Consider the following 144,179-nt stretch of genomic DNA (forward strand, 5'->3'; position numbering starts at 1 on the left):
CTATTGTTTGGATAGGTAAGGATTGTTGTTCCATCAGGTCTGGGGGAGGGGGCACAACAAGCAAGTGCTAGGGTTGCCAACCTCCAGGTGAGGGCTGGAGATCTACCGGAACTACAACTGACCTCCAAACGACATAAATTGCTTATATACTGTATGTATTTAAAACATTTATTTCACTTCTCTTGGACAAAATAGCTGTTTTGGAAGGTGGGCTGTAGAGCATTATACCTTACAGCTGGCATGGCATAGTGGTTAAGAGCAGTGGACTCTAATCTGGAGATCTGAGTTTGATTCCCCACTCCTCCACATGAAGCCTGCTGGTGATCTCCACTTCTCTCAGAACCCTCTCAGACCCACCTACCTCACCAAATGTCTATTATGGGGAGAGGAGGGGAAGGAGATTGTAAGCCACTTTGAGCCTCCTTACAGTAGAGTAAAGCAGGGTATAAAAACTAACTCTTCTTCTTCTTACCAAGCCCCCCTCCCCTCAAACTCCATTCTCTCAGGATCCAACCTATCAAATCACCAGGTTTTCCAAACCTAGAGCAGGCAATCCTAGGGGGTGCCAATATTTTAGATCTCCCTCCTAAACTGTCAGATGTTTATCCTTGGTAGGAACCTCCAAATGCATCTCAAACTGTGGTTATTATTAGCTTCATAAGAAGAAAGGCCAAGCTGTGAGGTAGGTGGGGCTGAGAGAGTGTGACTCGCCCAAGGTCACCCAGCTGGCTTTGTGTGTAGGAGTGGGGAAACAAATCCAGTTCACCAGATTAGCCTCCACAGCTCATGTAGAGGAGTGGGGAATCAAACCTGGTTCTCCAGATCAGAGTCCACCACTCCAAACCACAGCTCTTAACCACTACACCATGCTGGTTCTTAGTGTCACCAGCAGCTATGCTGCAAATTTGGTGCTTCTACCTTAAAAAACCGCCCTCCCAAAGGCCCAGAAAGATTCCCCATAGGCTATAATGTAGCTTTTTTCCCCCGGATACCTGAACAAAAGCTTGGGGGGGGGGGCGGTATGGGTATTCGGGAAAATTCAAGAATCCTGAAAAAAATTGGGTACAATATACCTGAATCCAAATGTTGTCATTCTTTTTTGCACGCCCTTAATACCAAGCATCTGAGAAGAGAACATGCACCCAGAGCATAGGTTTACTAGATATCTGCATTAGTGTTTTTTACAGTTCCCAGGTAGGAAACTATGACCCCTCCCATCCATTTTTCCTAGTCTTACTAATATCTCCCTCAATTTGTCTCAAAAAGTTACTTTGGTAACCTGAATTTTAGAAGGATACGCTGGAACCCATGAGAGCAAGAGTGGTTTAGAAATGAAGAGCGGTGGACTCTAATCTGAAGAACCAGGTTGGTTTCCACATTCCTACACATGAAGCCAGCTGGGTGACCTTGGGCTAGTCACAGTTCTCTCCAAACTCTCTCAACCTCACCTCCCTCCCAAGGTGTCTGCTGTGGGGAGGGGATGGGAAGGAGATTGTAAACAGGTTGGATTCTCCTTAAAAGGTAGAGAAAATTGGCATATAAAAACCAGCTCTTCTTATTCTTCTTTTTCATCTTTTTTTTTTACTGTCTTACATTTGCATCCCCTCATCCTTCACAAGTATGCCTTCCCAGATCCAATTGTAGCAATCACTTTGACTGTGATGTATATTTGTTGATGAAAATCCTCTTTGCGGTATCACGTTACAGCAAATGCCTGAAATTTGCTGATTTTCAGCACTCGCATATGAATGCTGACAATACAAGATTATCTTTGTGAATGCTCCCAAATAGATATATATTTCTCCGCTTTTTGGACTTATACCAGCAAAGGTTCACAACTGCACGCTGATAGTTGCTGTATTCCCAAATCTCTCTCTGAGTTTTCAGACATTTCCTGGGTATGTCAATATTCACATGAGAATGTCAATATTCAACAAATTTCAGACAGCCACTGTATACATTTAACAGACACAGAGAATTTCTAGATATTGGAAAACTTTTCCCCAAAATTCCTCTCTGTGAACTTTGATGCCAAATAGTCTCCAAATATTCTTGGGGCTAAGGTCATCCTGCAACTGAGCTTATGTGGTGGTGAAAGGTGCCATCAAGTCACAAGGGCTGTACATATTGATAAACCCGAACCGAAAATAAACCCGAAATTAGCCATTTCGGCAATATTTGGGTTTATTTTTGGCCAAGTAACAAAACCTGGGAAACTTCCTGAAGCCGAATAGGTGATTCCTGAAAAGCCGAATAGATTTTTAGCTTTTTCAGGTTTCGGCTATTAGCTTTTGCTCAGATGCACAGCTCTGTGCCTTCTCCCATGTGTGTTTTTTTTTTTTTTAACAGAATGGTTATGATTACCTTGAAAAGAAATTCTTCAAACCTCATTGTGAATTTCTCTGCCCCAACCTTGAAGCCCACTCAACCCATCCATAAATGAAGCGCCAGGGTAGATTGGTGGTGAAAAGTGCCATCAAATCTCAGCCACCATATGGTGACTCTGTTGGGCTTTCAAGGCAAGAGATGAACAGAGGTGGTTTGCCATTGTCTGCCTCTGTGTAGCGGCCCTGTACCTTCCTTGATGGTCTCCCATCCAAGTACTAACCAGGTCTGACCCAGCTTAGCTTCCAAGATCTGATGAGGTCTGGCTAGCCTGGGCCATCCAGGAAAGGGCAGAGAGGAACAGAGGTGGTTTGCCATTGCCTGCCTCTGCATAGCAGACTTCCTTGGTGGTCTCCCATCCAAGTACTAACCAGGGCTGACTCTGCTTAGCTTCTGACATCTTACAAGATCAGGCTAGCCAGGGCTATGCAGGACAGGGCAGACACAGAGGTGATTTGCCATTGCCTGCCTCTGTGTAGCGGCCCTGGACCTTCCTTGGTGGTTTCCCATCCAAGTACTAACCGGGTCTGACCCAGTGTAGCTTCTGAGATCGGGCAAGCCTGGGCCATCCAGGTCAGGTTCAGGTTAGATTACAGCACATTTAAAACACCAACATTACAGATTACTTCATTAAACCAATGAAAACAAAAGAATTAAAAGGGAAGATTTTCCTAATCAATAATAATAATAATAATAATAATAATAATAATAATAATAATAATAATAATAATAATAATAATAATAAGCCATGCACATAGGATATAAGAAGGTTGGTGAGTCAGACTGGCCTCGGAGCACCTGGCAAATTCATAAGGTGAGAGTGATGTTCCAAGATCAATATTATATCTGAGTGTCAGCCAATGCAATTTGTTCAGAACAGGTTAAATGTGCTCCCTGCCGCTTCCTTTTTCATAAAAGCATTCTGTTATCAAGAGCCAAGCCCGGCCTGAGATCCATCGGAGGTGGAAATGAACATCTGCAACTTTGAAATATTCCATAAACGTAGAGTGATATAGGAGCTATGACAGGCATGAAATCAGGCTGAAACTTTTTATCTGCTGTATATCAGGTTATCAGTGAGACGAAACGACCTTTGCAGAAGGCTCTTCGCTTGTACTTCTCTTCTTCTTTGGCCCAAGGAGTGAAATGTGATGTATTACTCAAAGGCTGGCTTTCCATTGTTAATGCTTATGCGGGACAGCAACTAATTGTCTCTTTGATCATTATCGCCTTCATTACAACGGTTCTTGGACCAGTTGATTTCTTGGCCCCACAGACATGTGTTGTCGGTTATGCACTGCAGCTCAAATGGCAGGTTGTAACAGGATGCTGCTGCAGTTGTCTTGTTTGTGGGCTTCCTAGAGGCACCTGGTTGGCCACTGTGTGAACAGACTGCTGGACTTGATGGGCCTTGGTATGATCCAGCAGACCAACTCCCCCTCCTCCTCCTCCTCTTCTTCTTCTTCTTCTTCCATGGAAGCTCGCTGGGCAGGGTTTCCAGCCTCCAGGTGGTGGCTCAAGATCTCCTATTACAACAGATCTCCAGGTTGCAGAGATCAGTTCCCCTGGAGAAAAATGGCCACTTTGGAAGTTGGACTCTATGGCATTTTACCCCATTGGTCCCTCCCCTCCCCAAACCCCGCCCTTCTCAGGCTCCTCCCCCCAAATCTCCAGGTTCTTCCCAACCTGGAGCTGGCAACCCTATTACTAGGTGGCCGTGGGCCTGTCACAAACTCTCAGCCTGGCCTACCTCAACAGGTTGTTGTTGTGAGAAAATGGAGGAGGGGAGAAAGAAGTTCCAAAAGCTGCTTTGAATCCCAAGAGAGGAGAAAAGTGGGATATAAATATATAAATGGGAATGCAACTTGAGGCTAAACCCCATCACATTTTGGCCCTATTGAAAATTGGTGCTAAAGGTACCACCATTCTGTTGTTATAGAGTCGCCAGGTCCCTCTTTGCCACCGGCGGGACATTTTTGGGGCAGAGCCTGAGGAGGGTGTGGTGTGGGGAGGGACTTCGATGCCATAGAGTCCAATTGCCAAAGCAGCCATTTTCTCCAGATGAACTGATCTCTATCGGCTGGAGATCAGTTGTACTAGCGGGAGATCTTCAGCCACCATTTGGAGGTTGGCAACCCTAGCTTTTAGCCAGCTCCTTAATCAGAGCATAGGCCCTTATCCTGTGTTTAAGAACACTTTCCCCGCGCTGCTGGTTACTTCCTTACTTAGAGAGTGAAGGTTTGTTACTTGGAATGGGGGGGGGTTGCAGGCATATGTCCAACATATGTCATAGACCTTTGGGCTTTGGGGGAGGGGGTTCTGCCAGTGAAGCTGATGGGCAGTAGATTCAGGACGGACAAAAGGAATACTTCTTTACACAACGAGCGATTCAAATGTGTAATTCGCTGCCAGAGGATGTAGTGATGGCCGCAAGCATAGACAGGTTTAAAAGGAGATTAGACAAATTCATGGAGGAGCGGTCTATCAGTGGCCACTAGCCATGGCGACTAAAGGGAACCTCCATGTTCAGAGGCAGTCAACCTCTGTATCCCAGAGCCAGGAGGCAACATCAGGGGAAGGCCTTGGCCTCTATGCCTTGTTATTGTACCTCCAGAAGAACTGGTTGGCCACTGTGTGGTACAGGATGCTGGACTAGATGGTCCGCTGGTCTGAACCAGCAGGGATCTTCTGGTGCTCTGACTAGGGTTGCCAACCTCCAGGTAATAGCAGAAGATCTCCTGCTATTACAGCTGATCTCCAGGTGATAGAGATCAGTTCCCCTGGAGAAAATGGCTGCCTTGGCAATTGGACTCTATAGCATTGATGTCCCTCCCCTCCCCAAGCCACACCCTCCTCAGGCTCCGCCCCCAAAATCTCCCACCAATGGCAAAGAGGAACTTGGCAACCCTAACTCTTATGTTCTCAACAGGGATTCTTGCAAAGAGTGATCTGGGAGGTCCGACTCGGGAGATTGGCCGACTGTTATTAGCTAGTTTTGCCTAAGAAAGCCCATTCAAATTTATCCCAAGTCTCGTTTTTGCGGGCAGAAAAAAAGCCTCTGAGATATTTCCCTTGCCTTCAGAAAACTTGTTGAGATTCCGAGAAGGACTGGTGTGATGTGTCCAGGAAGGAGACTTGCTTTGCAAAACCCGGTTACAACCTAGAAATGTGTAAAACGCCCTCAGATACAATGACTTAGAAGGATCAGTCTTTTTGTTTTTGTTTTTTTGAGATTTTCATTTTTCTCCAAAAATCATAGTCGCAGCCCTAGTTAAAACCAGAATATTTTTTTTTCCTTTCTCAAAGCTATGTTCAATGAATCAGACGGGCAGCTTTCTGTCAATATATGCCGGTTGCTTTAAAATTAATGGCAGGCTCATTAAAATGAGAAGGATACGTTGTTTCGTTGTATTTTTGTTCCGACCTCCGTCTTCTGCGCTGCCTATTTCCCCCCCGAAAGTGTTTGAGGTCCTCTGTTGCATGCCAAGGGATGAAGGTGGGAGAGAATATTGGAAGTTATCCACAGAAAATGAATTATGCACTAAATTGTAAATATTCCATTTCTTCTGCTCATCTGAAAGTCCCCAAAGAAATATGAGTACTTGATTTAAAATGCAGCTCAAGTGACATTTTTTCCCCGGCTGCTCACAGAATGCAGAAAACTTTGTGGTGAAGGATAGCATTTTATTTGGGGGGGGGGGTGCCACTGGGTGTTAATTTTTGTTTGCTTATTTGTTTCCAGGCCGGCTCGCAATCACTCTTTTCTCCTTCTCCAATCGAATGATTTTTTATTTTTATTTTTTCCCCATCTCCCCTTCAGGGCAAGTCGATGTTGGGGAAAGAAATAAATAAAGGGGGGGGGGGGAGAGGAGGAAACAGGAGCAGATTTAAATAAATGCATCTTTTCAGAAAAGACGGCTTAACTTATTTATACGGTGAAAAAATATTTATACCACGGGATAAAAAATTCATTCCAATAAAAATACATATTACAAGGTGCATAAAACAGGTTGGCCGGGAATAAAGCATAATCTCTTTGCAAGAGACAATTGGTAAGTAAGCACAGAGGTTGGAAGCTTCATAATAGATGGCTTCACCTGTTGTTTTCTCAGCCTTGGTTAGAGCCCTAGCATGGTGGTTTATTATTTCCATTTTCTCATAAGTGTCACTCGCACACATAACATGCCAAGCAATGCTGAGACAGCACAGTAACCATACAAAATACACGCAGGTCTCTTGACTTGACCTTCAAGGGAAAACTAGATGTGGTTGTTCAAACGTTTCTTCCACAAATCACAAAATCACACAAGGTTGGAAGAGACCACAAGGGCCATCCAGTCCAACCCCCTGCCATGCAAGATCCCACAATCAAAGCACTCCCAACAGATGGCCATCCAACCTCTGCTTAAAGACCTCCAAAGACGGAGACTCCAACACCCCTCCAAGGCAGGGCATTCCACCGTCGAACCGCCCCTCACTGTCAGAAAGTTCTTCCTAATGTTTAGGTGGATTCACTTTTCTCTTAGTTTAAATCCATTACTCCGTGTCCTAGTCTGTGAAGCAACAGAGAACAAGCTAGTTCCCTCATCAACATGGCATTCCTTCAAATATTTAAACACGGCTATCATGTCACCCCTTAACCTTCTCTTCTCCAGACTAAACAAACCCAACTCCCTAAGTCTCTCCTCATAGGGCATGGATTCCAGACCTTTGACCATTCTGGTAGCTCTCCTCTGGACACTCTCCAACTTGTTAACATCCTTCTTAAATTGTGGAGCCCAAAACTGGACACAGTATTGCAAGTGAGGTCTGACCAATGCAGAATACAGTGGTAGTATTACTTCCCTTGATCTAGACACAATACTCCTATTGATGCAGCCCAGAATTGCATTGGCCTTCTTAGCCGGCATATGGCACCATTCCAAAATCACGGAAATGCAGCCGGTAAGACGCAAGCAAGCCTGATCTCATCAACCTCTGTTAGCTGTGACCAGGATGGCTAGGATTGCCAGCCTCCAGGTACTAGCTGGAGATCTCCTGCTATTACAACTGATCTCCAGCCAACAGAGATCAGTTCACTTGGAAAAAATGGCTGCTTTGGCAATTGGACTCTATGGCATTGAAGTCCCTCCCCTCCCAAACCCTGCCCTCCTCAGGCTCCGCCTCAAAAATCTCCTGCTGGTGGCAAAGAGGGACCTGGCAATCCTATGGATGGCCCAGGTGAGACCAATCTAGTCAGATTTTGGAGGCTAAGCAGGGTCAGCCCTGGTTAGTAGTTGGATGGGAGACCACCAAGGAAGTCCAGAGAAGCTATGCAGAGGAAGGCAATGGCAAACCCCTTCTGAATGTTCCTTGCCTTGAAAACTCTACGGGGTCATCCTAATTCAGCTGCGACTTGACAGCACTTTCTACCACCAAGTCACGTAAAGGGGATAGTGGGATGGATGGGCGAAGGGATTATATTTAGCCTGGGGGTTTCTTGATGTGTCGGATCTCATCAGATCAAGAGGACATCTGTTCTGCCATACTTTCCCCTACTGCCATGCTTTCCCCTACAGTGGCAATCTAGGTCTACAAGATTGACTCAGATGCCAAAGCCTCCCATCTGTTCTTCTAGCAGTGGCAATTTCCTCCCTCAGAAGGAGCCTAACCCTGACGTGAGAGGAAGGGTGCTTTCACACAGCCTGAGTAATGCACTTTCAATCCACTTTCAATGCACTTTGCAGCTGGATTTTGCTGTGTGAGGTGGTAAAAGCCACTTGCAAAAATCATTAAAGTGCATTGAAAATGGATTGAAAGTGCATTACTCAGGCTGTGTGAAAGTGCTTACTTCTAGTTTCAGTTCCTGGGGGCGGGGGAGAGAGAATAAATTAAAAATAGATACAGGGATATGGAGGAAAATGTTCTCATTATAAATTCTGGCCTCCCTAATCCTTCCCCCTCCCCCGCTACTGAAGGCCACCCCCACTTATACCATCTTGGGGGTGGTCAGATCCATCTGCCCAGCTGCAGATGGCTATTTTTGTTTTATTTTAGCACCATCGGGGGCATTATTGTCTAGCATGGAGTAGTAGTTAAGAGTGGTGGTTTGGAGTGGTGGAGTCTGATCTAGAGAACCGGGTTTGATTCCCCACTCCTCCACATGAGCGGTGGAGGCTAATCTGGTGAACTGGATTTGTTTCCCCCACTCCTACACACAAAGCCAGCTGGGTGACCTTGGGCTAGTCACAGCTCTCTCAGCCTCACTTATCTCACAGGGTGTCTGTTGGAGTGGGGGAAGGTGATTGTATGCCAGTTTGAGTCTCCCTTAAATGGTAGAGAAAGTCAACATATAAAACCAACTCTTCTTCTTCTTCTTCGATTGGTTTGGGTTATTTTAAATGGTATTTTAAATGTTGCATTGTTTTTATTATATTTTGAATTGTACAAGCCACTCTTGAGCCTGGCCTTCAGGTTGGGGAGGGCGGGGTAAAAATGCAATCAACCAATCACTCAGTCAATAAATGAGTAACAGCTAAATATCCCTTCTCATGCTGAGAGTGTGTAACTCGTCCAAAATCACCCACCTATGGCAGAGTCAGAGATTGGATTCGAACCTGGATCTACTAGGTGCTAGTCCAGCAATCTAACCAAACTGGCTTTCAGATAAAAGGTAAAGGTCCCCTGTGGAAGCACCGGGTCATTCCTGACCCATGGGGTGACGTCCCATCCCGATGTTTACTAGGCAGACTTTGTTTTATGGGGTGGTTTGCCAGTGCCTTCCCCAGTCATCTTCCCTCTACTCCCAGCAAGCTGGGTGCTCATTTTACCGACCTCGGAAGGATGGAAGGGCTGAGTCAACCTTGAGCCGGCTACCTGAAACCAACTTCCGTCAGGATTGAACTCAGGTCATGAGCAGAGCTTGGACTGCGGTACTGCAGCTTACCACTCTGCGCCACCAGCTCTTTCACATAGATAGGGTTTAAATATCAGAATTTGTCTAAACAAGCTGGTTGCAAGTGAAAGATGGGGTTTTTTATGGAAAAAAGAGATCTGGACAATATTAATGTCAGTGACAGATAAAACAATGATTACAGTTGATTGGACATAAGCAGTCGCCGTAATAGATGCTGCGACACCTCTCACGTACAATATTGAAAAATCTGGAGAGAAAAAGGCACGAAACCCAGACTGCAATCTAGCCTTGGAAATAAAGGAAATGCGAGATAATTCATATAATCCCCTCTCAATATAGGCTACAGGAATTGTCCCAAATAGCCTGAAGCTAAATGTACAGATAATATATGAGCTGTCATTCCTATTAAATACAATGCAAAATGCTGTCATTCTCCAGACATGCTACAGAATCAAAATATTTCTAAATAACAATGAACAGGAAGAAGGTTGGAATATCAAAGGACAATGATAACTACAATGATGTCTTTGATGACTACTAATTACTACTAGTAGAATCATAGAGTTGGAAGGGACCACCAGGGTCATCTAATCCAACCCCCCGCACAATGCAGGAAATTCACAACTACCGCCCCCCCCACACCCCCAGTGACCGCTACTTCATGCCCAGAAGATGGCCAAGATGCCCTCCCTCTCATCATCTGCCTATGGTCATCGAATCAGCATTGCTGACAGATGGCCATCTAGTCTCCGCTTAAAAACTTACAGGGAAGGAGAGCTTTGCACTTCCAAAATGATGGTTCAGCGTGCAAAATTCAAAAAAATATGCAGGGCAATTCAGCCTGGAACGCACTACTAATTACCATGCAAAAATGCCCAAGGTTTTTCCAGGAATTTATTTACACTAGGAAAACGAAACAAAAAAGCGGGGAGGGGTATTATCTCCTTAGAAATTGTGGCATTTGTTATGAAAATATTTGCTTATTCTTTTACATTTTCTGAACTCAGGGCAAGGGCGACAATCTTGTGTGGCTGACTGCATGTTTCCTGAGCTCCCACTTGATTGACCCATGGGAAGATGAACAGGCAGCATTGGGACATGTTTTGGCTTTAGGGCTGCCATCCTCCAGGTGGTGGCTGGAGATCTCCCGCTATTGTGACAGAGCTCCAGGCAAGAAATCAGTTCCCCTGGAGAAAAATGGCTGGTTTGGCAATTGGACTGTATGTCATTAAAGTCCCTCCCCTCCCCAAACCCCACCCTCCTCCGGCTTCGCCCCCAAAACCTCCTGCCAGTGGCAAAGAGGGACCTGGCAACCCTAATGCTCATTCAAGATGGATTCATCTTGCTAGGTATATTGATCAACTGGTTAAGACTGCAGTGGGCTGGATTTCTGTCTAACAGATTCATACCAGATCCATTTAATATGTATTAATCACCAAGGTGTCCACTACACAACCTTATTTATCCTTTTAAAAAAAAATGAATTTGTTATTAATTTAGGGTTGCCAACCTCCAGGTACCAGCTGGAGATCTCCTGCTAATACAACTGATTTCCAGCCGATAGAAATCAGTTCACCTGGAGAAAATGACCGCTTTGGCCATTGGACTCTATGGCATCGAAGACTCTCTCTCCCCAAACCCCACCCTCCTCAGGATCTGCCCCAAAAATCTCCAGGTATTTCCCAACCTGGAGCTGGCAACCTTTTGAAGAAGCCAACTAGCAATGCTTTCTTGCTGGCCCATCTGGTAAGCAGTTGCTTACCCTAAAAGACATAGATTGACTCTTGATCTTCTCTCTCTTTCTCTCTCTCTCTCTTTCTCTCCATTCTTTCTCCCCCGCCCCAAATGCGATCAAAACACATTTGGGTTACTTCCCCCCCCCTTTACCACTTAACAAAATAATAGCTGACAGCAGAGTTGCAGTGAAAATTACAGCTTCCGTGCATTTAAAGTTAATGAGTCACTTGCCATAAATATAAAGCGGCTCAAATATTTTGGGGGGTGGTGGGGGTGGCGAGCAGGCTGTTATTAATCCTCGCCCTGTTCCCCTTAATGCACGGCGGAGCGCTAATGGGCTTGCCGTAAACAGAAACAGTTTAAGTAAATTTGCTGGAAAATGCTCCAGTACGGAACACCTTCCGCGACTCGACTGTAACAGCCTCTCGACCATGATCAATTAAGTGCAGATCATAAAATGGGATACCTGGGCCAGAAATGTCATCTTAACCTTGTTCTCTAATGGAGAACTTTCCGTCACCATCCCGCATCATAGTGAAGTTGGCAGATAGAAGGAAAAGGGGTTATGTAGGAATGCAAAGCAAAGGACAATGGACATGATACGTGCCCAGGAATGCCGTTGAGACTGAAAATAATAAAGGGGGCAGTTTACAATAGGCCAAGAAGCATAATTAAGAGTAATGAGATGCAATTGAGCAAGGGATATCCTGAAAGTCGCCGCGCATGAGTCACTTTGCCTCTCGAATGCAGACTGATTTGTAAGCACCAAAGGAGTCCTCCTTTGTCTCCAGGGAGTTGACAAAATGACCCAGCTAAAGAGTTATTATTTTTTGCATGTTAACCTTCTTTCTCCTTTCGTCATAAGGCCCATTCTTCATCCAACTCGCCCACAGTCTCGTTAAAGGGGGCTGGACAACTTTATGGAAGATAGGTCTATCCATGGCTTCTAGCCATGACAGAAAAATGAAACTGCCGGGATACATGCCCAGGGAAATGTCAATCACCACTTTGGGGTGAGGAAGCAATTTTCCTCCAGGCCAGGTTGACCGGGGCTGTGCATATCGATAAACCAACACCGAAAATAAACCCCAAATTAGCCATTTTGGTAATTTTCGGGCTTTGGGTTTCCGAACACTAAAACCTGGGGGTCTGCCCGAAGCCGTAATAGGCAATTCCTGAAAAAGCGAGATCATTATTTGGCTTTTTCGGGTTCGGTTATTCACCTTTGCTCATAGGTATGGCTCTGTGCTTTCTCCCCTTTGTCTTCCTTCCTTCCTTCCTTCCTTCCTTCCTTCCTTCCTTCCTTCCTTCCTTCCTTCCTTCCTTCCTTCCCTTTTTTTTTTTTTTTTTGGACTGGTTTTGTTAGGGTCCCATAAACCCGAACCCAATTTTTTTTTTGGGCCATCTTCTTTGCATGGATTATTGATCACCGGGGGTGTTGGGGGTTAAGGTAGTTGTGAATTTCCTGTATTGTGCAGGGGATAGGACTAGATCAAAGATTCTTAAACTGTGGGTCGTGACCCCATATGGGGTCGCATAACTGAATGTGGGGGTCATGAAAAATTTGGCAACAGTATACATTTCTTTATGATTTATTATCACTAAATGTTTGATTTGAATACCTATTTTATATACCTATATACCTGGGGTTGCATAAAAATTTCTCGGGCAAAAAGGGGTCATGAGTGGAAAAGGTTTAAGAAGCCCTGGACTGGATGACCCTGGTGGTCCCTTCCAGTTCTATGATTCTATGATTCAAAGGCAGAATTCTTGACGGTCCAGTACTGGGATACAGCCGAAAGGTGAGGGATTAATTTATGTGTTTGCCAACAGGCTCATGCTATAAACTTCTGTAGGCATCTGACTGGCCACTGATAGAGGTAAGATGCTAGTCTAGACACACCATTGTTCTGATCTATCAGGGCTACTCATGTAGCTGCACCCACCGTGCCCAATGACTATTGCTTGCTACAGAGAGCCAGTATGGTGAAGTGGTTAGGAGTGGTGGACTCTAATCTGGAGAACTGGGTTGGTTTCCCCACGCCTACACATGAAGCCTGCCGGGCTAGTCACAGTTTTCTCTGAACTCTCTGAGCCCCCCCCCCCCCACACACACACACACTCACAAGATGTCCATTGTGGAAAGAGGAAGGAGATTGTAAACCAGTTTGATTCTCCTTAAAAGGTAGAGAAAATCAGCATATAAAAACCAACTCTTCTAATTCTTCTTTTTCATCTTTTTTTTTACTGCCTTACATTTGCATCCCCTCATCCTTCAGACACCCTGTGTGGTAGGTGGGGCTGAGAGAGCTCTAAGAGAACTGTGACTAGCCCAAGGTCATCCAACTGGCTTTATGTGGAGAAGTGGGGAAACAAACCCGGTTCTCCAGATCAGAGTCTCGGCTCCAAACCACTTCTCTTAACTATTACACCACACTGGCTCTCAATGTCCCACGATGGGAAAGTGGGGTATAAAAATCTACTCTAATATAAATCATGTCAATCTGGTATTCCTACGCACTTCAGACATATTGTTTCAGTAATTTTACAACAAGCTTGTGAGGTATCCCACAACAGAATCTGATAAAGAAAGGCTTCCCTGAGGATGGCCAGTGAGTTCAAGGTGAGGGTAACACTTGAACCCAGGACTTCTTGGCTCAGCTGGGTTTGATTCCCAGAACAGTAGCATGATTTAGCTCCCACATGTTCTAAAGATGCAAAGTAACTAGGGTTGCCAACCTCCAGGTACTAGCTGGAGATCTCCTGCTATTACAACTGATCTCCAGCCGATAGATCACTTCACCTGGAGAAAATGGCCGCTTTGATGATTGGACTCTATGGCATTGAAGTCCCTCCCCAAACCCTGCCCTCCTCAGGCTCTGCCCCAAAAACCTGCCACCAGTGGTGAAGAGGGACCTGGCAACCCTAAAAGTAGCACACTAGCCATTCAGAAAGCTGTTACATCCCTCTTCTGGTCTTTTTTCGCTACCATCAGCAATAATTTATTTACCCTTCTAGAGCATCTTTACCTCCATCCTAGCAGAAAATAATAAGAAGCTTCTTTCCTTGTTCCTCTCTTGCTAAAAAGAGACAGATGCTGCCAGGAGGTGAGTGATGGAGTGGTGAGAGAGCTGGAAGGAAGCCTCCAGTATTCACCCACTCATTCTCTTGCAATGCCAGGCACCATTCAGCAGGCAGGAACAAAGAAACCGGAATGAATTTCTCTTCCCTGCAAGGCAGGGAACAAGTGGGCAAGTGGCAGCGGCCGAGCAGAGGCAGCCGTCAAAATGACTAGCTGCTACAGTCAACTGGAAACTTCTAAAGAAACGGAGACCAGTTTGCAAGCCTTGCCACAGGATGAATGGGCAAGTGGCAGTGCTGGCACAGAGGTTGCTTGAAAGTGGCCCCCTGCTTTTGAGTTTTCAAGAATGGTTCACTGTAACAGTCAAGTGGAGGCTTCTAAACACATGGAGGCCACTTTGCTGGGTTATCATGTGAACTGCCCCTTAGCTACCATGGAACTCTAAGGTCTTTTATGCACAGGGGTTTTACCTGGGGTTCGATGCTCTCTTGACCCACACTTTTGCCTCCATTTCTAAAAATGCTATACATGTTGTTGTTCTTCCTGGAGAAAGTCCTGGGGTTTCCAGTGTAAAGCAGCAAAAATCAGGAAGCATATGAGTCCCCGCCCCTTGAAATGCTGCTTTGTAATTGGCTGTAGTGCTTACTGTGAGAAAAATGTCACCCCCCCCCCCCCAGCTCCACTCTCCCGCACTTTGGATTATGCAGGGAGATGAGGATGATTTGACCCGGGCTGATCTCAGGGGAGACCAAAGAATCGGGTTATAACAGCGCCGGGAAGAACTGGAATTTGCGAGGGCTGGACTCGAGGTCATCTCTGAGGGACAGAAAATTAATGCATAACTCCAAGGAACAACCGAGTCAGTCCGGGGGCAAATTTCAGTCAAAGTTCATGCATAAAGGACTTAACTCTGTGAATAGCTCTGAGACATCCTTGAAAAGCTGCCCGTGGGATACATGGAAGCAACTAGCTTCTAACATACATAAAGATAATACTGCTTTGTGAATAGTATATGCATTAATGATTACCGGGACAGATTATGAATTCTCTAATTTTCCATACAATAAAGGAAAATATTGCGATTCCCCTCTGCATGTTGAAAAACCTCCTTTTAAAGCGGGGATAATTCTCTGTTTCTCCCCCTCCCCTTTTTTAACTAGGTTCTCAATTGTGCTGGGTAAACAACAGAAGGTGGGAAGATTTGGAACCTAAATATAACTGAGGCTGATGGAGTTATATTTCTGGTGCCTATAAACTGTGCCATCAATACCTCATTTCATTCGCTTGCAGAGTAATGGCCATTTACTGTTTCGAGTCTGATGTTTACCGCGCAGATTTTCATGTCAAGGCCCTAGACAGGTCAGGGGAGGGGGAATGGAAAATTCCCAATGTGCTCACAGTGTTTCGGCTGAGGAATGCCACCTTCCCTTCCTCTGCTGTGTTCGTAACTGCTGCTAAAACGCAATGGGTGCAGGTTTTTCCGGCCAAAAGTTAAGCATTATTTGGAAATCTCTACATGCAGTCTTGTCACTAGGTGGTGCTGCCATATGGGCAGGGGGGATCTGGCTTGCGTGTGTGTGTTATGTGCCCTCAAGTCGCTTCTGACTCATGGCGACTCTATGAATCAATGTCCTCCAAAACACCCCATCATTAACATCCTTGCTCAGGTCTTGCAAATGGAGGGCCGTGGCTTCCTTGATTGAGTCAATCCATCTCTTGTTGGGTCTTCCTCTTTTCCTGCTGCCTTCAACTTTTCCTGGTATTATTGTCTTTCCTGGTGAATCTTGTCTTCTCATAATATGGCCAGGGTACGATAGCCTCAGTTTAGTCATTTCAGCTTCTAGGGACATTTCAGGGACGTGGTAAGCTCTCCTTCCCTGGAGGTTTTTAAGAAGAGGATAATGGCCATCTGTCAGCAATGCTGATTCTATAACCTTAAGCAGATGATGAGAGGGAATGCATCTTGGTCATCTTCTGGGAATGTAGTGGGGGTCACTGGGGGTGTGGGGGGAGGGCAGTTGTGAACTTCCTGCATTGTGAAGGGGCTTGGACTAGATGGCCCTGGTGGTCTCTTCCAACTCTATGATTCTATGATCTAGAACCCACTGATTAGTCCTTTTGGCAGTTCACGGTATCCGTAAAATTCTCCTCCAACACAGCATTTCAAATGAATCAATTTTCTTCCTGTTAGCTTTCTTCATTGTCCAGCTTTCACATCCATACATAGTAATAGGGAATGCTATGGGGAGGGGCTGTGGCTCAGTGATAGAGCATCTGCTTGGCATGCAGAAGGTCCCAGGTTCAATCCCCACCATCTCCAGTTAAAGGACTAGTCAAGTAGGTGATGTGAAAGACCTCTGCCTGAGACCCTGGAGAGCCGCTGCCGGTCTGAGTAGACAATACTGACTTTGATGGACCAAGGGTCTGATTCAGTAGAAGGCAGCTTCATGTATTCATATGAAGTAACTATGGCATGAATTAACTTGATCTTGGTGGCCAGCGACACGTCCTTACACTTCAGAATCTTTTCTTGCTCCTTCATGGCTGTCCTTCCTAGTCTCCATTTCCTTCTGATTTCTTGGCTGCAGTCTCCCATTTGGTTGATGATGGAGCCAAGGAATAGAAAGTCTTGAGCAATTTCAATTTCCTCATTGTCAACATTAAAGTTGATTAATTCCCAGCAGTCATTACTTTTGTCCTCTTGATGTTCAGTTGTAGTCCTGCTTTTGGCACTTTCTGCTTTAGCCCTTGCCAATTTGCAGGGGAGTGTTTGTGTTGACATCAGGGCTAGTACACCAAATAAATAGGGTTGCCAACCTTCAGGTGGGGCCTGGAGTTATCACAGAAGTACAACTGATCTCAGACCACAGACATCATTTCCTCTGGAGGAAATGGCATCCTCAGGCGGTGGGCTTCATGACGTTTCATCCTCGATGAACTATGCCCCTTTTGCAAACTTAGAATCATAGAGTTGGAAGGGACCACCAGGGTCATCCAGTCCAACCACCTGCATAATGCAGGAAATTCACAACTCCCTCCCCCCCACACCCCCAAGTGACCCCCTATGCCATGTCCAAAAGATGGGAGGGAAACCCTCCAGAATCCCTGGTGAATCTGGCCTGGAGGAAAATTGCTTTCTGACCCCAAAGTGACAATCAGCATTATCCTGGGTATGCAAATAAGGGCCATGAGAGCCAAACACTGATGCAAACCTTTCTGCCCTCCCTCTCATGATATGCCTAAGTTCACAGAATCAGCATTGCTGACAGATGGCCATATAGCTTATTGCTTCGCAATGGTTGTCTATGGAGGAGGGGGGCTACCCGTTCCGAACCTCATAAAGTTGGACCCTCTGACCCAATCTTCACCAAACTTTGGGGTTTGTGCAAGGACAGTCCCTTCAAGCTACGCTGTGAATTTGGGGGCTCTACCTTGAAAAATGACCCCCCCACACAGGACCTGAAAAAATCCAAATAATTATTCAGCTTTTCCCAGAATTGCCTATTCTGCTTCAGCTTTCTCCCCAGGTTTGTTCATACTGTAAACCTGAACTGGAAATTTACTGAAGTGGCTAATTTTGGGTTTATTTTTGGTTTGGGTTTATTAATACACCCACACCTATGTTGGACACATAGAGCATCACTGCAACATGGTGATATCACTTCCGTTTTTTTCGGCCACTCGTTGTGCAGCTCAGTTGCGGCATAGTGATGTTTCTGGTGATGTGGCGATGTAACTGTCAGCACAACCTGGAAGTGACATCATGAGTGATACTCTAGCATTCGCACAAAACTCTGTGGTTTGACTCTAGATTGTGGGTGGATGCTAGAGCATCGACTGATGCAGTGAGGTCTGATGCACTTCCCCCCAGGGGAAATTCCAATTGTCCTGTTTTCTCCATCTTAAAGCTCTAAGCTCTAAGGAGATGTGAGGCTGAAAATATGGCCTTAGGAAAATGGGGAGGTCCAGTCCTCTTACACTCTTTCAAGTGTGGAATAGAATTCAAAAACATCCCACAAAATCAAAGGTCTTCATCACTCATATGGGGCTTACATGCCTTTGCTATTTCCAAGATCAACGTTTTCAATCAGACTGATCCATATGGAGTAGGGTTTCCAAGTGCTAGGTGGTGGTGGGCAAACCCCCGCCAATCCACCTGGCTGCCCGTCGACCAGCTGAGGGTCGGCGGGCAACGTGTGCATGCGTGCCTGCCCGAGGAGCCACGTCACTTCTGGTTTACACCCGGAAGCGCCGCATCGCAAGGGGCCGTTTAACACTCAAACTGGGTGTTTGAGTTTCCTGTTTACACCTGGATTACACCTGGAAGAGCTGCATCGCAAGGGGCCTTTTACCACTCAAACAGGAGTTTGAGTGGTAAATGGCCCCGTTCGATGTGTTTACACCCAGAAGCGCCACATCACAAGGGGCCTTTTGAGTGGTAAAAGGCCCCTTGCGATGCAGCACTTCTGGGTGTAAATCAGAAGTGATGTGATTGCGTCAGAGCGGCTACGCACACATGCAATCTTGCCTCACCTCCACCCCAAAAACCTCCCGCTGGAGGAGAGGGGGGACCTGGCAAGCCTAATGTGGAGGAATACAAACAAAAGAAAACAAACAAACAAAAAACCCCCAAATATGTGAGCCCTCCAGAAAGCAATTTGGCATTCTTCGAGATACACATGCATCAGAACAGAGGCCTTAATTTATTATAAGGTTTTATATTCTACAAATAATTTATTAAGATACAGAACATGCATCCCGGGGGGATTAAGAAGTAAGCTCATCTCCTGTACGGATTGCACATTTCTGCCTCAAAGCTGGAAACAAAAAGAGTCGCCAAAGATTATTAACACAGCTGCAGCCTCGTAATAGGCGCCAAAGGTGGCACCCAGCTGAGACAATCTCAGCAGGTCTCCTACGAGCTCAGCCGGAGGGAGGCTTCCCATTTGGCACAGCTGGCAGAGCCGATGCCCTGTGGAACAAACAGCATCTCGCGTTTGGCTGCTCGGATACGCGAGCGGCTTTTTGTCTCAGCCAGAGCTTTCGCATTCAGGGAGGAAATAATGGATCGTCCCGCACCGCGCGCCAGCCTCAACCACAAGATCGTAGTCTCGTTCTTCTGTTTGTTCACATGGAAATGAATGTGTGTAGGAAGAGACCTGGGCTTCATCGGTAGGTTTGCCAACCTCCAGGTACGAGCTGAAGATCTTCTGCCATTGCAACTGATCTCCAGCTGATAGAGATCAGTTCACCTGGAGAAAATGGCTGCTTTGGTAATTTGACTCTATGGCATTGAAATACCTCCCTCTCCCCAAACCCCACCCTCCTCAGGCTTTGCACCCAAAACCTCCTGCCAGTGGCTAGGGTTGCCAACCTCCAGGTAATAGCTGGAGATCTCCTGCTATTACAACTGATCTCCAGCCGATAGAGATCAGTTCATCTGGAGAAAATGGCCACTTTGGCAATTGGACTCTATGGCATTGAAATCCCTCCCACCCCAAACCTAGCCCTCCTCAGGCTTCACCCCGAAAACCTCCCGCTGGTGGCAAAGAGGGACCTGGCAACCCTACCAGAGGAGAAGAGGGACCTGGCTACCCTATTCATTAGCAGGCCTTGCTCCCGGGTTCTGCAAATGCAAGGGCCCAATGTGCACCTAGTCTTCATGCATATACCCAAATGCATATGGGGTATATGCACAGAGTATGCACACTCTGTGGATAATCAGAGGGTATGGAACATACAAAGGCTAAGTACATTTGGGTATAAATGTTAATGATGTATAAGTGATCTCTCAGAGTTACAATTGACCTCCAGCTAATAAAGATCAGTTATTCTGGAGAAAATGGCCACTTTGGCACTTGGACTGTATGGCACTGAAGTCTCTCTCCAAACCTCACCCCCCCTTTTCAAGCCCCACCCCCAAAATCTCTATGTATTTTCCAACCCAGAGCTGGCACCCCTATGTCTGCTCCAGAATGGCATAGGGTTGCCAACTCCAGGTTTAAAAATACCTGGAGATTTGAAGGTGGAGCCTCGGACTGGGTGGTTTAGGGTGGGGAGTAGGGTTGCCAGCCCTAGGTTGGGAAATACCTGGAGATTTTGGGGGCAGAGCCTGAGGAGAGCAGCGTTTTGGGAGGGGAGGGACTTCAATGCCCTAGACTTCAATTGCCAGAGAGGCCATTTTCTCCAGGTGAACTGATCTCTATCAGCTGGAGATCAGTAGTAATAACAGGAGTTCTCCAGCCATCACCTGGAGGTTATAAATAATGAGGTTAGCCTGCTGTAACGTGTGCTCAACACAATAAACAGCAGTCAAAAACGTGCCAAATCAATGCCTGAAACTTGCAGTGTAACATACCAGGACAATATCTAACAATGCACAAAGACAAAAAAAAAAGTCAACATACACAACCACTATACAAATACCCATACAAAAATTCCAATAGTTCTATGGTCATAAAGTCAGTGATCTTCTGGAGCAACAGAGAAGACAATGTCCTCCTAAAGTGCAAATTATTTCCACTTTCTCCAGGAGAAGGGGGATAAATGTTTTACATAAATAAGTAATAAATAAATTTATGTCATCGGTTGCGATACCAGGTCTCCCTTTAAAAACCCAGCCTCTTCAGTCTCCACCCCCGAAATCTCCAGGAATTCCCAAACCCAGAATTGGCAATCCTCGGCCCTCCTGGAGGCTGGCAATCCTCATTTATTCCCACCTTGGGTTCATCCTCTCAGACTTGTAATACGAGGTTAGAATAATTTCAGGAGTTATTCGGGTACAAACGGGCCCTACAAAGTGCCACTGCATGCAGCATTATGAACCGCATTGCTTTACACAACATCTGAACATTTAACTTTGGGACATAATATAAGAACATAAGAGAATAAGAAGAGCCCTCTTGGATCAGGCCAGCAGACCATCTAGTCCAGCATCCTTTCTCACACAGTGGCCAACCAGATCCTCTGGGGGGGGGGGGCAACAACAGGGCACACTGAGGCCTTCCCCTGATGTTGCCTCTTGGTACTGGGATTCAGAGGTTGACTGCCTTTGAACGTGGAGGTTCCCTTTAGTCAATATGGCTAGTAGTCACTGATACACAGAGTTGCAAACCTCCAGAGGGTGGCTGGAGATCTCCCACAATTTCAACTGATCTCCAGGTGGTAGAAATCAGTTCCCCTGGAGAAAATGGCTGCTTTGGCAATTGGACTCTATGGCGCTGAAGTCCCCCCCTCTCCAAACCCCGCCTTCCTTAGACTCTACTGATAGACCTATCCTTTTTTTGATGCCCATGGCCATCAATGCCTTCTCTGACAGTGAATCCCACATTGTAATCACTCACATAAAAAAAAATATTTCCTTTTTGTCTACCCTGACTCTACTGCCCATCAGCTTCTATCAATGGCGTCAAGTTCTAGGATTTTAGGAGAAGGAAACATGAAACATTGTGGAACTCCCTGCCCCAAGATGTGGGGATGGCTGCCAACTTGGAAGGCTTTAAAAGGGGAGTGGATGTGTTCAGGGGGAGAGGAGTATTCATGGCTATCAGTCAAAATGGATAGTAGTCATGGCACATATCTGTTCTCTCCAGGATCAGAGGAGCATGCCTATTATATTGAGAGAGAGAGACCACAAGCACACTAGAGAATCTGTTTTTCAAAGGTCTGCCTTTCATGGCAACGGCTGTCTTCTTTCCTTGTGAAATGTGGTTAGCTGCTCTGTTTACTCCAAAAGTAATCAATTCTTCATTCAAACGGCTTCACCAGTAAATAGAATATCTTAGGACATTAATTATATGGGAGAGAAGTCCGCACGAAGGAGCTTTTACAATTCATTACTGTACATGAGCTATTCGGAGAAGGGAGAAAATGTAAGGCCAGAGATAATTGTTATTGCCTTGCTTTCTTGCAGTATTGGGGTAGATGGATTGGAAATGGGTTATCTTTCTCTCTGGTAATAAAGTGACTACATATACATATACAGACAGAGCACAAAAGAGGAACGTTCACATCGAGCCAAAGAGCATTACATCAGCTGAGAGGCAAAAGGGCTGCCAGGAACATGGCAGAGAAAAGAGAGATGCATCTTATCCCCATATTCAAGGACCAGTTTGACAGAGACCACATCAGGTGGGAATGAATGAAATAAAATGAAAACCAATCCATACACAATAAAATAAATAAATAAGCTGTACTAGTACATAGTGAAACTCAAAAAGCAAAAGCCACATGATAAATTTTTATCAGAACCATCAGAATACCAGAAGAAGAAGAAGAAGAAGAAGAAGAAGAAGAAGAAGAAGAAGAAGAAGAAGAAGAAGAAGAAGAAGAAGAAGAAGAAGAAGAAGAAGAAGAGGGGAGGGGCTGTGGCTCAGTGGCAGAGCATCTGCTTGGCATGCAGAAGGTCCCAGGTTCATTCCCTGGCATCTCCAGTTAAAGGGACTAGGCAAGTAGGTGATATGAAAGACCTCTCTGCCTGAGACCCTGGAAAGGCGCTGCCAGTCTGAGTAGACAATACTGGCTTTGATGGACCAAGGGTGTGATTCAGGATAAGGCAGCTGCATGTGTTCATGTGTGTTCATGAGAAGAAGAAGAAGAATGTGGTGGAACACAGGCAGAATGGTGCTGCTGCACTCGTCTTGTTAGTGGCTTCCTAGAGGCACCTGGTTGGCCACTGTGTGAACAGACTGCTGGACTTGATGGGGCTTGGTCTGATCCAGCAGGGCCTTTCTTATGTTCTTATGTTCTTAAGAAGAGGAGGAGGAGGTGGTGGAGGAGTTGGTTGTTATATGCCAAGTTTCTCTACCACTTAAGGGAGAATCAAACTGGCTTAGAATCACCTTACCTTCCGCACAACAGACACCGTGAGGTAGGTGGGGCTGAGAGAGTGATACTAGCCCAAGGTCACCCAGCTGGCTTCGTGTGCAGGGGTGGGGGGGGAATCCAGTTCACCAGATTAGCCTCCGTCTCTCATGTAAAGGAGTGGGATATCAAAACCGGTTCTCCAGATCAGACTCCACCACTCCAAACCACTGCTCTTAACCACTACACCACACTGGTAAAAGGACTGTAAGCTTTCAGTTTCTCTGGAACTCTTTTTTTTTTAAAGTGGGTGGGGGAGAAAAGAAAGATGTTTCAGACCATGATCCTAAAGCCTTTTGTAAGTATCCTGTAGAATGCAAGGGGAAGGACCCTTCCAATCATCCCTGCCCAGGTGGTTGGAGACCTTTACAGGTACAGCAATATGAAGCAGCAGAGAATAGATATCATGCCAAATGCATAAAGGGTAGTACTGAGGCAGCTGAATCTGTAAATCAGGCAGGCCGGATTCTCCATCATATTCCAGTAAGTCCTTTTTTTGCCAGCATTATGCAGGATGGTCATAATAATAATAAAGAAAATGACATTCTATATTGCTGAATTGTCATTTGGAAGGCCATTCAATATTTCAAGAACAATGGCTCATTCTCCACAGCTGAGGAATGTTTTCCACCAGGGTCCTACCCTACCGTTTAGTCCAATATTTAGAGCGTGTTTCCGCAGTCAAGTATTCCCACCAGGAAACTGGCAAGTTGAAAAGTGTGCCATTTATTTCAGTTTAACTACGCCATAACAACACCCTCAAGTGAATACAGATCTGTAATCTCCAGCTATTCATCTGAGCGCTTGTGTTTTCCAACCAAGAGCTGGATCCTTCCCGTTGTCTAGCATTATTGCAACGCGGCAACGGTCCCTGTAGTCTTTTCAACAAGAGCACCAATCTCTGTTTACGGCACAATTGGCGGTACTTGTAATCTTGCACAGATACCCCTGAGGGCTTGTTTACAGGATCAGTTCTCTTGGGATGATAACCCCTTAATTCATTTCAGAGTCTGACTAGCATGCACATCCTGGGGTGAATGAAAAGAGGGAGTTGGAAGAGACGAGTGATAAAGTCCAAGGGTGGAGATGGCCTTGAAGAGATGTCACTCATGACGCTCTAGGAATCTGCCCCCAACTTGGTGGTAAATGCCATAGAGTTTAGGTCGGTTCTGAGCATGTCTCAGGGACCAGTGATGCCACTTCTTGGTTTTTACCTGGAAGTGACATCATAGACAGTGGCATTGTCCCCCACCCCCATTTTCCTCCTGCTGCTTGCAGGAGTAATGGCGGGCAATGGCTGGTGGGAGTAGAGTTCCCACACCCTCAGTGGGCACCTGGAGAGGCCCATGGTTCAGTGGCAGTGTCTGCTTTGCATGCAGAAGGCCCAGGTTAATTCCCGGCATCTCCAGTCAAAGAATCTGGCAGTAGGTGATATGAAAGACCTCTACCAGTAACATCGAAGAGCCACTGCCAGTCTGAATTGTCAATACTGACCTTGATGGACCAATGGTCTGATTCCATAAATGGCAATTTCACATTGCAACAACTTCCTCCTGCAGCTGAATTTCCTAGCAGCCCTCCAACTTCAAGTACTTGAAGGGCTGACATAGAGAGGATGGTGCCGAGTTGTTTTCTATTGTTTCAGAACTTCAGACCAGAACCAATGGGTTGAAATTAAATTAAAAGAGTTTCCGTCTAGACATTAGGAAAAACATTCTAACAGTTAGAATGTTTCCTCAGTGGGACAACCATCCTTTCCTGGAGATTTTTAAGCAGAGGCTAGATGGCCATCTGTCAGCAATGCTGATTCTGTGACCTTAGGCAGATGATGAGAGGGAAGGCATCTTGGCCATCTTCTGGGCATGGAGTAAGGGTCACTGGGTGTGTGTGGTGGGGAGGTAGTTGTGAATTTCCTGCATTGTGCAGAGGGTTGGACTAGATGACCCTGGTGGTCCCTGCCAACTCTATGATTCTATGATCTAGTCTAGAGCCTTGTTGACTCTTATAGGCCAGCTAGATACCCAGGAATGCCTACAAGGAGGTCATGAAGGAAACAACCTTCTCCTGATTCTGTCTCCCCTCAGCACTTGGAGGTCCTATTCAGATATTCAGTGGCACCTTGGCAATCTTCTGGGCATGGAGTAGGGGTCACTGGGGGTGTTGGGGGGAGCTAGTTGTGAAATCCCTGCATTGTGCTGGGGGTTGGACTGGATGAGCCTGGTGGTCCCTTCAAACTCTATGATTCTATGATCGTGACTAATAACTATTGCTACTCTTCTCTTCCATTAATTTGTTTTGTCCACCAATTTGTGCAGTAGCGATGAATTCCTTAAGCCAATTATGCATTGTTTGAAGAACTACTTCCTTATGAAAGTTGTATGTTGTTGTTTTTCTATGCTTGGTCAATGGAAACATATTATGCTGATTCAGAACAGTGCTCCTGGATTACTAGCCTTAGTGGAGGGGGGATTGGAGGGGGGCTCTGAATCATCACAGAGCAAATAAAGACCAGCAGCAGTAGAATCATATAGTTGGAAGGGACCGCCAGGGTCATCTAGGCCAACCCCTGCACAATGCAGGAAATTCACCACTACTTCCCCCCCCCCCCCAGTGACCCTTTCTCCATGCCCAGAAGGTTGGGGAAAAACCGTTCAGGATCACTGGCCATTCTGACCTGGAGAAAAATTGCTTCCTGATCCCAAAGCGGTGATCAGCACTACCCTGGGAGGGTTGCCAGTTCCCTCTTCACCACCGGCGGGAGGTTTTTGGGGGCAGAGCCTGAAGAGAACGAGGTTTGGGGAGGGGAGGGACTTCAATGCCATAGAGTCCAATGGCCAAAACAGCCAATTTCTCCTGGTAAACTGAACTGAATCGGCTGGAGATCAGTTGTAATAGCAGGAGATCTCCAGCTAGTACCTGGAGGTTGACAACCCTAAATTCATAACAGATTCATTTTTTTAAAGGATAAATAAGGTTGTCCAGAGGACACCTTGGTGATCAATCCATGTTAAATGGATCAGGTATGAATCTGTTACACAGAAATCCAGCCCACCACGGCCTAGCCTTACCCCTGGCTGATAAAGGCTGCCGTCGGCAAATCACGTGCTTCAGGCTTATTGCGGCTCGAATCAGATCTCCCAAGAACCTCTGGGGCAGCAATAATAAATGACTGGCGCTCCCCTCTTTTCATGTGCACCAAGTTTTTCTCCTCCGCGCTGATGCAATAAGATCGAGAAATGAACCTCACAGCGATGGTATTTCATATCTTGGCCGGTGTATCTTGCAATATCCTTTCTGGTCAACCGCCCTATCTTTCGAGCATGTATTGATTTTCACAGTTCCAATTGAAAGCCTCATCGGAGTGCGTCGCGCCCTTCTCAACCCCCACCCAATTTTACCTGTCCCTCCACCCTTTTGCTTCCCTCTATGAAATGCTGTCTCCAACGCCAGTGGAATGAAAATGTTCTACTCAGACACTGGAAAAGCAGACAAAGGGGGCTCTCCCAGCCCTCAGGCAGATCACACCATTATGTAACAAGGTGGTGGCTGGAGATCTCCTGGAATTACAACTGATCTCCAGACTACATCACACCTAAAAAAGGATATTGCAGAGCTTGAGAAGGTGCAGAAAAGAGCCACCAAAATTATTAGGGGGCTAGAGCAACTGCCCTATGAGGAGGGGTTAAGACGCTTAGAGCTGTTTAGCTTGAAAAAGAGGTGGCTAAGGGGAGACATGATAGTGGTCTAGAAAATTATCCATGGTATGGAAAGAGTGGACAGGGAGAATCTTTTATCCCTCTCTCATAATACTAGAACGCAAGGTCATCTGCTGAAGCTGGAGGGTGAGAGATTCAAAACAGATAAAAGGAAGTATTTCTTCACACAACGCATACCCTGCCCCAGGATGTGGTGATGGCTCCCAAATTGGAAGGCTTGAAGAGGGGAGTGGGCATGTTCATGGAGGAGAGGGCTATTCATGGCTGTTGGTAAAAATGGATACTAGTCATGATGCGTACCTATTCTCTCCAGGATCAGAGGAGCATGCCTATTATATTAGGTGCTGTGAAACACAGGCAGGATGGTGCTGCTGCAGTCGTCTTGTTTGTGGGCATCCTAGAGGCACCTGGTTGGCCGCTGTGTGAACAGACTGCTGGACTCGATGGGCCTTGGTCTGATCCAGTGTGGCTTTTCTTATGTTCTTATGTACATAAATCACCCACTTATATATTATTTACTTATTTAAAACATTTATTTCACTCCTCCTGGAGAAAATGGCTTATTTGGAAGGTAGACTGCACGGCATTATACCCTACCAAGATCCCTTCCCTCCCCAAACCCCACTTTCTCAGGTTCTACCTTCAAATTTGCAGATATTTCTGAACCCAGAGTTGGCAACCCTATTTACAGAGATGTTATAAGCATGATTGATTCCGGATGATAGATGATTGTACACATAGTAGAGTGAAGGACAGGGAGAGAGAAACCATGTCTAACTTCCACATCATGGTGTAGTGCTTACAGTGTCAGAGTACACATGAACACATGAAGCTGCCTTCTACTGAATCAGACCTTGGGTCCATCAAAGTCAGTATTGCCTACTCAGACTGGCAGTGGCTCTCCAGGGTCTCAGGCAGGGGTCTTTCACATCACCTACCAGCCTAGTCCCTTTAACTGGAGATGCTGGGGATTGAACCTGGGACCTTCTGCATGCCAAGCAGAGGCTCTACCACTGAGCCACACCCCCTCCCCTAAGAGTAAGACCTGGAAGAACTGAGTTCAAATCCCTACTCAGCCGGAAAACTCAACGAGTGATCTCAAGCCAGTTATTCTCTCTCAATCTATCCCATTTCACAGGTTTGTTCTGTGGATCAAATGCAGAGGGGAAACCCATGAATGGCACCTTGAGCTCCTTGTAGATGGGTAGGCTTGCCAGGCCCCACAGCTCCACCGGCAGGAGCTTCGCGGGGCCGTGGCCTTAGCGTGCGATGCGTGTGCGCACCTGACAGGGTGCGTCCGCGCCTTCACCCTCGTGCGATGTGCCTACGTCACTTCCGGTCTAACCCGGACGCTCTAGCGATCCAGGCCAAAACTCTATGGTTTCCATAGACTTTTAGCCAAGGGTGCTAGAGCATCCGCATCGTTTTCAGGTTTACCCAAAAGTGACGTGTGCCCGCAGTGTCCCCGCGCTTGTGCCCGCAGTGCCCCCGTGCGTGCTCGCAGTGCCCGCCGACCCTCAGCTGGCAGGTGGGCAGCCTGGCGGATGGGCGGTAGTTTACCCACCACCACCCGGCAATTGGCAACCCTGTAGACGGGGCAACATAACAAATATAACAAATTTATATATAAATATAACAACAAATGTAACACAACCAATATAAGGGATTCCCTACTCACCCACAGTGCTTTGTGCCACTGGCAGCCCATATAACAGGAGAATGGCATCCAATCCAATGTGTATGTGCATATGGCAAAAGAAAAACTGGAAAAGTCTCTGGCTGTCCTCTGCCAGGGCCAGGGCTTTTTTCAGCTCTGGCCCTGGCCTGGTGGAACTAGAGTTGCCAGGTCCCTCTTCGCCACTGGCGGGAGGTTTTTGAGGCACAGCCTGAAGAGGGCGGGGCTTGGGGAGGGACTTCAATGCCATAGAGTCCGATTGCCAAAGCGGCCTTTTTCTCCAGCCAAAGCGGCTGGAGATCAGTTATAATAGCAGGAGATCTCCAGCCACCACCTGGAGCTTGGCAACCCTTGGTGGAATTCTCTGCCCAATGAGATTTGGTGCAGTTCTGCAGGGCCTGTAAGACTGAGATGTTCTGCCAGGCCTATGGTTGAGGGCAGCAACCGGCTTCCTCGGGAGGTGGTGGTCTCTCCTTCTTTGACGGTTTTTAAGCAGAGGCTAGATGGCCATCTGTCAGCAATGCTGATTCTGTGAATTGAGGCTGATCTTGAAAGGGAGGGCAGAAAGGGTTGTGTCAGTGATTGGCTTTCGTGGCACTTTCTGACATGCCCAGGGAAATGCCAATCCCTACTCTGGGGTCAGGAAGAAATTTTCCTCCAGGCCAGATTGGCCAGGGATTCTGGAGGTTTTTTGCCTTTTTCTGGGCATTCCACAAGGGTAATTTCCCGCACTGTGCAGGGGGTTGGACTAGATTATCCTTGAGGATCCTTCCAGCTCTATGTTTCGATTTTTCTATAATCAAACAGGTGGTTTTTTACTGCAATCCAAGTTCTGTTGTTATTAAGGTGGCTATTTTTCCAGTATTCATGGCATCACTTAATACAATCATTAAAAAGGAAGATAATCGCTTGACCGGAGTAGCCAGCATTTAAAATTGTCAACACAAACATTATTAATTTCCTACAGTATTTTTTTTTTTAAATGAATTGAAATGTTAGGATCAATGTCAGGGAAAGAAATCCTTTGCCAGTAGACAGGTAATCTTCTTTGGAAAACATGGGATGTCGAATTAGCCAGTAATCCAAAATGCCCACACAGTGCTTGACAACCCTGCTCTCCCAAAGATCAGATTTCTCTGTGGCTACCAATTGTGTTTTAATCCAAAGAAGGCTTTTCTTGAGGATATAATTTATCATAGTAGTCACATGTCACAAAGTGTTAAATGGTATCATTATCTACTGTGATGTTGCAGGGAGAAGGGCTGTAGTTCAGTAGTAGAGCATCTGCTTGGCATGCAGAAGGTCCCAGGTTCAATACCCAGCATCTCCAGTTAAAGGGACCAGGCAAGTAGGTGATGTGAAAGACCCCTACCCGAGATACCCTGGAGAGCCACTGCCAATCTGAGTAGGCAATACTTTTTTGACAAGCATCACCTCAAAAGCTGTCCATGTCCAAGGAGCCAGTCCTCAAGTGTCAAGTTAGCAAACAGTTATGACTTGTGGCTGTACATACACACAAGTGAACGACTCTAAAAACCCCAGGCCAAAAGCAAAAACAACAAAGCCCATTCTTAAGCGAAGGAAGAAAAGCAAGTGCAAAAAGAAAAGAAAAAGAAACCTTTCAGTACAATGACCTAAAAAAAAATCTATTTTTCAAAGTAAGTGAATTTCACAGTGTCTGGAAGTGCAAAAGACCTCCGGACTGGGTTTTGTTTTCCTTTCGAAAAGTGTGAAAGATTGCTTGCTATGCTTTTCTTTCTCTACATTTCAAAGGGAAAAGAAATGTGGCCAGAGAGAAAATAACATTTTTTTTAAAAAAAAACCCTAAAACCTGGAAGAATAAATAAAATCAACATTGTCTCATCCTCTTTTCACCTCTTCCTGTTTGTAAGAGAAATCACACAGGAAGATCCCCAAGGGTAAAGGAAATAAACAAACAAACTCTGTATTTCAGTATGGCAGAAACATGTTGGTGCCAAAGATATGATCTTTTTGGGTTAAGGTTAGTAGTAGTTCAACACCCAGAGTCATTTGAAGTTGCTATCAATACATTAAAGTTAATGTTGATAGTACAACATTGGCATCAGTGTGACATTCGTCTGCCTCTTTTTTTTCATTGGAGGACCACCAGCAGATGTGCTTTTGGTCTGCTCTTACTGACAGGGCTCTCTTTGGTTCATCATACACCTTACAACGGTTGCATAGTGTATACCCCAGGCAGCCAGCACCCTGTTCAGTGAACACATAGACTGGCAATGCTCCGCCTTACCTTTGGCGATTTTACAAGGGAGATTTAAGAAGCTACCGATGAATGGGTGAGCCCTTGTAAGTTGGGGGGATTGGAGTCTATAGAGTATGTCTTGCTCAGGTGCTCCTTCTAGGAGGAAGCTCGTTGTAAGTTAATCATTCCCCTGCTCAGCCAAATCACAGTCAGCTCAGATGAAGGGAGAATTAAGAGTCCCCTCTGGGAAGGGAATGCCCAGATGGCAAAACAGGTAGCCAAATTATTGTCGAAGGCTTTCACGGTCAGAGTTCATTGGTTCTTGCAGGTTATCCGGGTTGTGTAACCGTGGTCTTGGTATTTTATTTCCTGACGTTTCGCCAGCGGCTGTGGCAGGCATCTTCAGAGGAGTAACACTTCAGAGGAGTGTTACTCCTCTGAAAATGCCTGCCACAGCTGCTGGCGAAACATCAGGAAAGAAAATACTAAGACCACGGTTACACAACCCGGATAACCTACAAGAACCAGGTAGCCAAATGTTGTGCAATTGCATATAAAGTCCGGTGCCTAATGTTGAGCAATTGCAATTAGATATCATAATTTGGTCAATTTTAGTCTATCATAAATTATTTGGAAATTTTAATTAGGAATATTTTTGGTTGAACTGCTACAGTTTTTTACCTTTTGTATAGACGATACATGTGTTTTACTGGCTTATGCTGTATCAATAAATCTGAATTTGAATCACATAGACGGGCTTGAAGAATCATCACCGAATTTCGCCTAAGACGAATGTCCAAGGCAACTCTGGAGAACCGGTTACGGCAAAGCATCAGTGGATTTTCAAGGGAAACAAAAAGAATGTGCATAAAACAAGTGAAAGAGAGCACATAAGAGTAGCCATGCTGTTTTATCCTTTGAAGGGGCAGGCCCAAGAAAACTGGGGAGGGGGGTGTCTTCCATTGAAACCAATGGGAAATAATATTAGAGTAGAATTATGAAAACAAAACGACAGGAACAAAAGAGACAATAATGAAACAAAACCTGATGAAACATCCCAAGAGTAAAATAGTCCCTTTTGGAATTAATATCAAACAAACCAAAAAGAAATAAAACATGCTCCCATGCTTCAAGTACTTAATGGGCTGCCATATAGAGGATGGTGCTGAGCTGTTTTCTGTTGCCCCAGAAGGTCGGACCAGAACCAAAGGATTAAATTAAATCAAAAGACTTTCTGTCTAGACATTAGGAACAATTTTCTAACAGTTAGAGTGGTTCCTCAGTGGAACAGGCTTCCTCGGGAGGTGGTAAGTGCTCCTTCCCTGGAGGTTTTTAAGAAAAGGCTAGATGCCCATCTGTCAGCAATGCTGATTCTATGACCGTAGGCAGATCATGAGAGGGAGGGCATCTTGGCCATCTTCTGGCTATGGAGTAGGGGTCACTGGGTGTGTGAAGGGGAGGTAGTTGTGAATTCCCTGCATTGTGCAGGGGGTTGGACTAGATGACCCTCATGGTCCCTTCCAACTGTATGATTCTATGGGCAAGTCTCCAACTCGTTTACACTTGTGTGTAAAGTGATGTCAAGTCATAGCCAACTGATCAGTGATGATGACCCCGGCAAGGGGCTTTCAAGGCTAGTGAGAAGCCCAGGGGGTTTGCCATTGCCATCCTCTGCAGAGTCTACCTTAGTGGTCTCTCTTCCAAGTACTGACCCTGCTTAGCTTCCAAGATCTGACAAGATCGGGCTATACCACACTGCCTTCCCTCCCATTTACATTTGTGTGTGTCAAGTGCCATCAAGTCGCTTCCGACTCATGGCGACCCTATGAATCAATGTCCTCCAAAACGTCCTATCTTTAACAGTCATGTGTCTTGCAAATTGAGACTGTGTCTTCCTTTACTGAGTCAATCCATCTCTTGTTGGGTCTTCCTCTTTTCCTCCTGCCTTACACTTTTCCAAGCATGATTGTCTTTTCCAGTGACTCTTGTCTTCTCATAATGTGACCAAAGCACGACAGCCTCAGTTTAGTCATTTTAGCTTCTAGGGTCAGTTCAGGCTTGATTTGATCTAGAACCCACTGATTTGTTTTTTTGGCCGTCCACGGTATCCGTAACACTCTCCTCCAACACCACATTTCAAAGGAATCTATTTTCTTCCTATCAGCTTTCTTCACTGTCCAGCTTTCACACCCATACATAGTAATAGGGAATACGATGGCATGAATTAATCTAGTCTTGGTGGCCAGTGACACATCCTAACACTTCAGAATCTTTTCTAGCTCCTTCATGGCGACCCTTCCCAGTCTCCTTCTCCTTCTGATTTCTTGGCTTCAGTCTCCCTTTTGGTTGATGATGTAGCCAAGGAATAGAAAGTCTCAAACTATTTCCATTTCCTCATTGTCCACCTTAAAGTAGTGTAATTCTCCAGTAGTCATTACTTTTGTCCTCTTGATGTTCAGCTGTAGTCCTTCTTTGGCACTTTCTCCTTTAACTTTCAGCAGTAGTCGTTTCAAGTCTTACATTTACATTTACTTGCATTTAATTTAATTTGCTACCCTGTTGGCTGCTCATCCAATCTAGAGAGTTTCCGTTAGAGTTCTTCACAATTCTCTTTGATTTTCTGTATCCTGAATGAGGGTGATTTTGTTTCTGCCTTTCCCCACCCCGCCCTCCCAAGCAGGGGTTGGGGGTTGCCAGCAGGTGGCCCCTGCTATTGTAGAAGACTTCACCTACACTTGAAGACCATCAGTCCATCCAAGTCAGTATTGTCTACTCAGACTTCCAGTGGCTCTCCAGGGTCTCAGGCAGAGGTCTTTGACATCACCTGCTTGCCTTTCCTTTTAATTGGAGATGCCAGGGATTGAACCTGGGACCTTCTGCGTGCCAAGCAGATGCCCTACCACTGAGCCACTGCCCCTCCCCTACTGGCAACTGTATGCAGAGGCAGGGATGTGCTATCTTTCTGCTGCAAAGCAGGCCACATGTGAGGTCTAGCATGGTTCACTAACAACCATGAACCATGTGCATCCAGACATTTCTCTGGGCAAGAGGAAGCAATGGTGTGACATAGTGTCTCGTATTCTGTCTCTCGTCATGCAAGAAAACTATAGTATTAAAATGGTTGATATTAATTCGGTTCCCTTAAATTACCGAATTAATTCCCGTAAGCCTCTGTTCCTACTGATTGGCTTAGAACTGTGCTGCAGACTCATGGTTCATCTGTTCATGCTTATGCACTGCCTGTTTATGTGCCCCGTATTATTTGCTGTAGCTGTACACATCTTTCTGACGGTTTTGCAACCATGCCTTTTCAAATGTATCCGTGAATCATGCACTGGGTTCAGTTTGCAGTTTGCTTTTGTAGCATATTGTCAAATAGTGCCTTCCAATAGATCACTTAATTTTGTGTCTTCCTATGGACAGTAGCATATCCACTGAGTTTGAGTCTTCCTACAGACAGTTGCAAACCCACCAGGGTAATAACAACCTAGAGGAAGAGAAGCCACTTGCATAAGGGGAACAAATTAGCAGTTGAAGGATCAAACCAGGACTGGAGAGACCTGGGTTCAGATCCCTGCTGAACCTTGAAGAACACAAGAAAAGCTATGCAGGATCAGACTAAGGTCCATCAAGTCCAGCAGTCTGTTCACACAGTGGCCAACCAGGTGCAGGGACCAAGAAGCAGGAACCATGAAGGTGAATGTGGACCAGTCATCCTCTTTCAACCAACCTCACAGGGTTGTTGTGAGCATATTCCCCATTCTGAATGGCTTAGAAGGATGGGATAAAAACATGATGGTGGAGAAAAGTGCCGTCAAGTCGCACCTGACTTGCAGAGACCCCATAGGGTTTTCCAGCCAAGGACGTTCAGAGATGATTTGCCATTGCTTGCTTCTGCATAGTTACCCTGGGTTTCCTTGGTGGTCTCCCATCCAAATACTAACAATGACCTACCCTACTTAGTTTCCGAGATCTGAAGAGATTAAGCTAGCCTGGGCCATCCAAGTCATGGCAGAAATGAGACAGAAAGAAACATTCTGCCACTGCTTCCTAAAAGCTGTTAGCAAAACCACTTCCTTAACTATGATCAAAGCTACCGTAACTTGAATTGCTCCTAATTTTGTACTCCTATTCCATTTCTGTGGCATGCCTTTTTTTTCCCAGTAGAAAATACTCTCTTCCCTCTTTTAGGGTCTCTCTCTCTCTCTCTCTCTCATTGCCACCTCAACTTTCTTTTTATCTCACCCTCGCATAATTGCCTGAAATTGTGCTGTTTGTTCAATCTTGACAAATTGAGCTAATGCAAACCTATGTAAATTATTTACCAAAGTGGGCTTGTGCCACAGATTAAGGGCATAACGTGACACAAAGGGCTCCTTCTGCTGCCCCTTTACTAGCAGCTGCCTGATTAATTCCAAACTGAGTGGCATATTATGGTCACCTAGGGTTGCCAATCTCCAGTGGGGGCCGGAGATCTCCTGGAATTACACCTAGCTCCAGACAGAGTTTACAGTAGTTTCCTATTGAGGATGGGGGCAACGCCTTTGGGGGCCCATAAAATTGGAGTCCCTTACTCAAACTTTACCAAACTTCGGTGTTCATGCAAGGAGAGTCCCTTGCAGCTATACTGAGAATTTGGTGACCCTACCTTGAAAAACACCCCCCCAGAGTTCCTAGGGGGAAAAAATCACATAGGGAAAAGCCAAAGCCAAAGAAAACCAGATATCCAGCTTAGGCTTGATTCCTGATTTTGATATTTGGCCAAAAGTAAACCCAGAAAAAAGCTAAAATGGCTTTTTCTGGGTTTATTTTCTGTTCGGGATAGCAATATGCACAGCCCTAAATGTTACAAAAATACGTTTTGAATTGTAAAAGCACACAGAAGAAGAAGAAGAGTTAGTTTTTATATGCCGACGTTCTCTGCCACTTAAGGGAGAATCAAACAGGATTACAATCACCTTCCCTTCCCCTCCCCACAACAGACACCCTGTGAGGTAGGTGAGGCTGAAAGAGCTGTGACTAGCCCAAGGTCACCCAGCTGGCTTCGTGTGTGGGAGTGGGGAAACAAATCCAGTTCACCAGATTAGCCTCTGCTGCTCATGTGGAGGAGTGGAGAATCAAACACGTCCAAATATATGACCCGATTGGCAGTGGCGACTTGGTTGTTGAAGGATGTTTATCTGCCCATTGGATGTTGAAGGATGTTTATCTGCCCTTCACACCCAGTAAGAGTTGTTGTAACATGGGCATTTCCTTCCTGTGTACAATCTGCTCATTATTGGCATTGAATCAGGGCAAGTGTCCGCGAGGGCTTCTAGTCGAGCCCCAGGTAAGCAGACTCTGTGTCTCCTTCCCACACCGTTCTCTTTCCTTTGATTGCCTGGCATTAGCGTTTCAATAGAGATCCAGGTGAGATCTCTGGCGCCGCAGAACAAATGCCTGGGAGCCCCAGTGATCGCCCGGCCGCTTGCTAGTCAATCTCACCAGGAGGTTTGGTAAAGGGCAATCACCAGTGAACATTTCCTTACTGTCACTTTGTATCCTTTTATATTCAAAACAACTCTGCTGCACCCTTTCATGTCCTACCGCTGATGTAATCAATTGTACTGTATGTCCCCTATAAAGTTGACTACTGTTTCTCCAATCTGTATTCCAACCTTAAGTTTGTAAGATATCCTGAGCCCATTTATTTCCTTAATAAAACTTTAAACTCTCTGCACCGTCTGGAGTGAAGTTTACTATTGCTGAAATGCAACGAGGTACTGAAGTCTGACAGCAAGTGTGAACACCCCACTAAAGGCAAAATATTTGTTTTAAGCATCTGGAAAAGCTTCATATCTGTCCTGGCTAGCACGACCTGAAAGATCTTAGCAGGGAAATGATGCCAACTGCTTCATTAGCTAGCATACTCAGCATTAGCAAGGGGCCGTGGCTCAGCGGTAGAGCATCTGCTTGGCATGCAGAAGGTCCCAGGTTCAATCCCCGGCATCTCCAGGTAAAGGGACTGGGCAAGTAGGTGATGTGAAAGATCTCTGCCTGAGTCCCTGGAGAGCTGCTGCCAGTCTGAGTAGACAATACTGACTTTGAAGAAGAAGAAGAAGAGTTGGTTTTTATATGCCGACTTTCTCTACCACTTAAGGCAGAATCAAACCAGCTTACAATCACCTTCCCTTCCCCTTCCACAACAGACACCCTGTGAAATAGGGGAGGCTGAGAGAGCTGTGACTAGCCCAAGGTCACCCAGCTGGCTTTGTGTGTAGGAGCGGGGAAACAAATCCAGTCCACTAGATTAGCGTCTGCCGTTCATGTGGAGGAGCAGGGAATCAAACCCTGTTCTCCAGATCAGAATCCACTGCTGCAAACCACCACTCTTAACCACTACACCATGTTTTCAACATTGAGAAATACCAGAGACTCCAAGTCGATGTGTGGGAAACTCTCTCTCTGCTCTCCCCGAGCCAACTGTAGAGAAGCGATGGATTTTACATTTGTCATTAGCGTGCAACTTAGACAGTTGAACTCTATTATAATGTCTTCAGGAAGTATCTGATCCATTCCATTATCGCTATGACAAAGAGAAAGAATTGCTTATGATTTCAGAAAGGTCAGACTCAACCAATGTTCTGTCTGTATATGCTCCAGGTAGGAGGATGATAATGGGTGGGGGGGGGAAAGTTTCAGAGATGAAGTTTACAGGCAGATATACAAAAAAAATTAACATTTAAAAAGAAACTCTTATCTCAGAGACATTTGCCGCTTCCCTATTTTTCTTCCACGCGGTGGCTGGCAGTTCGTATATTTATACATATTTATTTAACGGGGAGCCGAAAGGCAGGGAGGTGTGGGGGAAAAGAGGCTAGAACAGAGACCAGAAATGAAGATTACCTTAAGCAACTCCATTTAGTCTAGAGATATTAATTATTGTCATATAATTAGGTGCGTGCCTGGAATCTCTAGATGAGGTCAGAACGACCATTTGTGCTAGGCACAGACAATCTCTGCGCTGGGGGACATGGAATTTATGCAGATGAAAGAGGGGGAGCAAGACGAAAGAAACACTTTTAAGGGAGAAAGTGACATTTCTCCAGTTTTAAAAAATTAAATGTGGATGCTCTGCATAATTTACAATTTACTATCTTCAAGTACTTGAAGGGCTGTCATAGAGAGGATGGTGCCAAGTTGTTTTCTGTTGCCCCAGTAGGTCGGACCAGAACCAAAGGGTTGAAATTAAACCAAGAGTTTCCATCTTCCTAGACATTAGGAAGAACTTTCTAACAATCAGAGCGGTTCCTCAGTGGGACAGGCTTCCTCGGGAGGTGGTGAACTCTCCTTCCCTGGAGGTTTTTAAGCAGAGGTTAGATGGCCACCTGACAGCAATGCTGATTCTATGACCTTAGGCCAGGGGTCGGCAAACTCATTAGTCAAAAGAGCCAAATATCAACAGTACAACGATTGAGATTTCTTTTGAGAGCCAAATTTCTTAAACTATATAGGTAGGTACACTGTTTATTAACTTAATAAACTTTAATTAAAGTTTTAAGTCTTAATTGAACTATAGGTACACTGAATAAAACTTGATATCATACTTAATAGTGATCTTATTTATTGATAAAAATTAAATAGTAAGTTCCTGCCATTTCCCCCTCCCCGTCCGGAGTCCTCATCTGGAGGCCTGGTCTACTGCTATAAAAGCCTATTGGTAGACCTGGCCTCCGGCTGAGTCCCATTGGGAGGCCAGGTCTACCCATTGGCTTTCTTGGCAGTAGATCTGGCCTCCAGTGGCCCATAGAAGCCAATAGGTAGACCTGGCCTCTGAAGGGAGACCCCTCCTCAGAGTCCAGGTCTACCGCCAAGAAAGCCAGTGGGTAGACATGGCCTCCCAATGGGACTCAGCCGGAGGCCAGGTCTACCAAAGGAAGCCCGCCCAACCCAACAGCTGATAGGCGGGGGGGGGGGCAGGAACCGCCAAGCTGCCCGCCCAGCAATCGCAAAGCTAGAGGGGAGGGGAGGCTTTAGCCTCCCAACCATTGAGGGCAAGGGAAAGGGGGACCTGGCCATTCTCCACGGCAGGGGGGGGGAGAGACAGCGCGCCTGCTCGCCTGCTCTCTCGCGCTCGCTCGCTCTCTCTATCAGGCGCGCTGGCTCCGCAGCCTGGCTTCTGGCGTGAACGGGCGCGAGAGCAGGGGCTCTGAACCAAGTTCGGAGAGCCACACTCATAGTTTGCAGACCCCTGCCTTAGGCAGTTCATGAGAGGGAGGGCATCTTGGCCATCTTCTGTGCATGGAGTAGGGGTCGCAAGGTGTGTGTGTGTGGGGGAGGTAGTTGTGAATTTCCTGCATTGTGCAGGGGTTGGACTAGATGACCCTGGTGGTCCCTTCCAACTTTATGATTCTATGTTTCTACATCAAAGGGCAAAATAAGGCTTAAAAAGGGTGTAATTTCAGGATACCTGAGGTGAAGGAGAGAGGGCAGGAAAATAAATCTGCTAACTGTAGATTCCTCTTTGGAGGAACCAAAGCAGAGTCTTAGAGCTTTTCTGCATGAGTTTTTCCCTCCATCGGTTATGGGCCCAAACTGCTTTGGTTTATCCCATGATTTCTGCATGCATTTTTGTGCCTGTAGTTTTTACTTTATTCCACCCCCACCACCCCCCAGCGTGGTGTAGTGGAGCTGTGGTTTGTAGTGGTGGACTCTGATCTGGAGAACCGGGTTTGATTCCCCACTCTTCCACATGAGTGGCGGAGGCTAATCTAGTGAACTAGATTTGTTTCCCCACTCCTACACATGAAGCCAGCTGGGTGACCTTGGGCTAGTCACAGCTGTCTTAGAGCTCTCTCAGCCACACCTACCTCACAGGGTGTCTGTTGTGGGGAGGGGAAGGGAAGGTGATTGTAAGCCGTTTGAGTCTCCCTTAAGTAGTAGAGAAAGTCATCATATAAAAACCAGCTCTTCTTCTTCTTCCCTTTTGAGACCACTATTACCCCAATGTTCTTTCTGGAAGATGATTTTGAGTTGGATTTTTCCTAATGCGTAATCCTTCTATCGGGTTTCTTTGCCCCACCAACTTCCAGCCCACTTTTCAATGATTGGACTGTCATCATCATTAAACCACTCCCTCCATCCCCAAGATGAGTGATTTCAGGTGTTTTTTTTTCTTTTTAATAAAAGGCCCTAAAATATCGATATAGTAGTATAGTGTAACAATAGCTTTATCTGGATCCCTGAATTCCCTGATTTCATGGAAAAAAGGAAGTAGACCGCTTCCCTTGCTGAGTTAAAAGGAAAAAGGCATATGTCAGCAGTTATAGCTTCAGCCCTAGACAATACAAATCTCACTCTTTCAGCCCATTCCTGAAGCGGGGGTGGGGGTAGTTAGACGGCGCCCAGAGGCAGTGCCACCTCCAGCAAGCCAAAAAACGAATTTAAAATTAATTGAACAAACAAACAAAATCCCATGGAACTCCCCATAGAGTTCCATGGGGCCTTCAAAATGGTAGGTTTGGGGACTGAAAGGGCAGCTCTTCCCCCGGGAACACCTCCCAGAACACCAACTAGGGTTACCAGATCCCTCTTCACAACAGGCAGGTTATTGGGGCGTAGCCTGGTGAGGGTGGGGTTTGGGGAGGGGAGGGATGTCAATGCCATAGAGCCCAATGGCCAAAGCAGCCATTTTCTTAAGGGAACTATCTCTATAGGCTGGAGATCAGATGTAATAGCAGGACATCTCCAGCCACCACCTGGAGATTGGCAATCCTAACACCGACGTGAGCACGCGTGCCATATATATGCGTCCAGGGAGGTTCAGATTGCTGAGCAGCGCCCTGGGGCCAGCATAAGTCACCCTGCGCCGGCGTCTGTGACAGTTTGTGCAGCGCAAGTGGCACAGACAACAGCATAGGGGTCATGCCAGTTCCTATGCGGCTCCTTCCTCCCCCTTCAGGAATGGGCTGCCCATCTATACTAAATTCTTTGTGGGGTGTGGAATCTTTCACCCTTTTCAAACCAAGAATGTCTTATACATTACACAGACACAACCTATCAGGTGAAGATTAGCTATGTTGCTTTGTTAATTGAACCAATCGATGAATATTCGTATAATATTCAAATAAGCCTAGATTAGCAAAGGCATGCAATCTCTTCTAATGTGATTGATTTTAAAGGTTAATGTGCCAGCAATTTACCTTTGGAAGACTGAATATTTAATTCCCCCTGAATTTTTAACTTTTTCTTCCTGATGCAAAAGCCATCTCCTCATAAGATCGCAGCAACGTAGCAGCCGTGAACTCACCCATTCTCTGCTGTAAACTTAGAAACAGCAAGTTGTGATTTTCTCAACTCACAAAAATCTAAGACATTGGTTTGTCTTAGTCCCCAGCTCCCATCGCACACTGACCATGTGTCATATTGCTCATGTGAGTTGATTATTAACAGAAGTAGTGTTTTAAAGGAGAAGGAGAAGGAATATAATTGGTTTTTATATGCTGACTTTCTCTGCCACTTAAGGGAGACTCAAATCGGCTTACAATCACCTTCCCCTCCCCACAAGAGACACCCTGTGAAGTAGGTGGGACTGAGAGAGCTCCAACAGAGCTGTGACTAGCCCAAGGTCACCCAGCTGGCTTTGCATGTAGGAGTGCGTAAACAAATCCAGTTCAACAGATTAGCCTCCACCACTCATGTGGAGGAGTGGGGAATCAAACCCGGTTCTCCAGATCTGACTCCACCATTCCAACCCACCACTCTTAACCACTACACCACTCTGGCTCAGAAACGGACTGAGTGTTAGAACTGAAGCCAAGGTCTTTTTCAGTCAACCATGTAACTCATTGCTGTGTCATGTACAAGCAGAGCCATGAGGAAGGAGGTACCTAACCTGGTCAAATCCCAAGCTAAACTGTGCAAGGAAGTAGGTACCCAGCCAGGCTGAGACCAGTGCATTGCTCTGCCACACAGGGAAGGCAGTGGCAGAGGTCCTTGATGTGGTGCTCCAAGTAGGGAAGAAGGTTACATTCCACCTTGTCTGGCTGGCCAGCATGGTTTAGTGGTTTGAAGCGGTGGACTCTGGTCTGGAGAACTGGGTTTGATTCCACACTCCTCTTCATGAGCGGCAGACTCTAACCTGGTGAACTGGGTTGGCTTTTCCCCTCCTACACATGAAGCCAGCTGGGTGACCTTGGACTAGTCACAGCTGTCTCAGTCTCACCTACCTCACAGGGTGTCTGTTGTGGGGAGGGGAAGAGATTTTAAGAGGTTTGATTCTTCCTTAAGTGGTGGAGAAAGTCAGCATATAAAAACCAACTCTTCTTCTTCTTCTTCCTTGGGTGGGGGGCAGGGCCCTTTCTAGTTTTGCCTCCTAGTCCGTCCCTCCACAATTTAACTATGCATTGAGTCAAGGAGTATTTCCTTTTGTCTGTCCTGCACCTGTTGCCCATCAACTTCATTGTACCTTAGTGGTGGACTCCATACTTGGGTGTGCAGCAGATCTTCAGTTGAATTCATACCATCTCCAATTTCAAGGATCTCAGTGATGCTGAGGAAAGACCTCCTTCTGCCTGAGATGTTGAGGTAAGACCATGATTCTTCTGTTCTGCATGAAGAAAGTTCCAGGTTCCATCCTTGGCATCTCCAGTTAAAAGGATCAGGTAGCAGCTTCTCTGAGAAGCTGAAGAGCAGCTTCCAGTCAGAAAAGCCAATGCTGATCTTGTTAGACCAATGAGCTGACTCCATAGATGGTGGCTTTCTGTATTCATATCTGAGACTTACTAGCAGATTAGAACAGAATGGTCTGAATCACCCAGCAGTTCTCCTTATGGTTCCAACACCACTGATGAGAAATGATAATCTGCTTTTGGTAAATTCCCATAAATTTGAGAAGGGGTCATGGGTCAGTGACAGAGCAACAGCCTTCTGTACAGAAGGCATGCAAGAAGGATTAATGTTCAGCATTGCTGATTAAGGTGTCCAAGGACTTCTCTGATGTGCAAGTATGGTGGAAACCAAATGTCCAGTGACTGCCAACCAGACATGGAATCAAAACAATCCTTTCTACCCTCTCATATGCGTGCAAAGGAGAACATTGCAAACAACATGCCCATTTCTAGGTGAATGATGTCACTAATGGCAGATACTTGCCTTCATTATATGATTAAGCAAAAGAAAGAAATGAATTGTGAAGGGAGAGGCAGGTGGTTTATCTGTGTTTCTGGCTGCTCTCGGTAATAAGCATCTAATTATTATTAATTCCTTTGGCAGACTTTGCAGTCCCATTAATCATGCTGAAATTCCTTGGAAGTTTAAGGGGGAGGGTGATGGGGCATTTTGTTCCACAAGAAGAGATGTTGCTTTGTCTTTTGGGTGAAGGTCAGCCACAGAACGGGAGCAATGTCCCTTTCTGGCAAGGCAGAATGTCAAGGTCACTTGGTGATCTTGAAGAGATCTTGGTGGCTCTTCATCATGCATTTAGATTTGTACGGCCTTTGGGGAGATGGAATATGTTTTTACCATGTCAATCAAAGGGAAAACCCTCCTTCAGATTTCAGGAAAAGATTCTCATGGCTGGATTTCAGTGAGACTTCATAATATCCTGTTGTTGGACCTCTAGAGGAACTGGTTGGCCACTATGTGAGATGGGATTCTGGACTAGATGGACCACTGGTGTGATCCAGCAGGGCTCTTTAACACATGAACACATGCTGCCTTATACTGAATCAGACCCTTGGTCCATCGAAGTCAGTATTGTCTACTCAGACCAACAGCGGCTCTCCAGGGTCTCAGGCTGAGGTCTTTCCCATCACCTACTTGCCTAGTCCCTTTACCTGGAGATGTGGGGGACTGAACCTGGAACCTTCTGCATGCCAACCAGATGCTCTACCACTGAGCCACAGTCCCCTCTTCTGATGTTCTTATGGAGGCCTTGGCCTCTATGCCCTGTTGTTAGACCTCCAGAGGTTCTGGTTCACCACTGTGTGAGACAGGATGCTGGACTAGATGGACTACTGGTCTGATCCAGCAGGGCTCATCTGATGTTCTTCTGTAATAAGAAAGCTTCTGTTCATATCATTGGTGTATGAATATGGTACATAAGAAAGTAAGAATAAACCTCCTGGATCAGATGGAACATCCATATGATCAAGTGTTCAATTTCCAAGTGTAAAAATTCAAAGAGTTTTCCGCAGCGATTGTTAGAGTGTCTGCATCACTTCCAGGTTGCATTGCCCCAGCCCCAGAAAGCTCCCGCTGGTGGCCAGGGAGAACCTATCAACCCTATAAGGCATAACTTCCTTCTTCTCAGAAGTTCCACAACTCACAGCTCTCTCTCAGCTAGTGATGTAGGTAGGAACCGATGTCTACCTCGACTTTTTACTATGTTAAAATAAAGCTTTCTCTGCACTTTAATCAATTGGTGCAGCTCTCTTTTGTAACCACTCAGCCAACAGAAACAAAAACATGGAGACATGGATGCGTCATTACATCTCAGCCATGTGGCTCGATGGAATGCATCTAACATTTCCCCCCTCTGAGTTTCTCCCTGACTTGTGGTTGTTCGAATGATCTGTTGTTGTGTTGGTTTTGTTTGCAGAGTAGCACCAATGCACAGACATTTCACAGCTCTTCCATTTTTATTTCCATGGTTGCCTATAACCATCTTGGCCCTTGAAATAAGAATTTTCTTCTGCTCCTCACACCATGAACATACAACCCTTTCAGTCCAGGTTGTATGAAAAACAAATTGCATGGGTTTTGTGGCTCCAAATTCCACTAAAGAGACCAGAACACTGAGAATCCCCCCCCCCCCGGTTTGTTTATTTCTGGCCTTTGTATAGACCAGTGGTTCCCAAAGTGGGCAGTACCACCCCCTGGGGGGTGGGATTACCTAGAGGGGCACTAAGAGGCAAGAGGGCAGCAGGGGGTTGCTAGAGGTGGGCCCCTTCAGCTGTGCTGTCCACTAGATTACAATAGATCGCTAATTTACAATAGATCAATCTATGGTACCATGCTGGCAAATTCGGTGGAAACTATCAGAATTTTTTCCAGACTTTGAAGAGCTGGTACCACTTGATCAAGTTCATCAGTTTTGTTGAATAAATTTCAATTAAAAAAAGTTTTAATTTTATTTTGAATAAATGTGCAATTAATTGTTACTGTTTTGAAATTTTATTGTTATTATCTTCTTTAGTGAGTCATGCAACCCCCCTATTTTGAATAATGCTTTTTATAGAATAAGGCAGGGGGCACTGGGGTTGAGTTTGTGGAGCCAAAAGGGCGGTGGCCCTAAAAGGTTGAGAACCACTGGTATAGACCAAAGCTTCTTAAACGGTGGATCAAGACTCATATGGGGTCACATAACTGAATGTGGGGGTCGCGAAAAATTTGGCAACAGTAAAAAGTTTCTAATTTTTTTATGATTTATTATCAGTCAATATTTGATTTGTACACCTACGTATTTTATATACCTATATACCCGGGGTTGCGTTAAAATTTCTCAGGCAAAAAGTGGTTGCGAGTGGAAAAAGTTTAAGAAGCTCTGGTATAGACTACTTCACATGTTAAGTTTGCTACAGCTCCCATCCTCTCCCTCTGTCCCTCTCTTTCAGTCTAGGTTGTACGAAAATGCCTTGTAAAACTGCACCCGTTCCATCCATTTTTGCCTGCTGTTTCTTTGATGTGTCAATTTATTTATTTATTTTATCCATTTTATAACCCGCTCTACCCCAGCAAGCTGGGCTCAGAGCGGTTCACACTATCTTCAGGCACACAATAAAACATGTGCCTGTGTGCATCAGTTGCTGGATTGAAAAACAAATGAACAAAGACACAAAGTCCACACAGCAGCCAGTTCTGTGGGAGCCAATGGCGGAAGTTCTTTGTGCTAAATCGAAAGGAAGGCAGAAGGGAAGGTGAGAAGGAGAGGACCCGTGGTCCAAGAACAGAACGGAACATGGGGAATGTGCTCCATGGCTCATGCGTTCAGTTGTTTCGTCGCCAGGATTACAGGGAAATTGACTGTGAGACACACGCAGGCCAGGCTGTGAAGCATTCTTGGCTGCAAGTCTCCATCTCAAAGGAACTCTTGATGTGTCAAAAGAAATGATACTTAAGTCAAGATTGGAATCTGCGAGAATTCGTCCTTAATCAGGCATGCCGATAGTGACATTGCCTTGGCTTCAAATGATCATGCTGTTCCAGGAATAAAGAACACTGCTTTAGAAAACAAGAAGATTGAAACCAAAGGAGGAGACCAAGGGCGAAGGCAAAATGTATTTCTCACGTTTGTTTCGTTTTTGCCTACAAGAGTTCCGAGTGACATACACCAGGTTTCTCTATTGGATCCTCAGAAGAAGCACAGCCTGTGAAACAGGCTCAATTCACGCATTCGCTCAAAGGCATGGATGGGAGACAGGAGAGACCTCCTAAAGGAGATGGAAGCCGGTGACAGGAAATCAAATGGCGTATGTCACATTAGAGCCGGGGGACAGGAAGGTAAAGAGCCAGAATGATGACTTCACCCGTCTCAAAGCCAGGAACATGGATAGCAGATTTGGAGAGCTTGGCCGGAAACCCAAGCTGTGCACCAGGAGTTGTAATGAGGAATGAGTCAAAGACCAGCCTTAGAGGAAACCTTTCAACTGGTGAGTGACTTTGCCTTTCTATCTGACCATTGTTTTTCAGTGTGTGTGGAAAGAGAGACAGGAGATATGGAGCTGTATTCTCTATACATGCACACCAGCAGAAGGACCTTTAGGGGAGGGGGCATGGCTCAGTGGCAGAACATCTCCTTGGCATGCAGAAGGTCCCAGGTTCAATCCGCGACATCTCCAGTTAAAGGATCTGGTGATGCGAAAGACCCCGGAGAGCCGCTACCAGTCTGAGTAGATAATATTTACTTGGATGGACCAAGGGTATAAGGCAGCATAAACATGTGCTCATGTACATGTGTCCGGCCAGAGAACAGAAAGCATAATGGTGGCCCTAGAAGAGCTCACAACCCACCAAATGGGACTCCATGCCCCACCTGAGGTTCCTGATCCATGAGTTAAAGGCAACTGCTGTGACCGAAGAGGATTCTGAAGAGGAGAGAGAACTCCGGTTCATCAATGGTCTAAAAATCATCCAGTGCAATAAACTCTTCTGGGGCAAGTTGGTGTGGTTCCAACAGCAGTGATGATGATGATGATACCTCCTTCCAACTTTTCCTCATTTCTATCCATGCTCTAAAGAGGAAAGAGGAAAAGAAGTCACCACCACTGTCCCACATCAGCCTTGAAAGACCAATGTCCATGATAGAAGAAGAAGATTAAGAGTTGGTTTTTATATGCCAACTTTCTCTACCGCTTAAGGAAGAATCAAACCGGCTTACAATCACTTTCCCTTCCCGTCCCTACAACAGACACCCCGTGAGGTAGGTGGGGCTGAGAGAGTGTGACCATCTCAAGATCACCCAGTTGGCTTCATGTGCAGGAGAGCGGAAACTAATCCAGTTCACCAGATTAGTGTCCACTGCTCATGTAGAGGAGTGGGGAATCCAAGCCGGTTCTCCAGATCAGAGCCCTCTGCTCTTAACCACTACACCATGCAATCAAAGTACATCCATAACATGATAACTTGTAAGTCCAGGAAGACAATGGACAAGAGCTCTCGTTCTCTGGAGAGGGAAAGATGCAGAGCAGTTCTTGGGTTTCAAACAAAGGAAAGCCAGAAAAGCAGGCTACTGCTCCACAATTCCCAGGGACACGAAAGCACCAGCAGGAGAATGAATCATGTATAAAGTAACAAACGCGGCTCCGGAATTCAGAGGAACCCTTAGCATAATTCTTTCATTTTCAATTTGGTGTTTTCATTTTCCCAATGTGGATATAGCCCCATAAAAAACAGAGAAATCAGCTCCGTGCAATTAAAATGGCATAATAGCTGAAAGGAATGCATTGATAATTATGTTAAAATCTATAACATTAGAAATCTCCGGCACTTTCTGCCATCCCCGCCCCCCAGTTTGTTAGCTGTCAGCACTAGCAGCTTGGTGGCAATAACCCAAATCTCAGCCTTCCTTAGGGCTAATTTATTGTCTCCAAAGACAGGCGCGAATGTGCATGAGAGTCTTTGAAAAACCCAACAATCAAAGCGTATATGAGCCTGTGTGCATTGGGAGCAGAACTGGGACTTGCTTTCGCTTTAACTAACTCATCCTTTGTACATGTTCTTGTGGCGCTACAGTTTCTGCAAATGAAGCCTTTGCTATGCCGGAGGAGTGGGCCATGCAAACCACATTTGGCAGTTCTCAGAAGAAATCTGGAAAGCTGAGTTTTCTTTTAAAAAAACAAAACCAAGTACCTAGTCCCCAAAGTGACCCAGATGTGTTTATTTATTTATTTATTAGACTTATAACCCGCCCTCCCCAACAAGCTGGCTCACAGCGGGTAACATCATTTTAAAATACAACCACCAATATAAATATCTATGATAAAACCAACAATAAAATTCTAAAACCTAACACGATGGCGCACCAGGTTTAAAACTGTAAGGACCATACAGGCGGCAACCCTTCGCTTCTGTTGTTCCCACTCAAAGGGGAGAAGGGGGGGGGGAGCCAGTAAGATGGTATGGATAATATAAGCTGATATAGGTGGTTGTCCTCAATTGTAGGCCTGGTGGGTAAGCTCTGTCTTGCAGGCCTTGTGGAAGACTTTCAGATCCCGCAGGGCCCTGATGTTACTAGGCAGAGCATTCCACCAGGCCAGAGCCAGGGCCGAGAAAGCCCCGGCTCTTGTCGAGGTCAGCCACACACTCTTAGGGCCAGGGACCACCAGTAAATTTTCATCATATGATCTTAGTGTCCTTCGGGGGGTATACCAGGAGAGGCGGTCCCAAAGATACGAGGGTCCCAGACCATGTAAGTCCCTAAAGGTCAAAACCAGCACCTTGAACCTGATCTGATACTCCAGTTGGAGCCAGTGCAGATGGTAAAGCATGGTAATGCCACCACATTCTGAACCAGCTGGAGCCGTCAGGTCAGTCTCAAGGGCAGCCCTTAGAGATATGATGATAAGAATGGAATTTCCATCCATTTTGAAGAGGCAGTCATCTATCTATCTATCTATCTATCTATCTATCTATCTATCTATCTATCTATCTATCTATCTATCTATCTATCTATCTATCTATCTATCTATCTCCCAACAGGCTTTATGTGTAGGAGAGGGGAAACTAATCCAGTTCACCAGATTAGCCTCCACCGCTCATGTGGAGGAGTGGGGAATCCAACCCGGTTCTCCAGATCAGAGTCCACCACTCCAAATCACCACTCTTAACCACTATACCTGGTATAGTGATTTGGAGTGGTGGACTCTGATCTGGAGAACCGGGTTGGATTCCCCACTCCTCCACATGAGCGGTGGAGGCTAATCTGGTGAACTGGATTAGTTTCCCCTCTCCTACACACGAAACCAGCTGGGTGACTTTGGGCTAGCCACAGCTCTCTTAGAGCTCTCTCAGCCCCACCGACCTCACAGGATGTCTGTTGTGGGAAAAGGAAGGGAAGGTGATTGCAAGCCAGTTTGATTCTTCCTTAACTGGTAGAGAAAGTTGGCATATAAAAACCAACTCTTCTTCTTCTTCTTCTTCTTCTTCTTCTTCTTCTTCTTCTTCTTCTTCTTCTTCTTCTTCTTCTTCTTCTTCTTCTTCTTCTTCTTGGTTTCTGTTGCCCCAGAACATCAGACCGGAACCCACGGGTTGAAATTAAATCAAGAGAGTTTTCGGCTAAACATTAGGAAGAACTTTCTGACAGAGCGGTTCCTCAGTGGAAAAGGCTTCCTCGGGAGGTGGTGGGTTCTCCTTTTTTGGAGGTTTTTAAGTAGATGCTAGATGGCCATCTGTCAGTAATGCTGATTCTATGAACTTAGGCAGATCATTAGAGGGAGGGCAGGAAGGATTGTGTCAGTGCTTGGATCTCATGGCCCTTTCTTGCATGCCCAGGGAAATGCCAATCGCCACTTGGGGGTGAGGAATTTTCCTCCAGGCCAGATAGGCAAGGGATCCTGGAGGGCTTTCCCCACATCATCTGGGCATGGAGTAGGGCTCACTTAGAGTGAGGGGAAGGTAGCTGTCAATTTCCTGCATTGTTCAAGGGGTTGGACTAGATGACCCTGATGTTCCCTTCCAACTCTATGATAATATGATTCTAAAGTAGTGGCTCTCTGGGGTCGTAGTCTAAGGTCTTTCACAGCATCTTCTACCTGATCTGAGTAACTGGAAATGCCAGGGATTGAGCCTCGGATCTTAGTAATGGGTATCCATTAGTGGCAATCTGCACTAAAAGAAAAGAAGTTTTTTATAAGTGATACAGATCAGCGATTAATGAACCTTCTTTAATCCATAGATAGGAGTCTTGGGTCTTCATTCTAGGGCATGAGGCCAGTTTATTTTTAGACTATTCTTACATAATTCATCAATGTAGAAAGAACCTGTTAGTCTTGCTCTAGGGTTGCTAACTCTGAATTGGGAAATTATTGGTGGTTTAGGAGTGGGGCCTGGGGTGGACAGAATTTGGGGAGAGGAGGGACCATAGTGGGGTCTTAGCTGTACAGTCTACCTTCCAAAGCAGCCTTTTTGTCCAGGGAACCTGATCTCTGGGGTGTGGAAATCAATTGTACTTCCAGGCCACCTCCAGGGCCCAGCTGGAGGTTGGCAACCCTCCTTATCACACCGACATTGACCCAAACAGAGCAAACCAATTTCAGAGCTACTTTGTAATCAGCAACCTGGTGTGGACTTTCCATCCTTTTGCCCTAGATAATCAAAGTAAGAAGAACAGGAGACAGAACATGATGTCAAAGAATAAATGCCTACACCAGGAGCTTAATTTTAGTTGACATGACAAAATTCTAACTATCTTCTCAAAAAGCTATGGGAAAGAAGAAGTCATAATGCATTGAGTCCATGGCTTTAATCTCAGTTCCAAAATCAGTTCTCTCTCCATTTTATCTGACTGGTTTCCAAGGTGCTATCCCTATTCTTTAAACAAGAAAAAATCCCTGCCTTGGAAAAACAAAAAGATTGGTGTCAGTACCTTTCTGCAGACTGAAGTCACTTTTTCAATCATGTCTTCGAAGGCACCACGCTACGGCCTGGCAGCCCTGCATGCGTACCCAATAAAGGCTGATCGATATTGTTTAAGTGCTTTTACAACAGTCCGGTTTGCGGCGTTACAGCAACCTGACAACTTTTCTCGATGTTGAGGTTGCAATCGGAGTGCTAATGTAATCATATCTGTGTCATGTTCCATAAACCACAAGCACGGGCTCTCTCCCCGTGGAGACAGGTTTAGAGAAACATGATCATCAGGGTTAGAAAAGAATTTAATAGAGATTTTTCCCCCCTCTAGATCAAATTTGAAAGCTCATTGGTAATCAGCTGTTTACAATTCCTGATCTTATTTATCAATATAGACACCTGGGAATAGAGAGATAGCTAGGGATTCAATGGTGATGCCGAAGGAAGTATAGTTAAATTGTGGAACATAGGAAAGGCCATGCTAGATCAGACCAAAGTCCATCAAGTCCAGCAGTCTGATCACACAATGACCAACCAGGTGTCTCTAGGAAGCCCACAGACAACTTCAGCAGCAGCTGCATCCTGCCCATGTTCCACAGCACCCAATATAATAGGCATGCTCCTCTGATCCTGGAGAGAATAGGTATGCATCATGACTAGTATCCATTTTGACTAGTAGCCATGGATAGCCCTCTCCTCCATGAAAATGTCCACTCTCCTCTTCAAGCCTTCCAAGTTGGCACCAGTCACCACATCCTGGGGCAAGGAGTTCCACAGTTTAACTAACTACATGTTCCATTTCCCAAGGTCCTGTGATCCATGGTTCATGCGATCAAATGTCCATGTGGTTGCCAGGTCCCCCCGGCAAGCAGTGGGGGGAGGGTAGGGGTTTGGGTTACCAACCTTCAGGCGGCACCTGATGATCTCCCACAATGACGTTATTACTCCCACTATTACAGTTGATCTCCAGATGACCAAGGTCAGTTCCCATGGATAAAATGGCTGCTTTAGAGGGTGGACTCTGATGCATTATATCTTGTTAGTCCCTTCCCTTCCCTCCCCAAACCCTACTCTTTCAAGGATCCACCCCCCAAATATCCAGGTATTTCCCAATCCAGAGCTGGCAACCCTAGTGTGGGGGGACTTACAGGTAGCAAAGACAGGCCTAGGCCAGTGTTATCAGCGACATGGCAACGTCACTTGTGTCATCGGGGGCACAGGGACGCTCTGGTGTTTGAACAAAAACTCTATGGAGAAGACATAGTTACCATAGAGTTTTTGCCCAAATACCAGAGCATCTCTGGAGATGTGATGATGCCACTTTGATGCCAAAGCAAAAATTTAATAAAACTCTGCACAGCCATGCAAATCTCCAGTAGTCGATCAGAAGCTTTGCTGCACAAAAGCCCTACCTGGGCCCCACCCATTTCCTAAAAACACTTGGTGGGCACCAGAAAAGGGGTTGGCGGGTGCCATGGCACCCATGGGCACCATGTTGGTAGACTTGCCAAGTCCCTCCTCGCCACTGGTGGGAGGTTTTTTGGGCAGAGCCTGAGGAGAGCGGGGTTTGGGGAGGGGAGGGACTTCAATGCCATGGAGTCCAATTGCCAAAGCGGCCATTTTCTCCAGGGGAACTGATCTCTATCGGCTGGAGATCAGTTGTAATAGCAGATCTCCAGCTAGTACCTGGAGGTTGGCAACCCTACGCACTGGGGACAGTTTTCAAGGCAAGAGACATTCAGAGGTGGTTTGCCATTACCTGCATCTGCGTAGTGATCCTGGACTTCCCTGGTGGTCTCCCATCCAAGTACTAACTAGAGCCAACCCTGCTTAGCAGCCGAAATCTGGCAAGATCAGGCAAGCCTGGGCCATCCAGGTCAGGCCGAATGATGGTGGTGGATGGTTGCAGCCGACTTATGACAACCCCATGGATAGGGTTGCAAGCCTCCAGGTGGTGGCTGGCAATCTCCTGCTGTTACAACTGATCTCCAGGTGGCAGAGATCAGTTCACCTGGAGAAAATGGCCACTTTAGAAATGTCATTCTATCCCATTGAAGTCCCTCCCCTCCTCAAACCCACCCTCCTCAGATTCCACCCCCAAAATCTCCAGATATTTCCCAACCTCGGCTTCCTTGGTGGTCTCAAATCCAAGTACTAACCAGGGCCAACCATGCTTAGCTTCCGGGATCTGGCGAGATCAGGCTAGCCTGGGCCACCTGGATTAGGGTATTACCTAGGTAACTCATGGGAACTATATTTGAGGTGGTGGGTCCATTCCTTTCTTCCTATTCAGAGTAAGAGAGATTTGGGGGTGGCATATCTCACACGCATAAGCAGTTATTTGCAAATTCACAGTGGTTTCCACGATCATCTCATTCCAAGGACGGCGGCGGCAAAACGATCTGGGCAGAATCCACATCGGCCCTTTCCATGTTTCTATGGGGTATTCTTCATGGAGATTTGCTGCTGTTTCGATGCTGATTTGCATCGGAGTCAAATTTTGGTTATTCACTGCAGATTCGTGGTTTCCTCCCCTTATCAAAATAAGCCGGTTTAAAAGAGAGGCAATCCAAACCACTTTTGAAACGATCTTTCCTGTGGACACGTGTTTTCTTGCGCGGATGCCCATGAAGAAATGTTTGCTTCGCTCCCCGGGATGTCACCTTTCTCCTCCCCCAAGAACGGTGATTGGCTAGGGGAGTTCTGCGCTCGGACAAGAATACCGCCCCTTTGGCTGGCTGCCTGCCTGCCTAGAATCCTGGCACTTCTCTCCCTCCGTCCCCGCACGCCTTCCCCACCCCTCGCCCGGGATGGGGCTTGGAGCTGGGCCCACACCTCCAAGCCTCCTCTTATCTCCCTCCTCTCTCTCGATGCACTGTGGCCGGATCATGGCCAGCGCGCAATCCAGGGGCCTTTCCTCTCCCCCCCCCCTCACCATGCACACTGGCTGGAGCGGGGCTGGCATGCAAGCTAGGAGCCCTCCTGTCTTTCACGATGCAATGTGGTTGGATCATGGCCAGCGCGCAATCCAGGGGCCTTTCTTCTCCCCCCCCTCACCATGCACACTGGCTGGATTGGGGCTGGCATGCAAGCTAGGAGCCCTCCTGTCTTTCATGATGCAATGTAGCTGGATCATGGCCAGCGCGCAATCCAGGGGCCTTTCCTCTCCCCCACTCACCATGCACACTGGCTGGATCGGGGCTGGCATGCAAGCTAGGAGCCCTCCTGTCTTTCACGATGCAATGTGGCTGGATCATGGCCAGCGAGCAATCCAGGGGCCTTTCTTCTCCCCCCCTCACCATGCACACTGGCTGGATCGGGGCTGGCATGCAAGCTAGGAGCCCTCCTGTCTTTCACGATGCAATGTGGCTGGATCATGGCCAGCGCGCAATCCAGGGGCCTTTCCTCTCCCCCCCTCACCATGCACACTGGCTGGATCGGGGCTGGCATGCAAGCTAGGAGCCCTCCTGTCTTTCACGATGCAATGTGGCTGGATCATGGCCAGCGCGCAATCCAGGGGCCTTTCTTCTCCCCCCCTCACCATGCACACTGGCTGGATCGGGGCTGGCATGCAAGCTAGGAGCCCTCCTGTCTTTCATGATGCAATGTGGCTGGATCATGGCCAGCGTGCAATCCAGGGGCCTTCTTTCCTCTCCCCCCACCCCCATTCCCACTTTCAGCTAAACACTTCTCTGGGCACATGGATTCCCTGCCCCCCCCCCAACTCTGTCTATCATTAAAGGGCAATGGGTTCCACACCTATAGAAAATAGAGGGAAGCTTTGAGGAAAGCGCTGCCTTCCCCCCCCCCCCAATTTGGAATCTGACTGTTCCAAAAGCAGAACAGAGCGAGGGTGGAAGAAAAATGGAGGAGACCAGAGGGACTGGTGCTTGTTTTTTGCGCTGGGGCTGGTGAACCGCAGGAGGTATTCTGCTGGGCGGAGTTGGGGCGGAGCTGGGGGCAGGCATAAACAATGAGCCTGTTGGAAGGGGAGGCCTCCTGCAAAAGGGACAGACCAAACCGTTGTCAAATACAGCGTGCTTTGTTCCCATGAAAAACCAAAACTACAGATCATTGATGGGGATAAATCGCGGCCGTGAAAAAAACTTTTAAATCGTGTTTTTCTTTAGTCCGTGGCAAAACAGAAGCAAAATCTACCGTGAAGAATGCCCCTATCTGATAGAGACGGCAGATAAATAATAACAATAAAAAACACACACCCAACGTTGAATATTCAAAAAGAAATTCATACCCATGGAATTCACTCTGTTTGAAAATATGCTAATGGCATTTTCATGCCTGCTCATTCTCCGAGCAGTTCCTGCGGGCGTTTCCCCAACAAAGCGGCCAAAGGCACAAAGAGGAGCTGGGAGAACTCAATGAAAGGAAGCCCACCTCCCGTTCCGATTGGCTGACGCTCTCAAGGCACGTGCATTTGTTGCCGGCTTAGGAGAGACGACAAGGAATTGTCTGTACAATTTGTTTACTCCGGGGTGCAGTATCGATTAGGGGCTGGGACGCCGACATGGCAATCCTCGAATTGTATCTGGTCCAGAAAGCAATTCTGTATGGCCTCCAGTGAACTTTCCAAATTTTAATAAGAGTTTATAGAGAGAAAAGGGGAAAAAAAAAAACTATTTTCAGATTGTACGGAGGAGAGAGATGCTATCCTATATATCAATGAAACATAGATTCAGAGAGCTTTCTAGGTCAATGGAAGGAATACGAAACTGCAGCATTAATTTATTTATTTGCGCAAGCATGGTATAGTTGTTAGGAGCAGTGGACTCTAATCTGAAGAACCAGGTTTGATTCAGGCAGGATGGTGCTGCTGCAGTCGCCTTGCTTGTTGGCTTCCTAGAGGCACCTGGTTGGCCACTGTGTGAACAGACTGCTGGACTTGATGGGCCTTGGTCTGATCCAGCAGGGCTTTTCTTATGTTCTTATGTTCTTATTCCCTACTCTTCCACATGAGCGGCAGACTCTAATCTGGAGAACTGGGTTGGTTTCCCCGTTCTTCCACATGAAGCCTGCTGGGTATCCTTGGGCTAGTCACAGTTCTCTCCAAACTCTCTCAGTCCCACCTACCTCAGGTGCCTGTTGTGGGGAGAGGAAGGGAAGGTGGTTGTAAACCGATTTGATTCTTCTTAAAAGGTAGATTTGCCTTAAAAGGCAAATTCACAGCATATCTGCAAGGTACAATCCTTGAATGAACCCCGAAGTTTGTAAAGTTTGAGGACAGGGGGTCCAATTTTATGGGTCTCTGAAGGGGTCTCCCCCCTTTACAGTGCTTTCCTATGGAGAATGGGGGTGACCCCTTTTGGCTTTTTCAGCAATGGGCTAACTGACTTAGGCTTGATTCCCAGCTTCAATATTTGGTCAAAATTCAACCCGAAAGAAGAAAAAAACCAATATGCACAGCCCTTCTCTCAAAGGCTTGTATCCTGGAAATCTTGTGAGAGAGCCAGCATGATGTGGTGGTTAAGAGCAGTGGTTTGGAGCAGAGGACTCTAATCTGGAGAACCGGGTTTGAATCCCCCACTCCTCCACATGAGCGGTGGTTTCCCTACTCCCCCACATGAAGCCAGCTGGGTGACCTTGGGCTAGTCACAGTTCTCTTAGAGCTCTCTCAGCCTCACCTACCTTACAGGGTGTCTGTTGTGGGAAGGGAAGGTGATTGTAAGCTGTTTGATTCTTCCTTAATTGGTGGAGAAAGTCGGCATATAAAAACCAACTCTTCTCCTCCTTCTCCTCCTCCTCCTCCTCCTTCTTCTAGGTGCTACTGGACTAGAATCTTGCCCTTTTATTGCAGACCAACATGGCTACCCTTCTGAAACTATCTACATGTGCTGAAACCATCACACAAGCCAGGGCCTGACTTTCTGCATTCAATCTAAGGCTCAGAGAGGTTTTGAGCAAGAAATTGCAGATTTGCAATTTTGCAGATGCTAGGAGTGGACTCCTTAGATCCTCCTGGATGACACCTCTTGATGAAAATTTTGCTGGCCCTTGGCAGAACACCTGATCTGATGAAGAACTCTGGAAAAACACGAGGCTCTTGTCTTAATTAAGAAGCGTATTACAAACCTTGATTACTTGAGTACTACATTCCAAGCATACTGGATCTGCTTCTCTGAATACTTTGGTATTCTCCTTCCAAAGCCCTTTCTGTCATATGCATATTATTGAACTATCCCTCGCTATGTGAGGGCTTCCTGCCTGATTAGGCTTGATGCTTACCCTTCTCAGGTTCGCCAGGGTAGGTTTTTTGAAATATTCCATATTCTGACCATCTTTGTCCTTGCCCGTTAGGTAGAATTGATAGCTCTTTTCATATTCTCTTTGAGTGCCCGATCTTGGAGGATCTCAGAGCATCCTTTGTTACTCCCCTTTTAGCTTGCCATTCTGAATTTTCAATCTTGGATGCTTTGTAATTTTAAAAAAAAAAATTGTGACAAGGATCCTAAAATTATTAAGTGCTAGCAAATTCACACACCCCCAACCACCGGTCCTTTCATCCTTTAAGCCATAGTTATTTCTGCTGCTGAAGAGCATCGTCTCGTGGAGCTTTGATGGGAGAAAAGAAAGGAAAGGAAGTCATCACACAATGTCATTTAAAGAGAGCTGGACTCTTGCCCGCCCTGTCCTGGAAGGCCCAGCCTAGGCTGATCGTGTCAGATCTTGGAAGCTAAGCAGGGTGGGTCATGGTGTGTACTTGGATGGGAGACCACCAAGCAAGGCCAGGGTTGCTACACAGAGACAGGCAATGGCAAATCACCTCTACTTATCTCTTGCCTTGGAAATAGGGTTACCAACCTGCAGTTACTGGCTGGAGATCTCCTGCTATTACCACTGATCTCCAGCTGATAGAGATCAGTTCACCTGGAGAAAATGACCACTGAAGTCTCTTGCCTTGAAAACTCTACATCAGGGGTCCCCAGCGTGTAGGGTTGCCAACCTCCAGGTACTAGCTGGAGATCTTCTATTACGACTGATCTCCAGCCGATAGAGATCAGTTCACCTGGAGAAAATAACCACTTTGGCAATTGGACTCTGTAGCACTGAAGTTCCTCCCCTCCCCAAACCCCACCTCCTCAGGCTTCACCCCAAAAATCTCCTGCTGGTGGTGAAGAGAGACCTGGCAACCCTACTTGGAAACCCCATGGTGATCTTCATTGATTGGCTGCGGCTTGATGGCACGTTACACAAACATACGTGGAGTCTTGTCTAAGGCCACTGAGCACAATTATGACTCTGATGTTGACCCTTGAACTAGGGGACTCCCAGCTCTTGCTCTTCACCATAAAAGCTCACCTGAAAGCCACCAATGTGCTCTTAACATAGGGTTGCCACTTGCCAGGTCCCTCTTCACCACCGGCGGGAGGTTTTTGGGGCAGAACCTGAGGAGGGCATTGTTTGGGGAGGGGAGGGACTTCAATGCCATAGAGTCCAATTGCCAAAGTGGCCATTTTCTCCACATGAACTGATCTCTTTCGGCTAGAGATCAAGTGAAATAGCAGGAGATCTCCAGCTAGTACCTGGAAGTTGGCAACCCTATCGCCATGTGAACTGAAATCTGTCACCTGGAGAACATGCCTATTATCTTAGGTGCTGTGGAACACAGGCAGGATGGTGCTGCTTGTGGTCATCTTGTTTGGAGGCTAGAGCCACCTGGTTGGCCACTGTGTGAACAGACTGCTGGACTTGATGGGCCTGGGTCTGATCCAGCAGGGCTTTTCTTATGTTCTTATATATACCGTAAGTAATTTCTTCTCATGGGCTCCCTCCAGCTATATCCACAGCTCCTGGGCTGCCTTTAAAAATAATGGCTGCTTTTTAAGGTGGAGGGAGAAAAAGAAAAAGAAGAGAGAATTCCATAAAGGTTATTCATTGAGCAAAGAAATAGTCTCATTTTATTTAGTGAACTTTAATTATTCCACTCTCTTGCAAAGATATCAGGTATTTAAACCGTGTTATTTTAGAATAAAGGTTTCACGTTGGACGTTTTTTTCTTCTTCAAAAAAAAGGGAGGGGAAACATTTAACTCTGACATTTCATTTATAGGAATTTTAATTATCTGGATGGTTTCCTTTAAATGCTAAATGTAAGCAATGAAATTTTGTACTTATGGAAGGAGAAACTATTCCAGAAGTGGCTCCTAATTTTCATGTGTTATGAATTTTAATATCTTCAGCGGAGGAGCCTTCTGAAAGGGAATACAATTGACCTTAAGCCATCGTACAGTTGTTACAGAATTTACTCTCTCTGTTGGTCATTTGTGCTCGAAAAGTAAATTTGGCGTTCTCTCCCCCTCCTCACCACACACACAGCTTTTCCTCGATAGCATGGAAGACCCCCAAGGTATCCGAGCAAAGCCAATTCCTGTTTCTGTATGCTAAGTTTAAAAAATACCACCTCCAAACAACTAAGGCCTTCTCTGAAATCCAGCAGTCCAGGTCAGGGATTTTTCACCTACCCTTGTCAGTCTGCGCTGCTATTTGTGAGTTAATGAATCCCCAAACACCTTACATGCCATCTCTCCCATTAATGAAGTAGACTTTTCTCCAGCATCTTGGCCATCTTTTTAAAGTGTTTTTCCCTCCCCCAATGTTTTCTTTGCTGCTATTCTTTGGCCAGAAATACATTTGCCTTCACTTTCAATTTGCATTCCATTCTAATTCCCATCGATGCCTCAACGGAGCCTCCATGTTCAGGAGCAGCATGCATCTTAAATACCTGGAGCTGAAGACAATAATCGGGCCTTTGTGTGAGCAGTCTGTTCTTCTGTTACGATGGGATCCTGCCCTTCTTGCAAGGAGCTCCAGCAGGCTCCCTTCAAGGAGTTCCAATCAGCACACGGCTCTCCTCTTCTTTGTCCACACAACAACCTTCCGAGGGGTCACTCACCAACCCCTTAACTGGTGAAAGACAAGTGTTTTGGAGCCAAGTGGAGCTTTTGCCCAGTACAGCCTCTGATAGGCAACTGGAGATCTAATTGGCCGTGTAGAATAAAATAACATTGCTTTGGTGGCAGTTGTAGGGTTGCCAACCTCCAGGTACTAGCTGGTGATCTCCTGCTATGACAACTGATCTCCAGCCGATAGAGATCAGTTCCCCTGGAGAAAATGGACGCTTTGGTCATTGGACTCTATGGCAATGAAGTCCCTTTCATCCCGAACCCCGCCCTCCTCAGGCTCCACCCCAAAAACCTCCCGCTGGTCGCGAAGAGGGACCTGACAACCCTAGGCAGTTGCCACTAGCACTGGTTTTATTCTCTGTCACTCCTGTGTCAGAATTCCAAAGGTGCCCACTGGGTCAAAAGATTGGGGACCCCTGCTTTACAGCATACCTTTATATGCATATATATATTTCTGGTAGGATTGCCCAAATCCAGGTACTTGCTGGAGATCTCCTGCTATTACAACTGACCTCCAGCTGCTAGAGATCAGTTCACCTGGAGAAAATGGCCGCTTTGGCAGTTGGACTCTATGGCATTAAAGTCCCTCCCCAACCCCTACCCTCCTTAGGCTCTGCCCCAAAAACCTCCCACCAGTGGCGAAGAGGGACCTGGCAACCCTAATTTCTGGATGTGTTTCTAAAACATGTAAATGTATACACGACCACTGAAGAAGGCCACATAGGTCGAAACGTGTTTGAGTTATTTATTGGTCATTTACATTGACTTTTTAATTATCAACTATGTTGGAAAATTAGCAACTATTATATATAGTCTTTTAATTGAATACATGAAGCTGCCTTATACTGAATCAGACCCTTGGTCCATCAAAGTCAGTATTGTCTACTCAGACTGGCAGCGGCTCTCCAGGGTCTCAGGCTGGGGTCTTTCACATCACCTACTTGCCTAGTCCCTTTAACTGGCGATGCCGGGGATCGAACCTGGGACCTTCTGCACGCCAAGCAGATGCTCTACCACTGAGTCACAGTCCCTCCACATTGGACATTTAAGGCCCAGTGTTTTTAATTTAGTGTACTCTGCAGAATAAATAATATCAGTGTTTGGTTATACTTTTCAGCCCAGCTTTTCGGTTCTCTTTCTGTAGCCGCTCGAGAAAACCTGTGGCGCGTGGAGGAAAGGTGCAGCTAAGAAGTGAACGTTGGTGGCTGGGGAGCAGAGAGAGAACGTTCTGGCTCCCTGACCTTTCGGAGCAACTGAGAAGCGAAATCGTCCTGGCTTGAGAAAAAGAACGGGGAGGGAGCCGAGCGAAGGATGAGCAGGGCACTGAACGGAGCAGAGTCCTTAATGAGGAAAGTGCTAACGAGCTAACGGGCTCCCATTCTGCACTGCTGCTATGTTCTTTCTTCCAGAGAGCTCAGTCCAGTTGCATGACAAGTGAGACCCGCGAGGTTGCTTAATGAAGTCACACAGCACATGATCTGCATTTAGGTAGGAAAAATCAAATGCATAATTATAGGATGGGGGAGACTTGTCTGAGCAGTAGTCTGTGTGAAAAGGATCTCGGGGTCTTAGTAGACCAAACACTGAACATGAGTCAGCAGTGTGATGCAGTAGCTAAAAAGGCAAATGCGATCTTGGGCTGCATTAACAGAAGTATAGTGTCCAGATCACGCGAGGTGATGGTATAACTTTACGCTGCTCTGGTTAGACCTCACCTAGAGTATTGTGTTCAGTTTGGGACACCACAATTTAAGAAAGATGTAGATAAGCTGGAACGTGTCCAGAGGAGGGCAACATAGATGGTGAGGGGTCTAAAGACCAAATCCTATGAGGAAAGGTTGAAGGAGCTGGGTATGTTTAGCCAGAAGAGGAGAAGACTGAGAGGGGATATGATAACCATCTTCAAGTACTTGAAGGGCTGTCATATAGAGGTTGGTGCTAGGAGAATTGTTTTCTGTTGCCCCAGAAGGTCTGACGAGAACCAACGGGTTGAAATTAAATCAGAAGAGTTTACATCTAGACATTAGGAAGAACTTACAACAGTTAGAGCGGTTCCTCAGTGGAACAGGCTTCCTCGAGAAGTGGTAAGCTCTCCTTTCCTGGAGGTCTTTAAGTAGAGGCTAGATGGCCATCTGTCAGCAATGCTGATTCTAAGAACTTAGGTAGTTCATGAGAGGGAGGGCACCTTGGCCATCTTCTGGGCGCTAGGGGTGTGTGGGGGAGGTAGTTGTGAATTTCCTGCATTGTGCAGGGGGTTGGACTAGATGACCCTTGTAGTCCCTTCCAACTCTATGATTCTATGATGGGGAGTGTCCCAGTATCCCTTGCCATGACGCCAAGGATGCTGAAGGCAACATTCAGATGGCTTAGGCCCGTCCTGCCTAATACAAGGAAGTGAATGTACCTTTAAGAGAATGGGATGGAAAGGGTTACCAATCTCAAGGTGGTGGCTGGAGATCTCCTGCTATTACAACTGCTCTCCAGTCGATAGAGATCCGTTCACCTGGAGAAAATGGCCGCTTTGGCAATTGGACTCTATGGCACTGAAGTCCCCAAACTCCGCCCTCCTCAGGCTCCACCCCAGAAACCTTCCACCAGTGGTGAAGAGGGACGTGGCAGCCCTAGGGTGATGGTGGAAAATCTCTATTGAGAAGGGAGGATTTAGGAATAGAGAGGTAAGAGGGGTGGAGTTAAGAGCAGGACCTCTTGGGGGGGGGGGGCATCAACAGCTGGGTTGGATTTTTTTTTTAACCAGACATATTCTTATTTTAATGGAAAGCCCTTGTTCTTTAAATGGAGCCTGTCATTTCACAATGTCAAATGGCTATTACAATTACTCTCAGGTTACACAAATCTATACTCCATGTAGAAGAGTGACTAACTGCCTTCATCCTGGAGAATAGTCATGTGGTATTGCCCTATCTTACAGGTTGGCAGTAGAGATTCCAACAAGGTACGTCTGAAACCACTATATGGTTATTGTTTAGTGATCAAGAGCATTCCAGGGAGGTAGCTGCGGTAGCAAAATAGGGAAGAGTCTTGTGTAGGGGTGCCAACCTCTAGGTACTAGCTGGAGATCTTCCACTATTACAACTGATCTCCAGCCGATAGAGATCCGTTCACCTGGAGAAAATGGCTGCTTTGGCAATTGGACTCTATGGCATCAAAGTCCCTCCCCTCCCCAAACCCCGCCCTCCTCAGGCTCCGCCCCCCAAATATCCCAATATTTCGCAACCCAGAGCTGGCAACCCTATACTACGCAGAGTCAGAAAATGGCAAAACACCTCTGTTCATCTCTTCCCTTGAAATCCCTATGGGGTTGCCATAAGTCAGCTGTGACTTGAATGTACTTTCCACCACCACCACTTTCATAACAAATGAATCATGCAATTGTTCCTTTTAATATCTAGGTATGGACTGTCGGCCAAGGTCACGAGGAAAGGAGGGAGGTCAAAACCCACAAGCAGCAGGATCAGACCACCATGACAACGCTCTGATTTAGCATTGTGTTTCCAGGAACGGATGATGCCTCCGTCAGACCAACAAGTAAAGCATGAGGAAAATACGGGTCTTCAACATCTGGCGTTCCAAAGCCCGTTGCCTGACAATGCGAAAGTTGTCATGGTTAATCGTATGCAAGTCAGAGAGAGCGTCCACTGATGTGAACATCCAATAATTTCTGAATCAGCAACGTGCCTTCTGGTCCCAACTTGGCGCGATACACGCCAGGCCAAATGTATGGGACATTTCATGTTCCTCGTAATGTCACCGCTCTCCATTTCTCTCTTTTAAGGACGCAACACCTTGGACCTGATTTTTTTAAAAAGATCGCTCTCCCCCCGCCCCAGGATATGAGAACCGTGCAGAGGTGCCCCCATCCTTAATGAGAAATCACATTGCAGATTACGGCTTCTGCTTGCCTCTGACGCCTCGACTTATCAGTCGGTCGGGGACTTGAGGCTCATGAGATATTGAATGGAGATTATAAACCAGATGGGCCACAAATTCTGTCAAGATTTCTTGGCAGCTGCTCTCATTACAGAAGCCAGCCAGCCTTTTCCAAAAATAAGAATGTGAAGCAAATTGGACTGATAGACCTTTATAATGCAATTGCACGCCGAGATGGGGACCCGAGCGGGCAGGCAGAAATATTATTGATGGTTGGTGAAAACAGGGAATAAGATGTTATTAAGCCGAGTCAGAGATAGATATCGATAGCTAATATAAAGCCCTTTATTGGTTTACAGGCTAGAGGAAAGAGGGCTCAGAGATCCGACCCTTTTCTTTGCTTTTAATTTCACTGGAGGGACAGGGTTTATGAATAAAACATCGCGGCGCTTGTGGCTCTGATATTAGTCACTCCTCTCTGTGTACCCTTGCTCAGTCGCCGAGAAAGAGAGAGCGGGCAAAGTACACTGTCGGCGGGAATCGGAGAGGTTTTCTTTGGCTGGCAGGGCAGGGGGGTGGGCACGGTGGCAGCAATACTGGCAGGAAGAGAGCAGAAAGCAGACAGGAAGAAAGGCTGAGTGGGGGTGGCAGGAGAGGTAAGGTCTAAGTGAAAGACAGGAATACCCCTGAGAAATGGAGGAAGTGGCAGAGAATGGCAGAACCATGGAAAAGACCCAGTTCCCACAATGGGCCTTCCACATAGGATTGCCAGGACCCTCTTCACCACCAGCGGAAGATTTTTGGGGTGGAGCCTGAGTATGGTGAAGTTTGAGGAGGGTAGGGACTTCAATGCCATGGAGTCCAATGGCCAAAGCAGCCATTTTCTCCAGGTGATCACTAACGGCTGGAGGTCAGTTGTAATAGCAGGAGATCTTCAGCTAGCACCTGGAGGTTGACAACCCTACGTTCACATTTAGGGCGTAGTCCTTCAGGCTAGGGCTGCCAGCTCCAGTTTGGGAAATACCTGGAGATTTGTGGGTGGAGCCAAAGAAGGGCAGTGTTTGGGGAGGGGATTCAATGGGGTATAATGCCATAGAGTCCACCTTCTAAAGCTGCCAATTTCTAAGAACATAAGAAAGGCCCTGCTGGATCAGACCAAGGCCCATCAAGTCCAGCAGTCTGTTCACACAGTGGCCAACCAGGTGCCTCTACGAAGCCATTAACAAGACGACTGCAGCAGCACCATCCTGCCTGTGTTCCATCACACCCAAAATAATAGGCATGCTCCTCTGATAGTAGAGAGAATAGGTATGCAGCATGACTAATATCCATTCTAACTAACAGCCATGAATACCCCTCTCCTCCATGAATATGTCCACTCCCCTCTTAAAGCCCTCCAAGCTGGCAGCCATCACCCCATCCTGGGGCAGGGAGTTCCACAATTTAACTATGCTTTTTGGAGATCCAAATACACAATATCCACAGGCTCATTCCTGTCCACATGCTTATTGACACTAGGGCTGTCGATTCGGTTCGTCCGAACTGAAAAAAAACAGCCGAATTATCCGCAATTTGGGGGTTTTCAGCTCGGATGGAACCGAACTGAAAAAAAGGCGGGAAAACAACGCCCTGAATTCAGCAAATTCGGGGCGATCGCCGAATAAATTTTCCCGCCTTTAAAGACCCACCGCCCACTTTCCCGGGACTCCCGGGAAACCGGGCGGGGGGGTCTTTAAACTCCCCCCATAGGCTCCAGGGACTCTTGCCTTCCAGAAAGGTGCTTTAAACAGATCTGCGCCTTCCAGCTGGGAGGCGCAGATCTGTCCCCCCCCCCCCGCGTGCCTTCACGGGGCTTCTCTGAAGCCGGGCGGGGGGCGCTTTAAACAGATCTGTGCCTTCCAGCTGGGAGGCGCAGATCTGTTCCCCCCCTGCATGCCTTCACGGCGCTTCCCTGAAGGCGCGTGGGGGCACTTTAAACAGATCTGCGCCTTCTAGCTGGAAGGCGCAGATCTGTTTAAAGAGCCCCCCATGCGCCTTCATGGAAGCTCTGTGAAGGCCCGCAGGGGGGCTCTTTAAAGACCCCTGCCCCCTTCCCGACTCTCAGTTTAAAGTGGTGGCCGCTGCCTCGGCAGGCGGTGCCCAGCACTTCAAAGACTCAGCTGAATTTTCCCCCGAACTCTGGATCTCGCGCCGAATTTTGTGGATCCGAAGCGGGGGAGTTCGGACTTCGGCATGTCCCGAATTAAAAAGGGCCAAATTTTGCCGAAGCCGAACTTTACCGAATTTTTTTTTCAACAGCCCTAATTGACACTTTCAAAAAACTCTAATAGGTTAGTGAGACAGGACCTACCCTTACAGAAGCCAGTTCTCCTGGGGAACTGATCTCTTTTGCCTGGAGATCAGCTGTCATTCCAGGAGATCTTCAGCCATCACCTGGAGGTTGACAACCCTACTTCAGGCTGGGCCTGCTTCTTATTAGGACTTAGCCAAACACTAGTGGCATCTCCTGGGGCGGGGGAAGCTCCATGTTAAATATAACTCCCATAATACCAGTGATATTTCAGGGGTCTATAGATGAAAAAGTTGACTGTTTAGAGAGAAGGCATGAACTAGCCTACAAAGACAGGGATACTAGAGTTGCCAGCCTCCATGTGGGAACTGGAGAACTCCCAGAATTATCTCTCAACTGCAGAGACAATGGCTCTCCCCTGGAAATAGGGTTGCCAATCTCCCAGTACTAGCTGGGGATCTCCTGCTATTACAACAGATCTCCAGCTGATAGAGATCAGATCACCTAGAGAAAATGGCCGCTTTGGTAATGGGACTGTATAGCACTGAAGTCCCTCCCCTCCCCAAACCCAGCCTCCTCAGGCTCCTCCCCAAAAACCTCCCACCAGTGGAGTAGAGGGACCTGGCAACCCTACCTGGAGACAATGGCTACTTTAGAGGGTGGACTCAATGGCATTATCCCCTGCTGAGGTCCTTTCCTTCCCTAAACTCCACCCTCCCTAATCTCCACCCCCAAATCTCCAGTAATTCCCCAACTCAGTGTTGAGAGACCTACTCGGGTTGCCAGGTCCCTCTTCACCACTGGCAGTAGGTTTTTGGGGCAGAGCCTGAGGAGGGCGGGGAGGGACTTTAATGTCATAGACTCCAATGACTAAAGTGGCCCTTTTCTCCAGGTGAACTGATCTTTATTGGCTGGGGATCAGTTGTAATAGCAGGAGATCTCCAGCTATTACCTGGAGGTTGGCAATCCTAAGACCTGCCTATGGTAGATCTCTCTTGATCCAGGGTCCTTGCCAAAGAAAATCCTCTCTGCAATCCCAAGGAGGAGGCCAGAGGGCATCCGATTCCCAGCCTCAGCCTTTCTTTGGCCAGACTCCACACAAACAGTTCCCTCCCAGGCTCCCATCCAAATCATGAAGACCAATGGAGAGGATGGACCAGGGAGGAAACGAACTTGCATAGGCAGAGTGCCTCGCTTACAGCCCTTGCTCATGCCACTGATCAAGTCTTCTACCAGGAAGAAGGCATGAATAACTCCTTGCAGGATCAGGCACTGAAGGAGACATACTAGGAAGGACAGCCAGCGTGGCGTTGTGGTTAAGAGCGGTGGACTCTAATCTGGAGAACCAGTTGGTTTCCCCACTCCTCCACATGAAGCCAGATGAGTGACCTTGGGCCAGTCACAGTTCTCTCAGAACTCTCTCAGCCCCACCTACCTCTCAAGATGTCTTTTGTGGGGAGAGGAAGGGAAGGAGATTGTAAGGCGGTTTGATTTTCCTTAAAAAAGAAGAAGATAAAGTCAGCATATAAAAGCCAACTCTTCTACTTCTTCGGTGTACAGTGATCTGCCTAAGCCTCAGACCTGAGTATGAGGTTTGCTGGTTCAAATTCATTAGAAGAACAACTCCAGATTTCTGGTCCTTGTCCGCTTTCCTGGCCCCAAGTTCTGAAATCAAGCCCAGATCAGGAAAGGTGCCAAGAAGTATGACCTTGACTTGTGGTCCAAGCTGGTTACTGGCTTAGGAAGGTGCTGTGGCTCAGTGGTAGAGCATCTGCTTGGCATACAGAAGGTCCCAGTTTCAATCCCCAGCATCTGCAGTTGAAAGGATCAGGTGTAGGTGATGTGAAAGACCCATGCCTGAGACCCTGGAGAGTTGGTGCCAGTCTGAGCAGACAATACTGACCTTGCTCGACCATTGGTATGGTTCAGTATCAGACACCTTCATGTGCTCATGAAGCTGCCTTATACTGACTCAGACCCTTGGTCCATCAAAGTCAGTATTGTCTACTCAGACTGGAAGCAGCTCTCCAGGGTCTCAGGCATGGGTCTTTCACATCACCTACTTATCTAGTCCTTTTAACTGGAGATGCTGAGGATTGAACCTGTTTCCATGCCCTGCTTACATTGAACGCTCGTCCCATTTTATTCTTTGCCCATCATGGAACAGAACATCATGTTAGGCAAGATGACATTTTGAATCCAGGCCAGAATTTGGAAAATACTCAACATTAAAAATGGCAAAGGGCAGCTTTTAGGATTGAGAGAACATTTTTTGGATCTCTTTCCTCCACAAAAGATATAAGGCATCACGTATGAGCTTCTTTTTCAGTGGCTTTAGGATACAGTAGGAGAGCCAGTGTGGTGCAGCAGTTAAGGTGTCCGACTATGACCTGGGAAACCCAGGTCCAAATCCCCATGGATTTGGAAGCTTGCTGGATGACCTTGGGTCATTCCCACACTCTCAGACCTATCCCTGGATAGCATTTGCATGGGAGACCTCAAGGAATACCAGGGTCATGCGGAGGAGGCAACCCACCCAACATCTCTTGCCTTGAAACCCCTACAGGGTCGCTATAAGTCAGCTGTGACTTGACGGCAAAAAAAAGAGAGGGTACAGTAGAACTCCCAATGTTATTCTGTGTAGCCCCCCAATAAAGGATCTGCTCTCACCGTTGATTGTTGTTTCAGAACCAGCTGGGCTGAAATTGTCACTCCCATCTTTGAGCCGAGGTGGCCGGTCTTTCCGAAATGGTTTCTGTACCCCCGGGCGGAATGAAAACAAAACACTTGCCAAGTATTTAGATGAACCTCTTCATCTTGAATCAGAGCAGGCAGATGAAAATGGCCTTTATTGGATTCCTCAATTTCTTTTTTTTAAAAAAAGAAATCAGATGGGGATAATTAATGAAGCACTGATTTCAGATTTCCTTTTCGCTCATCGTTGCACTCCCTGCTAAGTTATTGGGGGAGCTGAAGAGAGAGGGGGAAACTCATTGGGTAGCTCATTTGATAAGTGCGTGTGATAAGGGGAGAGGTCACCCTCCTTCTCCACGTCTTTCTTTTTGTTGCAAATAATAGCCAAAATGTATGCCAAATTGACTACACTAATCAGGCGCCCATTTGACAGGCTATCGTGCAATCACGGCGCCTTCTTCCGAGACCCATTAGGAAATCAAGGAAGATGCAGCCCCATTTTTTTTATTAAAATTCGTTCCACTGTGAAATTAAGCCTGTCTCTAACCTCCTGCCCCCTTCGGTATATCGCAAACACAAACAGAACTAGAAATTCCCATCGATGGGGCAGAGCTTGGAAGTTAGAAAACTCGAGACATTGGGCACATACCTTGGTGAATTAACTCGGTTCCTTTGCAGATGTCTCCCGAAATAGCTCACTTTTATATCCAGCACCGTTTGGTCATTTATTCCGGGGAAACACAGGCCTTGTTTGCTCAGGTCTTGACAAACGGTCACAATTTCAACCACCAAAATGCCATCTAAAAAGAAATCTGCAGCAAAATTTTATTTATTTTATGTTATTTTAAACTGTGGTTGCCAGGTCCCCTGATGCCATTGGGGGGAGCTTTGTCAGGTTGTGGCTGGGGGGGGGGGGCAAGATCCGTGTGCAGGGTGTTATGACTTCACTTCCAGGTTTATCCCGGAAGCACTGGCATGGTGCGGGACGCTCTAGCGCGTGCCTCCAAAAACTTATGGAACTATAGAGATTTTTTCCCAGCTTTATATAGGTATATTTATGATGCATGCATATGATACACACATAGCAGGCATGAACTCAAGGATGCCCTTTTTATTATTATATAATTTTTTTTTAATTTTTCTTCATTTAATATATCTATAAAAACAATATAATGATACTAATAAAGAGAAAAACAAATAGTTTTTCTAATTTAACAATCAAATGACTTCCCCCTCTTCCTCTTCCGTCTAAAATTAAATTGTATAATCTTTTGCTAACGGAACTAATCCCAATATTGTTTTAATTAATCTGTTCTTGTCGTATCCAACATTATGAAATCAATATCTAATATAAAAATTAATACAACGTATGAATAAGGGATTAGATCAATGAGTATCCTTTAAATGGTCCCGTTAAAAAATAATTTTCACAGTACATTCTCCAAGCCTCCCATTCCCCCACAAATTGTTCATTATCATTCTGATTTATCAAAGCTGTAAGCTTCGCCATCTCATTCAATTCCAGCATCTTTTTTATCCAGTCTTTTTTGTCTGGTAGCTCAACTGTCTTCCATTTAGCTGCATATATCAAACGAGCAGCCGTGGTGGCGGAACTATAGCTAGCTTACTTCCACCCGCCGGACAGCTGAACCCTATTATAAACACCCAATTCTTCAAGAAGCTCAAGAGTGGCTAGAAACGTAGAATTCAAATCAATCACAGAATAAATAACCTTCAATTAAAACCTGCCCTGGCAGAAAGATTAAAACAACAAAATACCAGCCACAGCAAACACAAATGAACAAAAAAAACCTCACAATGTTGCCACTCCTATATGTTAGAACAGTGTCCAGTAGGGTTGCCAGGTCCCTCTTCGCCACCGGCAGGAGGTTTTTGGGGTGGAGCCTGAGGAGGGCAGAGTTTGGGGAGGGGAGGGACTTGAATGCCATAGAGTCCAATTGCCAAAGCAGCCATTTTCTCCAGGTGAACTGATCTCTTTCAGCTGGAGATCAATTGCAATAGCAGGAGACCTCCTGCTAGTACCTGGAAGTTGAGAGAAAGTATAGTAAGGGCTCTATAAATGACATACAAACTCTTATTCTATAAGCCAGTGAATTTTTCTCCCGGTTCCTGAGGGAACAATAAGCATATGAACAGTACAAAATTCTAAGAGACTAATAAGTCGTTGAATGAGATAAGCCAAAAAAATATATTTTTGTATTTTTGTATTGTATTGTATTGCCTCACATGTACTCATAGTTATTTTCATAAGTTTCCTTTATTAGATTGTATGTAATTTTTTCACTTTTGTCACTAAATTCACTGGCTTATAGAATAAGAGTTTGTATGTCATTTATAGAGCCCTTACTATACTTTCTCTCAGCTTGACTTTTAGAGTAAACGTGCCTTTTTTGCTCCAGCCAGTACCTGGAAGTTGGCAACCTTAGTGTATAGAGAAGCATCAGCAGCAGGCCTTCTGGACAAACCAAGGTTTATAGGTCTTTCTGAAGGCTAGAGGCAGGGTTGCCAACCTCCAGGTGGGGGCTGGAGCTCTCCAAGGATTACACTGAACTCCAGACTACATAGATACTGTATTTATTCATTATTTATTTATTTTAAAAAAAATTATTCCACCTCTCCTGAAAAAAATAGCTGCTTTGGAAAATGGACTGCATGGCATTATACCTTACCGAGGTCCCCCCTCCCTAAAGCCCACCCTCCCAGGCTCCACCCTCAAACCTCCAGGTATTTCCAAACCCAGAGTTGGCATCCCTAGCCAGAGGTATTGTGATTTAGTGGATTTCCTCAAGGATGCTCTGCCACAGAAAATGGATATTGTCTGGTTGATTTCAGACATGCAGTTCAATATTAGGGAATAGCGAAGACACATTGGGATTCTAAGTAATCCTAAACACGTCTATTTGGAGTAGGGTTGCCAGGTACCCTCTGGCCACCGGCGGTGCATGGAGGGCATAGGGTTGCCAGTTCCAGGTTGGGAAACTCCTGTATATTTGGGGTGGAGTCTGGGGAGGACAAGGACCTCAGTGGGGAACAATGCCCTAGAGTCACCCCTCCAAAGTATCCATTTTCTCCAGGGGAACTAATCTTTGTAGTCTGGAGATAAGCTGTAATTCTGGAGTATCCCCAAGTCCCACCTGGAGGCCGGCATCCCTAATTTGGAGGTGAGTCCCATGTAATTCGGGGGTGGGGGCTACTTCCCTGGAAGTGTCCTTAGATCACAGCCATTGGTGAGACAAGCTAAACGAACATAAGTGAACACACAGCCCTACTCTCCAGTAACAAGTGTCCAGAAGGCCTTCCTTTGCCTGATTGATTGATTGATTGATTGATTCTGTAGAAAGCAATTTCATGTGTTCAAATGTCCAATTTGTGGTCAGTGTACAAATGGGACAGGCAGAGGGAGGGAGGAACATGCAAGCCCAAGGTTTCCATAAGTGTGGGATTCATGCAGGGCACCCGTGGTGATATTTCATTAAGCCAACTAGTAGCAACCCCGTAGGATTTTCAAGACGAAGAGACATTCAGAGGCGGTTTGCCGTTGTGTGCCAACTGATGGAGAGTTATCGATGCGCACATAATATTGAAAGATGTGTCCATTTTACAGGGGGGAAATATTGTGCAAGGAAAAAATATTGTGTTGTGCAAGAGAAACAGAGAATGACAGGAAAGTAAGGCATCTGGCATTCGTTTTTGGTGAGCAAGAAGCCAAATCAAAATGGGGATCTTCATGTTGAAAGAGCAAGGATGAGAAATTCAAAGCTTCCCTATTTTGCAGGTCAGAGTATCACCCAGCGGGTGATCATGAGTTAGAGGGAGAGTAGGGCCGAATCTAGCGGGGTCAAGAGGAGCACCTACCCTGGGCAGCATACAGAGGGGGGCAGCAACAGATTTCATAAAGAAAAATATGTATACAATATATGGGGGGGGCATCAATTTGTACTTTTGCCCCCTTTAAAAAATCACAGAATCATAGAGTTGGAAGGGACAACCAAAGTTGTTTATTCCAACCGTGTGTGTGTGTGTGTGTGTGTGTGTGTGTGTGTGTGTGTGTGTGTGTAAAGGGCCATCAAGTCACAGCCGACTTATGGCGACCCCTTTTTGGGGTTTTCATGGCAAGAGACTAACAGAGGTGGTTTGCCAGTGCCTTCCTCTGCACAGCAACCCTGCTATTCCTTGGTGGTCTCCCATCCAAATACTAACTAGGGCTGACCCTGCTTAGCTTCTGAGATCTGACGAGATCAGGCTAGCCTGGGCCATCCAGGTCAGGGCCCAACCCCCTGTACAATGCAGGAAATTCACAACTGCCTCCCCCCTTCCAGTGACCCCTACTGCATGCCCAGAAGATGCCCAAGATGCCCTCCCTCTCATCATCTGCCTAAGGTCATAGAATCAGCATTGCTGACAGATGGCCATGTAGATCCGATCCTAGAAGAGATAGAAGAGATCTGGCAAAAGGAGAAGTGTCTTTACTCCCAGGAAACTCCATCAGTGTAGAATTATTATTATTTTTAGATGCAGAATCACTTATTTCCTGAAATGCTGACTGAAGGCTTGGTTGCCAGAGCTTTCTCCCTCTCCATTTCCTTGTTTCCTCGGCTGTTTCTAGCTGGCTGTGCTTCAATTTCTCTTTCCATTTTTACTTCCAATACCCTCCTTTCCCATTACGCTGAGTAATATGTGAGCATGAACATTGTCGGGCATGGGAAACTGATGCTATGCCCCTACTTTATTGACATGGCCAACAAGAAAAAAACTTCTCCACCTCTAACTAGTTTAATTCACTGTTCACTATCCCCGACTCACCCACATATAACAGTAAATGAGAGAAAAGGAAGAAGAATCGTAATTTTGCTCTTTCCCCAAACACATACAAACAAACACAATCATTACTCCATCACTAAATCTGTTCCCCCCTCTTCCTGCTTTAGAATTCAAGTTAGCATTGTTGAGAAGAGATCTCTCAATTCCTCTTTACTCAGTTTCTCCCTGAAATCCAACAATCTGTTTCACCCTGGGTTTTTTAAAGAAACTTTGAGTCTGTTTTGAATACATTCTGTTTTGATCCGAGAAATCTGAAGACAGGAGGGGAAGTTTTGCAAAAATAATAATCAGAATTTAACTCTGGAGATGCTTAGAGGTGGGGGTAGGGTTGCCAGGTCCCCCATGCCACCAAAGGGAGCATCCTGGGGCGGGGGTGGCAGCGATCTGGGGTAAATCCGGAAGTTAACCCAGAAGTGATGTCATGGTGCCGCATGCATGGATCATCACCCCTTCTCAGCAGGCAGCCTGGTTAATTGGCTGGCAATTGCCCACCGTAACTGGGCATATGGGAACTCTAGGTGAGGGGGCAATGTTGGTCCAAACCTTTCTATATGGTTGCCAACCTCCAGGTGGGGCCTAGAGTTCACCTGGAATTGCAATTACGGCTGTCAAAAAAAAATTCGGTACAGTTCGGATTTGGCAAAATTCGGCCCGTTTTTATTCGGGCCGTGCCGAAGTCCGAACTCCCCTGCTTCGGATCCCCGGAAATTCGGGGGGATCCGGAGTTCGGGGGAAAATTCGGCCCCCGCGCTCCTTCAGAGGGATTCCCTGAAGGCGCGCGGGGTCCCTTTAAACTGATCTGAGCCTCCCAGCTGGGAGGCGCAGGTCAGTTTAAAGGGCAGCCCGCACCTTTCAGCGGGCTCCCCTGAAGGGGGGCGGGCTGCCCTTTAAACTGATCTGTGCCTCCCGGCCGGGAGGCACAGATCAGTTTAAAGGGCATCCCGCGCCTCTTCAGCGGGCTCCCCTGAAGGGGGGCGGGCTGCCCTTTAAACTGATCTGTGCCTCCCGGCCGGGAGGCACAGATCAGTTTAAAGGGCACCCCGCGCCTGCTTACTGACGGCCGAATTTGCCGGATTTATTCGCGAACTCCCGAACTCGCTGAATTCGCCCCCCCCCCCCCCCGGTTGCCCGCCAATTTTGAGTTCGGATCCGTCCAAACAGAAAAGCGCCGAATCGAGGAGAATTCGGTTGATTTTCTGTTCGGACCGAACCGAATTGACAGCCCTAATTGCAATGGATTTCCAGACTATAGAGATCAGTAGAGCTGTAAAAAAAAAAAAAAAAAAATCAGTACATTTCAGGTTTATTGGGCCCAAATTTGTTCGGTAAACCTGAAATAAGCCGAATATCCATACCGGTAAATGGGTATTCAGCTTTATTTCTAGATTTACTGAAACATTTGGTCCATTATAGTCTATGAGGATTATTTCCCAAAGCTCCTGTGGGGGCATTTTTGGAGATAAGAGTGACCAAATTTGCAGCGTAGCTGCAAGGGACTCTCCCTAGATGGACATCAAAGTTTGGTGAAATTTGGGACAGGGGGTCCAATTTTATGGGCCCACAAAGGGTCGCCTCATCCTCCAGGCATTTGTGAGCCAAGCTGTCCATCGGTTTTCAGGTTCAGGAGATCGGCATTGCCGAGGACTGGTGGAAAGAATCCATTGGCGGGCTGGTGCATCAAAGTCTGGGGCCCCAGTTCATATATGGGGCGCATAGCATGATGTCCATGCAAATTAGGTTCCAAACTAAGGACAACGACTTAAATGCAAGAGAAATAAGGGACAGAAAACTTTTTTTGTGTGGCAAATGACCCCGTAAACTGACCTTTATTATAGTCATCAAAAGTCTGATTTCAAGAGATGGTCATGGTGCAGTGAATGAAGCCACTCTTCAGGGCTACCTTCAGTTTGAGAGCAGGTTTTCATGGCGGGGGGTGATATCAGAACCAGCCAAAGTCATGACCAAAGCAGCTCTTGTGAAGGAGATTGCTCATCCACACGGGTGAGGAGCCTTCTTCAGAAATTTGTTCAGCAGCTGGAGCTTTTTAGTTGGAGGCTATATCTCTCCGGACTGGACTGGGTGACCCCCGTCTTTTAAAATGACCCTTCCAGACTAATCTACTGAAGGGTGATGGGTAGTTCAGTCTGACCAAGTTGGCTCCGATTACATGACCCCTACCTAGGGTTGCCAACCTCCATGTACTAGCTGGAGATGTCCTGCTATTAAAACTGATCTCCAGCCAATAGAGACAGTTCACCTGGAGAAAATGGCCTCTTTGGCCATTGGACTCTATGGCATTGAGGTCCCTCCCCTCCACAAACCCTGCCCTCCTCAGGCTCCGCCCCAAAAACCTCCTGCTGGTGGCGAAGAGGGACCTGGCAATCCTATCCCTTCCTCAAAAGGGCCCCAACTGTCGGGCCCTAACGAAACCAGTCAAAGATAGAAAAATGGGAGAAAGCAGAGAGTTATCCAGGTTTACCCCTGGAAGCACCACATCACCAGGGCCACTTTAGCACTCAAACCCTCAAAACGATTGTCCTACCCCACCCCAAAAAAATATCCCGCCAATGGAGAGGGGGAACCTGGCAACCCTATGCAGGAATCTACCCCCCCCCCCCAACTTGGTAGTATCTCAAGTTGCTTTGAAAAGAAATAAATGGCCAATTTTTTTGAATTGTAGGGTTGCCAGCTCCAGGTTTGGAAATTCCTGGAGATTTGGGGTGTGGAACATGGGGAGGGTGGGGAGGGTGGGATCTGGGGAGGAGAGGGACCTCAACAGAGGATCATAGCACAGCGTCCACCATCCGAGGCTGCCATTTCTTCCCCGGGGAAGTGATCTCCGTAGTCTGGAGATTCGTTGTAATTCTGGGAGCTCTCCAGACCCCTCCTGGATCTTGGCATCCAAGGGACCGTGAAACATCAATGCCATCTTCTTCATATCAATCAGGTCAAGCCGTTTTTGCGCGATCCTCTTTTTTCAGCTGCATCTCCTCGCTGTACTCCTCTTGCCTGTTACCTCCCCTTCACTGAGCCACATAAAGCAACCTCCAGTATTTTGTGCACTCAACCTTCAGGCAATCTGCGGGCACTCGAGTGCTCATTGATTGGAAAATGATGCAACAGTTGGCTAGCTGGAGACATTAGGCGAGGCAATAAATGGCCAGCTTTGCTGTCTTTTCATCCTTGCCGCCACAACACAAACATTGCTACCTGCATCACGATGGGTCAGATGAAACCTTTGAAGGGACCGGCTGCATCGCCATGGGAGCGAACTTTTGCAGACCCAGCAACTCAAAGGTCAAGGCCTAGCAGGAACAGTGCACGGATGCAAGAGGAGACGAACAACCCAGATGGGGTTCTGAGAAGCTGAGCCGGGAGGGTCTGTTCTGTCTCAGGATACACAAGGCCTGTTGCAGAAGTGGCGGGCTGAAGCCTGAAATATGGATCCTCTTTTATTTAACAGCCAACAAAAGGTAGCAAGGGAAGGTGTCCTTCTCATCCAGTCTAGAAGGCCATTCAAAAGGACTGGGCCCCAAATGGGAACAGCTGCTTGGCTGTTTCCATGGTCTCCTTTAGGGGCTGCCAACTCAGGGTTGGGAGATTCCCGGAGATTTGGGGATGGAGTCAAGGGAGGGTGAAATTTTGGAAGGAAGCTCAGCAGGGATAGGATGCCATTGAGTCAACTCTTTGAAGCCACTGATTTCGCCAAGGGAACTGATCTCTCTAATCTGGACATCAGAAATTCCAGGAGAATGCCAGCCCCTGCCTGGAGGTTGGCAACTAGGTAGGGTTGCCTCCAGGTGTTGGCTGGAGATTTCCCACTATTACAACTGACCTGCAGGCAATAGAGATCAGTTCCACTGGAGAAAATGGCCGCATTGGCAGTTGGACTCTATGGCATTGAAGTCTCTCCCCTCTCCAAACTCCACCCTCATCAGACTCCAGGGTAGCCAGCTCTGGGTTGGGAAATACCTGGAGCCTAAGGAGGGTGGGGTTTGGGGAGGGGAGGGCTTTCAATGGGGGTATAATGCCAGAGAGTCCATCTTTCAAAGCAGCCATTTTCTCCAGGTGAACTGATCTCTGTCACCTGGAGATCAGTTGTAATAGCGGGAGAACTCCAGCCACCACTTGGAAGTTGGCAACCTTAAAGGCAACCCTACCTGACTATATGTTCGTAAGACTGTTAACAGTGTTGATTTTGCAGACCACTCTCTTTGTGCATGTAGACAGCAATGGTTTTACTTACTGGAGTGAAAGAAGGACTCAAAGAACAGAGTAGTGGACAAGACCACACACACACATACACAAAACCTATGAAGGAATAGAAAGCAAGATAAATAGAAGTTTACTTTGATGGTCAATAACCTGCTGGAAACACCAAAAGCTGACACAGAAATATGATGTCTTCAGTAACCGCACAAACCACACAATGAGATCTGTTCATTATTGTATATCATTGCACTGTTACTTACACCCATGACATAGTGATATAGTTCACGCATCAGTCTCTCGTAAAGGGGAAAAATACCTCTGTGGATGAAAAATTATTAGAAATTAAGAGGTGACTTGGCTTCCCAACTAATGGTCTCGTTTTTTTAATTCACCGAGAGCCTCTCTTAAATCGTTCATCGTCTTCAGTGCCAATGCCTCTTTCTTGTGATTTATAATTTTTCCCCCTTCTCTTTGTTAATGGGTTTGGAAGAGAATCAATGGACTGGAAGAAGATGTGAGGGTAATGTTTCTCAGTAGAGATGGCCTTATAAAAAATAATAAGGCTATGCTCCCTTTGTGCCAGGGTCGCGACTGTATTTCGCTTGAAGCGAAACTTCATGCTGAGGCGAAATTTGGCCCAAATGGAATTTCAACGGAAACAAAAAACGATTTCCGTGAATGCCAGCAGTTGGGGGAGAGGGTGGTCCTGAATTTCAGCTTGTAACTTAGAAAGACAAGAAGGCGATTACCCAAATAGGACCAAGAAGCAAAAAAAAAGAAAAGAGAAGAGAAGAAAAGAGAAGAAAAGAAAAGAAAAGAAAAGAAAGAGCCAATCTTGTTGCATGGGTGGGCTACAGCATGGTGTAGTGGTTAAGAGCGGCGGTTTGGAGTGGCAGACTCTGATCTGGAGAACCGGGTTTGATTCCCCACTCCTCCACATGAGCGGCGGAGGCTAATCTGGTGAATTGGATTGGTTTCCCCACTCCTATACATGAAGCCAGCTGGGTGACCTTGGGCTAGTCACACTCCCTCAGCCCCGCCTCCCTCACAGGGTGTCTGTTGTGAGGAGGGGAAAGGAAGGTCACCTTCTGGGCATGGGGTATGGGTCACTGGGGGTGTGGGGGGTAGTTTGGAATTTCCTGCATTGTGCAGGGGGTTGGACTAGATGACCCTGGTGGTCCCTTCCAACTCTATGATTCTATGTAAGCCGGTTTGAGTCTCCCTTAAGTGGTAGAGAAAGTCAGCATATAAAAACCAACTCTTCTACTTCTAATCACACACCTCTCACCCCACAGGATGAAATTTTAAGCAGTTGAAGGAACTGCAGAATGCAAGGTAGGTAAGAAAGTCCTTTTCTTTGAGCTCCATTCCTCTGATGGATCTTGAAGGATACAAACCATCTTTAGCCATTTTGATGTGTTAAAACAGGCAGACTATCACTGGGATGTCCACATTTTAAATCTTCCTTTTGTTACTGGGTGACTTGAGAGGAGTTACTGACAGAGTTACTGACAGAAGTTACTGACTTGAGAGGAGGGTGACAGTTACTGGGTGACTTGAGAGGAGTCGCGTTCTCTAACCCGGTGGTGGTGGTGGTGGAATGTGTCATTGAGTTGCAACGGGCTTATGGAGACCCTGTAGGGTTTTCAAGCCAAGGGGCGTGCAGAGGTGGTTTGCCATTGCCTGCCTCTGCTTTCAGCCCTAGGAGGAAAGCTGAGGGAGTTGGGAATGTTTAATCTGAAGAAGAGGAGGTTGAAGGGGGGGGCAAGATTGCTCTCTTTAAGTGTTCGAAGGGCTGTCACTTAGAGGAGGGCAGGGAGCTGTTCCTGTTGGCAGCAGAGGAGAGGACTCACAATGATGGGTTTAAATTGCAGGAGGAAAGGTACCGGCTAGATATTAGGGATTCCCCCCCCCCAGAGTAAGAGTTGTTCAACAGTGAAATCAGCTACCTAGGGAGGTGGTGAGCTTCCCCTCTTTAAGCAGAGGCTGGACAAGCACTTGTCATTGATGCTCTAGGCTGATCCTGCATTAAGCAGAGGGTTGAACTAGATGGCCTGTATGGACCTTCCAATTGATCCTATGATTCTATGCTTCCTTGGACCTCCTTGGTGGACTCCCATCCAAATATTAACCAGGGCAACCCTGCTTAGCTTCCAGGATCTGACAAGTTCAGGCTAGACTTATTCAGGCTATTTCTTATGCTTTTAGGGTAAGGTTGCCAGCTCCAGATTGGGAAATACCTGGAGATTTGAGGGTGTGTGTCTCCCATTAGCTAGCAGGCAATTTTTTAGGCTTGTAGCTTTATTTGTGGATGAGTGGTGCCTGCCACAGTCAATTGTAGCTTCCAGTGCAAATGGGGGAGGGGGGTTGGTTATGGAAATAACCAGGGCCAGGATAGTCATTTTGAGAACAGCAACTCCCATTATCATCCTAAACCAAGAGGCCAATTTTGAGGCTGCTAGCTTACATGAACCTGCCGTAAACTGAGTTTGACCCTTGGTCCATCAAAGTCCAAATTGTCAACTCAGATCGGCAGCAGCTTTCCAGGGTCTCAGGTGGAGGTCTTTCACATCACCTACTTGCCTAGTCCCTTTAACTGGAGATGCCAGGGATTGAACCTAGGACCTTCTGCATGCCAAGTAGATGCTCTGCTACTGAGCCACAGCCCCTTTAATTTCAGATGAGTTATACCCACTATAGACAACTATTGCCTCCAATGCAAAAAGTGTGTGTGGGGGGTTGCTTGGGTGAAACTTTCATTTTTGGCACTGCAATACCCACAATAATTCTGAAGCCAGTGGTCAGTTTTGAGGCTCATAGCTTTATTTGTGAATGGGTTATGCCTGCCACAGATGGAAGTGGAACGGCTGCGGCTCAATGCATCTGCTTAGTATGCAGGTCCCAGGTTCAATCCCTGGCACCTCCATTGAAAAAGAACCAGGTAGTAGGTGATGTGAAAGACCTCAGCCTGAGAGTGGAGAGCTGCTGCCAGTCTGAGTAGACAATACTGAGCTTGATGGACCCATGGTCAGGTTCCCTATAGGGCAGCCTCACATGTTTGGGGAAGGGCCATGGCTCAGTGGTAGAGGATCTGCTTGGCAAGCAGAAGGTCCCAGGTTAAATCCCCAACATCTTCAGTTAAAAGATGCAAGTACTAGGTGATGGGAAAGACCCCTGCCTGAGTCCCTGGAGAGCTGCTGCCAGTCTGAGTAGACAATACTGACTTTTATGGATCGAGGGTCTCATTCACTATAAGGCAGCTTCATGTGTTCAAAGATGGACAGATGGATCTGTTTATTTATACAAACTCATCCTATAAATGCAAGTTCATGTTTGCTTCTATGAAGAATCTTCTCAAGGGTTAAACCACCAAGTTATTTTCACTGTTGTTAGTAGGGTTGTGCATATTGATAAACTCAAACCAAAAATAAACACCAAATTAGCTGTTTTAGCAATATTCAGGTTTCGGTTTTACCAAATACCAAAACCTGGGAATAAAGATGAAGCCGGATAGTCGATCGTCAAATCAGCCGAATAGGTATTCGGCTCTGAAAAGAGCAAGAGTCCAGTAGCACCTTAAAGACTAACAAAATGTATGGGAGGGTATGAGCTGTCATGAGCCACAGCTCACTTGTTCAGATCCAGATGCAAGCATTCATGGGAAACTGTTTTCCCACGACTCTTTGGAGAGGAAGCGGCCATTACAGACTGTGAAAAGTCTCCTGTGGGGGCATATTTTGAGCTAGAGTCACCACATTTGCAGCGTAGCTTCAAGGGACTCTTCTTAAATGAACACCAAAGTTTGGTAAAGGTTGGGTCAGGGGATCTGATTTTATAGGGTCCGGAAAGGGTCCCCCCCTCCATAGAGAAGTATGGTAAAGTTTACAATGCTTCTCTATGGAGGAGAGGGTAACCCATTCTGGACCCCATAAAATCGGACCCCCCAACCCAATCTTCACCAAACCTCGGGGTTCATTCAAGGAAAGTCCTTGAAAATTTTAAAACTCTATCTCCAAAAATTCCCATAGACTATAATGGACCTGAATTGTGTGTGTGTAGTGTAAACCCAGAAATAAAGCCAAAATATAAATTTACCGGTTTGGGTTTTCGGCTTATTCTGGGTTTACAAAAAAAATATATGAGCACAATAAACCCAAAATTTACTTTTTGTTTTTTTTTTGCATAACCCTAGTTGTTAGATATCTGGTGAAAGTTTGGAAGGGCAGAGCCTAAGTCATAAAGAATGGGAGGGCAGCGGTTGGCAAAGTTATCCTTTTTCCTCACCTTCTGCCCATCACCAGACTCCTCTGAAGGTCTGATTGTTCCTCATAAAGCAGTAGGGAGCTGAATGCTAGTAAACCACAGGTAGTTAGACAAGACTGAGAGCCCGGCTGTGGATGACTCGATTAAAACGTCCTGATCTAAACTGAGCTTCCCGGAGTTTAAATGCTCATTCCTGCCAAATCCAGGATGCCATGCCCAAGTGTGAAGAAGAGCCCCCAGCACCACCACCCCCAGTTATAATGAGGAAATCTGTGCAAAGTAGACACTCGTAAATAGGTGAGAAATTCGAAGAGGCTAATGGACAATTAGTTGGCTTTCTTCTACGAGGCATTTAACGGCCTGATAAATGGGGGAGAAACAAACCACCACCCAAAATGCTCACAGATAGGCACTGAAGAGGGGGGGAGAAAACAATTTAAGTGGGAATTACTTTCAGGTTACAAGAAGTTATGTCTGCTAGCCTGAGAGATGAAGCACTTAAGAAAAAAACCAAAACCAAAAGAGAATCATCTGGCACTATTCAATCTGAGGCTGAAAATAGATGCTATGGACACTTACTAGCTGTGGTCACTAAAGGGAACCTCCACATTCAAAGGCAGTCTACCTCTGAGTACCAGTGCTTGGAGGCAACATCAAGGGAAGGCCTTCACTTCTATGTACTATTGTTGGCCTTCAAGTAGGTGATGAATCCATCTTGAATGAGCACTAGGGTTGCCAGGTCCTGCTTCGCCACGGGTGGGAGGTTTTGGGGGCAGAGCCTGAGGAGGTCAGGGTTTGGAGAGGGGCAGACTTAAATGGCATAGAGTCCAATTGCCAAAGCAACCATTTTCTCCCGGGGAACTGATCTCTATTGGCTGGAGATCAGTTGTAATAGCAGGAGATCTCCAGCTGCTACCTGGAAGTTGGCAACTCTAGCACAAAGGGAGAATTTAAATAGGAGAGGAAGGGGAAATGTGTGGGCCAAATGGATAACATGGAGGACCATATAAGCCTGAATGGTGCTCTTAATCCATCAACCATAGAATCATAGATTTGGAAGGGACCACCAGGGTCATCTAGTCCAATCCCCTGCACAATGCAGGAAATTCACAACTACCTCCCCACACACCCCCAGTGTCCAGAAGATGGCCAAGATGCCCTCCCTCTCATGAACTGCCTAAGGTCATAGAATCAGCATTGCTGACAGATGGCCATCTAGTCTCTGCTTAAAAACCTCCAGGGATGCCAAACACCTCCTGAGGAAGCCTGTTCCACTGAGGAACCGCTCTAACGGTTAGTTCTTCCATGTTTGTTCTTCCTATGCTGAGCCTTCATTTCAGGGGCTGACAACTTCTTACTTTCTTTGCTGTCTTCCCGGCAACGGAAAGCAGTAACTGCAGTTCAGCGCGAGATCAAGGAAACTTTTGCAGGGACGGGTTATTCCTTTCTGACAGCCCCAATGCGATAAGTATATCAAGATTTAGTGTCCCTTTATTAGTTTTCTTTCCCACCCCCCAGAACAGGGGAACCCTCCAGCTGCCAAACGTGAATCATTACCTCATTTTTCATGATATAATCTGTGCAAAACTGGAGAGTACCTGGATGCTTTCCTGGACGAGAGGTGCTCTAACGAAGTCGAGTGAAATTGCCATTATTGCATCATTGACTGATTATGGTTCTGATTAATGTCCCTTCTTTATTTTCATTCCCTCTACTGATACAGGGCATATGTCACTGAGTAATTATGCCCAAGACTTGCTTCGGAATTGTGCCCTTGACAAACAAGTGTCTTTGACATTGTTATTCTGGGCTCTGAGATCCTTTCCTGTGCGACCAAAGGAATTAACATTCAGTTAATGACTACAATATGTGTGTATGTGTGTGTTCAGTGTGCAGTTAATGACTACAATCTAAACATGGGGAGGGGGGAGACTGAGTATATTTTTACTCTCAGTTGTCCTGTCTGAAGCCACGTGCTGTTGAAATCACGAACTGCAACTCTTTTACTGAATTAAACCAGGGCTTGAAGGCTGGCAATATTGTTGTAGTTGCCTAGCAAACAATGGCCACTGCAGAGGGCTTGAGGGCTTTTGTTTCTGAGAGGTACAGGTGCTATGGGGGGCATCTCATTTCCCCTTCCCACATTCTTCTTCTTTCCCTTTCTAGAAAGTCCCCATAGCCTCTCCCCTTTTCCTGCTTCCTTCTCCCCTTTCTTTACCAGCCAATCTTCCTTTACCTGTCCTCCTGTCTTCAGCTTTCCCTCCTTCCCTTACCCTGGCAGCCTCTCCCAGGGCAAACTCTGTGCGCTTCCAGTCAGTGGTGCAGGCATCAGCCTTCTGATGGTTGCTTAAGCAGATAAATCCCCCTGCCTCCCTTCTGAAACAGCAATGAGGTATCCCCAAGTTATCTTCAGAGACCGAACGTTCTTCATCTCTGGACTTTTTGCATGACTTGAGTGTTGATTAATCAGTAATGACAGTTTGGAGTTCCACCAGAAGGTCTCCCTTCGCTGGACTGGATGAGTCATCTTGGGAAGTAGATCTCTAATGTTTTTACCAACCTCTCGCTAGATTGGTAGGCTTTGGGCATGCCAGAGAACCTCAGTCTCACATGGCTTCTTCACTCAATGCTGCTAAGAAGAACCACAGGCCATTCAAAATCACATCAGCAGGGCTGCTGGGAGCCATTATGACCTCCAGACAAACATTCCCTTGGGGTTCTCTCAGACCACAAGAACCAAACCAAATATCATATAAAATGTGCATGATTTATCTGACCCCACAGGCCCCAAGGTTGAACAGGGCCCCCAGAATTATCCCTAGGGTCCCCAGCAATCTTCGTGCATGTGCAGAGTGATTTATAGATCAGTATCTGTTATGGAACATTGAGAGTGAGACTGCAAGAGTATGTATGCTGATTGCTAATATAAGGATCTTTTGTGGATGGGACTGATGAAGTTGGAAGACGAAACGACTCAATTGTAGAAGACCATCTTCCCCTTCTTTGGAGTTACGATGTCCTTGGGACTATTCTGGCTGTTTTAGCGCAGACGTCTTGAAAGATTTCAATCTCATTGTCACAATTTATTCTCTTCTTGTAACAACATTGTGAATTGGTGTTGTGATTCACAGTTGTGATTTATATATGCTTACCTACTATTGGACCACATGCTTGTGGGATAGGGATGTATGACTTACTTGAGATAATATGAACGGTTGAAGATATTGACTTATTGTCACAATTTGCATAATAATTTTGTATTAATACATGAAGTGGGCATTTTGGTCTACCTATGCTTATTTAAGGGTTTTTTTCTTCTTCTTTTTTTCTTTTTTTTTTTAGTGATTTATAGAAGGCATTCCATCCTCAGAAATCCATGGTGGATTTTTTACAAAACTGAATGAATGAATTCTGAAAATCAGAATAATTCTGCTCCCTACCATTCCACAGAATGGGAACGGGCAATTCCCCCCTCCTCATTAGGTCATTGCTGGTATTATTCCAGAGACCCATCAGCCATAGGGTTGCCAGGTCCAGTTTGGGAAATACCTGGAGGTTTGGGGGTGGATTCTGAGAAGGGAGGGTTTGGAGAGGGGAGGGGCTTCAATGCCATAGAGTCCAATTGCCAAAGTGGGCATTTTCTCCAGGGGGACGGATCTCTGTTACCGAGAGAGCAGTTGTAATAGCGGGAGATCTCCAGCCACCCCATAGAGCTAAGGGTGTCCCAAACTTCATAGACTACATCTAGACTTCTTGAGAAGACCATGGGAACCCGTGGCTTTCAGGATTGCAAAGATTCCTATTGCTCCCCAAAGATTCTACGGGAACCCATCAGAAGAACACACTGAGATGCTTGATCAGAACAGGTATCCTGCTATGATCTCCAAAGCCACCTTGCCCAGTAAGCAGGGTCTTCAGAAATGTGTACCCTTAGCCAGCGTGGTGTAGTGGTTAAGAGTGGTGGACTCTAATCTGGAGAACCAGGTTTGATTCCACACTCTTCCACATGAAGCCTGCTGGGTGACCTTGGACTAGTCACGGTTCTCTCAGCCTCACCTACCTCACAAGGTGCTTTTTGTGTGTGGGAATGGGAAGGGAAGGTGATTGCAAGCCGCTCTGAGACTCCTTTCAGGAGAGAAAAGTGGGGTATAAAAACCAATTCTTCTTTTTCCCCCTCTCAGTTGCCCAGATGGTTTTTCTTCTCCATCTCACTGAAACAGCTCACACAGAGAAAAGTGGCCCTGGATTGGACTAAGCATACAGAGGGTATACACTAAGAAGCCCTCAAGCTGTGTAATGTGGCTTCTCAACTTCTTATCAACCCTACTATTTTCATATTCTCAGATGGACAGTGAAGCATGGAGCTTGATCCGGTTCCTGCTGGGCTTAGGGTTGCCAACCTCCAGGTACTAGCTGGAGATCTCCTGGTATTTCAACTGATCTCCAGCCAATAGAGATCAATTCACCTGGAGAAAATGGCTGCTTGGACCACTGGGCTCTATGGCACTGAAGTCCCTCCCCAAACCACACCCTCCTCAGGCTCCACCCCAAAAACCTCCCACCGGTGCCGAAGAGGGACCTGGCAACTCTAGCTGGGCTCCTATTCAAGGCTGGCTCTGGCTTTTCCACTTCCTGGATGGGAACCTGCCCCAGATATGTGAACCTTCCCCAGAGAAGGCTAAGACCATCTAATACCAACTTACTGGTGGTCCCCGGCCCAAGGAGTATCTGGTTGGCTTCGAGCAGGGCCAAGGCTTTTTGTGCCCTAGCCCCTGCCTGGTGGAACGGTCTTTGTGATGAGACCAGGGCCCTGTGGGACCTTATGGAATTCCGAAGGGCCTGTAAAACAGAACTGTTCCACCAGGCCTATGGTTGAGGCCAGCAATGGCTTGTGTTATAGATGCTGGCCTCCCTACCTTACCTGCCACTGCCAAACAACAGCCTGCAGGCCATACTGTGGCCTTTATATTGTAACTAGGGTTGCCAACCTCCAGGTACTACTTTGAGATCTCCTGCTATTACAGCTGATCTCCAGCTGATAGAGATCAGTTCATAGGGTTGCCAACTGCCAGGTAGTAGCAGGAGATCTCCTGCTAATTCAACTGATCTCCAGCCGATAGAGATCAGATCACCTGGAGAAAAACGGCCTCTTTGGCAATTGAACTCTATGGCATTGAAGTCCCTCCCCTCCCCAAACCTTGCCCTCCTCAGGCTTCGCCCCCCAAAAATCTCCAGGTATTTCTCAACCAGAGCTGGCAACCTGTAAGCTCCTGACCCAAAGAACCAGAAATCACCACAGAGACACTTAGAATCCAAGCAGATGGCTTTTACTGATCAAATAGGCAATACAGTGCTTATAGGATAAGATGACAGCTATGGGTGTCTTGCTAGCTAGTTGGCAATATAAAGCTTGGAAACGGCGGGAGATTACAAAGCATAAACATCAAGGCACACTTTCCCAGGAGAGCGTTCCCAGGCTTTGGTATGTGGCATCGTCCTTGAGGTCTGGTCGGTTCAGCAAAGAGACAGAAGCAACACTTGAACTGAGATAACAGCCTGACACAACCCTACCTATGCACCAACAAGAACTGGAATTAGAATTTATTTTATTCTGCTTAGGGCTGTTTTAATGTATTGTTCTATGTGCTATTATCATTTAATTGTACGTTTGTAGATTGTGTGAGCCACTCTGAGCCCAGCTTGCTGGGGTAGAGCGGGTTAGAAGAGTGATAAAATAAATAAACAAACAAACTGGGAAGTAGAGCGGCATGAAAATTAACACACAATATGAACTCGCAGATGAAACCACTGCTTTGCGAAGTCGAATCGGCCACCTCCCAAAAGGTAATTCCCCCTCTAACATAATGCATTCAGGTTAATGTTTTAATTTGGAAAAAAAAAAAAACTCTGCTCCCAACAAGTTCTGGCAAGTATATTGGTAAATTGAGCCATGTTAAACCCACTGCTGAAATGAACACTGCCTGGAGCTACCTTAAAGGGGGATGACAAACAGGACGACATGATGTATAATATCTTTCTCGGAACATAAAGGGACCTCGTTACAAATTGGAACTCACACGATCTGCATTTGTTATGGTGCAATATGAATGCCATTAAGGTTGCCAGGTCCCTCTTCGCTACTGGAGGAAGGTTTTGGGGGCGGATCCTGAGGAGGGCGGGGTTTGGGGAGGGGAGGGACTTCAATGCCATAGAGTCCAATTGCCAAAGTGGTCATTTTCTACAGGTGAATTAGGGTTGCCACTTCCGGGTTTGGAAATACCTGGAGATTTTGGAGGTGGAGTCTGAGGAGGGCGGGGTTTGGAGATGGGAGGGACTTCAATGCCATAGAGTCCAATTGCCAAAGTGGCCATTTTCTCCAGGGGAACTGATCTCTATTGCCTGGAGATCAGGTATAATAGTGGGAGATCTTCAGCCACCACCTGAAAGTTGGCAACCTTAAGGTGAATTGATTTCCATTGGCTGGAGATCAGTTGTAATAGCAGGAGATCTCCAGCTGGTACCTGGAGATTGGCAACCCTATTCCAACTGGCTCTTATATCACAAGAACCCCCAATTCTGATGAGCCTCTCTGAAGATATGGCTAGATGAAGGTAAAAAAAATGTTTCCCATAGAATTCTGTGGGTTTTGGCGAATGACGGCACTGTGCCTCCATGAAATAATAGTTGTATCATATTACTTTATTGTAGCATTCATTTTAGTGCTAGAAACACAGGAGCATAGAGCTGGAAGGGACCTCCAGGGTCATCTAGTCCAATCCCATGCACAACATGGGAAATTCACATCTACATCCCCCCCAGCCCCCCCCCCCCCCAAAATGACCCCTGCTCTATGCCTAGAGGAAGGCAAAAAAACTACAGGATCCCTGGCCAAACTGGCCTGGAGGAAAATTCCTTCCTGACCTCAAAGTGGCAAACAGCATTTCCCCCTGGGCATGTAAGAAAGGGCCACAAGAGCCAACCACTGACATATCCCTTCCTGCCCTCCTTCCCATGATCTGGCTAGGTTCACAGAATCAGCATTGCTGTCTGATGGCTATCTAACCTCTGCTTGAAAACCTCCAAAGAAGAAGATTCCTCCACCACATTATATATATATATATATATATATATATATATATATATATATATATATATATATATATATAAACATTTATGATTGAAAACAAACAAGAAGGAGGGGCCATAGCTCAGTAGTAGAGCTTCTGTTTGGTATGCAGAATATACCAGATTCAATCCCCACCATCTCCAGTTAAAGTAAGTGACATGAAAGACCTCTGCCAGATACCCTGCCAGTAGGGTGGCCAACCTCCAGGTAGTAGCTGGAGATCTCCTGCTATTACAACTGACCTCCAGCCAACAGAGATCAGTTTACCTAGATTGGGTGATCAGACTCTATGGCATTGAAGTCTCTTCCCTCCCCGGACCCCACCCTCCTCAGGCTCCACACAAAAAATCTCCAGGTATTTCCCAACCCAGAGCTGGCAACCCTGCTTGCCAGTTTCAATAAACAATCTGTCTGACTCAGATTGTCAGATTTCCATTGGAGAAAAGACTATGTTAGTTCTTTCTGTCTGCCATGTTAGCTTAATGTGTCAATAGGTAGGGTTACCAGTTCCCTCTTTGTCACCGGTGGGAGATTTTAGGGGCAAAGCCTAAAGAGGGCAGGGTTTGGGGAAGGGAGGGATTTCAATGCCATAGAGTCCAATTGCCAAAGTGGCCATTTTCTCCAGGTGAACCTACCTCTATAGGCTGGAGATCAGTTGTAACAGCAGGAGATCTCCACCTAGTACCTGGAGGTTGGCAACCCTGTCTATGTGGTTGCCAGATACCAGGTAATGGCTGACAATTGCCTGCTAATTAAAGGGGCTGTCCATTGCCCCATAGCTGGCCAATGGGCAGAAGCAGGCCAGCTGAAAGGGGGTGGTGATTAACAGCACTTCCGGCGATGCTCTAGCACATTCCTCCAAAAACTTTATGGAAACCATAGAGTTTTTGGGGGGATGTGCTAGAGTGCCCCCATCACTTCCAAGGTAAACCCGGAAGTTACGTTATTGTACCAATCACCCGCCCCCAACCCCACCACAACGAATCTCCCACTGGTGGTGAAGAGGACCTGGCATCCCCATGTATAACATATGTCTTTATCTGATGTTGACATTACGTTATGACCTATGGTTATGACATTGCATTCTCTTCAATTCCACATGCAGTTGTTCAGTAAGCATTCAAACCTATTTTTGAACTTCCAGTCATAAGAACATAAGAAAGGCCCTGCTGGGTCAGACCCAGGCCCATCAAGTCCATCAGTCTGTTCACACAGTGGCCAACCAGGTGCCTCTAGGAAGCTACAAACAGGACGACTGCAGCAGCATTATCCTGCCTGTGTTCTCAGCACCTAATAGAACAGGCATGCTCCTCTGACCCTGGAGAGAATAGGTATGCATCATGACTAGTATTCATTTTTACTACTAGCCTTGAACTCTCCTCCATGAACATGTCCACTCCCCTCTTAACGCCTTCCAAGTTGGCAGCCATCACCACATCCTGGGACAGGGAGTTCCACAATTTACTATGCGTTGTGTGAATAAATACTGCCTTTTCTCTGTTTTGAATCTGTCACCATCCAGCTTCAGCAGATGACCCCGTGTTCTAGTATCTAGTTCTCTCCATACCATGCATTATTTTATAGACCTCTATCATGTCTTCCCTTAACTGCCTTCTTTCTAAGCTAAACAGCCCTAAGTATTTTAACCGCTCCTCATAGGGCAGTTGCTCTAGTCCCTTGATCATTTCAGTTGCTCTTTTCTGCACCTTCTCAAGCTTTTCTCAAGTCCTCAAAAGATGTTTATGTTACTATCCACTTTCCCACCATCCATGGAGGCCTCATTCTACATAACAAGTAGATCAGGGTTTTTTTAACCTCTCAGATGGGTACTAAGGGCTGCCTTTAAGACGGGATACATAAGGATGGAGCAGCTTGATTTCAAAAGCGCATCCAGTCCTTTAAAAAAAATGGCCACCCTGAGACCAGACGCTCGATGGGAAACTTTACATTTTCATCACATCCCTTCTCCGCTCACACACTGCCCTGTTTACAGTCCTTTGCTGCGATATATTTTGAAATGATTACCTTGCTCCAAGTCATTTGTGTCATAATGCTCTCCATAGGTGCCCATAAAATGGAAAATGTAAGCTGCTTTTATTGGTGGCACTACATCTTAATTGAAAATATTAAAGGCTATTGCTTTCCAACTGGGTCCCCTCCCCCCTACACCCTCTGTTTAATGGGCTAATCATCAGATTCCCCCCTTTTTTTTAATGGAATAATCGCAAAAGGAAATATGAAGCTAATTTAAATGCAGGCTGGATTTGGGGGATCTTTAAGTGATTATTCCGGAGTGGCGGAGGGTTCACGAGGCAATGAACAGCTGCTGCGTTCATGGCCACTGGCCTCCATCTTTATGAGCTTAGGAGACATTTATTTTCAAGAGACATGCTTCTCTTAGGGTTAGAATATATATATATATTCTCTCCTCTTATGCTGCTGTTTCCCCCTCCGTAAAACCGGGAATTTATCAGCCAGCGCTGCTGTCTGTCCTTCCCTGCCCCTATGGCGAGCCGTCGGAGGGCAATTCATACAAACGACATGCCGTTTCGAAGAACGCTTTCCACTTACTCTGATGTCTTCATGCTCTCTGCAGTTTCAAATGAGGGGAGGGTGGATGCTTTGGTACATAAAAGGTCCGGAACTGCAGTCGTATGCCTTCTTACATGACAATATAACCACCCGTACAAGTAGGGTTGCCAGGTCCCTCTTCGCCACCAGTGAGAGGTTTTTGGGTGGAGCTCGAGGAGGGCGGGGTTTAGGGAGGGGAGGTTCTTCAATGCCATAGAGTTCGATTGCCAAACAAAGATGGTGAGGGGTCTGGAGACCAAGTCATATGAGGAAAGGTTGAAGGAGCTGGGTATGTTTATCCTGAAGAGGAGAAGGCTGAGAAGGGAAATGATCACCATCTTCAAGTACTTGAAGGGCTGTCATATAGAGGAGGGTGCTGAGTTGTTTTCTGTTGCCCCAGAAGGTCGGACCAGAACCCACGGGTTGAAATTAAAACAACAGAGTTTCTGTCTAAACATTAGGAAGAATTTTCTAACAGTTAGAGCGGTTCCTCAGTGGAATAGGCTTCCTCGGGAGGTGGTGGGCTCTCCTGTGGGGGTTTTGAAGCAGAGGCTAGGTGGCCATCTGTCAGCAATGCTGATTCTATGACCTTAGGCAGATCATGAGAGGGAAGGCACCTTGGCCATCTCCTGGGCATGGAGCAGGGGTCACTGGGTGTGTGGGGGGAGAGGTAGTTTGGAATTTCCTGCATTGTGCAAGGAGTTGGACTAGATGACCCTGGTGGTCCCTTCCAACTCTATGATTCTATGATTGTATGAAAGTGGCCATTTTCTCCAGGTGAACTGATCTCTACCGGCTGGAGATCAGTTGCAATAGCAGGAGATCTCCAGCTAGAACCTGGAGGTTGGCCACCAAAGGTTTGGCTGAGGAAGCCCCTTCCTTCTTCCAATCTGACTCTGACTTTTATTTTTTGTGCAAACTGGAGCAAGGTGGAAATGAAAGAAAACCCATCTGCTTTCTGACTATCCTATGTTAGCCCTGAGCCTAGGCATGAAAAGGTCATTTTTGGTCTCAACTTTGGCTTTGTTCTTGTAGGCTATCCGGGCTGTGTGACCGTGGTCTTGGCATTTTCTTTCCTGACGTTTCGCCAGCAGCTGTGGCCGGCATCTTCAGAGGAGTAACACCGAAGGACAGCGTCTCTCAGTGTCAAGTGTGTACAATATTTTGGTTTTGTTGTTGGAGTCGTAGCCCTTCTTTTCGTAGCGCTAAAAAAAAACCAACCAGAAATCCACATTTCTGAAGTTTACGTACCGTGGTTTTAAAAACAAACAAACAAACAAACATATCAACCAGCGACAACAACATGAGAAATCCACGGCATTTGCCTGAGCTTCAACTCGGCCCGCGTAAACCAAAACAGGAGCTCTAGGGCAAAACCTGAGATTTGATATTAAAGTGTTTCATTTGCAACCAATTACATTCCGGATTAGAAGCAATACAGTGGCGCAGCATCACTAGATCAAACAACTTTATTGAAGCGCTTCCCCCCCCCCACCCCATCCCATCTCTCCCCTTGTCCCTCAAAGCCATCTCTGCCTTCATCGAAACAATTTCATTTGTACTTATATGAAAGCGTTAAAGCCGGCAAGCGGAAGACAGAGCATACGCTTAACCAGGCTCGCCCCTTTTCCCACCTGAATATCACGAATCTTGTCTCTCGCGGCGATGTAAGGTCCCTGATTACATCCACCCCTCCAAATTACGCTGCAATGGAGGCCATTCAATTTGCGACAATCAGGAACTTGCGAAAGAGCCGGGCGATAATTGATTTCACAGTAATATATGTATCGGTGAGCGAGCGCCCGCTCTTCGTTTATACAACATTTTCTTTCGTGCCAAAATGGGGTATTCAAGAGAAAGCTTCCCCCGCCCCCTTCAACATTGGGCAGGTAAGATTTTTGTCGCATAGATGCATGGTTGACTGGAGGAGAAAGGAAGAATGAGAGGGCGAGAGGTGCAGAAATGGGAGGAAAGTAACATTAATACTTTTTCTCCCTCTCCCATAATACTAGAACACGGGGTCATCTGCTAAAGCTGGAGAGCGAGAGATTCAAAACAGATAAAAGGAAATATTTTTTCACACAACGCATAGTTAAATTGTGGAGCTCCCTGCCCCAGGATGTGGTGATGACTGCCAGCTTGGAGGGCTTTAAGAGGGGAGTGGACATGTTCATGGAAGAGAGGAGTATTCCTGGGTACTAGTCAAAATGGATAGTAGTCATGATGCATGTGGAGGGCCTATGAGGGAAACCATTCACTACCCATCTCCACTTAGCAAGACAGCAAACTTTTGTTGAGTTAGTTTTGAGGCCTTTTTTTATTTTTTATTTTTTGCATTCTGAATCATTTCAGCATCTGGGCTATTTGGATCTCTGAATTTGATTGTGTTAAAGAAAGCTTTTGGTGCATGCTATTAATTTTTTTCCCTCTCTCTCTCGGTATTGTTTAATTTTGCATGAGTAAATATAATTACTCCTTTTGTCACGAAGAGCAAATTCTAATGCCAATTTATAATTCATGGAGCTAATTATGTTAACAAGGAAGCAATCATTTCTCAACCACCTCCCCTGTAATTTTAAAAGATTTGGGGCTCTCTCTTTTTTCCTTTTTAAAAGTTCCCCCCTCCCATCTTTCCCTTCCCCTTTCTCTCTCTTCCTTTTTACAATTTCTCTTCCGAGGCCATGAAGAAGAATCATACACAATTCATCTATGATATAATTATTTACCATGGCAACAGTTTGTGAATGGGGGGGGAGATTGTGAAGTTGCCAATAACTCAAAAAGGAACTTAAATGGAACAGGAGAGAGAGAGAGAGAGAGAGAGAGAGAGAGAGAGAGAGAGAGAGAGAGAGAGAGAGAGAGAGAGAGAGAGAGAGAGAGAGAGAGAGAGAGAGAGAGAGAGAGAGAGATCTTTTTTTGAGACAGGAGAAGAGACTTCCCAGGTCATGGCAGCTATTGTCTGCTGTATATTTTTTTTAAAAAACTGCAGAGAGCAAGAGAGATGCAACGGGATTGTTATTTTATCCTCTACGTTGTTAAACCCTTTCTGGATTAGCAAATGCATTGTGTGTGTGTGTGTTCCAAAGGTTGTTACGGGCTATAAGAAGTGTATTGTTTCAAGATCTGAGCCCAAACGTTCCCAGAGAAAGCGAGAGTAGCTTTGGAAGATCAAATATTGAAATACAATAACAAAAGGGAGGCCGTCGTTGCGTTCCCTTCTTATATTCATGAGATAAACAGATGGCTCTCCTTCACACTCAGATGCAAGACCTCCCAGAGTGCCGAAAGGCTTAGAGGCAGGTAGAGGAAATCTATTGAAATCTACTGGCACAATCTTTTGCATTTCACCCCGAGCGATGACTCCCAAATCTCTCTTCCCGGTCTCCTCCCTCCCTTCTCCATTCAATCACTTATCGAGCATTTGAGCATTGCTGTTCTAGAATCAAAGGGTTTCACTGATGCTCTTCAAAGGTGCCCAGAGCTAAATATGAAAAGCAAAAGCAAAATATCAACCGAAACCTTCTCGGTATTCTAACGTTTGCATGGAAGCTATCCAAGAGGCAGCTGCCATTTTCATCACCGGCTCACAGATGTAACTTTTTTGGGCTACCGGGGGTATATGTCTCAACCTCCCTTTAGGGAAATGATCGAAAACTCTCTTGATATCCCTCTAAATCCCCCAGATGTTGTCCTCCAAATTCCCATTGACGCTATATATACCTGATCTGGATAGCCCAGGATAGCCCAGTCTCATCAGATTTAAGATTTAAATCAGATCTCAGGAGCTAAGCAGCATCGGCCCTGATTTTCTTGGTTGGGAGACCACAAAAAATACTAGGGTAGCTACGCAGAGGCAGACAATGGCATAAGAACAAAAGAACATAAAAGAATCCATGGTGGATCAGACCAAGGTCCATCAAGTCCAGCAGTCCGTTCACACAGTGGCCAACCAGGTGCTTCTAGGAAGCCCACAAGCAAGACGACTGCAGCGGAATTGTCCTGCCTGTGTTCCACAGCACCTAAGATAATAGGCATGCTCCTCTGATCCTGGAGAGAATAGGTATGCATCATGACTAGTATCCCTCTTGACAAGTAGCCATGAATAGCCCTAGCCTCCCCTCTTAAAGTCTTCCTAGTTATAAAAACATAAGAAGAGTCATGCTGGGTCAGACCAAGGCCCACCAAGTCCAGCAGTCTGTTCACACGGTGGCCAACCAGGGAAGCCCACCAACAAGACGACTGCAGCAGCATTGTCCTGCCTTTGTTCCACTGCACCCAAGATAATAGGCATGCTCCCAAAAACCTCCCACGGGTGGTGAAGAGGGACCTAGCAACCCTACCCATAATGCTGTGCCACATGCACGTATGAAATAACAGGTAGAACGCTGACTGCAATGAACACCAAAATGTTAAGACTTCTTTTTTATAAAAAAAAAACACGGGGTTTATTTATAATCACTGGCTGACTGATTGATTTGCTCATTGTGTATTTATACAACTGGCTGCTAAGCAGCATGCCGGGAATGCAGGTCTGAGGGGAAGAAAGGAACGCAGGACTCCATTAAGGCTGTGTAAAAATGTGCGCGCATGAAATACGGCTGATTGTTTGTCTATGCAAAATGTAACCTGACGAACAAGCTGAAACCGTTCGCGTGGAAGAAGAAGAAGAGTTGGTTTTTATATGCTGATTTTCTGTACCTTTTTAAGGAGAATCCAAGCATCTTACCATCTCTTTCCCACAACAGGGAAAGTTACCCTTACCCACAACAGACACCTTGTGAGGTAGGTGTGCTTGAGAGGGTTCGGAGGGAACTTTGACTAGCCCAACGTCACCCAGCTGGTTTCATGTATGGGGGGGTGGGGAAACCAACCCGGTTCACCAGATTAGACTCTGCACTGCTGAAAATGTTAAGGAGGAATGTGCAGAAAGACACCCTTTCCCTATTTATATACATATCTGAAATCCAGTGGGGAATCGGAAAGTTTACAGCCTGTTCAAAGTTTGCAGCGAGTCTTTCCGAAGGTGCAACTGCCAGGGAAATGCTGGCTGAGGGCGAGAGATATAGCATTGGAAATGTCACTGTCGATACTTTTTTAAGCACCAGGCATAGATCATGCCGGCAATACGTTTCCATCTAATTCTATACTGCTCTGATACTCCTTCCAGAAATGCCACCTTTTTGGCACAGATGAGAATAACTCTAGGAGGTGCTCCAGAAAAGGGAAATTAACTCCTTCCCGAGAAAAGAGGTAAATCATTCATCCCATTTAGATCTTGTAGTTTTATCCCAGCTGTCACGAAATTTTTAAAGGACACCAAGTTGATCTTTCTTTCTTTCTTTCTTTCTTTCTTTCTTTCTTTCTTTCTTTCTTTCTTTCTTTCTTTCTTTCTTTCTTTCTTTCTTTCTTTCTTTCTCTTAGTGTGCCTTGAACCATTCTAGCAGGAATTGTCTTGTAGCTCAAAGCATTATGTTCATTTGCTGATCTGTATCGTGTGAAGCTGCTTATGATGCAGAGAGTAATCTCATATTCACATGTTTGTTGCATTGGTGAATGGTGGTGGCCACACAGAAAAATTGTGTTCCTATGTTCCTTCAGCCTAAACAAAGGTACAGGTCCAAAAATGTGAAGGCTGTTATTTTCATTTTTAAATTTCACATTTAAATGTGAAGGCTGTTATTTTCATTTTTAAATTTCACATTTTTATCCTGCCCTTCCTTTGAAGGCGGTATACATTGTCCTCTCCTTTTTAACCCTAATAAGCGGCCATGGGAACACAATTCAGACACTGGGGAAAGTCAAAACAACAACAACAACAACAACAAAAAGACAAGATGAAGATCACACATATATGTCTATAAGCTATAAGACTGAGAAGTTTCTTTCCATTGTAAACTGCCTTGAGCTCCGCAATGTGGAAAGGCAGCTAATAAATGTTTTAAATAAAGCAACTGATTTTAAAAATCACACTTAAAATGTCTGCGTAAATATTAAATATTATTGCAGGAAAATCTCCAATTTAAAACATGAAACCCAAACACGTTTGAGGCTCCAAGTAATGTCTGGCTTTTGAAATGGCACCAAATGTCAAATGAGTGTGAAGGTTTACTGCAAGGATAGCTAAATAAATTACTTGTGGGTGTGGAATAAGCAGGACCATGCTTGCTTCTGACATTTCTTATGGTTTTCCTAGGGAAAAGGTGGAGAAGAAATGAGGTTAGGCTGTTACCAATTTGCTATTGGGAGTTGCTTGCATGGAAGGAAGATAAATAGATGCCTCCCTGAGAGAGGAGCTCTACAGAACTTGCATGATTGGAACTCGCCTCTTTTGAGTATTCAAAACAATCCAAATTGTAGGTACCACAAGCTCTGGAATTATGTTCCTTTCACTGGTGTGTCTTTAGTTTTGAAAGTGATCTGGAATGGTGGGGAAAGAGGAAAGAATGGGGGTGGGGGCGGAAATATGTTCAAGAAGAACTTGGGGTGATGACAGAGAACACATAGAGTTGCCAACTCTGGGCTGGGAAATTCCTGGAGATTTGGGGGCAGAGCTTGGAGAAGGTGGAGTTTGCAGAGAGGAGGGACCTCACCAGGGATGTGATGCATAGGGTCCACTTTCCAAAGATGCCAGCTTCTTTTAGAAGGCAGTTTCAGAGGGTAGCCATGTTGGTCTTCAGTAGAACACCAAGATTTCAAGTCCAGTAGCACCTTTGAGTCCAACAAGATTTTGGGGGTTTGCGCTTTCAAGAATCAAAGCTCCCTTCTCTAGATTTCTAGATATCTGATGAAGGGAACTTGAGTCTCGAGAGCTGGTTCCACCAACAACAAAGGGGGGGGGGTTAACCCTAAAAACAACAGAATTAAGTACCCAAAGGTCAATAAAAATCAACATACAAGGCCAAAGGTTATACAATATAAAGGCTATGTCAGTACAAAATATGTATATAGGTTGTATAGTATATTTCTGTTTTACCAGGTTGATAATTGCACATACATTTTATATGGGAGACATATACAGCTCAGTATAACAACTTGCAGACAATCTAACCAAATGTTTGTATAATTGGAAATATACTATACAACCTATATGCATGCCTGGTCTGATATATACTTGTCTATATATGTTTATATATCTGTAAATATGTGTGTATGTTTTACATGGGTTTCAATTGACTACTGAGGAAGGCCAAATAGGCCGAAATGCGTCTGGCATGTGGTTACAGTATATCAACCTTAGGAAATGCCATTGTGCTTCAACTATTTTTTTTAAATCATTTTTATCTTGACATAGCGCCTTAAATTATATTTTAACTATCAATTTATTTTATTTATCCCACCCAGCGTTGGGTACCAGCTGCAAGCAATGACCAGCCATTCCCAAACATTGCCAGGCATACCCTCCAGCTACATTTAGGGGTATAAGTGTAGCTTAATTGGCCACAGTAAAATTGCTACCACTTCCCTGGATCCAAAGTGTGAGCCACGTTACTTGCCTGTATTGTTTTCCTTGTCAGTAGTGCTGGTCGCTACTTGCTTTCACTCAGCACCTCTATCTGGGACCTCACTCTTCAGGGAGGTAAATATAACCCCAGGGACCCTTCTATCCTTGTGTCCAACCCCTCAAACCTTTACTTTCTCAGCTCTGTATGTGTTGGGAATTTTGTGTGTATGTGAAACTACTTTGAATTTTAATAAAATCCTTAAAATTCATAAAATGTCTCATTATTGGTACTCTTTTAATTGGTTTGCTCATCTGGTGTCTAAATTGGTTCAAAGATCTCTATGCCAGCCTCTTGCAAAGCTCTATCTAGTCTCCAGCTAATTCCCCCAGTGAAAGAAGACCCCTGTGCTTGACGTAACAGCTTTGGCTGGCTCGTGGGCCAGATAAGAGCTCTCAAGGGGCCGGATCCGACCCGTGGGCCATATGTTTGATACACCTGATCTAGAAGAACTGAGTTACCTCCTCTCTCCATGGCTCCAGTTTCTTGAGAGTTCTTTGCACAGGGTGGATTTTTAACAAAAAAACTCCCTTTGAGATGCATTTGATTTTTCACATAGACCATTAAAAAAAACCTCTACCTTGTTTCAGTCTGAACCCAGCACTTGAACTATAAATCCGGAGGCACCCTGTCTCTCCGCTGGGAAAATAAAATCCAAATACAGTATGATCCAAATAATTATCAGGAGCTGAGCTGAGCTGGCAGGGTGCAGAGCCCAAGATTCAATTTTTAAGTGATTACAGCCCCGGCAACCTTGTAGCCTGAGATGTCAAACAGCCGTGTCACTTTCCGCTGTCAGGGAGCACGTCAGGACTCAATGACGCAGGGTGACTTTTCATCAGTGCTGTGTATCTTGCATTCAGGAAAGCAAGAAGAGAGAGCAGGGGCAGAGAAAAAGCAAGAGAGAGAGAGATCATCTATGTGTCCCTCCAACCCTGCTCCGAACCTGAGCTTAAAAACAACAACAACAACAAAAATTAAAGATCCATCTTTCTATTCTCCCTTCGCCAATCTCCCACTGCCCGGTGACAAGAGAATTAAAATGTCGTCAGGGGCCGGTTCTCCAACTTGTAACAATGTGTGATGAACTCGCCCTCCCCGAGGACGGTTTACTGCCTGGATCTCATGCATCAACTTTGCGTGACCTTGAGTAGTAAAATGGAAAAGCAGTTAAGCTCTGACCTCATTGCCAGAGTGGTTTTGGGCTCCTGTCCAACTCCTGATAACTTCTCTTAAATCTAATGAACTGGCCGCTTTCTCCCCACCACCTGCCGCTGAACCGAGGCACATGAGGAATCTCTCATGCTCTCTCTCCCTTCCAAGAATCCGCATCTATACATAAGAACATAAGAAAGGCCATACTGGATCAGAGCAAGGCCCATCAAGTCCAGCAGTCTGTTCACACAGTGGCGAACCAGGTGCTTCTAGGAAGCCCACAAACAAGGCGACTGCAGCAGCACCGTCCTGCCTGTCTTCCACAGCACCTAATAGAATAGGCAAGCTCCTCTGATCCTGGAGAGAATAGGTATGCATCATGACTACTAGCCATGAATAGCCATCTCCTCCATGAACATGTCCACTCCCCTCTTAAAGCCTTCCAAGTTGGCAGCCATCACCACATCCTGGGGCAGCGAATTCCACAATTTAACTTTGTGTTGTGTGAGGAAATACTTCCTTTTATCAGTTTTGAATCTCTCACCCTCCAGTATTGTGAGAGAGGGAGAAAAGCTTCTACTTATCCACTCTCTCCATACCATGCCTAATTTTATAGACCTCTATCATGTCTCCCCTTAACCACCTTCTTTCCATATAAACACAGTGGCCAACCAGGTGCCTCTATGAAACCCACAAACAAGACAAGTGCAGAAGCATTACCCTGCCTGTGTTTCACAGCACTTAATAGAATAGGCATGCTCCTCTGGTCCTGGAAAGAATAGGTATAAGAACATCAGAAAAGCCCTCCTGGATCAGACCAAGGCCCACCATGTCCAGCAGTCTGTTCACCCAGTGGCCAACCAGGTGCCTCTAGGAAGCCCACAAACAAGACAAATACAGCAGCATTCTCCTGCCTGTGTTCCAAAGCACCTAATATAATAGGCATGCTCTTCTGGTCCTGGAGAGAAAACCCTGGGGCTTCCCCCACAAAATCTACCGTAGCTACCTTTTCTCAATCATTCCACCTTTTCCAAGTGAACCATCTTCATTCTTGGCAAGTATTTTATCCCTTTTCTGTTGAATCATACCCTCTTTTGTGTGCAGGTAAAAAGAAAAAAAAATGTGTATGCATCTGTAACCGAAAAACTATGAAGCCCTTGATGAAGCATGGCCAAAGGGAAAAAAAAAAAGGGTAAAAATCTGCATGAAAACATGCAGGGCTCTGAACGAAAGAGAGAAATTGATAACATTGAATAAATTCACCTGTGAGTTAAATCCATGGACACCGGCAGTCAGGTTTTCCATGGCACACAGCTGCTTAGACTCAGCCTCTGGACCAACGTGGGAAACCTTCCCGCAGGTTTTTTGCAAACCTTGTTAAAACTGAATAATGGACCGCATGCTTGTCCTTGGCGTAAGGAGCTGCGACTCTCGTTGCTTTGAACGCCGGGGCTGTGCTTGGACCGGGGCCGGGGCCGATGCGCGTACTCATTACGCGGTAGGACGTGTACCAAAATGGCACGCTCTGAACACGTTCTCGGCAGTTGGAGTGGCGGTGGCAGGTGTACAAGAGATTTCCTACCTGTGTGTTCTGAGCTAAAATGGGGAGGAAGGAAACGACAGAGCGAGTTGGAAGCCCATAAGCGATGCTATAAGCGTAATGGACTACAGGTGCTCGATGCTAGCAATTAGGGCTTTTGTCATGGAGTTCTAATTAGTTTTTTGTTTGTTTCGATGCAAGAGCTTGATGCTAAAAAGCTGGGGGGGAGGCACGGCGCTATCTGCCCAAATTTAGATGCGCCTGTTTATGTTCTCTCTCCGATGGCTGTGTTTCTTTCCTCGTAAATGTAGCCGAACTCCACTAGTCTTCTAGCACACACTATACATAATTCAGATGGTATCTCCATTATTGCCATGTCCTTTCCCAACATTTGTACTTTTCTATTTTATTATATTTTTCTTCCACTGCTGTTTCTCGGAGTAGTTTAGCGGCAGGAGTTATGGGCCTGCCCACTGCTAATCCATGGGCCAAGAAATCTTGGGAGGTAAGATAGTAGGGTTGCCAGCCTCCAGGTGGGACCTCCCCTCGAACTACAGCACATCTCCAGACTACAGAAATCAGTTTCCCTGGTGAAAATGGATGCCTTGGAGGGTGGACTCTATGGAATTGTACCTAGGGTTGCCAACCTCCAAGCACTAGCTGGAGATCTCCTACTATTACAACTGATCTCCAGCCGATAGAGATCAGTTCACCTGGAGAAAATGCCCTCTTTGGCCATCGGACCCTATGGCATTGAAATCCCTCTCCTCCCCAAACCCCAGGCTCCTCAGGCTCCGCCCCAAAAACCTCCCACTGATGGCAAATAGGGACCTGGTAACCCTACCGTTCATGCTGAGAATGTTGTGAATGCAGCACAAAGGACTTGTGAAAGAAGCGGGAATCAGTAGAAATATCAGTAGGTGATTGTAAGCCGGTTTGAGTCTCCCTTAAGTGGTAGAGAAAGTCGGCATATAAAAACCAACTCCTCCTCCTCCTCCTCCTCCTCCTCCTCCTCCTCTTCTTCTTCTTCTTCTTCTTCTTCTTCTTCTTCTTCTTCTTCTTCTTCTTCTTCTTCTATCTGGGGGAAATAAATGTGTTTGATAAGTGAGGAAATAAATGGAGCTTTCATATGGCCACAGAAAAGGTGTGTGTGTATGTGTACCACTTTATGAAAAAACCCACAGATATTTGTACAATGCCTATTTAAACGGGGGAGAAGAACCCAGAAATCAAGCGCACGCAGAGAAATTGCTGTAAAGGTCTGAGGAAAGCCGATCCGCAATGTGAACCTGTCCATGAAAAACAGCCCATGTGTTATCTTTACACCATCCCCTTTTGGTCTGAGGGCATCCCCGCACCCCTCATTAGGCTGTTCTTTCTCAGCCGGTTGCGTCTGTCTGAAGAACCCATTGCTCTCCTTCTCACTGAATGCCTCCAGCCGCGTCACCTCTCTGGAAAGTTTTCAGAAAGGCCACTGACACAGGGAATTTCAACACTGCTAACTCAGCCAAAGTTCAAGTATGTTCTCCCCCCCTCCCCCCATAAACTCTCCTCTTACTCACGAATATACATGCCCAGAGTGAAATAGTTGAAGCCCGAGTCAATGAAATTCCATCGGCCTTCCCTTGGGTTGCATCAGCTGCTCGGTCTTATCTGTCTGATAACCGGTTATGTTCAAATTGTCCATTGTGGGCTTAATCCTTGAAGCCGGTTCACACATGCAGGGATTTCATCTGATTGTGCAGAACCTGACAACTGGATGCTGAACTTGTGAACTGACTCCTATCCTGTTTGAAAGAAGAAGAAGAGTTGGTTTTTATAAGCTGACTTTCATAGAATCATAGAGTTGGAAGGGACCACCAAGGTCATCTAGTCCAACCCCCTGTACTGCGCAGGAAATTCACAACTACCTCCCACACACACTTCCAGTGACCCCCACTCCATGCCCAGAAGATGGCCAAGATGCCCTTCCTCTCATGATCTGCCTAAAGTCATAGACTCAGCATTGCTGACAGATGGCCATCTAGCCTCTTCTTAAAACCCTTCAGGGAAGGAGAGCTTACCACCTCCCGAGGAAGCCTGTTCCACTGAAGAACCGCTCTAACTGTTAGAAAATGCTTCCTAATGTCTAGGAATGTCCCACTTAAGGGAGTATCAAACTAGCTTACAATCACCTTCCTTTCCCCTCCCCACAACAGACACCTTATGAGGAAGGTGGGGTGATAAGAGTTTGGGGAGAACTGTGACTAGCCCAAGGTCACACAGCAGGCTTTGTGTGTAGGAGTGGGGAAACCAACCCTGTTCACCAGGTTAGCACCTGCCATTCATGTGGAGGAATGGGGAATCAAACCCAGTTCGCCAGATTACAGTCCACCGCTCCAAACGACCACTACACCACGCTGGCTGTCCTGTCCCAGGTCAAATACTTTAGAGGAATTAGATGCTTTGTTAGAAAAAGGCACAATTCACTGAAATGCTTATTCATAAATCCAGTCATGAGCACAAGATTTGAAGCTCACAAGTTCTTCAGGTATTGCACAAGTGCTTCAAAAGTAATGTATGGCAGTAGCGGAAGGTCTAATTGCACCGTTTAGTATTATGTATTTGCTTATTACTTATTAAAGCATTTCTATCCCGCCTTTCCTCTTGGTTCAAGGCAGCCTGGACTGGTTCATTCACCCGTGCAAGTCTTCCTAAGATTTTGCAGTCATCGAGTGTGTTAAGCTTTCCCCCCCTTTCTGTCAAGTCATATCTGACTTTTTTATTTTTTATTTTATTACTAAACTTATATCCCGCCTCTCCCCGACAAGTCGAGCTTGAAGTGGTTTGCACCAGTATAATCAACATATAAAATCAGTTAAAACACGCTCGTGTGCATAAAACACATGATACATTATTAAAACTAATAAAACAACAATTCATATAATATCAATCAATCCAAGATTCCATAATCACATGTGAACCCTTAGTCAGGATAGAGAAGTGAGTAGGCAAGATGGAATCAGGTTAGTCAGCGTGGTGTAGCGGTTAAGAGCGGTCATTTGGAGTGGTGGAGTCTGATCTGGAGAAACGGGTTTGATTCCCTACTCTTCCATATGAGCGGCGGATCCTAATCTGGTGAACTGGGTTTGTTTCCCACTCTTACTCATGAAGCCAGCTGGATGACCTTGGGCTAGTCACACACTCTCAGCCTCACCTACTTCACAGGGTGTCTGTTGTGAGGAGGGGAAGGGAAGGCGATTGTAAGCCGGTTTGATTCTTCCTTAAGTGGTAGAGAAAGTCGGCATAGTAAAAACAACTCTTCTTCTTCTTCTTCTTCTTCTTCTTCTTCTTCTTCTTCTTCTTCTTCTTCTTCTTCTTCTTCTATCAGTGCCGAAACAGGGAGGCCAGTTTTGATGGAGATCGTTGCTGCCCTCTGCCATCGGCCCTGTGGAACATCTCTATCTTACAGCCCCGTGGAACTGAACTAAGTCCTGCAGGGCCCTGGTCTCATTTGATGGAGAGTTCCACCAGGCAGTGACCAGAGCCCGAAAAAGCTCTGGCCCTGGTTGCGGACAGCTGGATACTTCTCAGGCCTGGGACCAATAGCAAGTTGTTATTTGATGAGCATAATGCCCTCTGGTAACCTCTGATGGGGTTTTCAAGGCAAGAGACATTCAGAGTTGGTTGGCCATTGCCTACCTCTGTGTCGCCCTGACCTGGATGGCCCAGGCTAGTCTGATCTTGTCAGATCTCAGAAGCTAAGCAGGGTCGACCCTGGTTAGTATTTGGATGGGAGACCACCAAGGAATACCAGGGTTGCTGTGCAGAGGAAGGCACTGGCAAACCACCTCTGTTAGTCTCTTGCCATGAAAACCCCCCAAAAAGGGGTCGCCGTAAGTCGGCTGTGACTTGACGGGACTTTACACACACACACACCTCTGTGTCACGGCCCTGGTATTCCTTGGAGGCCTCCCATCCAAATACTTGCCAGGGCCGATCTGACCAGCCTGGGCTATGCAGGTCAGAGCATGCTGAACATGCTGAACTTACCCAGACACAAATACATGACAGCATCCAATAGTTGAGGGCAGCAGGAAAAGAGGAAGACCCAACAAGAGCCACAGGAAGCCACAGCCCTCAGTTTGCAAGACCTGAGCAAGGCTGTCAAAGATAGGACATTTTGGAGGACATTGATTCATAGGGGCGGCATGGAAGCGACTTGACCGCACTTAACACACACACAATGACACTCAGTCCCCATACAATGGATCAACACCCCTAGTGGGTTAGGGAGGGGCCATGGCTGAGTGGTAGAGCATCTGCTTGGCATGCAGAAGGTCCCAGGTTTAATCCTTGCCATCTCCAGTTAAAGGGACTAGGGAATTCGTTGATGTGAAAAACCTCAGTCCGAGATCCTGGAGAACTGCTGCCAGTCTGAGTAGACAATACTGACTTTGATGGACCACGGGTCTGATTCAGTATAAGGCAGCTTCGTGTGTTCATGTGTGACCTGACGAAACATTGAAAAGCAATCAAGATTGCCCAGGACTCCAAGGCTCACCATATTATATTATCTATTTGATTCCCCCCATTCCTTTAGCATCACACTTCAGTTTTCCTCTGTAAAGGCAAAATTAATTGTCTTGATTGCCAATCCATCACTACTAAGTATGATACATATGGTATCAAGCACTGGTATTTCTGCCATCATTAATTGTGGCACATTGTCACAAACGATAAGAACTGGCAATGTGAGGACACCCAAAGGGTTGCCAGGTTGTGCAAGTTACCCTTATTTTCCATGACTGCATGGCAGGAAGAGCCTACCCCTGAACATAAGGTAAGGGTAGTTTGTGAATGATGAAGAAAAGGGAGTCAGTGGGATGAAGAAATCATCAGTAACTGATCTCTGCTGTCCCATTTTTCCCCCTAACTGCAGTGATTTTCTCAGAATAGGATAGAGATTGATCAGCTGGAAGAAACTGATAGGGGAAATATCTTAGTGTAGAGTTCTTCCTTCCTTCCTTCTTCCTTCCTTCCTTCCTTCCTTCCTTTCTTTCTTTCTTTCTTTCTTTCTTTCTTTCTTTCTTTCTTTCTTTCTTTCTTTCTTTCTTTCTTTCTTTCTTTCCCTTCCATCCTGAATTTATATACCATACTCTCCAAAAATATGTTCACGTAACTTTCCAAATAAACACACACAATACAGTAAAATATGAAGTAGTAAATGAAGCAAAAGCAGCATCAATAGGGTTGCCAGGTCCCTCTTCGGCACCGGTGGGAGATTTTTGGGGTGCAGCCTGAGGAGGGTGGGGTTTGGGGAGGGGAGGGACTGCTTTTGCCCATGTGCAGGATGGTACCTGCAGAAGGCCCTTCTAAATTTAATTCATTTACTGTATGAGATTACTATGACGCTTTTATGTACAGAAGTTTTCAAAGTGTTTCAGAACATATTTGAAAGCCCGATCCTATTAAAATAGCATCATAATTATAAAGAATAGTACAAAGTCCCAAATAGAACAGTGTAAGTGTAGCACTAGCAGACTCTGCCAGCAACATTTCCAAGCGTTCCTTTTTAAATGCTTAGTGGAAAACTATCTTATTAATTTGTCCCTGGAGTGAGACATGTGAGAAGGACAGTTGGACGAAATATTTTATAGAGGAAGGGGCATCCACAGAAAAGGCCCTGCACGAGTAGCTCCCAACACTGCATTAATCAGAGCTGGTACCCATAACACAGCCTTACAGGCAGATCTTAAGGAGCAGGAGAGTTCAAAGACATAAGGGGGAGATAAACAAAACAAGGGATACATAGAGTCATAGCAGAAGAAAAGGCAACAAAGGGTTAACATGAGCAAAAGCTAAGATTTCATTAAAAAAAAATTCTGTGTGCTTCTGCTGTCATTGGTTCCCAACTGCCTCGTTTTCATTGTTTCTTTTATGTCCTTTTAATGGCATGTATATTCCATTGATATGAACGTGCCATTCATACATCATTTATACACCATTTATACATAATTGACAGAAATAACATTGAAAATGTACTCGTTTTAATGGGGGGGGAAATTCAGCGCAAAGAAACAGAGAATGGTGTGAACATAAAGACCCACAGGGTCATTTCTTACAAGACAGAAACAAAACCAAATCAGGGACAGTCCAATCTCTTTGTCACTCTTTAATATAACCCTTCTTCTGCGGCACTCATGTGGCACACATAGGGTTTCCAGGTCCCTCTTTGCAACCGGCAGGAGATTTTGGGGGCAGAGCCTGAAGAGGGAGGGGTTTGGGGAGGGGAGGGACTTCAATGTCATAGAGTCCAATTGCCAAAGCGGCCATCTGATCTCTATCGGCTGGAGATCAGTTGAATTAGCAGGCGATCTCCTGCTACTACCTGGCAGTTGGCAACCCTAGGCACACAGGATTCTCAACTCTTCCATTTTATCCCCACAAAACCATAGAGTTTTAAGGGAAATCCTAGGGCATAGGCCCAAAGCAATGACATCACATCTGGTTTTGTGCTAAAAGTAGGGTCGCCAGCTCTGGGTTGGGAAATTCCTGGAGATTACCGGGCTGGAGCTTGAGAAGAAGAAGAAGAAGAAGAAGAAGAAGAAGAAGAAGAAGAAGAAGAAGAAGAAGAAGAAGAAGAAGAAGAAGAAGAAGAAGAAGAAGAAGAAGAAGAAGAAGAGGAGGAGGAGGAGGAGGAGGAGGAGTTGGTTTTTATATGCCAACTTTCTCTCCCACTTAAGGAAGAATCAAACTAGCTTACAATCACATTCTCCTCCCCTCCCCACAACAGAAACCCTTTCGGTGGGTGGGACGGAGAGAGGGTGACTAGCCCAAGGTCACCCAGCAGGCTTCATGTGGAGAAGTGGGGAATCAAACCCAGTTCTCCAGATCAGAGTCCACCGCTCTTAACCACTACACCACACTGGCTATACACCATGCTCAAGGGCTAGGTTTGGGGAAGGCCGGGTTTGGGGAGGGGAGAATTCAATGGGGTGTAATGCCATAAGTCCACTTTGTAAAGTAGACATTTTCACCATGGGAACTGATATCTGTAACCTGGAGACCAATTGTAATTCTGGGACATCTCTAGCCGAAAGTGACTTTGCCTGTCAGCATAGTATAGGGTTGCCAGCTCCCTCTTCGCCACCAATGGGAGCTTTTTGGGGTGGAGCCTGAGGAAGGTGGGGTTTAGGGAGGGGAGGGACTTCAATGCCATAGAGTCCAATTGCCAAAGCGGCCATTTTCTCCAGGAGAACTGACCTCTATTGGCTGGAGATCAGTTGCAATAGCAGGAGATCTCCTGCTAGTACCTGGAGGCTGGCAACCCTACTCCTCTCAGTAGCAGCCCAAACAGCTATTCTTATACTGTGAATTCCTCAAGCTTTTTATGAAGTGGATGGTTTTGCAAGGGGAGGGGGGAGGGGGGAAATCCTGAAGAACCGCACTGAAGACTGAACACATATGCTCACCCCCCCCTCCCTTCCTGAGACCTCAGTTTCATCTTGATCTGTTGGTAAATGCTAACCTGTTTTGTGACCATAAATAGTTCATGCTTGGCCTAGTGTAACTTTATGAATTTCCAGCTGTACTCAACCTGCTTCATATATCTTCATTTTCCATCGTCCAAAATAGAGGTTCTTTTCTTCTTCTGGAATAATAACATTTTTAAAAAAAAATCCTCATCAATCTGTAAATCCATGCAATTCAAGTCAGTATACACACACACACATCCCGGCTTGCATTGCAAGTAAGGGTTGCCAACCTCTAGGTAATAGCTGGATATCTCATAAGAACATAAGAACATAAGAAAGGCCCTGCTGGATCAGGCCAAGGCCCATCAAGTCCAGCAGTCTGTTCACACAGTGGCCAACCAGGGGCCTCTAGGAAGCCACTAACAAGACGAGTGCAGCAGCACCATCCTGCCTGTTATCTTCTGGTATTACAACTGATCTCCAGCCGATTGAGATCGGATCACCTGGAGATAATGGCCAATTTGGCAATTGGACTCTATGGCATTGAAGTCCCTCCCCTTTCCAAACCCCACCCTCCTCAGGCTCCGCCACAAAAACCTCCTGCTGGTGGCAATGAGGGCCCTGGCAACCCTATTGCAAATCCAAGGCTGGCAATGGCTAACCACCTCTGAACATCTCTTGTCTCAGAAACCCCATGAGGGGTCACCATATGTCAGCTGCAACTCGACGGCTCTTTCTACCACCGATGAAGAGAAAGGTCATTTTAATATTATTCTTCTACATCCAACAAACAAACAGGCTCTTGAACCCAAGTTAGGTTTGAGTCCAGTAACACCTTAATAAGGGGTTGCCATAAGTCGGCTGCGACTTGACAGCACTTTACACACACACACATACACACACACCCCTTAAAGCAGGGGTGTCAATAGGGTTGCCAACTGCCAGGTAGTAGCAGGAGATCTCCTGCTAATTCAACTGATCTCTAGCCGATAGAGATCAGATCACCTGGAGAAAAATGGCCGCTTTGGCAATTGGACTCTATGGCATTGAAGTCCCTCCCCTCCCCAAACCCCGCCCTCCTCAGGCTCCTCCCCAAAAATCTCCCGCCGATGGCGAAGAGTGACCTTGCAACTCTAAGTGTCAATAGGGTTGCCAGGTCCCTCTTTGCCACCAGCAGGAGGTTTTTGGGGCGGAGCCTGAAGAGGGCAGGGTTTGGGGAAGGGAGGGACTTCAATGCCATAGGCCGTTTATGCTTGGTAATTAGCAGCACGTTCCAGGCTGAAGTGCCCTGTATATTGTTCTGATTTCTTCACGCTGAACCGTCATTCCAGACGTCACTGCGAAGCCGGCACATACCTGCTTAGCATTTCTTAAGAGCCTTTTTAACGTGACCTTTTTGTATTTGTTCCGCCCCCACATTGAAGCATTAACTGAAGGAAGCATGAAGAATCACAGCTGTGTGTGTGTGGGGGGGGGGTGGAATTTGTTTGACTTTCTCTTCTTGCTTCGGGACCGTGAATAGTCATTTTAAAGGTTGGATTTAAAAAATCGGCATTGAGCGAGGAGCAAAATTGACCCTGCATAAATGGCCACCGAGTACAATTGCCAAAGTGGCCATATTCTCCAGGTGAACTGATCTCTATCGGCTGGAGATCACTTGTACTAGCAGGAGCTCTCCAGTTAGTATCTGGAGGTTGGTAACCCTAGGTGTCAAACATAAGGCCCGCGGACTGGATCCAACCCCTTGAAAGCTCTTATCCGGCCCGCGAGCCAGCAGAGGCAGCCACACACACACACCCATTCTAAATCTGGGTTGGCGAGGCATGGCTTGGCCCGACCAAACGACATTTATATCATATCCAGCCCTTGTAACAATTGAGTTTGACACCCCTGCCTTTCAGTGAAGCTCTGCTCAGATAGCTCCATCATATATGGGAGTATTCAATGACTGGGCCTTGGCTCAGTGGTAGAGCATCTGCTTGGCATGCAGAGGATCCCAGGTTCAATCCCCGGCATCTTCAGTTAAAGGGGCTAGGCAAGTAGGTGATGTGAAAGACCCCTGCCTGAGACCCTGGAGAGCTGCTGCCAGTCTGAGTGGACAATGCTGACTTTGATGGACCAAGGGTCTGGCTCAGTATAAGGCAGCTTCATGTGTTCATGTGTGTACAATTCCAAGCATTATGGATGGCTTTTTGCAGTACATGCGACTGAATTTTACTGCTGGCATACTAATAGCTGGTAGAGGAGCCTCTTCTACACTGGCACTAGCAGTTGACCTAAGGCAGCCAGGTGTTAAATTAAAATTGAAATATCTAGAACAAAGAGAAAATTGGAGGAGTTGGACTTGACCAGATGTGGAAATGCGCACAGAGCATTTTTAATCGATGTGTTTGAAGTCTGCTCTCAGATATTTCCTTTGCCGTCACCTGCCTCGGCAACTAGGACTGAGAGACGAGGTAGAATCCTTTTCAACCAACAAATTCAATAATAGCCCAGAAATATTTGACTGATGAAGCAGATGTCTGAGGGATCTAGTGCTATTAAACAGCAGCTGTCTGTTCAAAGCTCTTTTGGCAAAACCATCCTCTGTTTTATTAGCGGGGGATCATAATCTATTTCAATTTTTTTTAGAAAAAATCACACAGACAGAATGCAACCAATCCAATCCCCACATTGCCGGGGTTATCATGTGACAGTTATGGACGCTGACAAGGTTGGTGATAGTTTCCCCCCCTGTGAGCCAAAAAACACAGATTGTGCCTAAACTTGTTTTCCCCAGGCAAAAGAACACTTCTGCTGGTAGAGGAGAGAGGACCATTACTACTGGTTGGTTATCCTTCCCACTGATAAACCCCACATCACATCCGGGGTGGTGGTGGTTTGAACTCTTGGTGGGCTGCAGTTAGGGTTGCCAACCTCAAGGTGGTGACTGGAGATCTGCTGCTATTACAACTGATCTCCAGCCGATAGTTCGCCTGGAGAAAATGGCTGCTTTGGCAATTGGACTCTACGGCATAGAAGTCCCTCCCCTCCCCAAACCCCATCGTCCTCAGTATCGGCCCCAAATATCTCCCACCTGTGGTGAAGAGGGACCTGGCAGCCCCAGCCGAGTTCCAGTCTGCAACAGGGTTGTCATTCCCTTGGTGGGGGCTGGATATTCTCTGCCCCCAGCTCCCATTTGGAGCAGTGGTAGAAGAAGAAAAAATTAAAAGAGAGCCAGTGTGGTTTTAGTTTATCAGCCTGTATTAGTTGCCATTGTGCTTTCTTTTAATATAATTTTCAATGTTTTTAATATAGATAGCAGGGCCTTAAAATAAATACATTTCTATACATAATTGGCCCTGACCTGGATGGCCCAGGCTAGCCTGATCTCGCCAGATCTCAGAAGCTAAGCAGGGTCAGCCCTGGTTAGAATTTGGATGGGAGACCACCAAGGAAGACCAGGGTTGCTGTGCAGAGGAAGGCACTGGCAAACCACCTCTGATAGTCTCTTGCCATGAAAACCCCAAAAAGGGGTCACCATAAGTCGGCTGTGACTTGACGGCACTTAACACACACATACATAATTGAGCCTTTTCCCACCCAACCTTTGGGTACCCAGCTTTGGTTTAAGGTTGGGTCTTTCCTTCCCCCTACCCCCCCAACGTGGGGTAGTGGTTAAGAGCAGTGGTTTGGAGCGATGGACTCTAATCTGGAGAACCGGGTTCGATTCCCCACTCCTCCACATGAAGCCTGCTGGGTGACCTTGGGCCAGTCACAGTTTTCTCCGAATTCTCTCAGCCTGCCTACCTCACAAGGTGCCTGTTGTTGGGAGAGGAAGAGAAGGCCATTGTAAGCTGCTTTGAGACTCTTCAAGGTAGAGAAAAGTGGGGTATAAAAACCAACTCCTCTTCTCTTTTTAAAACTCCATCGACATTCTCTGCACATCTACATTTTACCATAGAGTTTCCAGTGACTCCTAGAGCCACCCTACGTCATGTCCGGGTTTTCGCCAGACGTTATTTAGCTGCGCAGGAAACATTGCTGCCCCCATTTTCTCTCCCACGACCCTCATCTGTCCCAATATATTCACATTAACAATGAAACGAAGATTCAGATGATCTGCATGCTACTCAGAGGGAAGTCAGCAAGTACTCAAGCGAGTACTTTCCCCACAGAGCATTTTAGGAATCCTTTCCCCACAGCAGTTGGATATTAGGATTTTTTAATAGTAAGAGTAGTTCAGTAGTGGAATCCGCTGACTAGGGAGGTGGTGAGCTCCCCCTCAGTGGTGTGTGAATCGAGGAAATCCACTTGCGAACTATCATTAAAGTGCATTGAAAATGGATCGAAAGTGCGTTGTTCAACATGTGTGAAATCACCGTCATTTATTCTGAAGTAAGTGGGCAAAAACTGCATGTCTGATTGAGCCAGCCTAGTGTAGTGGCTCAGAGGGGTGGTTTGGCGCAGTGGAGTCTGATCTGGAGAACCAGGTTTGATTCCCCACTCCTCCACATGAGCGGCGGAGGCTAATCTGGTGAACTGGATTTGTGTCCCCACTCCTACACACAAAGCCAGCTGGGTGACCTGGGGCAAGTTACAGCTCTCAGCCCCACCTACCTCACAGGGTGCCTGTTGTGGGTAGGGGAAGGGAAGGTGATTGTAAACCAGTTTGAGTCTCCCTTAAGTGGTAGAGTCGGCATATCAAAATCAACTCCTTCTCTTCCTCTTCCTCTTCTTGCCTTGAAATCCCTACAGAGCCTTCTGATAAGTGTTCTGAACATGCAAAGCTGGAATTCAAAAAAGCAGAAATACGGATGAAGGGCTATGCACTTCTTTGGGAAGGGACCGGTATATTTAGACACCTCTGAGCATCAGTAAACCTTAACAGTCATCAGTTCTGCTAGAAAGGACTACATTGAACACAAAACCAACGATGTAATGACGTGATGCAAGACATTTTGATGTCCCTGAGCATCCGAAAACCACGAAAGGATTACACGATAAAAACCCATTACGAATGTCATTGAAGATAATAAGCTAAGCCAAGGAAGGTGTTTTCAGAGAGGTGGGGGGAAGCTGAAAACAAAATCAGATTCATGATCACAGTTTCGACTTAGACTTCGCATTAACAGAAGGGCCGTTACATCTTTGCGTTAACAGAAGGGCCGGAGGATCAATCCGCAGCTTATGTTTTCTTCTTCCTTTTTTAATGTGCAAAGAAGTTTGTCAGATCATTACAAGCAGCTAATAAATCTGAGAGAATCGTGATCCGCTGGTGAGCCGATAAGGCCTCATTTGTCAGATAAATGGTTTGTTGTGAGGTATTAATTCCCCACTGCTCACTTTGTGAGGGCTGAGGTTCTGCCCAAGGAGATGCTCGTGTACTCCAGGTAGCCGTTCAACCATCGCGGCGGCCGCTGATTTGGCTCTTGCTGTGCTAATCAGCAGCTAAAACATTGCAACGTATGATATGTTGTGTCAGGAGCGGGCAACCATCGGATTAGCTTTCAAAGTAAATTTCCGCTAATGGAATTGGGGTGGGGGGGACATGAAATTTCTACCAGTTCCCCTGCAGACCCATGAAGCGTGGACATAAGAACATAAGAACACAAGAAAAGCCCTGCTGGATCAGACCCAGGCCCATCAAGTCCAGCAGTCTGTTCACACAGTGGCCAACCAGGTGCCTCTAGGAAGCCCACAAGCAAGACGACTGCAGCAGCATTGTCCTGCCTGTGTTCCACAGCACCTAAGATAATAGACATGCTCCTCTGATCCTGGAGAGAACAGTTATAAGAACATAAGAAAGGCCCTGCTGGATCAGACCAAGGCCCATCAAGTCCAGCAGTCTGTTCACACAGTGGCCAACCTGGTGCCTCTAGGAAGCCCCCAAGAAAGACGACTGCAGCAGCACCATCCTGCCTGTGTTCCACAGCACCTAATGCTGTCCCAGGGCTATTGGGCTAGAGTCAAAAGTGCATTGATACTAAGTTAACAAAGTGACACCACTGAAATAACACATTAGAATGAAATAACATTTTTATTGGAGTAGCATGGCCACAACTAAAATTATTGGCAACAGTGATAACAACGCATAGGCAAAGCATGGGAGGCTGGATGTGGACATCAGCTGGCCCCATGCGAACTGATGTGAGCGCATTCTCCCAGCGAGCCTGCTGGGAGCAGCAGAGGATGATGGTGTAGGGAATTCACCTGGGCTTGTGCCACTTGGTCTTCCCCCGTCACTTGGGTAGAGGCCAATCCTGCCGACCCGAGACGGCAACTCAACACCCGTGGCCTCACCAAAACCCCTTATTGGGGTCCCCCCAGGTGGGGGAAAGGGGCACGCAGGCCGCTTCTCCCTGGCAAAACCAATCCAGCCCCCATGCAAAATTCGCCATAGTTGTGACAAATATTTAACTGGAAAAACTGGAACATAGGGAGGGAGGGTCGGGACAAAGCCGGAGACAGAATGAGCTCCTCTCCTGCTCTGTAACTGTCTCCCGGCCCAGGCGACCCCACCCTAAACCTGATAGGCTCATTTGAACCTTCAGGAGCTTCCTGATTGTCTGGGGGCGAGATTGCTCTCCAGGACCAATCAAACGAGGGGAAGCAGGAGCCCGGGGCCAAAGAAACCACCGGGCTGCCTCAGCTGACATTGCCCCCACCCAGGACACCAGATCTGGCTCCGGGTAAGTCCTGGAACCGATTGCATAATAGGCATGCTCCTCTGATCCTGGAGAGAACAGGTATGCATCATGACTAGCATCCATTTTTACTAGTAGCCATGAATGCCCCTCTCCGCCATGAACATGTCCACTCCCCTCTTAAAGCCTTCCAAGTTGGCAGCCATCGCCACATCCTGGGGCAGGGAGCCCCACAATTTAACTATGCCAATTTAAGTAGGACCCATGAAGTTGGGTTATACCAGATCACAGCCTTGGTCCATCAAAGTCAGTATTGTCTACTCAGACAGTGGCTCTCCAGGGTCTCTGGTAGAGGTCTTTCACATCATCTACTACTTGATCCTGTCATCTGGAGACACCCGGGATTGAACCTAGGACCTTTTGCATGCCAAGCAGATGCTCTTCCACTGATACATGGTCCCTCGCCATGACAGAATATAGGCCAGGATACAGGAACATACATGAAGCTGCCTTTTACTGAATCAGATCATCGGTCCATCAAGCTCAATATTGTATAGGCAGACCGTCAGGAGCTCTCCAAGGTCTCTTCTACATCACCTTGTACTGCATCCTTTAAAATGGAGGGGCCAGGGGTTGAAGCTGGGACCTTCTACATACCAAGCAGACATTTGACCACTAGTGTTGTACCACTAGGGGGGGTTGAACTCTGGGAAGGCCGCAGTTAGGGTTGCCAATCTCCAGGTGAAGATCTCCTGGGATTACAACTGATCTCCAGGAGACAGAGATCAGTTCCCCTGGAGAAAATGCCCGCTTTGGTGATTAGACTTTATGGCATTGAAGTCCCTCCCTTCTCCAAACCCTGCCCTCTTCAGACTGGGATTTCTCAATTCATCATGGATTGCTGTTAACTTTTGTTTCTGTGTGTTCATGTGTGTGTGTGTGTGTAGTGATTGCTGTGATGACAATATAGATTGTTTCAAAGCTATATTCAAAATCGTACCTTTAAAAAAAAACAATAAAAGCAAACATACTGTGCTGTTCTCACTATAGATCATCCTAATGTATTTTTAACTCACAATCTATATTATTAAAAACTATAACAATCTGTCACCAAACTTTAAGGGTTTTTTTTGTCTGACATCTATCAACGTTTTCAATTCTTCGCAAAGCATTTTGTGTACTATAGCAGGGTTTTTTTGTAACAATGTGTCAGAACGCATGCGATATGAAAGAGTTTTAATAGATAACTATTCACCATGACAATATCAGTGGAATCTTCCACAGCATATATTAGACAGTTAAATACAGTAATCTTCACTTTCCAACGAGATCCAATAATTAAAAGAAAGGGCAAGATCAGTCAGGAACAAAGTAAGATTTTCCCCCTTTGTTTTCCTGCCAAAAAATGTGGATTTTTAAAAATAAAAAAGATCCAATTTATTAAGCAGTCAAGGGATAAATTTACATCTTTCTTTTTCCGCAAGCAAGGCAGTTTGCAATGGGATTATATACAGCTGGTTGCTCTGCTATCATGGGCTTTTTGTTACAGATTTAAAAATAACTCTCTTTTTTAAAGAAATGATGATGATGATTAAACCCGAGCCTTGACTATCTGTATCTTTTTAAAATGACAATTTTGGATGATACTTTTTGTTGTTTATTTTATAACATCAGCCTAATTAAAAAGGAACATTTAAATTGGGTGGGGAGGTAAACACCGTGGAAAAATACGAATTCCATTTTGAATGAGAATTCAGCGTGGTATAGTGGTTAAGAGCAGTGGACTCTAATCCGGAGAACTGGGTTTGATTCCCCACTCTTCCACATGAGCGGTGGACTCTAATCTGGTGGACAGGGTTTGGTTCCCCACTCCTACACATGAAGCCAGCTGGGTGACCCTGGGCTAGTCACAGTTCTCCAAATTCTCTCAGCCCCACCTACCTCACAAGGTGTCTGTTGTGGGGAGAAGAAGGGAAAGAGATTGTAAGCCGGTTTGGTTCTTCTTAAAAAGGTAGACAAAGTCAGCATACAAAAACAACTCTTCTTCTTCTTGAACACATGAACACTTGAAGCTGCCTTACACTGAATCAGACCCTTGGTCCATCAAAGTCAGTATTGTCTACTCAGACCGGCAGCGGTTCTCCAGGTTCACAAGCAGAGTTCTTTCACATCACCTACCTGCCTAGTCCCTTTAACTGGAGATGCTGGGGATTGAACCTGGGACCTTTTGCATGCCAAGCAGATGCTCTACCACTGAGCCACAGCCCTTCCCTTCTTCTTCACAGCTATGTCCCCTTGGCCTTTCACATGCAGCAGAATGGGGAGGTACAATGTGCTATATCATCCACCAAAAGCTCAAAACCTGCACAATGGTGAGTGAACCACAACAGAAACTTCTTTTTGATTTCCAAGTGCTCTTATTTGATGTTTTTGTGTGTGTGTAAATATAAGGAAGCATTCAAAAGCAGCCACCTGCAGTCTGAAGAGATTCAGATCTTTCTCCCACTTCATTATACTGCATGTGGAGTCAATGGCAACTCTTTCCCTTGACTCTGATGTCCTCGTGTTTATGATTCAAGAGCACCCCTTGTCCTTGCGAGAGCATGGATGATTTTGCAAACCTGAAGAAAGGGCGGCCAAATTTCAAGACAGCCCCCCTTTCTACATATATATGCCAGTGGCAGCTCTCAAGCCTGAAAGCCTCACCTGAGCCACTCAACTAGTATGTATGTTCAATTCTACGCATTGTTCGTCTGGAAAGAAAAATGCACCACTTGTTATTTTTGAAGTGGCATTCAACTCCATTAAACTCTTGGCCTATGTTTTAAAGCTAATAATAACTTGTGTGTGGGGGGGGGAGGGTTAAGAGCGGTGGTTTGGAGCGGTGGACTCTAATCTGGTGAACTGGGTTTGATTCCCCACTCTTAAATTTGAAGCCAGCTGGGTGACCTTGGGCTAGTCACAGCTCTCTGAGAGCTCTCTCAGCCTCGCCTACCTCACAGGATGTCTGTTGTGGGGAGGGGGAGGGAAGGTGATTGTAAGCTGGTTTGGTTCTTCCTTAAGTGGTAGAGAAAGTCAGCATACAAAACCCAACTACTACTACTCCCCCTCTTCTTCTTCTTCATGAAGTGCCATCAAGTTGCAGCCAACTTATGGCAACCCCACAGGGCTTTCAAGGCGAGAGATGAAATGAGGTGGTTTGTCATTGCCTGACTCTGTGTAGTGACCCTGGACTTCCTTGGTGGTCTCCCATCCAGGGCTTCCTTGGTGGTCTCCCATCCAGGGCTGACCCTGCTTAGCTTCTGAGATCTGATGAGATCGGGGTAGCTTGGACCATTCATGCAAAATGTTATGAGATACAGGGTGGTGGACAACAGTACACAAAAACTTGGCAAATTCACAAATGAATGTATAATCCTTGTTAGATCTGAAACACTATAAGAACATAAGAAAGGCCATGCTGGATCAGACCAAGGTCCATCAAGTCTAGTAGTCTGTTCACAGCCTACTATCCAGGCACCTCACCATCCCCGAACACTGAACTCTCAGGAATGCACTGTATGACTCAATCAATTTGAAGATCACTTTCCAGGTTGAGTATGGAATTTGAAACCAGATCACCCCAAGCCCACACTGCCATAACATGGCACCGGGATATGCTCTTTCAGTTTCTCCCTTTCAATCAAAGAATGCCCCATTAAATGTCTGGATTGGGTTATGTGTGACATGGCCTGAAGTATGCCTCTTTTTTGCCAAAAGAAAATGTTTCAAACATGACTGGAGACCTGGAGACTGTGGGAAATAATTGCAAGGAAAACAAGAGAGCGTTTGTCGTCATTTCCAAAGAGGATAACGGGCTGCAGGAGCGAAAAAATCTACATTAGAAGACCAGCTGTGCGTTAGGTGTAGAATACAATGGAGAGTGACATAAATTACCATAGCAAGCAAATGGACATTTACGAATCCACGCGGGAGGAAGCAAGCTGCTGTCGGAAGATCTGGGATTGGAAGCGCAGTTGGCTGGGCCTCGGTGTTTACAGACATTTTGTGCAAAAGAAAATGGGGTCTTTCCAATCTTCAGTTCTTTTAGGCTATCCGGGCTGTGTGACCGTGGTCTTGGTATTTTCTTTCCTGACGTTTCACCCGCAGCTGTGGCAGGCATCTTCAGAGGAGTAACACTGACGGACAGTGTCTCTCAGTGTCAAGTGTGTAGGAAGAGTAATATATAGTCAGAAGGGGGTTGGGTTTGAGCTGAGTCATTGTCCTGCAAAGTATCCAAGGTAATGTGCTAATCATTGTCCTGTAAGTATCAAGATAATGTGCTAATGACTTCCGGGTTGGATCGCCCCCCCCGCCGCAAGCACGGAGCCGTGCTCTTGCTGCCTCGCTGCCGCAGGGGCTATTAATTAGCCCCTTGAAGATCCGGCAAGCGGCACCCCTCGGAGTAAGAGGGGATGCAGAGTCGGGTGCTGGTGGCGGACCCGTCATCCGAGCGATAGCCGCCCTGAAATCGGCGGCGGTCGCTCCGACGGGAATCCGCTGAATGGCCAGCGCCATCTTAAAGGAGCAGCAAGAAGAAAGCGAGGTGGGATCCGACTTTTTTTTCACATTTCTTTCAAAATAAAAGTTTCTTTGCACTTAAAAGATTAACTTGGGGTGTGTGGCAGTATTGTTCAAGAAAGACATTACTTACAATCATCTATAGTTCTGTTACGCTCTGTTCTGAGACTTTTGGCTTTTTGCCAGTTGTGTGACGCATTTTAAAAAAAAAGTTTCTTTATCAAGCAAGAACTTGGAAATAAAAGTAAAGGGTTGGAGAACAATCAAGTGATATGGAATAACACTATCTAAGATGTCATAGTGATTGCTTTCTCTGACTGGGATTCTTCCATCTGAAATAATTTTTGTGTAAATGATCTAAAAGAAAGTTTCTGCCCCCCCCCACCCTCCTATTTTTTTTTCTTTTTTTGGATTACAATTGCCAGCTGTTTAGTCTTCAGCACTCACAGTTTTTCAATGGGAGAAAAAGAGAAACACTCCAAAGACATTCTTAAGGATACAAAATTGGCTGTACAGCTTCCTCAAAGAAGGCCTTCAATAACTCAAATTCCACCTAAACAGATAACGTCTCCAGTTACATCAACATCTGTTATTGCTAAGATGCCTCCAAAAGCAAAGCCAGAAGTAACACTGAATTCTGTTTTTGAACTTTTAACTAAGACTCATCAAGATGTCACAGAAATGAAGCAGGAGTTATCCCAGAATACTGCAACTACATCTCAAAATTCTGCTGCAATAGCTACTCTGCAAGACACAATTTCATCCCTGACTATTAGACAAGACAAAGTTGAAACTAAGCTCAAGAAAAACATACAGGAAATTAAAGAAACCAAGAAGAAGGTGGATACCCTTGAGATGGCAATAACAGCCTCATCTGACAGAGATGAGAGGCAACAAGACCAGATAGCAATGATTGAACTTAAGATAAAGGAATCTTCATTGCGCATACGTGGACTGAAAGAAAAAGTGGAAAATCGGGATTTACGTGGATACCTGACAGCTCTTTTGGTAGATTTCTTACAGGAAACTGAAGAAGTAATTGCAGGGATGATTGTGACAGCCTACAGAATTAATTCTGCATATGCAACCAGAAACAAAGTACCCAGGGATTGCCTGCTTCAATTATTTTCGAGGAGCCATCGGGATTTGATATTAAACACACATTACAAGACACCATTAAAAGTTGGAGATGAGCCTTTGAGACTGATGAAAGAAATACCGGCTAGACTGCTGAGGAAGAGGAAAGATTTTATGGAAATTGTTCAATACTTAAGATTTAATGGAATCCAATTTAGATGGGAATACCCACAAGGTGTATCCTTCACTTTCAAGGCAAAAAGATTCAAATATACAGAAGTGGACAAAGCTGAGCAGTTCCTAAGAAGATATGAGGCAGAATTGGCCAAACCTACTAAATCAAACAAGCAAGTTCCAACCAGAGAATCCACAGAAGAAGAAAAGGCATCTGAAGCAGCTGGAGGTGGAGATTTGCCAATGCCAATGGATTCTGCGGAGGACTCTTCAATTGATGAAGCTGAAGACTAAACAATGGGGGGAAGGGGGGCAATAAATGACATGGTTCTTAATGCTGAATGTGGATTATAGGATCTAACTGATTTTTTATATGTTACAGGTCTTATCTTGGAATATTAATGGACTGAACTCTCCTAATAAAAGAAGAAAAATATTTCACCAGCTACACAAAAGTAATGCTAACATTATTTGTTTGCAGGAAACTCACATACTCCCAAAAGATATATTTAGATTGGAACATTTAAGGTTGGGTACACTTTTCACGGCGTGTAACAATGTTAGAAAAACTAATGGAATAGCTATGTATATACCTGCTTTATTGGAACCAAGAGTTGTTTATCAAGATACAGAGGGAAGAGTGTTACTAGTTGAAATAACATCTGGATTTCAAAAGATAATGCTCGTGGGAATATATGCACCTAATATAAATCAAAAAGTATTTTATGATAAATTAGCAATAATATTAGCCGAATATGCTACAGAAAAAATGATATGGATGGGGGATTTTAATGGAGTTAAAGTACCTAAGATAGATAGATCTGGAAAAAAGAAAAAAGCGTCCAATGAAGGAAAATTACCAGGGGTTTTTGATGTTCTTACTGATCAATGGAATATGTTTGATGTATGGAGATTGGCACATGGAAATAAGAAAGGTTATACTTTCTTTTCACAAAGACATCTTACATATTCCAGAATAGATATGTTGTGGTTATCGAAAGGTTTAATAGAGAAAGCTGAGGACTCAGAGATTTTACCTAGAGTTCTGTCAGATCATAATGCGATCTCAGTTAAAATTCAATTGGGAGATAGAGGATATAAACCCTGGAGAATTAATGACTTCCTTTTAAAAAATACTAAAATAGTTGATAAATTGAAGAGGGAAATAATGAATTACTTTAAAGAAAATACAGATAAAGGTACCCGGGAAGATATAGTATGGGATGCCGGTAAGGCAGTAATTAGAGGATTATTAATTCAACAAAATACAAGATGGTATAGGGAAAGGGAGAATAAGAGAAAACATATATTAGAAGAAATAAAACAAGGAGAAAGATATTTAAGTACTCTACAAGATAAAGTAATTAAACAGGAACAGCAGATTAAGATTAGAAACTGGCAACAGCAATATGAATTCTTAATCGCAGAAGAAATAGAAAGAAAACTTATGTATAACAAACAAAGATTTTTTGAACATGCAAACAAGCCGGGGAAAATGTTAGCATGGCAATTAAAGCAGAAGGAGAAAAAAATACCAATAATTCAAATTAAAAGGAAAGGTAAAATTACAAGAATAAAAGAAGAGATACTTGAAACATTTGTAGAATTTTATACAAACTTATATAGTAAAAAAGTATCTTCAGAGGAAGAAATGAATATGTATCTTACTAAAGGAGATTTGGGAAAAATAACACAAGAAAATAAAGACTTTTTGGACCTTCCAATTACTAAAGAGGAGTTGGAAGAGGCAATAAAAAAAAGTAAATTAAATAAATCTCCCGGTCCAGATGGATTTAATGCATCATATTATAAAATATTTAAAGATCAGTTAATCCCTTACTTATTGGAAGTAATGAATTTAGGATTGATAGAAGGAATTATCCCTCAAACTTGGAAACAGGCAAATATAGCATTAATACCAAAGGCAAATTCTGATATATTGGAAGTTAAAAACTTTAGACCAATTTCATTGTTAAATATTGATTATAAATTATTTGTTACAATTTTAGCCTCAAGATTAAAAAGAGTGTTAAATCAAGTAATACATGAAGATCAAGCTGGTTTTTTACCAGGAAGGTTGATGAGTCAGAACGTGAGGGTGGTAATTGACCTTTTAGAATATGCAGAGCAAGATACAACACCAATAGCTTTGATATTTTTGGACGCTGAAAAAGCTTTTGACAATGTTAATTGGCAGTTTATGTTCAAGATATTAGATTTTATGGATTTTGGTGAGAATTTTAAAACAGCTGTAAAAGGAATATATACACAGCAATTTGCTAACCTGATTATAAATGGGTCATTATCACCCAAAATTGAGATTCAAAGGGGAACGAGACAGGGGTGTCCTCTTTCCCCTTTATTGTTTATCTTAGTGTTGGAATTATTATTGTATAATTTTAGAAAAAGTGATGTAGTTGGTCTACGAATAGGTAAAAATCATTATAAGCTTAAAGCATATGCGGACGATATAGTATGTTTTTTGACTGATCCGATTGAACAAATTGACAGATGGAATAAAATTTTGGAGGTTTATGGTAAGCTTTCAGGATTTAAAGTTAACAAAATTAAAACTAAGATTTTAACTAAGAATATGACTCTTTCACAACAACAAATACTAATAAAAAAGACGGGGTTCATTATTGAAAATAAAGTCAAATATTTAGGAATATGGCTAACAAACAATAATCTTAACTTATTCCAAGACAATTATGTGAATCAATGGCAACAGATAAAAAAGGACTTGGTAAATTGGGAAAAATTGCCATTATCATTGTGGGGAAGAATTTCAGTAGTTAAAATGATGTTATTACCTAAAATGCTTTTTTTGTTTCAAAACCTCCCAATACTTAAGGGTGTACAGATATTTGATGTCTGGAAAAAAGACATTATGAGATTTCTCTGGGGTAAAGAAAGACACAGAATTGCATATAATAATTTAATTGAACAAAAAGATACGGGAGGATTTGGATTACCAGATTTGAAAATGTATTATCAAGCAGCATGCTTCACCTGGATTAAAAATTGGATTCTCTTAGAGAATCCGAAACTATTAGAATTAGAAGGTTTTAAGTTGAGATTTGGGTGGCATGCTTATTTGTGGTATGAAAAGGAGAAAGTAAATAAAGAATTTAATTCCCATATTATTAGAAAAAATTTACTACAAATATGGAATAAATATAAAGAAGTTTTTGAAAGTAAAACACCCGGCTGGATTAACCCTATAGAAGCATTTATGAGAAGAGGTGCACACTTAAATTTGGATTGTAACAATTATAGAGAAATAACGGAATATAAAGACGGTATATGGATATTGAAATCAAGAGAAGAAATTCTGATTAAAGATTGGTTTATGTATTACAAACTAAGAGATGTTTTTAACAAAGATAATAAGCTGGGTTTTAACCAAACCAAATCAAAATTTGAGATTATATTATCCAAGGGAAATAAAGGATTGATAGGTAGGGTTTATAAACTACTTATAGAAACAAATTTGGAACAAGAAAGGATTAAGTTTGTGATGCTGAAATGGATGAGAGATTTAGGTTATAACATAGACTTAGAAATTTGGGAAAAGTTATGGAAAAAGGAATTTAACTTTACAATTTCAAATGAAATAAGAGAAAATTTGTATAAAATGTTTTATAGATGGCATATAACCCCAGTACTACTAAGTAAAATGAAGAAGGATGATGAAGCTTTATGTTGGAAATGTGGTACGGAAATAGGTACATTTATGCACGTTTGGTGGTTTTGTAAAAAAATAAGGAGGTTTTGGAGATTAGTTCTGAAGGAAACCAACAATTTGATTAAATTAAAAATTAAGAAAGACCCCGCCTTTTGTCTTTTGGGTATTCCAAAAAGAGATCTAGATAAAGGTGATAGAGTCATATGCCAATATAGCTTTGCTGCAGCAAGAATTGTAATTGCTAAAAAATGGAAGCTAACAAATAAACCTTCAATCAAAGAGTGGCGAGAAAAATTATGGATGTATATGCGGATGGCCAAAATTACAGCATCTTTACAAGATAAAGATATGGAGGAATTTAAATGTATATGGGTAAAGGCCACCGCATATTGGGATAAAGTGGCAAAAACGGATTTTAAAAGTATAGTTAACGAATTATAGTACAATATGATTTTAAATATGATATAATAATAGAATTTTTTTCTGATATGTCATAACACTCCATCGGAAGTCAATTGGTGGAGGGCACTGTGGTGGGGGGATGTGGTTTGGATTCAGGGCACGGTATGATTTATAGAGAGATTTGAATATTGTATTAGTGGAGAAACAGTGCGCTGAATTTGTAATTTTTCTTTTTATTTTTTATTCTTTTTAAATGTATATGTACTTTGTATTTCTTTTTTTTTCTTTTTTTTCTTTTTTTTTGTGTTTATTATGAAAATAATAAAAAAAAATTATAAAAAAAAAAAAAAAAGATAATGTGCTAATGAGGGTGTGGTATATTAATGTGGAACCATTGTATCCTGAAGTGATCTGTTAACATGTGGAATCCAAAGCTAATCTGCATGGCTATTGTGGACTATAGTCTTTGTTAGTCTGGACGTTTTCAGGACAGGAAGCCAAGCCTTATTCATTCTTAAACTCCCGTCTTTTCTGTTAAAGTTGCGCTGATGTTTATGAATTTCAATGGCTTCTCTGTGCAATCTGACAAAATAGTTGGTATTTTGTCAATCTTCATTGTACAGAATGAACAACCTTTGCTCACCCCTCTGGTTTTCAAGTGATTTCTCTTCCCCCCTCCCCCCCCCGATTGGAAATCGATTGGCAGGAACTGGTTCGCTGGTGACCAAATGATAGAAGGTCAAAGGGACCAGGTTGGGTTCCTGCCTGAAGACAGACAACTGTTTCCGAATCGGCTGACCCACCGATAAAAAGCTGTGACGGGACAAAGGATTAATTAATATTTGAGAGAAGCTCAGAGAAAGGGAGTGGGCGGAGTGAAGATGCTCACTCTCTCAGTTTTGAGGAAAGGAAAAATGTTCTGGTTTGGGTCACCTGTATGATCAGAAGCTGTGTTTGACTCTGAGAACCTGAGGGTTCAGTCTTGCCTAAGCTGGTGTAAAACAAATCCTGTGGAGAGACAGGCAGAGATTGGGAGGGAAAGGGACCTTTCTCAGGCCACTAAAGGGGAATAAACTCAGAGAAGGAAATAATACAGGGAGTTGTTAAGGGATTACTGCCACTGGAGTAGGGTAGTTCTATAGAGAGAACAGGAAGAGAGATTTGAGAAGAAATCTCCATACTTCTGTGCTTCTCTGGGGAAGAGAGGTTGTTTAATCTCTCCCTTTCCTGATAACTTGGCAGCACAGTCTGAATAGGAACATATATAAGACGTTCTGGGAACTGAAAGGAATTTGTGAACTTAAGAACTGTAACTCTGTAAGTAACAACTAAACCATCTATGCTTTCTCTGAAGTAGAACTTATAAAAGAGCTCTGGTTCTATGCTGTTCCTCCATACAGCTTTCCATCCAAATCTATTCCTTGTACAGTGTTTAATAAATCTCTGTTTCTTGTTTGTTAACTTGAAAAAGCCTCTGGTGTCTCATTTCTACTAAGGTAAAATAAGTAAAGGGGTCTAAGGAGGAAAAAAACAAACCTTAAAACTCCAAACCAACATTTGGAACTGTAGACCATGAAAGTTTCCACTTCAGCAATTTATTTATTTTTTGCCTTTAAGGTGCTATGAGGGTACTTTCTTAAACTGTGGCACAGCCCATTCCTTACCTTTGGGGCCAAGACTGGTACAGATGCCAGTGTCGGGGCGCTAATGCCAGTTTCCGTACACTGCTGTGGCAGCGCGGCCCTGGGATGCCAGTCCTGCCTCCCGCCAGCATCCTGATGGCACACTTCTGTGCACCGTCTTCCCAGGGGCATTCCCTGGGCGTTCCAGGGGGGGAGCTGCCTTAAGGCAGCTTCCTAACCCCTTTCAGGCCGGGAACACCCCCTTTGCCCTTACCTTGATTTACGCCACCTTTTTAGGTGGTGTGGCCCCATGGAACGCTATGGAGCAGTTCAATGGGGCTCAAAGGTAAGGGCAGCTTCCTGGCTTCAGTAGGAGGGGGTTTGAATCCTCCTTTGGAGGTGGCATCATGGCTATACTGCCTCCAGCCACCGGTTCAGCCTTCCCCTCAGGATTGGGCTGCCCGAAGGGGAAAAAAAAACCTTCACTGTTTCTTTGCTGTTAAACTTTATGATCTTTTGCTGTTGTTTTGTCTTTAGCTAAGATATTGCAACTGTTCTTTTTTTCTACATATAAAAAGTATCCTCCCTAATTACTTAAAATGACAGAGTTCTGTGGCATCTTAAGACTAACAAATTCATTGTGGCGTAAACGTTTGTGAGCTTAGAGGGCAGATCTCCAGCATACTTTATATTTGAATTGGCTAGCATATTTTTATATTCATGCAACGAAGAAGCAAAATCAAAACGGGGATTTTCCAGTTCAAATAGCAGAGGCAAGAAGTGTGACTATCCTTATAGTGCCAAAATACCCAGTTTGAATTTCCACGATAATTACTTTTCTTGAAATAGTTTTGTTCAAACTTTTTTTTTTTTTGCCACTAGAACTTTCTATCTATTCATAGTATCTGTGGGGAGGGGGGGACACTACAAAACCATGATGTGGTGCAAATCAAGAGGAAAATGGGTCGTGGCTCATGAAAGTTCCCAATAGTAGATTTGTTATTCTTTCAACTGTCACTCTGGCTGCAGCAGAATAAATGGTCGCCCCTCTGGAATTTGCTAACTGTTTTAGTTAACTCTCTTTGCAGAGGAGTGGCCGTGGCTCAGTGGAAGAGCCTCCGATTGGCATACAGAAGCTCCCAGGTACAATCCCTGGCATCTCCAGTGAAAAAGTAGAGCAAAGTGGGGTATAAAAACCAACTCTTCATACACAAGGCCCCAGGTTCAATCCCTGGCATCTCCAATGAAAAGGTAGAGAAAAGTAGGTTATAAAAAACTCTTCTTCTCCTCCTCCTCCTTCTTCTCCTTCTCCTCAAATCTCCAGGAACCTCCCAACCTTGATCTGGCAACCCTAGTGTAAGGCAATTTGATGTGATCAATTACGAATAGGGTTGCCAACCTCCAGGAGGAGGAAAAAAGACACCTCTGTACAAATATCCAGGGGATAAGAAAATCAGTACAGGAGCGAATATTATTAGAAATCAACAAATTCTTACTGTGACTACACACATATATATTACAAAAATAGTCACGTTGACCATCAACATACAAAACGCAACATGCATCAGACACAAAAAGTGGATAATAAATAGGGTGAGTACACTTCAGTCAATAATTTTTTCTATGTTTCTTTTTCCACAGGAGCAGGTTTGTATGGACGAAAGGATGTCAATGGACAAAAGTTCATCAAGAGGATGATAATAGGTAATAGCTGGAGATCTCCCACTATTTCAACTGATCTCCAGGCGACAGAGATCAGTTCGCCTGGAGAAAATGGTTGCTTTGGCAATTGGACTCCATGGCATCGAAGTCCCTCCCCTCCACGAACCCCGCCCAAAAAACCTCCCACCAGTGGAGAAGGGGACCTGGCAACCCTAATTACAAACCAGTTTTTCATAGCGCTTTGAAACCCAGTTGAGAAGAAAGGAGAGTGTGAAAGGGCTATTGGTACCTTGTGTTACCGCAAAGAATGCATGCTGTTTTTCTGTCCATAGAGGCAAGGGATATATCCATTTTACATTTCATAATTGTGGAGCATTAATTTTTGTCCAGCTCCACACCTTGAGATTGGACCTAAAAGAAAATAAAAGAAAAATTGGACTATGTTGAATAAACCCTGGAAGTTGGATTCCCAGTCTCTACAAAATAACCAAGAGTATTGAACGCTGGTCAGGCATCCAAGAAATAAAAAAAGGACAGATTCTATTCACCTGTGGTCTTTATTCATAATTGAAGGCTACAGGGTCAAAGGGAAGATGTATGGCTTTAAGGTAAAGGATTTCAATTTTACAGAAAAATGTTTCTGCTAAAGATTTTTTTTTTGAAAGAGTAGGAGATAATATTATCAAGAGACGCACCAAAGTCTTTGATGGGCCCAGAAGACAAAGTCCTAAAATACCTATTGTGGATCATGCTAGTCAGGATTTATGACCCTGGATAAACAGATCTATAGTCTATCAAAAAGGCAAAGGCATAACTGGAACCAAAGCCCAGAAAGTGTGAGAAAGAGGGACTGTGGAGGGGAAAAGATTATTAAAGCAACCTGGTAATGGAAATCTATAAGAAAACTGGGCAGTGTGATACAGGTGAAATGATTAAGCCCCATTCCCTGGCCAAAACATCTTTCTTTCTCTGTCTTGCGGGCTGAAATATCCAGCGACTGAAGAAAACGTGCTTGGGATTCCAACTTCCTGCTGAGGAGAAAGGGGCTGTGGTTACATCTGGGGTTGCCAACCTCCAGATGCGGCCTAGGGTTCTCCGGGAATTACAGCTGATCTCCGAAGTACAGAGATCGGTTCCCCTGGAGAAAATGGCTGCTTTGGAAGGTGGACTCTGTGGCATTAGACCCTGCTGAAGACTCTTCCCTTCCCTTCCCTTCCCTCCCCAAACCCAACCCTCTTTAGGCTCCACCCCTAAATCTCCAAGAATTTCCCAACCAATTGCTGGCAGCCCTATGTCGAATGGCTTATATATCACCATAGGGAGAAACATTATAAATAAGGAGAGGTTAGTTGTGTAAAATTCTGCTGTTCGGAAGAATATTGTCTCCTGGATTCTGCACAAGCATCTCCACCTCACCTCTGAAGCTCTGTGAAATTGAACCCATCTCCGTCTCACTGCCCCCCATATCCCCAGAGAGTCTTGCTTGTGAATTTTGCTTCTCCTATCGTCCCACACTCCAGAGTCTCCTGCTGATTCCAAGAAGTCCGCCCTAGGAGTGGAATAATGTTTATTTTTTACAATCCATGTTTGTACCATGGTTTGGTTGCACCGAGTGTCTCATTTTCCATCCTTCCAGTGATCCGTTATGAATTTTTTAGGAACTTCATAGGAACATAAGAAAAGCCATGCTGGACAAGGTCCATCAAGTCCAGCAGTCTGTTCACACAGTGGCCAACCAGGTGCTTCTAGGAAGCCCACAAGCAAGACGACTGCAGCAGCATTATCCTGCTTGTGTTTCACAGCGCCCAATATCACAGGCATGCTCCTCTGAGACTGGAGAGAATAGGTATGCATCATGACTAGTATTCGTTTTGACTAGTAGCCATGGATAGTTCTCTCTTTCATGAACATGTCCACTCCCCTCTTAAAGCCGTCCAAGTTGGCAGCCATCACCACATCTTGGGGCAGGCAGTTCCACAATTTAACTATGCCTTGTATGAAGAAATACTTCCTTTTATCAGTTTTGAATCTCTCACCCTCCAGCTTCAGCAGATGACCCCATGTTCTAGTATGATGAGAGAGGGAGAAAAGCTTCTCCCTGTCCACTCTCTCCACACCGTGCATAATTTTATAGACCTCTATCATGACTCCCCTTAACTGCCTTCTTTCCAAGCTAAACAGCCCTAAGCGTTTTAACTGCTCCTCCGAAGCTCCAAAGGAGCTACACCCCCCTTTACTCTTAATGTGTCATGCAAATACTTATTCTATGCTTCAGTTCTTTCTGTGTAATTGGCCTCAAGTCCCTGTGAGAAAAGTGGACTATAAATAGCGTGAAGCGGGTCAGTGCCTTTCGAGAGACTAGGCTCTTAGAATCGACCCCTTCCTGAAAAGGGATATGTTATCTTATTCAGCCAGTCACCTACTAAGCAGGACTCAACTACTTTACCTACTTTTAAAAAGCAAGTCTTTTTATTGATATACTTCCAGTAAATATGTGTAATTGCAAGTTATAAAGTATTTATGTTCAACAACAATGCATTTAACAATGTTTGTATATGCAGCAACAATGTATGTAACAATGTATACTGTTAAGCAAGCAAGTTCTACATACTATTCAAAACCTTAATCCAACATTTCAAATATAACAGTCAAAAACCACTGATTTAGGTTAAAGTATCTAATTCAAATTCTAGAATAATATATTAGTAAAGCCATACATATCAATCAGCCTTTTCTGAGACTCTCTAAGAGAGAAGTCTGAAGTACCAGTCTTACTGGGTCTATATTTATACTATTTCAGTTACTTGATGCTGTGCGTTACTGCTGTATTTTAAGCAACCTTCAATATTTCAAGTCACCTATTCCCTAAACATGCTGGAATTTCTCAAGGCAGGAGACTGTATTGCTAACTATAAACAATCAGTTTTAAGCTTCATCATTACTCTATATATTCATATCTAGTATCATTCTCATCTACAGGAAAATAGCTTTCATTTGAGCCTATGCATTAATTTCTAGGAGCCTAGTATCCATATTTAAATCATAAAACATAATATAGTTCACATTACAATATTTGTATAATTTGGACAGTGCACTGTACACCACTGTACACCTGTCTATGATGTCATAACATTTAACATATGTGATCCTGCTGGAATTCTAGCAGTATGCTATTAATGGATATTCCAGTAGCCAGTACTGATTCTGATGTCCAAACTGGAATTTCTCCAGTAGGCCATTGGTAATGATAGACTGGAATTTCTCCAGTAGGTCATGATAGACTGGAAGTTCTTCAGTAGCTCATGATAGACTGGAAGTTCTCCAGTAGGCAGTGAATGTTACTTGATAAGTTATTTGAACTTATTAAGGTATCTGTAAGAATGTGAACAGTGAAATGTAAATGTAAGAGACAGAAAGCCTTCTGCATTAGAGTATTCTTCTTCCTTTTAAAAGGAAATACATTTAAATATTTTAAAAGGAAAGATATTTTCTGTATGTTGTGTTTGGGTGCTATATTCTGAATAATTCTACATATGTACAACACCAATAACATGTTCATGTGCTCTATATGTCAAAGCCTGTGACAAGCGCCAAATAAATAACTGAATTTTCGCGTGCATTTTTAAGGTATGAAATATGTGCTACAATGCATAATTTTGTAGAATGCCCATGAATGATAATACATCTCCAAACATGTATCCAGTGAATCACTAACAAATTGTAAGGATGCTGTTTCTTCAAGGAGCATGGTAAATTCCCTGAAGAGTCAGTTGAGCTTTTGGCAAAGAAGCTCCTATTAGGAGAAGACCCTCAGCTTACGCTCCAAACTGTTGCTATTAAAATACACAGAACTTTATTAGACAATGATTGTTAGACTATTTTACAATTTTATCAATTTTAAGATGATAATTTTAACCAGAGGTTGCTTTTATTGACCTTACACCTTTATATGTACAGGCAGTCTGAGATTCTGCGGTGCAAAACTATTGTGTCTGGATATTTTGATGTGTTGGCACATGATTGGTCAGTCGACCATATTAATAAATTTGAATTTGAATTTCTTCCAGGAACTCAGGGTAACAGGCACCATTATCCAATCTCTCTTTAATCATCACAATTGTCTCAGGTGGTTTGGGCTGAGAGGGAATTAGGGTTGCCAAGTCCATCTTTGCCACTGGCAGGAAGTTTTTGGGGCAGAGCTTGAGGAGGGCGGAGTTTGGGGAGGGAGGGACTTCAATGCTATAGAGTCCAATTGCCAAAGTAGCCATTTTCTCCAGGGGAACTGATCTCTCTCACCTGGAGATCAGTTGTAATAGCAGGGGATCTCCAGCTAGTACCTGGAGGTTGGCAACGCTAGAGGGAATGACTGGCCAAGGGTCACCCAATAAGCTTTGTAGCTGCACAGTAGCTGGAGAGGTGAGATTTTGTTTCCTTCTGCCTACTGACTCTTTTTGCATATGGACAATAGATGAAATTGATTTCTCCCCAGGGTCACGGCTGTGTCAGACAACTAAGTGATGTGTGTGTATGTGGGGACTATGACTCTCAGGACTAGGGTTGCCAGGTCCCCCTTCACCACCGGTGGGAGGTTTTTGGGGTGGGGCCTGAGGAGGGCGGGGTTTGGGGAGGGACTTCAATGCCATCGAGTCCAATTGCCCAAGTGGCCATTTTCTCTGGGTGAACTGATCTTTATCGGCTGGAGATCTCCAGGTAGTACCTGGAGGTTGGCAACCCTACTCATGGTGCTGTGTATTGGGGGGGGGTGATCACTACGGAAACAACCCATGCATAAAAGGCCTGTGTTTACTGTTATTTATTTATTTATTTGAAAGAGATTTAAGCTGCCTTTCTACTCAAATCTCAGGTCTCCTGGGCTAGATGTCCCACTGGTCTGATCCAGCAAGGCTCGTCTTATGCTCTTAAGCCAACTGTCTGCATTTAAAATGTGCCATTAAAATGTGCCGTTGAGCTAGCAATGCTCAAAGCTGAGCACCAGAGGCCTCCAACTTCTTTGAGAAAGACCCGCTCCATTACCCTTTAACCTCCCCACCCAACGGAATACGTACTTAGTGCGCAAAACCTGTTAAGCATGGACTTTGCAATTCCAGTCCGATAGAAATGAACGCATCTCTCAGTGCTAAATGAGGAAACTCTCAAACATTAAGCCAGTCAGCAAGGTGGTGATTCTAATGCATGCATTGAAATTAAAGCCGAAATACAACGAGGGGAGGGTGTAAATGAGCAAGATGTCCAGAGAGACCCGAGAATTGATTACATGGTTAACAAGTGAAATATTTATAGGCCATTACTCATACTAATACTCACAGTTTCCATTGTGTAGCTACTATATGCAACCGAATTGAAATAGGCATTTTGTTTGCATCCAACCACCCCATTTGTTTGTGTCAGAAGAGACTATTTTCCAGTCAGTTATGTCCCTTGGTTTTTGCTGTGGATCCGACCTCCAGCGCAGTGTAGTGGTTAAGAGCGGTGGTCTGAAGCTGTAGAGTCTGATCTGGCGAAACGGGTTTGATTCCCCACTCCTACACATGAGTGGCAGATGCTAATCTGGTGAACTGGATTTGTTTCCCCACTCCTACACATGAAGCCAGCTGGGTGACCTTGGGCTAGTCACACTCTCTCAGCCCCACCTACCTCACAGGGTGTCTGCTGTGGAGAGAGGAAGGGAAGGTGATTGTAAGCCGGTTTGATTCTTCCTTAAGTGGTAGAGAAAGTTCAGTATGCCTCAGCTGGAATATTCGCTCAGGACTCTGGCCTTTAGAACAACTTGTTTGAAGACAAGAAGAAGAAGACTGCTGTGACTAGCCCAAGGTCACCCAGCTGCCTTCATGTGTAGGAGTGGGGAAACCAACCCAGTTCACCAGATTAGCATCTGCTGCTCATGTGGAGGAGTGGGGAATCAAACCTGGTTCTCCAGATCAGACTCCACTGCTCCAAACCACTGCTCCTATCCACTACACCACACTGGTTGCCAGCTCTGGGTTGGGAAATACCTGGATTTTTTTGGGATGGAGTCTGAGGTAGGCGGGGTTTGGAGCGGGGGGGGGGACTTCAATGCCATAGGGCCCAATGGCCAAAGCGGCCATTTTCTCCAGGGGAACTGATATCTGTCACCTGGAGATCACTTGTAATAGCGAGAGCTCTCTAGTCACCACCTGGAGGTTGGCAACCCTATTGAAGATATTAAGATGGGTACCTTTTTGAACATAGGAAGCTGCCATATACTGAATTGGTCTCTTGGTCAATCAAAGTCAGTGTTGCTTACTTGGTGGTGGCAGCTCTCCAGGATCTCAGGCAGAGGCATAATACCTACTGGCTGACCCTTTTCAGTGAAAATGCCTGGGACTTCGTGTGTTCATAGAGATTTTTGAAATCCCTAGAGCAAGATGACATCATATCCTGTGGGATTTACAATAGAGCTTTTCGAAATTCCTAGAGCATCTCAATTTCATTTCCTGTTACAAAACTGAAAGTGATATCCAGCGAGGACAGGGGACATAGATCTTTGTAGTGAAGGCCCCTCCCATAACTGGGTAAGCGGCAACCCTATTTAAGAGAACACTGATTATCAAGTCATCATCTTTGATTTGCATACTCGTGAGTAAGGCACACACCCAACCCATGTTGACCCAAATTGCTTCTAATTAGGGATATATAACTGTGCCTAGCTTCATTTTTATTTTTTATTTCCTAGGTTTTATGTATGTATTTAAAACAGTTATTGCCACCTTTCCTTCTCAGAACCCAAGGAGGCTAACAAAGTATCATTAAAAAAAAACACTAAAATGCAAGAAAACAAATTAAATGCATGGAAAAGTACAGCATATATGTGGAATTCTATAACAAAAACAGCCATTGACATAATATGGTTTTATTGCATCTCTAATAGCCTGCAGTGAAGGCCTAATCCCATAAACATGGAACTATTATAGCTGAAGTCCAGAAATGGGTGGGGATTTTGTGGAATTACAACGGATCTCCAGACTACAGAGATCAGTTCCCTGGAAGAAAATGGCAGCTCCAGAGGGCAGACTCTGTGGTAAACCATAGACACTTGGTGAAAACCCTCCCCAAATCCTCCTCTCCACAAGCACTGTTTTCAAAGCTCCAGCAATTGTGGAGGATGGGGCCGATATGTTCTCTGTTTTGCTGGTAGGGTTGCCAACCTCCAGGTAGTAGGTGGAGATCTCCTGCTATTACAACTAATGTCCAGCCAATTGAGATCAGTTCACCTGGAGAAAATGGCCGCTTGGGCAATTGGACTCTGTGGCATTGAAGTCCCTCCCCTCCTCAAAACCCGTCCTCTTCAGACTCTGCCCCAAAAACCTCCCGCTGGTGGTGAAGAAGGACCTGGCAACCCTAGATGTTGGGCGAGAGGACTCGGGATACTGGATATGAAATATAGTAACGGAGGTTTCTCCTGAATTTGAGGAAGAACCTCCTGATGGTGTGGTGTGCTCAGTACTGGAATGGTCTCGCTCATCATTCTTCTTCATCATCATCGGAGGCTTTTGAGTATCAACTGGATACTTGTCAGGGATATTACAGGTGTAGTTCCTGTGTCAGAAAGAGGTTAGACGAGACGACCCTGGCGGTCCCTTCCCATTCTGCGATTAAATAAATAATTATAATAAATTCCCCAGGCTTGAATTGGCAACCCTCGCCAATGGCCTTTCTTTGTGTAAGGCAGCTTCATGTGTGGGCCGCACATTACATGTGATAAGTTCTGAAAAAGGCTGCCTTTCCTCATGCTGCTGCTTAGGACCACTGGGGGAAATGCTTTGGAAAGAGAGGGATTCTGCCACCTTGCTAATTGAATCAGAATGCCTCCTTAATCTCCGCTTCCCTTAATTTGATATGAAAGTTGCTAATAAGATAGGACTGTAACATTGTATTATGGAACAATATGTCCTGATACGATGTGAATGCTAATACGGAAACAAAGGGATAGGGCTAATGTGTTAACGGGATAAGATATTGCTAATGAGATATGAGAGGCTATGCAGTGTGAGAGAGAAAATATTAATATCTCTTCCCTGAACTTTTCGAATGCGACATTAACCTCTCACACGAGGGATGTTTCCAGATGGCCTTTTGATCTCGCCTTGACACATCTGGGCTGGTGCTTTTCCCACTCTGCATTCCGTAGACATGCGGCGTGCTTTGTAGGGGCAGAACATTTCACTGAGGCAACACAGGGGATGAGAAGACATGATCAGAATGACTAGGGATGGGCATACAATGGGTCGTGTCTAATTACATAGCAGCCCGATAATGCGAGGTTCCATTTCATGATCTCCTTGGCCGTCCAAGACTGAGAGGGGATATGATAACCATCTTCAAGTACGTGAAGGGCTGTCAAATAGAGGATGGTGCTGAGTTGTTTTCTGTTGCCCCAGAAGGTCGGACCAGAACCAACAGGTTGAAATTAAATCAAAAGAGTTTCCGTCTAGACATTAGGAAGGATTTTCTAACAGAGCGGTTCCTCAGTGGAACAGGCTTCCTCGGGAGGTGGTGAGCTTTCCTTCCCTGGAAGTTTTTAAAGAAGAGGCTAGATGGCCATTTGTCATCAATGCTGATTCTATGACGTTAGGCAGATGATGAGAGGGAGGGCACCTTGGCTATCCTCTGGGCATGGAGTAGGGGTCACTGGGTGTGTGTGGGGGGAGGTAGTTGTGAATTTCCTGCATTGTGCAGGTGGTTGGACTAGATGACCCTGGTGGTTCCTTCCAACTCTATGATTCTATGATTCCATATTCTGAAGATGACTCTGTTTTACTAGGACAACCTAACTGCACACACAGATTGAAAATAATAATAATAAAGTGCAGAGGTCTGGCAGTACAAAAGAGGCATTTCAAAAGGCCGAAAGGACTATTTCTCCCCGTAATTGCTTAGAGAACAGCCTTAACAGTTTAGGTGCATAAGTGCCATCAAGTAGCAACCTACTTATGGTGATCCCAGCAAGGGGATTTTAAGGCAAGAGAGAAGCAGAGGTGGTTTGGTGGTGGTGGAAAGTGCGGTCAAGTCACAGCTGACTTATGGCGACCTCATACGGTTTTCAAGGCAAGAGAGGTGGTTCAGGAGAGCCAGCGTGGTGTAGTGGTTAAGAGGGGTGGTTTGGAGCGGTTCTCTGATCTGGAGAAGCGGGTTTGATTCCCCACTCCTCCACAAGAGTGGCGGAGGCTCATCTGGTGAACTGGATTTGTTTCCCTACTCCTACACATGAAGCCAGCTGGGTGACCTTGGGCTAGTCACACTCTCTCAGCCCCACCTACCTCACAGGTGTTGTGGGGAGGGGAAGGGAAGGTGGCTGTAAGCTGATTTGAGTCTCCCTTAAGTGGTAGAGAAAGTCAGCATATAAAAACCAACTATTCTTCTTTTTCTTCTTCTTCACCATTGTTCGGAGATGGTTTGCCATTGCCTGCCTCTGTGTGGTCTGAGAGAGTTCAAGGTCACCCAGCAGGCTTCATGTGGAAGAGAACATAAGAACATAAGAAAGGTCATTCAGGATCAGACCAAGGCCCATCAAGTCCAACAGTCTGTTCACACAGTGGCCAACTAGGTGAGGAATGAAACCCGGTTCTCCAGATTAGAGTCCCCCACTTTTAACCACTACACCACTCTCAGAAAGGCAAGAGCAAAGCACCTCTCAGAGGTGCATTGCCCTTGCCTTTCTCTACAGGACCTTTCTTGGTGTTCTCCCATCCAAGATTTAATGGTGAGCCCAGCAAGGGGCTTTTGAGACACATGAGAAGCACTGGCAAGAGAGAAGCAGAGGTAGTTTGCTATTGCCTTTTCTGCAGTCTTTCTTGGTGGTCTCCCATCCAAATGCCGTCCCTAGTTAGCTTCTGAAGATATCAGGCCATACCATCGTCACAACCTTGTATATGAGTATTGGCAAAACCAAAAAAGGTAGTGCACGTTGGTAAACAAGGAGGGACTTGAACACATGAAGCTGCCTTATACTGAATCAGATCCTTGGTCCATCAAAGTCAGTATTGTCTACTCAGACCGGCAGTGACTCTCCAGGCTCACAGGCAGAGGTCTTTCACATCACCTATTTGCCTAGTCCTTTTATCTGGAGAAGCCAGAGAATGAACCTGGGACCTTCTGCATGCCAAGCAGATGCTCTACCACTGAGCCACAGCTCACTGAGCATCCTACAGTCCCTTTTGAGTATGGCTCACCATCATAGTTCCACTGTGTTTTCACAAACACATAACTCCACTTTTATTTATTTGTTTATTTCTTAATACAATATTTAATAAAATATTTATATTTTACCTTTCCTTGTTGTTCAAGGAAGCTTACAACAATATTAAAAACATTTTCAATTAAAAATAAAATAACAAACTCCAAATCTCTCCCCCCGCCCACACGCACACACAAAGATGCCTGTCATTAAAACCTCCTCAAAAGCCCTGGAAAAAGACCAGCCTAGCAGCACCTCCTGAAGAGGTGGAAGGGAAGGTGATTGTAAGCCAGTTTGATTCTTCCTTAAGTGTTAGAGAAAGTCAGCTTCTTCTTCTTCTTCTTCTTCTTCTTCTTCTTCTTCTTCTTCTTCTTCTTCTTCTTCTTCTTCTTCCTTCCACATACAATAAGTTCTATACATTGGAAGGGGCGGTAAAACCCACCACATTATTCTTCTCTCTCTCTCTGGCAAGATAAGGAATATGTTTCAGATGGCTTTTCTTCCGATTCAGCAAAAACGCGACTTCTCAGCATTTTTTCCTCAGCTTGTAGTTTTAGTTACTATTTCTAAATTAGCAAATATAAAGAAATGATGACTGCAGAGGATTTTTTTTTCATATCTCCATGTATTTTTATCTTTCGACGAGTTTTAATTTGTGCATACAGAGATTGCATTGTTATTGGTAGGCTCTTAACATATCCACACAGCAGGAATTGTGGCAGTCTCCCTGGGAGCATGGTTGTTTTGGGGTGGTGATGCTGCAGTCATCGTCTTAAAAAATAGCTTTGAAGGGGCAAAGTGTTGGGGTTTCTGAACAGTCAAGGGTACACTTCTGATAACAGGTTGGCAGGCTTCAGGTGGCACCTGGAGATCTCCCAGAATTACAGCTGATCTCCAGACTATAGCGATCAGTTCTTCTGGAGAATATGGCTGCTCTGGAGGACAGACTCTAGGGCATTATGTCCTGATCCAGCATGGTGTAGTGGTTAAGAGCAGTAGTTAGGAACTGTAGACTCTAATCTGAAGAACCGGGTTTGATTCCCAACTCCTCCACATGAGCAGCGGACGCTAATCTGGTGAACTGGGTTGGTTTCCCCTGCCTACATATGAAGCCAGCTAGGTGACCTTGGGCTAGTCACAGTTCTCTTAGAGCTCTCTCAGCCCCACCTACCTCGCAGGGTGTCCGTTGTGGGGAGGGGAAGGGAAGGCGATTGTAAGCCAGTTTGATTCTTCCGTAAGTGGTCGAGAAAGTCAGCATATGAAAACCAACTCTTCTTCTTCTTGATGAGGTCCCTCCCCACCCCACTATGAAGTCCTGCTGACTTCAGGTTCGAATCCCCGCTCTGCCATGGAAGCTTGCTGAGTGTACTTAAACAAGTCAAACACTCCCCTGGGTGAAATGGCTGCTTTGGAGAGTGGTCTCTATCGTATTATACCTTGCTGAGGCTCCTCCCCAAACGCCAGCCTCCCCAGCCTCCACCCTCAAAGCCTCTAGGTATTTCCCAGAGCTGGCAAAAAGGATTCCCGACTTATGGGGAGTCTGTGTTGCTGCCCGGGCAGGGGGAGGGGGTCGAAGGCAGGACGGGAAGGCGGGAAGGCAGTGGCAGATGGCTGGAGTGGCTGTGCGGCGGGACGGTTGAGCAGGCTCTTGTCCCGGCCGCTTGTTTTCCCCGCAGACCCGGCCAATCGGCTCCCGAGACAGGTTCAAATTGAACCTATCGGGGGGATAGGGGGCAGGGCTGCTGGGAGCATAAAATCGGGGCTCGGGCTGCGACTGGGCTCAGTCGTCCCCGGCTTTGTCCCATCCCTCCCTCCCTTGTTGATGTTTTTTTAAATTGTTATTCTTATGTCATAACTATGGCGGTGGCGCATGAGGCTGGATTTAATTTGAGGGGAAGCGGCCTGCGTGCCCCATTCCCCTTCTGTGGGGGATCCCATTAAGGGATTTTGAGGAGAGGCTGCTTGGGATCATGCCCGGCTCGGGGTGGCATTTGGTCAGCGTCTTACAAATGGTGGGGGATCACCAAGTCGCTGAAGCCCAGGTGAGTTCCCGGGTCCGCCATCCCTGATACCCCCAGCGGGCTCGCTGGGGGGAGGGTGGCTCTACTGTCCGCACTGGGGTCAGACTTCGCCTTAGATCCAGCACTCAGGCTACGTCAGAAAGTTTCATTGCTGTTGCCATTATGTCCTAGTTGTGGCCATTATGTCCAAATATAACATTTTCTTCCAAAATAAGATTTTCTTATTTAAACAAGAATCCTATTTTGTCACATAAACTCATGCTTCCTCCTCCCCCCCCCCCACATCTAGCCCTAGGCCTTTGCTGTGAATCAGAACCTGGGGTCATCTGCTGAAGCTGGAGGGTGAGAGATTCAAAAGAGATAAAAGGAAGCATTTCTTCACACATCACATAGTTAAATTGTGGAACTCCCTGCCCCGGGATGTGGTGATGGCTGCCAACTTGGAGGGCTTGAAGAGGGGAGTGGGCATGTTCATGGAGGAGAGGGATATCCATGGCTACTAGTAAAAATGGATACTAGTCATGATGCATACTTATTCTCTCCAGGATCAGAGGAGCACGCCTATTATATGAGGTGCTTTGGAACACAGGCAGGACAATGCTGCTGCAGTCATCTTGTTTGAGGGCTTCCTAGAGGCATCTGGTTGAGAGAGAGAGAGAGAGAGAGAGAACGCCAAGAACGTTTGGTGGATTTCTTTTAACATTCTTTAACCTTCCAAAATGCCATGTTAGAATTTTAAGATTTTGGAGATTCAAAACAGGGTGTCCCGATAGCTGGAGCATGAAACACAAAACCCCCAGATTACAGAACCAAAATATCGATGAAGTAACAAAACGGGATTTTCTCATTCATGCGTCGTAAAGATTTTCTGGGCAGCCAACTTGGCAGCTCCTCGAATTATGAAACCGCAACATTCGCTGCAAACCAGTGATCCGAGCAGTACTGATGAATGCAAATCAACCCAGTGTTGTGTGCTATGTGATCGGTTTTGGGTTACGGGAAGTCTTCCTTTATTTTATCATTATCCTTGAAGTTACATCCTTCTCTAGCTGTGAGGAGCTCGCATTGAAGCTGGTTGTTAGTTTGAAGCTGCATGTCACATCAGAATTACTCAGGATAAAAGTACCGACGCCCTATAAATATGTATGGGGGGGGAGATATACGCTGTTTGTTTGCACAATGGGGCGGTAATAAAACCTATCTGTAAGCGTGTTCCAATCGTGATCTCTCATAACCACCCACTGTTTAGTTATTTTGTAATAATGTGATGGATGGAGAGGTATCGGAGCTGAAATGCCAAATAGATCTGCTCAAATTGCATCAGTCGGTAGCAAAAATAAGACTCGGCATACCTGGAGAATGAAATGGCCATGTTCTCATTCTGCCGACGGATGTCCTATTTTTCGCACACTGAACTGAACTCCAATTACCGTTCCAAATAAGAGGTGTTGAGGGGAACCGATCCCAAAGACTGAGAGATGCGGAGTGTGATCTCGGTTGTACGGGAGGTGAGCTCGCGGCAGCAAGAGGGAGATGGATTTTGCGCGGACAATATTTGCAGGAAGCTTTTCTTCAGCCAATCCTAAATCACACACACCACAGATAGGTGTTTGGTAGCTCATCCACAATGTGTGCCGCTCTCGTTCTCTAGAGAGTTCTGAAAACCCAACCAAGTTTGTCTTTTTTAAAAAATATATTTTATATAAAAGGGATACAGAAAAGAAAAGAAGGGGAAAGGGAAATAAAATGGAACATGTTTCATCTTCCAAGCCTCAACATGGTTTAAATTTAAAGAGGGAAAGAAAAACATTGCCAATTTTTTTATCTTTCATCCTGAAGATTACAGCTTCTAGAATTCTCTAAAGAAGAAAGGAAGTATTTTGCCACCCAAGCCTAACTTCTATCGTCTTAAATATTTAAACATCTTTTACGTCACTTCAGATTATCATATAATAAATCATTGGTTTCTTTTTTGTTATTTTTTTTGTTTGCCACCTGAATAGTAATCATAAAACGGCTGCCATTTCGACACAAATTCATCCATTGGTTTCCTATTAACCAATTGGGTTAGTTTGGCCAGCAGTGCAAAATCAGAGAGTTTGGTGATCCATTCTGTAATATCAGGAACCAAGTTTGTCTTAAGACTGTAGAAAGACTTCAGGTAGACATGGGTATGTTAACCCCCCCCTCCCATTTTGGGGGTCAGGAAGCCATTTTCCTCCAGGCCAGTTTTTCTCCAGGCCCGTAGGGCTGTTTAGCTTGGAAAGAAGGTGGTTAAGGGGAGACATGATAAAGGTCTATAAAAATATGCATGTTATGGAGAGAGTTGGACAGGGAGAAGCGTTTCTCCCTCTCTCATAATACTAGAATGCAGGGTCATCTGCTGAAGCTGGAGGGTGAGAGATTAAAAACTGATCAAAGGAAGTATTTCTTCCCACAATGCATAGTTAAATTGTGGAACTCCCTGCCCCAGGATGTGGTGGTGGCTGCCAACTTGGAAGGCTTGAAGAGGACATGTTCACGGAGGAGAGGGCTATCCATGGCTACTAGTCAAAGTGAATGCTAGTCATGATGCATGCCTGTTCTCTACAGTATCCGAGGAGCATGTATATTATCTCAGGTGCTGTGGAACACTGGCAGGATAATGCTGCTGAAGTCATCTTGATTGTGGGCTTCCTAGAGGCACCTGGTTGGCCACTGTGTGAACTGCTGGACTTGATGGGCCTTGGTCTGATCCAGCATGGTCTTTCTTATGTTCTTATGATCCTGGAGAGTTTTGTGGGTTTTGTTGTTGTTGCCATATTCTGGGCATGTAATAGGGGTCACTGGGCTGTGGGGGTAGTTGTGAATTTCCTGCATTGTGCAGGGGGTTAGACTAGATTAGAGCTTCTTAAACTTTTTTCCACTTGTGATTCCTTTTCACCCGAGAAATTTTTACGCAACCCCTGGTACAGTATATAAAATAGGTATACACATCAAACATTTACTAAGAATGAATCATAAAGAAATTTATTTTAAAACAATTCTTTGGTATACATATAATTTTTTTGGGACCCCC

This window comes from Euleptes europaea, chromosome 4, assembly GCF_029931775.1.
Source record: "Euleptes europaea isolate rEulEur1 chromosome 4, rEulEur1.hap1, whole genome shotgun sequence".
Lineage (NCBI taxonomy): Eukaryota > Metazoa > Chordata > Lepidosauria > Squamata > Sphaerodactylidae > Euleptes > Euleptes europaea.